We start from the raw sequence: 144,179 nt of genomic DNA on the forward strand, positions 1-144,179 counted from the left end.
TACCCCACTTTGACATTTGATTTGCTTTCGGTTTTGATCCATAATTCTGTACTCCGTGCTTTACATACTCAGTACATATTTCGTACTGACCCCCTCTCTCCGGGGGCTGCGTTTTATGCCCACAGGTGCAGACATCGGTGATCCTCCGCAGTAGGCTTCACTTCTTGCTTTCGGAGTACTCTTACTGGGTCCGGAGTCCACTCTTGGTACAGACTCCTCTACTCTGTATATCCTTTGTATATTTGACAGTTTGGGTACGGCGGGGCCCTGTCTCGCCATATGTTATGTTTTGAATTCGTAGAGGCCTGTAGTCATATTTGTGGGGCGAGGGTCCTATGTGTATGTTGTCTGATTTTGTTTTCGGGTCTTAAAGCGGTCTGTTTGATATGATGGCCCCAAATGGCCCTTCTGTATATATTTGCATTTTGACCGGCGATGCCTATTTCCGCCGCTTTGTTTGAGTTTGATTTGATACGACCGCTTAAGACGTATTTTCGATATAAATTATGTTTGATATAACTTTTGAAAAATTCTGAAATAAGTTTGGATTCGGAAATGAATATGCGATTTGGTCTGGGTACCCAGGTAGGGTGCCAGTCGCGGCCCACGGGGCTGGGTCGTGACAATTGTGCTACGAATTCTGCTATGTCTCTCTTCATGCCATCCCACCAATACATCATCTTGAGATCATGATACATTTTTGTTGCACCTGGATGAATAGAATACCGAGAATAGTGAGCTTCTTCGAGAATCCGTTGGCGCAAATTCGCCACATTCGGCACACATAACCTGCCTCGGTATCTAAGAATTCCATCCATAGAGACTTCAAACGGAGACTTTTCTTTCCCATAGGATGTGTCTCTATAACGACATAACTGCGGATCTTCGCACTGCCGTTCTTTCACTTCCATATCCAAGGATGAAATTGTGGAATCATTTATACTAATTCTGGCATCACCGGAATCAATTATACGCACTCCCAAATTTGCTAATCGGTGAAGTTCTTGAACCATCTCTTTCCTGTCACACCCCGACCTTACTAGGGTGTGATGGGCACCCGACCCCATATCTGGAGCCGAGCGAACCCACTGACTCTTATTACATACATAAACTCTTGAATCAATTAAGAATAAAATACGTGGTAAGTTCTCAATTTTTTTTTTCTTTTCTTTTCATAAGTAAAGTCTATCATCATATAGGACCCGTGACATGAAACATAATAACATATTGACTGGCGAAGCCGTCTACTAAGCTGACACTCTATACCCACGACTCTGTCTGCAAAGTCTCTAACATCGAACAAAACATCATGGCATAGCACGCTGACTCGGCTACACTCCAGGGCCAAATGGAGTTCGCTAACTTTGCTGGAACATCTTCTATAACGGCTTCAATACGTCTGGGTGTACCGGCGCGGCATGAACGCAGCCCCCGAAGAAGAGGGGTCAGTACGAACAATGTACTGAGTATGTAAGGCATGAATGGTAACATAAGATCATAATAAAAGACATGAAACACGACATAGAGAAAGGATATAACTTGTACCTCTGTTTGCCTCTTAAGGCAGGTATTATACAACTTAACTTTACCTCTAGAAATAACATATAGAAATCTCAAGTAAACTGCCCGACCACGTAGGTGCGGTGTGTTACTGCCCGACCATCTTGGTACGGTGTAATGCTGCCCGACCATATAGGTACGGTGTAACTCTATCTGAGCATATCATGGGGTAAAGGGGTAATTTATACATCTGAATGCCCCTTAGGGCGGATGCCATGCATGCTAACTTTAAAAAAAAACAAGTAAATATCTGTAAGTAAACTGCCCGACCATATAGGTGCGGTGTAATGCTGCCCGTCCATGTAGGATCGGTGTGTCAGCCTGCGTCCAGGCCTCCCGCGTCCGGGTTATAAGCTGCCCACTATAGTGGTGTGTATATCTGCCCGGCCGTCCATTGGGCGGCGCGGTGTTATATAAAAAAAATACTTAAGTATAAAGCATGCATGAGAACCCAAAGAAAATCATGTATCCATCGGAGTGACGTAAGGTCGGTGACCTCCGATTGCATTATGGAATAACCGGGATCGCTTTGTCTCACCTTGAAGGAACGAGCATCTTAAGGCAAGACTATCAACAAAGAATAGTGCTGAAAGAAACATAGAATGAAATCATGGATATCATAGAAATCAATTCATCTGCTTTGGAATCTTTAGAAGATAGTGTCATAACCAAGGAATAGAACTAGTTGGACACTTTCATACTCACCTTGAATTCTCGACTTAAGGCACTTAGTCATGGAATCATTCTTGTCATACTTATCATGGACATATTGTCTTCCTTACATCATCATTATCATTATTATCATAGAAATATTCACGTTAGAATAGTTACAGTACTTGTCACTTGATAAACGGAACAATAAGGAAAATTCGGGAACAATGGTCCCACCTCGGGTCAAATGAGGCGGCGTACCAAATTTACGTACATTACCTTTCATGACGTCACTTGTGAGGGTTTTAAGGTAGTCGGGTCATATTTATGCAAGTTCTAGATGTTTAGGAGGTTTTTCCAACATTTCGAACACTTTCTAATTCAATTCTACTGAATGAAAAAAGAAAAACTTTAGGTGCGGATTCCAGAGAATAGGGTTGTCTCCGAGGCTCGTATCCAGTCCTATTATGCCTAAGACATGCCAAAGAAGGAAGGGTAAGGCCTTACATGCCTTTTTCCGCTCCTTATGCTACTCCAAATTCAAGCTGCAAATCCGCCAAAATCAACAATTTGGTCACGTTTACCAAACATCGAGTGGAGCATTTAGAAGTTGTTTTTTTTTAAAGTAACACTTTGTCTGCCGAAATTTCGGCAGCATTTCCCCTGTAAATACACCATCCCCAACAATTCAACATGGCAAATTTTAATCAACAACAATCCGGGAATTCAACCCGGCCAAACTATCAACACAATACCAACAAGTATTCTAGAAACACTTCAACATTCAATTCTATTTAATTCAATTCAATTCAACTCAATTCAATTCAATTTAATTCATCCCAATTAATGCATACCTCCACCCGAAATCTCACAACATCACCAAAGTCAACAACGCATTACTTCCTTCCAAATTTATGAGTTATATCAACAATCCCTACATTGATAGATTTGTTCCTATGAATATAAGAACCACACTAACATCACACTAACTTTTCCAATAATTCACAAACGATTCCGATTTCATTCCAAACCATTAGATCTTCATCTACCATCATAGAATCTACTACAACAACAATTAAAATACTTAGTAGAATTAATTCATCATTTCTCCACAAATGCCACTACATTCGGCCAACACCACTACATGCATATTTCCATGAGTTTTCCATCTTTTCTATACATTACAACAATAATCAAGATAATAGATAAAATTAGTTCATCATTCTTACATACAACAACACACACACGACCACACACATACCATGCACACGGCCACTATACAACATCCATATTTCCATGATTTTTGCTCATTTCCACATACTACAATACTCACAACCATCCATAACACATGAAGTAAGGTTGAATACATACCTTTTTCCTTCAACTTCTCACTTGGCTAGGGTTGTCCAACTTGCACAACCAATGTTTTTCTTACTCCAACAATTATCTCATGTTAAAGAGGGCCTTCCAATTGCTTGGAATACCACAAGAAAATATTTTTTGATCAACTTTCCCATGGGTCATGTTTGGCCATCTCTTGGCCGAATACCCTTCATCTCCTTTTTTTTTTTTTTGTTTTTTTTGTTTTTGTTCTTGTTCTTTCTTTCTCTCCAAGTCTATTATAATGAATTGGCCATCTTTCCATATATATATATATATATGCTCCCTTCAATTATAAAATGGCCACATGCACCCTTCTTCAACTTTCTAGAATTCTCTTCCTTTTTCTTGAAATTTTTCTTAAATTAGTCAAAGAAGACTAATTGTCTTCTTGGGCAAACTTTAGTCCATGTGTTTTCTTTTAATTTATGACTAGCCCCCATTAAATATGAAATGGTCACATGCCTCCCTTTCTTTCTTTTCCTAGAGGTTTCTTCCATTTTCTTGAATTTTCTTAAAAATGAATAAAGAAGACTAAGTGTCTTTCTTTGTAAGCTTTGGTCCATATGTCCTTATAATTTATAATTAGGCCCCCACTAATTAATAGAAATGTGGACATATGCAACACATGCCAGACGGCCAACTCGGAATTTTTCAAGAATTTTCTTGAACACTTGTGAAATTACCATTTTACCCTTAGACTTCCATGATATTACCATGGGCCATTTTGTGATTTTTCCTCTTCGCCCTTAGTCTTTCTCAATATTCCATATCAACGATATTCCTAATTAACTTTCATAACCCACTTGCGCATTAAAATAGTTTTGGAAACGATCTTGCCCTGAACACTCCACGGCTTCTTCAAATCATTTGTACGTATGAAGTACGGGCTATAACATCCTCCCCCCCTTTAGAACATTCGTCCTCGAATGGTCAACTGACTTTGTGGGGTCTTGTAGCACTTCGGGAGGGGGTTCCCTTATAGTTACCCTTTTCTCCATGTCCATTCCATATCTGTTATTTTACTTTCCTTACTATCAAACTCCCGGATCCTTACATGATTCCTCATTCCATGTCATGGGTTTCTTTTTATAGCTACTCTTTCCATTATGCTCGTTCCGTATCCTTTACCTTATTTTCCTTATAATCGAACTCCTTGACCTTTCATGAGTCATTGCTCCATGTCATAGGTTTTTCTAACTCACTGTGTCTGTCACACCCTAATTCCGCTAGGGTGTGATGGGCACCCGACCCTTACCTAGGGTCGAGCAAACCCTCAGACTCTTGCTGCACATAAAATCATGTCAAACTTTTCAAATCAAATGAGATGAAATACATCGTAAATTTTTTTTTTCCAGAAATATTCTTTCACGTAGCTTCCAAGCATAACGAATCAATAATCATACAAAATTCAGTACATAACACAGACCGACATTTTGGCTGACGGAGCCGCTTACAGACTGACAACCAATACCCACGACGTTGTCTGCAAAGTCTCTAACGTAATCCAGAAAGCATAACATACCAACTCTGACTCGGCAGCACTCCGGGAACAAATGGAGCTTGCCATCTGCACTGGAACATCTTCTATATTGTCTTCAACTCACCTGGGAGTACCTGCGCGGCATGAAACGCAGCCCCCCGAAAAGAGGGGGTCAGTACGAAATATGTACTGAGTATGTAAAGCATACAACACAGAAAGCAAAGTCACAACTGAAATACGATATATAGAAAGCGAGCACAATAGCCAGCATACTAAGGAGTCGTATCCGGCGTACAACAGGCAAAAGAAGTTCTGGAGAAATCAACACGGCAATCGGGATGACAAAATGTTTGCTTTCTTTTGGAAAACATCTTTGTTTCACACACATAGAAGAATCAACGCACAATTTCCGCGGCCATAAGTCCAGCGGTCACAATCACACATACCGCGGTCAAGTATCCAGCGGTTTTCTATCACAAGTTCGACATACCGCGGTCAAGGGTCCAACGGTCTATGTCGGCATAATCACAAGTGCGGCAGACGTGGTCAAGGGTCCAGCAGTCAATGCCACACGTCCGGCATGACGCGGTCAACGGTCCAGCAGTCAATGTCGGGCACGCCGCGGTCGAGGGTCCAGCGGCCAATATCACATATGCGCATATTCACATAACCGGCCCGGGACTCGGTAACACAGAAGATAACCAGACAAAATGCCAAATTATCACTTTCCAAACATAATCACACATGCCAGGATCATGCATCACACAGGACTCAGGTATACCAAAATCGTATATCGGAAAATAAAGAAAATAAGTAGTTTGTCCAGAATCTCAGGGTAAGATTTTTAAAAACGCTTTAGATGTCAAAAACATTTTATAATGCTCATGAAGGTGGTCATAACACCTATCATATAGTGAACAACATAATAACCAGGAGTTACCTGCGAACTCCGGACAAGAGTACATTGGCTAAAGCCGTACATCACATGTCAGGGTTTCGGTCCCCACAATTGGGTCAATAATCATTAAAATCCGTCTCGGGATAGATAAAATATCTCCCGTTTAGTAGTCGGAACAATAACCATGAGTTCCCTTGACTTACCGTACGGGAATAAGACAAACCGAACAATAAGAGAGGCATCGGGGATAGCGGGCCCACCTCGGGCCAAGTCGAGGCGGCGGACGAGAATCACGCCCATTAGACTCTACAGAGTCATCCAAGAAAGTTTTAGAACGATCGGGTTACATTTGTAAATGTTTTGGAAGTCCAACCACTTTTCTAGTAAAATGCACCTTTTATAATTCAATTCTATTGAATGAATAGTAACGAAAACTAATCTCGGGTTACGATGAGCAGGATGGTCCCCGAGGCCGAAATCTCAACCTAGTAGACCTAGGGCATGCCAAAGAAGGAAAGGATAAGCTTTACATACCTTTCGCGCTACTCACGCTTGTCCAAACTCAATCTCCGTTTCGCCCAAAACCTACAAATGGTCATTTTTACCAATTGTTAACTATAAGGCTTTTGGTATTCAATCTTTAACTCATCACTTGTCTACAAAAATTTGGGCAGCATTTCCCCTATAAACTCGTCTATCCGAATTTCCAATTGCTCTCCTGTTGACACAGAAATACCAACAATAACATATGGACACAACCATATCTTCAATTCTTTTATTTCAACAAGAACAACAACATATCAAAACAGCCCCCAACTGTAACATAACGATGCCCGAAATTCTAAAGAACACTTGCAATACACCAAGCAGCCCATATGCACTTCTTATACCTTATTTCATGCAATATTTTCAGAAAATTTCAGGGAAATACAACAGCAGCCACTCGACACCACATCATCTACTCATGTGCAATAAAACCACATTATTATCTCTATAATCCTTACAACAACCCACAACAATTTAACTCCAACTCTAACCATTAAATTCCTTCACTCTCCTCACATATCCATGATTACAACAACCAAAATATTAATTCAAATCAGTCCATCAATTTCAATTAAAACAGCCCCTCACCCATAAATTTCAACAAAACAACAAACGAGTTTATAATGTTGTTTTCTCCGTTCTAATTCGTTAAAACTCTAAATAAACACTTTAATAACATAAAAGGAATTTTATAAATACCTTATCAGAAGCTCCACCACGAAAATTTCATCCCCCAAGACCAATATTTATCTCAAATTGAAGGCAACGCAACGTACAACGTTTTTCTCTTCATGAGCTTCGGGATTCGGAGCTCGGATTTTGATCAAAATGGCTTCCTTAGCCTAGGATCTCTCTCTCTCTCTCTCTAATGTTTTTGGAGGATATTAGCTGAAAATTATCAGCCCTCAAGTGAATTTACCATAGATATTAACGTTAATGGGCCTCATGGGCCGAAACATTAGTGTTTGGGTCGGGTCCAAACTTGCTGCCCTGCCAGCCCAAATTTCATCGTCCATATTTCCTTATACAAATATCATTTTGACGAGCGGTTTGTTGCGTTGGAAACTAGACTCGATGAACTTCATTTTAGGCTTTTGAAACACCTTAAAACTCCTCATATACCAGGAGATATGCCCCCAACAATATGGGCTAAAAATCTGGTCCGAGATTTTACTGAAGTTGTTCCGATTCATTTTGTTTAGATTCGTTTATCTTCTAATCATCTTCCAACTCTCATGTAACCTCTTATACATACATATACATACCCATATACATACATAACAATCCATACACGTCTCTAAGGGTCCGGAGAATCACCATAACCTTAAACGTAACTGGAGAACTTACGAAGCTTCGACGAAACTCCAATCGCAAAAATATATTCATATCTTTTATCCATCTTCTATATCATTACTAATAATCTCAAATACTTTAAAAGGGCACTCACATTACCTCATATACGCTCATAACGCGATTTCAAATCCTTTAGGTTACGATGTCATCTCGGGATACTTAAGGCAACCATAGATATAACGATATTCTTACTAACTCGATTAACTTTCCTTGAACTTTCTTAACTCATTCTTTCTTGTCTTAATTAAAATAGCACAGACTCTTACGGGGTGTAACAGTGTCACCTCGTTATCCTTGTTCCTTCCGGATACTTCTTTTTCTATTATTGTCTCGTCACCGTACCTTAACAGAAGCCATGTCTTAGTACACAATCCTTACTTAACGATTCAATGTAGCCGTAGGTTATTTCTTTATCCTCAGGTCTATCTCTTAGTATACTCATTGTTATTTCGCTTCTACTCTTCTCTCAAGTATTCTTGCGACATGCCGACATATTTTAAACTCTGATTCCAAGCTAATAGATTTCCTTTTCTGACACTTGATAGTGTTGCCATTCCTTTTTAGGTCTAATATAATATGGTCTCCCCCCCCCCCCCCTTTAGGGGGCTCCTTATATACTAACCGTCTTCGAGTACCTTTCTTTTCTTGCTATTTCTTCATATGGGTTCTAAAGCTCGTGAACTATTCCTTTGTTTAATTAATGCCTTCCTTGTCATAGTACCGGTTACTGGAACTCTGCGATTCACCTATACAATCATTTTGGAATATCCTACATCTTCATATATATATATATATATATATATATATATATATATATATATATATATATATATATATATATATATATGTATATAATTACTATCAGCTATCCCACAAAGTACGTCCAAATGCTGTTCAAGCCTATCCTAATTCTAGGGCTGTGATGTACTCCCTGTCTCTTTACCGAGCTAATCCACCTCGTCTTACGCGTCCTCTTAAGGTTTCCAGCCATCCCATATACTCTAGTTTTCCTTAGGCTACGCTAATCTCCCATTTGTCCCTTATGTCCGAATATGCAGAGTTTCTTGTAAACTTCCTAGGGGGTCACCCATCATGGAATTGCTCCCACCTGACCACGCTTAACCCAAAAACTTCACTGAAATTCGGTGTCTTAATGCTGATATTTTCGCGTCCGCTCTCTCACATGACCTTTATTACATGTTCTGGAGCAAGTCGAAGTCTTACAGATCCCGGGACATTTTCGTAACACGTCTCTTCTTTTATAATTACTATTTTGCCTTCTTGATTGCCAATGTTCACCTTCCGCCTGTGCGTATGGTCACCTCCTATCATGGACTTCCAGATTCCCGACAGTAGTGATCGCACCTTCGTCTCCATGCCAAACCCATAACCTTTCTGAACCAACGCATCTCACTTATTACCCATTTACAGTATCTTCTGTCCGCGTTTCTTCCTGTTGGCGTATCTATTTTGACAGAGCCTCCTTTGCCCTTATTACTTTTCAAAATCTATATGTAACAAATATCGAAAATACTTCACAGAACATGCGGCTATATGACATATTCCCGCCGTCCAGAACTTCCAGTTCCGAGTAATAGAACAAATATCCAGTCTTACCTCCATGACTTGCCATATCGTCATTCGCCTCTTTCCGTCGCTACTGGACGTCTGCAAAAGTTAACGTTTAGTACCAGGAATCTTATTTCCTATGACTTGGCTCTATCGCACGATCTAAGACAGAAAAAAGGTCAACATTTCCTAGATACCCCGCAGCCTCCTGTTTATAAATGTGGCCGGCTTCACACTCATAAACAGGACTCTACTGGACACGACTTTGCAGACAACCCTTAGACCGACCCGCTCTGATACCACTTTGTCACACCCCGACCTTACTAGGGTGTGATGGACACCCGACCCCATATCTGGAGCCGAGCGAACCCACTGACTCTTATTACATACATAAACTCTTGAATCAATTAAGAATAAAATACGTGGTAAGTTCTCAATTTTTTTTTCTTTTCTTTTCATAAGTAAAGTCTATCATCATAGAGGACCCGTGACATGAAACGTAATAACATATTGACTGGTGAAGCCGTCTACTAAGCTGACACTCTATACCCACGACTCTGTCTGCAAAGTCTCTAACATCGAACAAAACATCATGGCATAGCATGCTGACTCGGCTACACTACAGGGCCAAATGGAGTTCGCCAACTTCGCTGGAACATCTTCTATAACGGCTTCAATACGTCTGGGTGTACCTGCGCGGCATGAACGCAGCCCCCGAAGAAGAGGGGTCAGTACGAACAATGTACTGAGTATGTAAGGCATGAATGGTAACATAAGATCATAATAAAAGACATGAAACACGACATAGATAAAGGATATAACTTGTACCTCTGTTTTCCTCTTAAGGCAGGTATTATACAACTTAACTTTACCTCTAGAAATAACATATAGAAATCTCAAGTAAACTGCCCGACCACGTAAGTGCGGTGTGTTACTGCCCGACCATATTGGTACGGTGTAATGCTGCCCGACCATATAGGTACGGTGTAACTCTATCTGAGCATATCATGGGGTAAAGGGGTAATTTATACATCTGAATGCCCCTTAGGGCGGATGCCATGCATGCTAACTTTAAAAAAAAACAAGTAAATATCTGTAAGTAAACTGCCCGACCATATAGGTGCGGTGTAATGCTGCCCGTCCATGTAGGATCGGTGTGTAAGCCTGCGTCCAGGCTTCCCGCGTCCGGGTTATAAGCTGCCCACTATAGTGGTGTGTATATCTGCCCGGCCGTCCATTGGGTGGCGCGGTGTTATATAAAAAAAATACTTAAGTATAAAGCATGCATGAGAACCCAAAGAAAATCATGTATCCATCGGAGTGACGTAAGGTCGGTGACCTCCGATTGCATTATGGAATAACCGGGATCGCTTTGTCTCACCTTGAAGGAACGAGCATCTTAAGGCGAGACTATCAACGGAGAATAGTGCTGAAAGAAACATAGAATGAAATCATGGATATCATAGAAATCAATTCATCTGCTTTGGAATCTTTAGAAGATAGTGTCATAACCAAGGAATAGAACTAGTTGGACACTTTCATACTCACCTTGAATTCTCGACTTAAGGCTCTAAGTCATGGAATCATTCTTGTCATACTTATCATGGACATATTCTCTTCCTTTCATCATCATTATCATTATTATCATAGAAATATTCACGTTAGAATAGTTACAGTACTTGTCACTTGATAAACGGAACAATAAGGAAAATTCGGGAACAATGGTCCCACCTCGGGTCAGATGAGGCGGCGTACCAAATTTTCGTACATTACCTTTCATGACGTCACTTGTGAGGGTTTTAAGGTAGTCGGGTCATATTTATGCAAGTTCTAGATGTTTAGGAGGTTTTTCCAACATTTCGAACACTTTCTAATTCAATTCTATTGAATTGAAAAGGAAAAACTTTAGGTGCGGATTCCAGAGAATAGGGTTGTCTCCGAGGCTCGTATCCAGTCCTATTATGCCTAAGACATGCCAAAGAAGGAAGGGTAAGGCCTTATATACCTTTTTCCGCTCGTTATGCTACTCCAAATTCAAGTTGCAAATCCGCCAAAATCAACAATTTGGTCACGTTTACCAAACATCGAGTGGAGCATTTAGAAGTTGATTTTTTTTTTTAAAGTAACACTTTGTCTGCCGAAATTTCGGAAGCATTTCCCCTGTAAATACACCATCCTCAACAATTCAACTTGGCAAATTTTAATCAACAACAATCCGGGAATTCAACCCGGCCAAACTATCAACACAATACCAACAAGTATTCTAGAAACACTTCAACATTCAATTCTATTTAATTCAATTCAATTCAACTCAATTCAATTCAATTCAATTCATCCCAATTAATGCATACCTCCACCCGAAATCTCACAACATCACCAAAGTCAACAACGCATTACTTCCTTCCAAATTTATGAGTTATATCAACAATCCCTACATTGATAGATTTGTTCCTATGAATATAAGAACCACACTAACGTCACACTAACTTTTCCAATAATTCACAAACGATTCCCATTTCATTCCAAACCATTAGATCTTCATCTACCATCATAGAATCTACTACAACAACAATTAAAATACTTAGTAGAATTAATTCATCATTCTCCACAAATGCCACTACATTCGGCCAACACCACTACATGCATATTTCCATGAGTTTTCCATCTTTTCTATACATTACAACAATAATCAAGATAATAGATAAAATTAGTTCATCATTCTTACATACAACAACACACACACGACCACACACATACCATGCACACGGCCACTATACAACATCCATATTTCCATGATTTTTGCTCATTTCCACATACTACAATACTCACAACCATCCATAACACATGAAGTAAGGTTGAATACATACCTTTTCCCTTCAACTTCTCACTTGGCTAGGGTTGTCCAACTTGCACAACCAATGTTTTTCTTACTCCAACAATTATCTCATGTTAAAGAGGGCCTTCCAATTGCTTGGAATACCACAAGAAAATATTTTTTGATCAACTTTCCCATGGGTCATGTTTGGCCATCTCTTGGCCGAATACCCTTCATCTCCTTTTTTTTTTTTTTTTTGTTCTTGTTCTTGTTCTTTCTTTCTCTCCAAGTCTATTATAATGAATTGGACATCTTTCCATATATATATATATATATATGCTCCCTTCAATTATCAAATGGCCACATGCACCCTTCTTCAACTTTCTAGAATTCTCTTCCTTTTTCTTGAAATTTTTCTTGAATTAGTCAAAGAAGACTAATTGTCTTCTTGGGCAAACTTTAGTCCATGTGTTTTCTTTTAATTTATGACTAGCCCCCATTAAATATGAAATGGTCACATGCCTCCCTTTCTTTCTTTTCCTAGAGGTTTCTTCCATTTTCTTGAATTTTCTTAAAAATGAATAAAGAAGACTAAGTGTCTTTCTTTGTAAGCTTTGGTCCATATGTCCTTATAATTTATAATTAGGCCCCCACTAATTAATAGAAATGTGGACATATGCAACACATACCAGACGGCCAACTCGGGATTTTTCAAGAATTTTCTTGAACACTTGTGAAATTACCATTTTACCCTTAGACTTCCATGATATTACCATGGGCCATTTTGTGAATTTTCCTCTTCGCCCTTAGACTTTCTCAATATTCCATATCAACGATATTCCTAATTAACATTCATAACCCACTTGCGCATTAAAATAGTTTTGGAAACGATCTTGCCCTCAACACTCCACGGCTTCTTTAAATCATTTGTACGTATGAAGTACGGGCTATAACATTTCCTTTCTGGAGGGATTTCACATAAACTGCCCATCGATCGGCGGCTAAGTGCGTCGGCTACTACATTCGCCTTCCCGGGGTGGTATAAAATATTAACATCATAATCTTTTAATAATTCCAACCACCGCCTCTGTCGTAAATTCAGCTCCTTCTGTTTAAAAATGTACTAGAGACTCTTGTGATCCGTATAGATATCAACGTGCACCCCGTATAAATAATGCCTCCATATTTTCAAGGCATGAGTAACCGCAGCTAGTTCGAGATCATGAGTTGGATAATTCTTCTCATGTTTCCGCAATTGTCTCAAAGCATATGCAATAACTTTCCCGTGCTGCATCAATACGCATCATAGTCCAACACCGGACTCATCACAGTATACCACGTAGCCATCTGACCCTTCTATAAGTGTTAAGATCGGAGTTGAGGTCAACCTATCTTTCAACTCTTGGAAACTACGCTCACATGCATCGTCCCACTGAAATTTAGCAGACTTCTGAGTTAGCTTCGTCAATGGGGCTGAAATAGATGAAAAGCCCTCTACGAACCTTCTATAATATCCTGCCAAACCCAGGAAACTATGAACTTCTGTGGGCGTCGTAGGCCTTGGCTAAGTCTTCACAACTTCAATTTTTTGAGTGTCGACTCGGATACCATCATCCGAAATAATATGGCCCAAGAATGTTACAGAATTCAGCCAGAACTCACACTTTTAAAACTTTGCATACAATTCTCAGGCTCGAAGAATGCCAAGAACAATTCTCAGATGGTCTGCATGTTCTGATTCTGTGCGAGAATACACCAGAATATCATCGATAAATACTATCACAAATAGATCCAAGAGAGGCCTGAATATGTTGTTCATTAAATTCATAAATACAGCCGGAGCATTAGTCAACCCGAATGACATTAATCGAAATTCATAGTGGCCATATCTCGTTCGGAAAGCTGTTTTGGGAATATCTGCTTCTGTATCATGAACTCGAACTAAATGATAAATATAGCCCGTGGCTATCATCTTCCTTACCTTGCGGTAGGAAATAAACCTACCCTTTGGGGATGCCGTATTCCCCTTCCATTCAAGTATGGGCTCTCCCGGAAATTGGAATCGGACCACTTTCGCCCGGCAATCAACATTAGCATAGCACGACGCCTACCAATCCATGCCCATGATTACATCGAAATCTACCATTTCAAGCTCAATCAAATCGGCTTTGGTCTGGCGATCACATATCACAATGACACAATGTTTATACACTTGTCTGTCTATCACGGGATCACCAAACGGAGTGAACACTTCGAAAGGTCTAATTGGCTCGGGTTTCACCCCAATACAATCAGCAATATACGGAGTACCATAAGAGAAAGTGGAACCCGGATCGATAAGAGCATATACATCACGGGAAAATATATTCAATGTACCTGTGACCACATCTGGGGAGGACTCAAGATCCTGTCATCCAACCAAAGCATATACGCGAGGCTGAACAGCACCTGAAGTAGACGCTCCCCCTCTGCCTCTACCTCTACCTGCTGGAGTTTGATGAGTCTGTGCTGTCGGACGTACTGAAGAAGATTCCGCTGCTGAACCTGTGGGCTGAGTCCCAACCATATCTCTCACTGACGGGCAATCTCTCATCATGTGCCCGGTCTGACCATAAGTATAACAAGCATCCGTACCCTGATAACAGCGTCCGGAATGCAATTTACCGCACTGGCTGCACCGCGGTATCGGAGGTCTCCTCTGACTGAAACTTCCCCTAAACTGAGAATCTGAGGCCCTTGAACTCTGGCCCTGTCCTGACTGGGAGGAACGATCAAACCTCCTATCTGGAAATCTGGAAGGCGCACTAGTCGCTGACTGTCCTAAGTGCGTAGAATACATCTGTCTCGATCCCCCTCTATACTCGCTGCTCGTTCCCATAGACCTAGCCCTCTTACCTTGCCTTCGGTCAATATCACGATCTCTCTTTGGCGGCTGTTGTCGTCCCTCTAAATTCTGAACATGGTCCTGTATACGGGAAATATCCATCCCATCTTGTAATGAAGCCGTTAAACAATCTTTGAATAGATGTGGTCCCAAACCACTCACAAACCTGTGCACTCGATCCCCCATGTCGACCACCATATTCGGGGCGTACCTGGACAGTGAATTAAATTGCAGGCTATACTCTCGAGCCCTCATGCTTCCTTGCTCTAGATTCAGGAACCTGTCCGCTCTAGCTCGGCGGACCTCGGGTGGCAAATAATGGCGAATAAAAGCGTCAACAAACTCTTGCCAAACGGGAGGAGGTGCATTTCCTGCCCTCGATGCTATCCAATTGTTATACCACAATACCGCCACATCACGGAGTCTATAAGAAGCCAACTCTACCGATTCAGTCTCAGAAGCATGCATGAGTTTCAGCGTCCACAGCATCTCATCAATGAAGCCTTGTGGGTCCTCATTCAGCTTCGACTCGAAAAATTCCGGAGGATTTAGAGTCAGGAAATCACGGGCTCTCGTGCTAGCGGAACGATCACTCGGGCCCGCATTCTGCCGCTGTGCCTGGGCGACAACCAATTGCGTCAATAGATGAATAGCTTCGGTCACTTGTTGACCCGAAGCAGCTGGTGGAGGAATTTGAGCGGAGGCTTCTCCTTGCTCTTCTACATTGGGCGAGGCCTCATTCTGTGATTCACCCTCGTCTACATTCATTTGAGGCTCTCTTTCCGCCCGCCTCTTTGTCGTAGCTTTGCCCTTCTGGGTGGCTGTAGCTTTTCCCTTTGGCGGCATTCTGAAATCATAACACACTTTTAGGAGGAACAAAGTCTTATGCATGGCTCTATCGCACGATCTCCTAAGAAGAAAGACGGTCATTTTCCTATATGCCCTGTAGCCTCCTGTCTATTGATGTGGTGCGCAACACACCATAAACAAGACTCTACTAGACACGGCTCGTAGACACTTCCTAGGATGAACTGCTCTGATACCCCTTCTGTCACGACCCCACTGGGGGCCGCGACGGGTACCCGAGGCTGACCACTGAGCACCCCTTATTCCCTCACTTATCATAGTCATTTACGCTTCTTTATCATTCACAAATTCATAATCGCATGACAATCATTTTTCGGTGGAAAGCACAATTAGTCTATACATATATATATAAATGCCTCAGTAGACTATCAAAATAATATATGTAATATATTTATGCATACCGTAGTAGACTTGTGAGACCATCTAACCCACACTACGCATCTACGAGCCTCTACTGACATACTATACATGTAGACGGAACAAGACTCCGTCATGCCCAAAATATACATATGTACTAAAAGAATAATCATAAGCACCTCTGAACAATGGAGTGCTTTCAATCAGCTGATAGCTCCTAAGAATCCGGATCGACCTCACCTCCCTGTCCACCTGTGGGCATGAACACAGCGTCCAAAGAAAACGGACGTCAGTACGAATGTTGTACTGAGTATGAGAGGCATGAACAATAACAACACATCAAGAAAATAAATGGAGCATCAAGTATGGAGCAACTGTACCTGGCTAGGAATCGTATGAAAAGTAATGCATGCTGACTTACTTTTATGCTTATCATCATCCCATGTATGCATATCATATATATATATATATATATATACTGCCCGACCATATAGGTGCGGTGTGATAATCAGTAACATTATCCCGCGTCCAGGCCTCCCGCGTCCGGGGTACCATCTCATGCCGCCCACTAGTGGTGTCTGCCCATGCCAACTGGCCATGGTGTATCGTATAGCTGCCCGCTTTCGCGGTGACTGCCCGACCAACTAGGCCCGGTGTAATATGATTATGACATGCTCATTATGAAATACTTATAATAATGTGCTTATCAAAATAAGCTCACAATTGTGCATGCATAGGGACTCTAGAACAAGTGTATTTTATCGAGGTGACGTAAGGTCGTGAACCCTCGATTCCATTATGGGCATTCATGAACATTCTGTCTCACCTTGAAGGTATTAGTATGTAAGGTGAGTGTATAAAATGGATGACATCATTTACTTTATAGGAATGTCATATCATGTCTCTTGACTCATATAGCTATTCATGATCTTAAGCTCTTGGCTTTCCGGAATATAGGAGAATCATGGAGAGGAAGAAGAATCATATCATGGGATTCATGCCATAGAAAGAAAAGGATTAGCCTCACATACCTTTGTCGCTTAGTTAAGCTATCGTTCACTTGTTCTCCTTCAATATCACGTTGCTACCTTCACGAGAGGATACGCATTATAGTTAGTCAATCGACCATAAGAACGCATCCTTATTTGTAGAGAAAATTGGGCAGCGTTTCCTTTGTTTCTACTACTTTTCTCATGTTCTATTTCAACTCCCAAACATTTACAACAATACTCACAATATCGTATCAACATTCATCACTTATCTATACTTAGCAAAATCCACCATTTTTCTCCAATTTCTCCACATTTAATGGTTCTAGCTCATCATCATAATTTTGCTTACTTCACACCTATTCCATGGTCTATACGCCACTTATAACGTATTCATCATCACAACATATCAACGTTCATGATTCCATTCAACTATCATTCAATTGTGACACTATTCATTCAGTAATGGCCCCTTTTCTATGTTCTTCTACATTTCAAGCATTTTAGCTTTCCAATACCTTAAATAACATGATAAAGTCATGAAACATACCTTATATGATGGTGGAACAAGCCTAGAGTGGAATCACTCCTTTAGCACCAAAACCCTTCTTCACCTCTTTTGGAATTTCTTGAAGGAGATGACTTCCAATTAGGTTTCATACACTTTGTTTCATAGATTTGGTGTTAATGATCATCGATTTCCTTGGTATTTTGTGGTTGAAGTGTTTGGAGTGTTCTTGTCACGACCCGGCTAGGGGGCCACGACGAGCACCCGGTGCTACCCCACCCGGGCACCCCCTTATCGTACATAACATAACATCTAGGTGAACCATAAGTCAATTCGTGCTTTTCTTATCGTTAATCATATTGATCCCATTAGACGACCATCATCATTTAACATATCATAGGCATCTATGCCACATCATAAGTACCAGGCCGAGGTGGCTAACAAAAGATATACAAAACATGGGCCGACATGGCCGAACATCTCTACCCACATACACATGACTACGAGCCTCTAAGAGTATGACATATCGTATGAGCGGGACAGGACCCCGCTATGCCCATAATTATATACACAAAATAATAAGTACCCAAAAGCTACGACTCCGAAAGAAATGGAGCTCTGCTATGCAATCTCTGAATAAGCAGCTATGGATCAAGTCTGTCTCCCTGTGCACCTGCGGGCATGACGCAGCCTCCACAAACAAAAGGACGTCAGTACGAAGAATGTACTGAGTATGTAAAGCATGATCAACATCAATATAGAATCATAATAGATATCATATGAAATATCATAGGAGGGGAGACAGTAATATCATCATCATCATGTCGCTTACTTGCATACATCGTCGTTCGTATCCCATAATAATAGCCATACCACTTTGTGTTCATATTCATATACATGCCCTTACTAAGTCTTATCACACTCATATTCATATTCATATTATATACATGGTCATATCATATACATAGTATTTACATAGCATACCCAACCTCGTAGGATCGGTGTGTCATACATACTTGGGCAACCAAGGCTCAAGATCATACATACCTGGCCCTACCAAGGCGTCAGGGTTATCCGTACCATCTGCAGAGGTGTGCGCGCGTTTCGTAATCGTATACATACTTTATACATAGTCATATAAATATAGTGTTACCCGGTATCATAAGCTCGGGGTCTTATTATAGCCCTTCATAGGCACACATACACATATATCGTAGCTCGTTAGCATCTCTAGTCTCGTTTTACTCTCATCATCATTACTATCCTCATCATTATCGTTACATCTACATTATAGACTTACTCGTCATACGAGGAACATAGTATAATTATAGTAAATATCAAGGGTCGTGAGCTTATGAGCTCGGAATGTCAACCATGTGAAGACAACATACTCATATAGAGGAATTAGGAGTTTGGCCAAGAACCATGCCTTATGAAAGAAGGGTTAGCCTTACATACCTTTTCGTCGGACTATTCTACACTTGCAGGTTTCCTTCCAATGCTAGCGTTTATACCTTCATTAATATCATAACAATGGTCATTAGTCATTCACATTATCCACATTATCTAGATTCCTCAATTTGCCTCTAATTCACCCACATTCATGGTCATAACACCCAACTTCGTCCATTCGTCTAAAGTGTCTAGTTCATGATCTTAATACCATTTATAACACATTCATATCACAACACAACAACATTCATAACTCAATTCAAACTATTTCTCAAAATGTCACTATTCATCATTCATGACCTAGTTGACCATATTTTCTACAATCCATGTATTTTAATTCTCCAATACCTTAAACATCATGTAAAAATCATGAATCTTACCTTAGAAGTTGTAGGAACAAGCTTTGGTTGATAATACTCCTCTTTGAGCAAAACCCTAGTTTTTCTCCATTTGGATTTCTTGACTTGGATGATCCTTGATGATTCCCTTATCCTTGATTCACTTGTCTTAATGTTATTGATGGCTTATAATTCTTGAAAAATCATATAATAAATGTAGAGAGAAGTTTTAGAGAGAAGTGGTGTAATGTTGTAATGAAATAAGACAAGTCTTGATCCTCATATTTAATGAATTGAAAAATCTGTGCTGGGTGAACAGTGGTCGTCCATGGAGGTTTACGGTCCGTATTTCAGTTTACGGACCGTCCCTCGTGGTCGTTTTTAAGCTTAAGCAGAACCAGTAACCTTGGCCTGCATGCATGGTGATTTACGACCATGGTTTACGGGCCGTAAATCACTTTACGGTCCGTCCACCAGGTCGTATTTTAGCCATTTCCTCAGCTGGCAGAAAGTTGAAGTTGGCCATGCCAGTTTACGACGTCAAGTTTACGGACCGTATTGCACTTTACGGTCCGTATTTTGCACTATACGACCACTGGGCCGTTTTGCCAACTTTCAATTTTTCTCATTTCTTGACTTTTCATTCTAATCATCCACATCCCTTTACATACATTTCCCATGAAACATTATACACTCGCACTCCTTGCACACATTATTAGTTCATTTACTTGCGTACCAACGGGAAATTTTCCGAGGTGTAACATTCTACCCCCTTTAGGAACATTCGTCCTCGAATGTTAAAGGCTTTGGGAATTCTATAAAAATTTCGCCAGAGTTTCCTCTGTAATGTGGCACTACCACCCTGTCACAACAACCCACAATAACAATGCCTCACAGGGCAATAATACAACAACACTAGAAATTTGGCCACACACGACCTGAATGTATAAAAGGAAAACATGCATACCTTATGATTTTGACGTCTCATCTTGGACTTCTTCCAAGGGCTGAAATAAATGTGGGTATTTGGATCGCATATTATCTTCTGCTTCCCATGTCATTTCCTCTCGATTGTTATTTCTCCACAGAACTTTAATTGAGGCCACTTCTTTGTTTCTAAGCCTCCGTACTTGCCTATCTAATATGGCAATGGGTATTTCATCATAAGTTAACTTTTCTGTCACTTGAATATCATTCACTGGGACTATCCTCGTAGGATCTCCAACACACTTCCGAAGCATCGAGACATGAAATACTGGATGGACTGACTCCAAATGTGGAGGTAGATCTAGCTCATAGGCCACCTTGCCTATTTTGCGCACAATTTCGTATGGCCCAATATACCGGGGACTGAGCTTCCCTTTTTTGCCAAATCTCATCACGCCCTTCGTCGGCGACACTTTCAAGAATACCCAATCCTTAACTTGGAACTCTAAGTCCCTTCGACGATTATCCGCATAGGACTTCTGGCGACCTTGAGCCGCTAATAACCGATCTTGTATAAGCTTGACTTTCTCTATAGCTTGCTGGACCAAATCTGGCCCTATCAACTTGGCTTCTCCGGTTTCAAACCACCCAATTGGGGATCTACACTTTCGCCCATATAGAGCCTCATACGACGCCATCTCTTTCTTTTCTGGTCGTACATCACTTAGACTTCCCATGGATCTGCGGCTAAGAGCGTCAGCCACAACGTTAGCCTTTCCGGGGTGATACAAGATATCAACATCGTAATCCTTTAGCAACTCCAACCATCGTCGTTGTCGCAAATTCAACTCTTTCTGCTTGAAGATATACAGAAGGCTCTTATGATCTGTATAAACATCCACATGGACACCATATAAATAATTTCGCCATATCTTTAATGCATGGACCACTGCGGCTAATTCTAAATCGTGGGTTGGATAGTTCTGTTCATGTTTCCGTAATTGTCTAGAAGCATACGCAATCACCTTACCATTTTGCATCAATACACAGCCTAGCCCGACGCCTGAAGCATCACAATAAATAACATATCCTTCCAATCCCTCTAGAAGTGTCAAGACTGGGGCTGAAGTCAATCGGTCTTTCAACTCTTGGAAACTACGCTCGCAAGCATCTGTCCATTGAAACTTAGCTGACTTCTGAGTCAACTTGGTGAGCGGTGCAGAAATAGAAGAGAAACCCTCAACAAAACTTCTGTAATAACCTGCTAAGCCCAAAAGGCTACGAACCTCCGTAGGGGTCGTAGGCCTTGGCCAAGTCTTCACTGCCTCAATCTTTTGGCTATCCACTCGAATACCGTCAGCTGCAACAATGTGGCCCAGAAATGCCACTGAGTTCAACCAAAACTCACACTTGGAGAATTTTGCAAACAACTCTCGAGCTCGAAGAACTCCAAGGACAATTCGCAAATGATCCGCATGCTCGTCCTCGGATCTAGAATACACTAAGATGTCGTCGATGAATACAATTATAAATAGATCCAGAAAAGGTCTGAATACATTGTTCATTAGGTCCATAAACACTGCCGGTGCATTAGTTAACCCGAACGACATCACTCGGAACTCAAAATGACCGTATCTTGTTCTGAAAGCTGTCTTAGGAATATCTTTCTCCCTAACTCTTACTTGGTGATACCCGGACCTCAAATCAATCTTTGAAAACCATTTGGCACCTTGCAATTGATCAAATAAATCATCAATCCTCGGGAGGGGATACTTGTTCTTAATTTTCACTTTATTCAATTGCCAATAATCAATGCACATTCTCAAAGAGCCATCCTTCTTCCGGACGAACAATACGGGTGCTCCCCACGGGGATGAACTAGGCCTAATGAAGCCTTTATCAAGCAAGTCTTTCAATTGGTCCTTCAACTCTTTCAGTTCTACGGGCGCCATTCTATAGGGAGGAATAGATATGGGTTTAGTGTCTGGCATCACATCAATCGCAAAATCAATCTCCCGCTCGGGAGGAAGGCCTGGAAGCTCTTCCGGAAACACATCCGGAAATTCATTCACTACTGGAACTGACTGAAGAGTCGGCGACTCAGCTTCTACATCTTGAACTCGCACTAGGTGATAAATACACCCTTTTGTGATCATCTTCCTTGCCTTTAGATAGGAAATAAACCTACCTTTTGGTGATGCCGCATTCCCTTTCCATTCTAAGACTGGTTCTCCCGGAAACTGGAAACGAACCATCTTCATTCTACAATCAACATTGGCATAACAAGAAGACAACCAATCCACCCATAATAACATCAAAATCTACCATTTGTAGCTCATGCAAATCAATCATGGTACGACGATCACAAATCACAATCACACAATTCCTATATACTCGGCTAGCTATTACCGAGTCACCCACGGGTGTAGACACCTCAAAAGGTTTGATAGACTCCGGCTCAATTATAAATCGACCCGCAATATATGGAGTAACATATGATAGTGTGGAGCCCGGATCAATCAAAGCATATACATCATGAGAGAATACCGATAATATACCTGTGACCACGTCAGGAGAAGACTCAAGATCTTGGCGTCCAGCCAAAGCATAAATACGGTGCTGAGGACCGCTAGTACTGGGAGCTCTGCCTCTACCTCTAACATGGCCGACTGGAGCATGTGAACCTGGCCCCGTAGGGCGTAAAGATGCCGAAGATCCGGCTACCGACCCTGATGGCTGGGTCCTACCTCTACCATGTACTGAGGGGCAATCACGCATAATATGGCCTGGCCAACCACATGAATAGCAATCATCCGAACCAAATCTGCATCGACCCCAATGCATCTTCCCACACTGGGAACACGGTGGTACGGGTGGCCTTGACTGGCCCAAATCACCTCTGAACTGAGGTCCTGTATAACTCGGACTTGGCCCTGAACGAGCAGATCTATCAAGGCCCTGGCCTGAAAAACGTGGAGGTGGACTGGTCATAGAATAGCCTGAATGGCTGGGAAGCTACTGTCTGTGTCCACCCCTAGACTCGCTCCTCGAACCTGAAGGTCTAGCTCTCTTGCTATGTCCCCTATCTTGCTCACGTTCATTTCTCCGCTGCTGTAGGTGTTCCTCTAATTCCTGAGCATGTGCCTGAATGCGTGCAATATCCATGCCATCCTGAAGGGACGCAGTTAAGCATTTATCCATCAAGTGTGGCCCTAGGCCTTTCACAAACCGGTGCACCCGATCGCCCATATCCGCTACCATGGCCGAAGCATACCTAGCCAAGGAATTGAAGCGGAGACTATACTCTGTAGCACTCATGCTACCTTGCCTCAGATTCAAGAATTTATCGACCCTAGCTCGCTGAACTTCTAGGGGCATATAATGACGGAGAAAAGCATCAACAAACTCTTGCCATAACGATGGAGGTGCATTGGCTCCCCGGGAAGCCATCCAAACCATATACCACTGGATTGAGACATCCCTCAATCTATATGACGCCAGCTCCACCGATTCGGTGTCTGAAGCATGTATCAACCGGAGCGTCCTTAGCATACCATCAATAAAGTCCTGGGGATCCTCCTCCAGTTTCGACCCAAAGAATTCCGGGGGTTTCAAAGCAATGAAGTCACGAGCCCTTGCACTAACAGCCCTGTCACCATGCCCTGAACTCTGCCTCTGAGTCTGGGCCGCAACCAACTGAGTCAACAAATTAATGGCCTCTTTGACATCTTGACCCGAAGCGTTTGGTGGAGGAGCTGGAGGTGCTGGAGCTGGGGCCGAGTGTCACGACCCAGCCCCGTGGGCCGCGACTGGCACCCTACCTGGGTACCCAGACCAAATCGCATATTCATTTCCGAATCCAAACTTATTTCAGAATTTTCAAGAAGTTATATCAAACATAATTTATATCGAAAATATGTCTTAAGCGGTCATATCAAATCAAACTCAAACAAAGCGGCGGAATAGACATCGCCGGTCAAAATACAATTATATACAAAAGGGCCATTTGGGGCCATCATATCAAACAGACCGCTTTAAGACCCGAAAGCAAAATCAGCCAATAAACACATAGGACCCTCGCCCCACATATATGACTACAGGCCTCTACGAACTCAAAACAAAAACATATGGCGAGACAGGGCCCCGCCGTACCCAGATAGTCAAATATACCGAATATATATACAAAGCGAAAGAGTCTGTACCAAAAGTGGACTCCGGATCAAATAAGAGTACTCCGGAATAGCAAGAAGTGAAGCCTACTGCGGAGGATCACCGATATCTGCACCTGCGGACATAAAACGCAGCCCCCGAGGAAAGGGGGTCAGTACGAAATATGTACTGAGTATGTAAAGCACGGAGTACAGAATTATGGATCAAAACCAAAAGCAAATCAAATGTCAAAGTGGGGTACAACTGGTATGTCAAAATCTGTATCGAAATCATATACATGTATTTTATGCAAACAAAATCATGCAAACGCTTAAGAACGTGGTCGCCACTCCGACGCTGGCGCCACACACAGCATAACACCAGAAGGTTTCAAATCTCCGTACATCCCCGAACACAAGCATAATCATAGGTGAGCGTATCGCATCACGAGCCATATCACAGCATAACTCCAAACGGAACCCGGCCCTATGGCGAAGCCTTGGGAACCGTAACACAGCATACAGCCGAATTATCATAAAACGCACGAATCAAAACCGGCCCGGGAACCGGTGAACGAAGTCATAATAAGGCACGAGCGGAGTCGTGAGCAAACAAATGCAAATCGTATTTCAAAATAGTGTTTCAAAACAAAGTAAACTCATAACTCATATCCTATTACAAAGTAGTCGAATACTTAGTCGACATAAGGTTTCATTTTGCAAAACGATTCCAAAATGGTCCATATAGTTCAAAACCTGGATTAGTGCATCGAATAGTCCAAACATACCCCGTGGAAGGATGTTCCAAAGATCAGAAGTGGTACGTTCAACTCTATTCCCAAAGATGGCCCGAAGGGCAAATCGGGCATTTTGGGGTAGCGGACCCACCTCGAGTCGAAGTGAGGTGGCGAACATATTTTTACGAGCAGTAATATGCCAAGGGTCATACATAATCATTTCTAGGTTACCCGACCACATTTCGATAGGTTTCGGACGAATAATGGCATTCTAGCCAAAAGGGAGCCTTTAGGCTTCAATCGAATTGAATGAATAGTAACTTTCCTGTGGATCGGGTTTCGAGGAGCAGAAATGCTCCGGAAGGTCTCATATTCAACTAACACACTAAGATATGCCAAATAAAGAATTGGGAAGCTTTACATACCTCTCAGATGTCGTAAGCTCCTCCAAAAGTCCGTCCCGTTTCGTCAAAAATCTGCAAATGGTCAAAGTTACCAATTGAGATTCTTAGGCTCAAAAATGCCTTTAACTCCATATTTGCCTACCGAAATTTCGGCAGCATTTCCCCTATAAATCTAACATCCCCGAGGCGTAGCTAGGCTCAAATTAACCAACCACAACAGCCCACACATCAACCAAACAATGTAAACAACAATCAATTCACTCTAGCTTCAAAGTCCTACATGATTTCTTAAGTTGGCAACTTTCCATTCAAACTTTCAAAATTACAATTCTATATCTACCTATTTGTATTCATTCCCACATTCAAACTTATACAACCACATTCTCATTACAATTCAAACCATACACGAAAATTGCACCAAAATCCATTAGTTCCATAATTCTTCAAAACATTAAAATTCACGACGAACATTCTAACTAACGTCGTTTCAATCCGAATTCGTCAACATCGATATAGATTCATATCTAAAGTCTATAGCACCCCAAAATATACATTGATATACATAAGAATACCAAGGATATACACTTTCCGATAATATCCGAATTCGTTTTCCACCGCCAATTTAATTCAACAATCAATCAATTACGATCTAAGGGTCACAACAACACATTATGCCAACTTAAACAAGATCAATTCAAACCATTTTTTTCCTTCCATAACTCACGGCCAAACACACTACACACACACACCCACGACTTTCTATTTACGTTAAAATTACGGGATCTCCATCTACTTCCAATGCTTAACACATTCACATCAATTCTATAACATAAAAGGGGCAAAATTCTTACCTTTCCTTGAAAACCCGACTTGTCGAAAACGTCGTCCTCGTGCCAAACTATTTATACCACGTCGGAGAGCGTCTTGAGTACTTCACAAATATGTAGCAACCAAGATTTTTGAATCACCACACAAGCTTGGAATTTTTCTCTTCTTTTCCCTTTTCATTTCGGCCGAACCCCTTTTTTTTGGTGAGTTCTTGATTTATGATTTGTTTCTTGGATATTTCTAAGTGTTCACTAGTATATATCCTTTTAGGGGTCATGTGCATCCGACCACTGGAATTTTGCTGCTTTCTGGGTAAGCCTCGTCAGTGGTGCTGAAATAGAAGAGAAATCCTCCACGAACCTGCGGTAATACCCAGCCAATCCAAGAAAACTACGCACCTCTGTCGGTGTAGTAGGCCTGGGCCAATTCTGCACAGCCTCAATCTTCTGCGTGTCGACCCGAATACCATCTGCGCCGACAATATGGCCCAAGAATGCCACAGAAGTCAACCAGAACTCACACTTAGAGAATTTAGCATATAACTTCTGCTGACGGAGGATGCCAAGTACCGTCCTCAAATGATCTGAATGCTCCTCGGCTGATCGCGAGTAAATCAGGATATCATCAATAAACACAATAACAAACATATCCAGGAAAGGCCGAAATACTCGGTTCATCAGATCCATAAATACTGCTGGAGCATTAGTCAGCCCGAAAGACATAACTCTGAACTCATAATGCCCGTACCGAGTCCTGAAAGCAGTCTTCGGGATATCTGACTCCCGTACTCGCACCTGATGATAACCAGAACGTAGATCTATCTTTGAAAAATGTCTAGCACCCTGCAGCTGATCAAACAAGTCATCGATCCGGGGAAGGGGATATTTATTCTTAATAGTCACCTTATTCAGTTGCCGGTAGTCAATACACATCCGCAACGACCCATCCTTCTTTCTGACAAACAATACCGGCGCTCCCCAGGGTGATGTGCTGGGCCTGATAAAACCCTTATCCAGAAAATCTTTCAGCTGCTCCTTCAACTCAGCCGGTGCCATCCTGTACGGAGGAATAGATATAGGCTGCGTATCCGGCATCAACTCTATAGAAAAATCAATCTCCCGCTCAGGCGGAAGGCCAGGAAGCTCATCAGGAAAAACATCTGGAAACTCACTGACGACCGGGACAGACTGAAGGGTAGGTACCTCCGCGACAGTATCATGCACACGAACCAAATGATAGATATAACCCTTCTGAATCATCTTCTTAGCCTTGAGGTATGAAATAAACTTACCCCTCGGCGATGCAGTAGATCCGAACCACTCTATGACTGGTTCCCCTGGAAACTGAAAACGGACTACCTTTTTCTGGCAGTCGACATTAGCATAACAGGAAGACAACCAGTCCATGCCCATAATGACGTCAAACTCAAGCATGTCTAACTCTATCAAATCAGCCTTAGTGCTACGATCATAAATGGTCACAGAACAATCCTTATAAATCTGTCTCGCTACGATAAAATCCCCAACTGGCGTAGCTACCTCAAATGGCTCTATAGGCTCAGACACTATCCCAATCTTACTAGCAACGAGCGGGGAAATATATGATAAAGTAGAGCCAGGGTCAATCAATGCATATACAGATCTGGAGAAAACCAGCAATGTACCAGTGACGACGTTTGGCGAAGCCTCCTGATCCTGGCGGCTGGCCAAAGCATATATGCGGTTCGAGGGACCGCTAGAACCTGAAGTGCCACCGCGGCCTCGACCGCGTCCTGCCGGTGCTGAAATACCTCGCCCTCCAGGGCGTGCAACTGATGGAGCAGAAGAAGAACCGGCGGCTGACCCTGTCTGCTGAGCAGCACTACCAGAACCGCTGGCCAAAGGGCAGTCTCTCATAAAGTGGCCCTGACCACCACACGAAAAGCAAGCTCCAGTCGCTCGGTAACACTCCCCGGGATGAGACTTCCCGCAATGAGGACAACGGGGCCTGGGTGGTCTGGCCTGGCTGGGACCCTTGGGTACTTGTGAACCTGCCACTCTGGAGCTCTGACCGGCCCCAGACGGTCCTGTACTATCGAATCTCCGGCTACCTGACTGAGTGCCCCGGCCGGAAGGAGGAAAATATCTGTCAGACTGCTGCTGCTGCTGAGGCTGTCCGCCTCGAGAATCCCCTGAATAACCCACGGATCTAGCCCTCTTGGGCGGCCTCCTGTCTCGATCTCTGCCAGCAGGATCAGATCTGCGACGGTCCTCCATACCCATCGCATAGGCCTGAAGCCGGGAAATGTCCATGTCTGCCTGCAATGACACTGCCATACAACTATCAACCAAATACCGGTCCAATCCCATAACATATCTGTGCATCCGATCGGACATATCTGCTACCACGGCCGGTGCATATCGGGCCAGAGAATCAAACTCAAGGTTATACTCGCGAACACTCCGACCCCTCTGCTGCAGACGTAAGAATCGATCAGCCCATGCCCGCCGTAACTCTGGGGGCAAAAAGTGGCGGGTGAATGCTGTCACAAACTGATCCCAAGTGGCTGGAGGGGCACCCTCTCCCCTAGACAACTCCCAAGTCTCGTACCAGTGGGTAGCCACATCTCGAAGCCGGTGCGAAGCCAGCTCAACCGACTCGGTCTCTGAAGCCCTGACCAAGTCCAGTGAGCGTCGCATCCCCCGAATAAAGTCGTGGGGGTCCTCGTCGGGCTTAGACCCGAAGAACTCTGGAGGGCCACATAGCAAAAACTCCCGAACTCTCAGGCTGTCCCGCCTGTCATCATCATCGTCGTCCCTCCGCCCGCGCCTGCGAGCCTGTCCTGCTACCAGTGTAGTCAACAGCTGTACAGCCTCCCTCAGGGTCCTATCCTCCGCCCCTGGCTGAGGAGCTGGAGTCTCAGGTGCGGGTACACGGACCTCTGGAGCTGCTGAAGGTCCTGCTCCAGGCTGTACTAGTGGGGGTGTAGCAGACCCCTCAGAATGAGGCACATCCTCGGGCAAATCATAGACACGAGCCCGGGTAGCTCGCTGTGCCTGGCTAGTCTCTCCAATCCTCGCCTTGCCCTTCTGGGCCGCCGTTGCCTTCTTCGGAGGCATCACTGCAAACACGAAGGCGAGTCAGATCAAAATCATCCTAATAGCTCAGCTCTATCGCACGATCTAAGATTACAAAGAAAGTAACATCCTAAATGCCCTGTAGCTTCCTGCTTATAGACGTGGTGCACAACACATCGATAAACAAGACTCTACGAGACATGGCCTGTAGACATTCCGAGGACAAACCGCTCTGATACCACTTTTGTCACGACCCAGCCCCGTGGGCCGCGACTGGCACCCTACCTGGGTACCCAGACCAAATCGCATATTCATTTCCGAATCCAAACTTATTTCAGAATTTTCAAGAAGTTATATCAAACATAATTTATATCGAAAATATGTCTTAAGCGGTCATATCAAATCAAACTCAAACAAAGCGGCGGAATAGACATCGCCGGTCAAAATACAATTATATACAAAAGGGCCATTTGGGGCCATCATATCAAACAGACCGCTTTAAGACCCGAAAGCAAAATCAGCCAATAAACACATAGGACCCTCGCCCCACATATATGACTACAGGCCTCTACGAACTCAAAACAAAAACATATGGCGAGACAGGGCCCCGCCGTACCCAGATAGTCAAATATACCGAATATATATACAAAGCGAAAGAGTCTGTACCAAAAGTGGACTCCGGATCAAATAAGAGTACTCCGGAATAGCAAGAAGTGAAGCCTACTGCGGAGGATCACCGATATCTGCACCTGCGGACATAAAACGCAGCCCCCGAGGAAAGGGGGTCAGTACGAAATATGTACTGAGTATGTAAAGCACGGAGTACAGAATTATGGATCAAAACCAAAAGCAAATCAAATGTCAAAGTGGGGTACAACTGGTATGTCAAAATCTGTATCGAAATCATATACATGTATTTTATGCAAACAAAATCATGCAAACGCTTAAGAACGTGGTCGCCACTCCGACGCTGGCGCCACACACAGCATAACACCAGAAGGTTTCAAATCTCCGTACATCCCCGAACACAAGCATAATCATAGGTGAGCGTATCGCATCACGAGCCATATCACAGCATAACTCCAAACGGAACCCGGCCCTATGGCGAAGCCTTGGGAACCGTAACACAGCATACGGCCGAATTATCATAAAACGTACGAATCAAAACCGGCCCGGGAACCGGTGAACGAAGTCATAATAAGGCACGAGCGGAGTCGTGAGCAAACAAATGCAAATCGTATTTCAAAATAGTGTTTCAAAACAAAGTAAACTCATAACTCATATCCTATTACAAAGTAGTCGAATACTTAGTCGACATAAGGTTTCATTTTGCAAAACGATTCCAAAATGGTCCATATAGTTCAAAACCTGGATTAGTGCATCGAATAGTCCAAACATACCCCGTGGAAGGATGTTCCAAAGATCAGAAGTGGTACGTTCAACTCTATTCCCAAAGATGGCCCGAAGGGCAAATCGGGCATTTTGGGGTAGCGGACCCACCTCGAGTCGAAGTGAGGTGGCGAACATATTTTTACGAGCAGTAATATGCCAAGGGTCATACATAATCATTTCTAGGTTACCCGACCACATTTCGATAGGTTTCGGACGAATAATGGCATTCTAGCCAAAAGGGAGCCTTTAGGCTTCAATCGAATTGAATGAATAGTAACTTTCCTGTGGATCGGGTTTCGAGGAGCAGAAATGCTCCGGAAGGTCTCATATTCAACTAACACACTAAGATATGCCAAATAAAGAATTGGGAAGCTTTACATACCTCTCAGATGTCGTAAGCTCCTCCAAAAGTCCGTCCCGTTTCGTCAAAAATCTGCAAATGGTCAAAGTTACCAATTGAGATTCTTAGGCTCAAAAATGCCTTTAACTCCATATTTGCCTACCGAAATTTCGGCAGCATTTCCCCTATAAATCTAACATCCCCGAGGCGTAGCTAGGCTCAAATTAACCAACCACAACAGCCCACACATCAACCAAACAATGTAAACAACAATCAATTCACTCTAGCTTCAAAGTCCTACATGATTTCTTAAGTTGGCAACTTTCCATTCAAACTTTCAAAATTCCAATTCTATATCTACCTATTTGTATTCATTCCCACATTCAAACTTATACAACCACATTCTCATTACAATTCAAACCATACACGAAAATTGCACCAAAATCCATTAGTTCCATAATTCTTCAAAACATTAAAATTCACGACGAACATTCTAACTAACGTCGTTTCAATCCGAATTCGTCAACATCGATATAGATTCATATCTAAAGTCTATAGCACCCCAAAATATACATTGATATACATAAGAATACCAAGGATATACACTTTCCGATAATATCCGAATTCGTTTTCCACCGCCAATTTAATTCAACAATCAATCAATTACGATCTAAGGGTCACAACAACACATTATGCCAACTTAAACAAGATCAATTCAAACCATTTCTTTCCTTCCATAACTCACGGCCAAACACACTACACACACACACCCACGACTTTCTATTTACGTTAAAATTACGGGATCTCCATCTACTTCCAATGCTTAACACATTCACATCAATTCTATAACATAAAAGGGGCAAAATTCTTACCTTTCCTTGAAAACCCGACTTGTCGAAAACGTCGTCCTCGTGCCAAACTATTTATACCACGTCGGAGAGCGTCTTGAGTACTTCACAAATATGTAGCAACCAAGATTTTTGAATCACCACACAAGCTTGGAATTTTTCTCTTCTTTTCCCTTTTCACTTCGGCCGAACCCCTTTTTTTTGGTGAGTTCTTGATTTATGATTTGTTTCTTGGATATTTCTAAGTGTTCACTAGTATATATCCTTTTAGGGGTCATGTGCATAGCACATGACCCTTTTAAAATGGCTTGGGCCTAAAGACATGGCCGGCCCCCTTTGTTCTTTTTGGGCTTCATTTGAGTTGTAATTTCTTTGGCCCAATTCTTGAAATGCCCCGTTTTGTAATTCCCGAAACTAATTTACGAAGTTCCAAATTTATCCTCGGCCTTCCCCGAGGTCTTAGCATTTAAAGTTTTCACAACCAACATAGTCATATTCACAAAAATTAAATCATTTCCTTTTTAACACGCAAATCGCAATTATTTCTCGATTTCCAATTATACGAAAACACGGGACATAACACTGAGGCTCCCTCACGCTCCTCAGTAATAGGCACTGTCTGGGAAGACTGAGATTGAGCCGCACTCTGGGAATCATCTTCCTCTACTACCGGTGGCGGTGCTCTTTCAGCCCGCTTTTCTGCCACCGTCTTGCCCTTTTGGGCTGCTGTAGCCTTTTTCTTTACAGGCATTCTCTGAAATACACAACACACTATTAAGGAACAAGAATTTCTTACATCATAGCTCTATCGCACGATTCTTATGAAGAAAGAAGGTCATTTATTCCTAAAATGTCCGCAGCTTCCTGTTTGTAAGTGTGGCGCGCAACACACCCATAACCAAGACTCTACTAGACACGGCTCGTAGACACATCCTACGACTGAACTGCTCTGATACCACTTTTGTCACAACCCGGCTAGAGGGCCGCGACGAGCACCCGGGCACCCCCTTATCGTACATAACATAACATCTAGGTGAACCATAAGTCAATTCGTGCTTTTTTTATGGTTAATCATATTGATCCCATTAGACGACCATCATCATTTAACATATCATAGGCATCTATGCCACATCATAAGTACCAGACCGACGTGGCTAACAAAATATATACAAAACATGGGCCGACATGGCCGAACATCTCTACCCACATACACATGATTACGAGCCTCTAAGAGTATGACATATCGTATGAGCGGGACAGGACCCCACTATGCCCATAATTATATACACAAAAGAATAAGTACCCAAAAGCTATGACTCCGAAAGAAATGGAGCTCTGCTATGCAATCTCTGAATAAGCAGCTATGGATCAAGTCTGTCTCCCTGTGCACCTGCGGGCATGACGCAGCGTCCACAAACAAAAGGACGTCAGTACGAAGAATGTACTGAGTATGTAAAGCATCATCAACATCAATATAGAAGCATAATAGATATCATATGAAATAGCATAGGAGGGGAGACAGTAATATCATCATCATCATGTCGCTTACTTGCATACATCGTCGTTCGTATCCCATAATAATAGCCATACCACTTTGTGTTCATATTCGTATACATGCCCTTACTAAGTATTATCACACTCATATTCATATTATATACATGGTCATATCATATACATAGTATTTACATAGCATACCCAACCTCGTAGGATCGGTGTGTCATACATACTTGGGCAACCAAGGCTCAAGATCATACATACCTGGCCCTACCAAGGCGTCAGGGTTATCCGTACCATCTGCAGAGGTGTGCGCGCGATTCGTAATCGTATACATACTTTATACATAGTCATATACATATAGTCTTACCCAGCATCATAAGCTCGGGGTCTTATTATAGCCCTTCATAGGCACACATACACATATATCGTAGCTCGTAAGCATCTCTAGTCTCGTTTTACTCTCATCATCATTACTATCCTCATCATTATCGTTACATCTACATTATAGACTTACTCGTCATACGAGGAACATAGTATAATTATAGTACATATCAAGGGTCGTGAGCTTATGAGCTCGGAATGTCAACCATGTGAAGACAACATACTCATATATAGGAATTAGGAGTTTGGCCAAGAACCATGCCTTATGAAAGAAGGGTTAGCCTTACATACCTTTTCATCGGACTATTCTACACTTGCACGTTTCCTTCCAATGCTAGCGTTTATACCTTCGTTAATATCATAACAATGGTCATTAGTTATTCACATTATCCACATTATCTAGATTCCTCAATTTGCCTCTAATTCACCCACATTCATGGTCATAACACCCAACTTCGTCCATTCGTCTAAAGTGTCTAGTTCATGATCTTAATACCATTTATAACACATTCATATCACAACACAACAACATTCATAACTCAATTCAAACTATTTCTCAAAATGTCACTATTCATCATTCATGACCTAGTTGACCATATTTTCTACAATCCATGTATTTTAATTCTCCAATACCTTAAACATCATGTAAAAATCATGAATCTTACCTTAGAAGTTGTAGGAACAAGCTTTGGTTGATAATACTCCTCTTTGAGCAAAACCCTAGTTTTTCTCCATTTGGATTTCTTGACTTGGATGATCCTTGATGATTCCGTTATCCTTGATTCACTTGTCTTAATGTTATTGATGGCTTATAATCCTTGAAAACTCATATAATAAATGTAGAGAGAATTTTTAGAGAGAAGTGGTGTAATGTTGTAATGAAATAAGACAAGTCTTGATCCTCATATTTAATGAATTGAAAAATTTGTGCTGGGTGAACAATGGTCGTCCATGGAGGTTTACGGTCCGTATTTCAGTTTACGGACCGTCCCTCGTGGTCGTTTTTAAGCTTAAGCAGAACCAGTAACCTTAGCCTGCATGCATGGTGATTTACGGCCATGGTTTACGGGCCGTAAATCACTTTACGGTCCGTGCACCAGGTCGTATTTTAGCCATTTCCTCAGCTGGCAGAAAGTTGAAGTTGGACATGCCAGTTTACGACGTCAAGTTTACGGACCGTATTTTGCACTATACGACCACAGGGCAGTTTTGCCAACTTTCAATTTTTCTCATTTCTCGACTTTTCATTCTAATCATCCACATCCCTTTACATACATTTCCCATGAAACATTATACACTCGCACTCCTCGCACACATCATTAGTTCATTTACTTGCGTACCAACGGGAAATTTTCCGAGGTGTAACAGTTCTAGAGATTTCTAGGGAGAAATTTCGTGAAGATGAAATGAGAAAATGAACTTGGGTTCCTCCTTTTTAATAGCTAAAATCTGATTTTTATGAACAGTGGTCGAAATGCACAGTGGTCGTAAACCCCACTTTACGGGTCGTATAATGGTTTACGGTCCGTCCTTCGCGACCGTATTTAAGCATATCAGAAATAGAAAGGTTGGCTGAAGATCATGGCAGTTTACGACTCAGTTTATGGGCCGTATTTCAATTTACGGTCCGTATTCCAAGTCGTTTTTAACCATTCGAAGCATTTGACAGAAAGTTGAAATTTCAGAAATGTTGAAGGACGATGGCACTTTACGGGCCGTATTCCATTTTACGACCATTGGCTAAAATGAAATTCTGCAACTTTCTTAATTCCAAAGTTCATAAATAGTCATTCCCTACTTAGTAAAACATCGCACACTCATGCCCTTCGTTGGTCTATTCATGGTTGGCTCACGAAAAATTTCCGAGGTGTAACAAGGAACACATAACCTGCCTCGGCATCGGAGAACTCCATCTCCAGAAATCTCAAATGATGACTTCTTCTTTTGAGGGCGTGTATTTCTGTAATGAATTAGCAGGGGATCTTCGTATTGACACTCTTTCACTTCCACTACTAGTGACGAGACCGCTGCATTTTGAATGATAGCTCCCATACTACTTGAGTCCACTACTCGAACTCCTAGGCTAGCTAACTGCTGGAGTTCACGAGTCATATCTCTTTTCTCTGGCTGCACATCGCATAAAATTCCCATGGATCTACGGCTAAGAGCATTAGCCACAACATTTGCTTTTCCGGGATGATATAGGATGTCAACATCATAGTCTTTCAACAATTCCAACCATCGCCATTGCCGTAAATTCAGTTCTTTCTGCTTGAAGATATACTGAACACTCTTATGATCTGTATAAATATCAACATGGACGCCATAAAAATAATGTCTCCACATATTCAATGCATGAATTATTGCAGCCAATTCAAGATCATGGGTCGGATAATTTTTCTCATGTTTCCGTAACTCCCTTGAAGCATACGCAATCACCTTAACATGTTGCATCAGCACACAGCCTAGCCCAATGCCTGAAGCATCACAATACACAACATAAACTTTCGATCCCTCTGGAAGTTTCAGGACTGGGGCAGAAGTTAATCTAACCTTTAGCTCTTGGAAACTACATTCACAACATCTGTCCATTGAAACTTAGCTGATTACTGGGTCAGCTTCGTGAGTGGCGTAGAAATAGTAGAAACCCTTCTAGAAATCTCCTATAATAACTTGCTAAGCCCAGGAAACTACGGACCTCCGTAGGCGTTGTGGGCCTTGGCCAAGTCTTCACCGCCTTAATATTTTGGGTATCTACCTGTCACGACCCGATTAGGGGCCATGACTGGTACCCGGGGCTAACCACCGAGCACCGATCATACTATTACCCATCGTACTCATCCTGCTTTCATTCATTATTCTTATACTCAAAATCATAGGGAAAACCATTTCCATTTGGAAACACATTTACCTTTATATACACAAGCCTTCCGGCTATCAAAATAATATATACAATGAGGAAATCGTGAGACCATACTACCCACACATACGTATCTATGAGCCTCTACTGGAGTACTAGACATATGGACAGGATAGGACCCCGCCGTGCCCAAATATGTATACAAAATGATAAATCAAATAGCACATCTGGATAATAGAGTGCTCCTGTAAATCTGCTGATAGCATGTCACGACCCAGTCCCGTGGGCCGTGACTAGTGCCCTAACTGGACACCCATACAGACTTGATTACCAGATCGACATATCAAAGACTTATTCAAATTTAACATACGTTATTTATATGGATACTGAGAAACAGACGTCATCTTCAGCGGTCACCTATAACAGAAATATCATACCAAAAGCCGGCAGGCTGGCGGAATACACATCGCCCGAATATACATACATATACAAACATTTAGGCCGTTTTGGCCATAATAGCAAACGGGACCGCTTAAGGCACATATCACATGCATAATCGAACAAACACGACCCATGACCCACATATATGTCTACAGGCCTCTACAAACCATAACAGAAACATATGACGGGACAGGGCCTCGCCGTACCCCAAATAGTCATATATATATATACATACAGAAATATGTACAATGGAAGATATGTACCAAAAATATGGGCTCCGGATCAAAGGGAGCGCTCCGAATAGCAGAATAAGTGTCCTACACTGGCGGGTCACTAGAACGAACGTCTGTACCTGCGGGCATGAAATGCAGCCCCCGAAGAAAGGGGGTCAGTACGAAATATGTACTGAGTATGTAAAGCATGAAATACAGTAATCCGAATCATAACTGAAGTGAGAAGTACAGAAAATGGATACAGAATTAGTATATCAAAACCTGTGCTGAAAATATAAATAATGCAAATAAAAATCATGCATAGGGCTCAGGAACGTGGTCGCCACTCCGACGCTGGCGCCACAACACATCATACTCCAGAAGGTTTCAAATCTCCGTACAATCCCCGAACATATCATATCATCATAACATATCAAAACATCAGAACACATCATATGCCATATCACATCATAACCCCGTATATAAGCGGTACCCGGCCCTATGGCGAGGTCTCGGGAACCGTAACACATTATACTGCCGAATATAACATAGTGCGCACGATCACAAAACCGGCCCGGGATCCGGCGAACGATATCATAGTAGTATGCACGAGCGGAGTAGTGAGAAAACCATATGCATATAAGTACATAAATAAATTTCAAAACTCGATGGACAAATATATTTACCGACATCTGAAGGATCAAAAATAAGATTCGGGTCAATCGGAATTAGTATAAGAAAGTTACGAGCTTTTGAAGTACAGAACCTTCTAAAAACATTTCATAAGCCATACTTTGAAATTCAAGTATCATTCATATTAGAAAACTTTCGAACATCATTATGGATAAAATATTCATATTAGGAAACTTTCGAATAACATTATGGATCAAATCAAATGGAGACTTTTGGACCATATTTACGTACCAAAATATTCATCAAAGACTTTAGCCATCTCGATTTTCTTTCGAACAACATTCGGAAACATAACAACTAGAGTCTTCGAATATCACAAATAGGTATCAAGCCATATGAAATAGCTTATGGAAGTCAAAGATGTTAGCCATCCTAGTGGCTCTAAGAGTAGGATTTTCTTTATAAGCATACATATACATTTTTGTTCATTTCAAAAGGATCATGCCAAAAGAAGGAAAGGTAGGCTTTACATACCTCGATCGCTCGCTAACCAAATCCCGACTAATGTCTCGGGCTCTCCAATATCTACAGTAACGTTATCAATTACCAAACATTAGCTACAAGTACTTAGAAATTCAATTCTAACTAGTACTTGTCTACAGAAATTTCGGCAGCATCTCCCCTGTAAATTCAACATCCCCGAGCATTTAACTCGGCCAAATTTATCAACAACCATACCAACAACCATACTAATAATCATCAAGAATCAATTTAAACGCATTCTAACATTAGTAACTTTCTTCTCTACGTAGCTTATCACATTCAATTCAACTACGTAATCTTCAAGCCAATATCAACGCTCACATATTCATTACAAATCCGAGATCATTCAAACACAATTCAAGAAAACTTTGAACAATCTATACAATATTCAAACAATCCCACCACTACGATATTCCCCCCGAAATCTCCACAAGTGCAACAAGACTACAAAGTCGCATTGTCTTCTTCCAAATTCATCAACAACAACAACAACTCACACTTTAGCAACTCCATTTCCATAATTACATAAAAACCATATTAAAATCACATAATTTCCTACAACAACCTACAACCAATTTCCATGCCAACTTGAACCATTAGTCTTCCATTTGCATCACAAAGGACACAACAACACAATTAACATACTAAATAAATTTAATTCATCTTCCTTCACCAATATAAACCACACGGCCACACACACACAACACACCCACACGGCCCACACACAACACACGACATTTCCATGATTTTCATTCAACTCTACTCACTACAACATATATATAAACCCTTCATAACATAAAAAGAGGATAGAATTTTTACCTTTTCTTCAATTTTCCACTTGCCACTAAAGTAGTTTTCTTGCTTAAATAATTATACCACGTTGAAGAGGGTCTTGAACTTAGTAGGAATTCAAGAAGAAATAAATTCAACAAGTGAGGATACTTCTTATTCATCTCGTCCTCCGCTTCCCAGGTCATTTCTTCTATGTTATTGTTTCGCCACAAGACCTTAACAGAAGGTACATCTTTGGTACGTAGTCTCCTCACCTGACGATCCAAGATGACTACAGGCTGTTCTTCATAGGACAGTTCCTCTGTTATCTGGATGTCCTCTATAGGAAATACTCTGGAAGGATCGCCAATACACTTACGGAGCATTGATACATGAAATACCGGATGCACTGCTTCCAGGTCGGATGGTAAGTCTAGCTCGTAAGCGACCTTGCCTATCTTTCGAACAATCGGATAAGGCCCAATATATCTCGGACTGAGCTTTCCTTTTCTGCCGAATCTCATCACACCCTTCATAGGTCACACTTTCAGAAATACCCAGTCACCAATCTGGAACTCTAAAGGTCGACGTCGTTTATCTGCATATGATTTCTGTCGACTCTGGGCTGCTAATAACCGCTCCCGAATGAGTTTCACCTTATCGACTGCTTGTTGGATCATATCTGGACCAATCAATTTAGTTTCACCCACATCGAACCAACCAATCGGAGATCTGCATTTTCTACCATATAAGGCTTCATACGGCGCCATCTGAATGTTGGAATGATAACTATTATTATAAGAAAATTCAATCAGCGGCAAATGATCATCCCAACTACCTCTGAAATCAATAACACAGGCCCGTAGCATATCTTCCAGCGTCTGAATAGTACGCTCGGCCTGTCCGTCAGACTGAGGATGGAATGCTGTACTAAGACTCACCTGGGTCCCTAACCCGTCCTGAAACGATCTCCAGAAGTTAGGTGTAAACTGTGCACCTCTGTCAGATATAATAGATGTAGGAACTCCGTGAAGCCTTACTATTTCTCTAATATACAATCGGGCATAATCCTCAGCCGAATAAGTGGTCCTGACCGGAAGAAAATGGGCTGATTTAGTCAACCTATCAACAATAACCCATATAGAATCATACCTTCGCGGAGTGCGCGGTAAACCTGTAATGAAATCCATATTAATTATTTCCCATTTCCAAGCTGGAATTTCCATTTCCTGTAACAATCCACCAGGCTTCTGATGCTCGATCTTAACCTGTTGGCAATTTGGGCACTGAGCAACAAACTCTGCGATATCTCTTTTCATACCATCCCACCAATATAAACATCTAAGATCATGGTACATTTTTGTAGATCCAGGATGAACAGAATACCGAGCATTATGTACCTCTCCCATAATCTGTCGCCGCAGCCCTGCAACGTCGGGTACACATAACCTGCCTCTATATAATAATACTCCGTCAGGTGAAATCTCGAACGGAGTCTCTCCCTTACCAAGGGCCGCATCTCTGTACTGTACCATAATAGGATCCTCGAACTGACGTCGTTTTGCTTCTTCCATAATAGATGATTCTGCAACTTCTCGAACAGAAACCCCAATATTTCCAGAATCGGCCAAACGGACTCCAAGACTGGCTAGCTGATGAATCTCACGAACTAATTCTTTCCTTTCTGGCTGCACGTCGGTCAAACTGCCCATAGACTTGCGGCTAAGTGCATCTGCTACAACATTGGCTTTTCCAGGATGATACAAAATGTCGACGTCATAGTCTTTCAATAATTCGAGCCATCTTCTCTGCCACAAATTCAGCTCCTTTTGCTTAAAAATATACTGAAGGCTTTTGTGGTCCGTATAGATATCAACATGAACTCCATATAAGTGATGCCGCCATATCTTCAAAGCATGAATTACCGCGGCTAGTTCTAGATCATGAGTAGGATAATTTCTCTCGTGCTGTCTGAGCTGCCGGGAAGCATAGGCTATAACTCGACCATGTTGCATTAGTACACAACCTATCCCAATACCGGAAGCATCACAATAGATAACATACCCATCTGACCCCTCTGGAAGAGTTAGAACTGGAGCTGTAATCAATTTTTCCTTCAGCAACTGGAAGCTGCGTTCACAAGCATCGGTCCACTGAAATTTTGCTGCCTTCTGAGTTAGCTTTGTTAATGGTGCTGCAATCGAAGCAAAATTCTCCACAAACCTCCTGTAATACCCTGCTAATCCTAGAAAACTGCGTACCTTTGTTGGTGTTGTAGGCCTAGGCCAATTCTGTACAACCTCGATCTTCTGTGTATCGACCCAAATACCATCTGCTCCGATGATATGCCCCAAGAATGCCACTGAGGTTAACCAGAATTCACACTTGGAGAACTTAGCATATAATTTCTGTTGCCGAAGTGTGCCATGTACTGACCTCAGATGATCTGAATGCTCCTCTGCTGATCGTGAACAAACTAGAATATCATCAATAAATACGATCACAAACATGTCTAGAAACGGCCTGAATACCCGATTCATCAAATCCATAAACACTGATGGAGCATGATTTAGCCCAAAAGACATCACCCTGAACTCATAATGCCCATATCGGGTCCTGAAAGCAGTCTTTGGAATATCTGCCTCTCGTACCCGCACCTGATGATTACCCGAGCGCAAGTCTATCTTCAAAAAATATTTAGCACCCTGCAACTGGTCAAATAAATCATCAATCCGGGGGAGGGGATATTTATTCTTTATAGTCACTTTATTCAGCTGTTTGTAATCAATGCACATCCGTAGCGACCCGTCTTTCTTTCTTACAAACAATACCGGTGCTCCCCAGGGGGACGTACTGGGTCTGATGAAGCCTTTTTCTAATAGATCTTTCAGCTGCTCCTTCAATTCTTTCAATTCTGCAGGTGCCATTCTGTAAGGAGGAATAGATATAGGCTGAGTATCTGGCAGCACATCTATCGTGAACTCGATCTCCTGTTCAGGTGGGAGACCTGGAAGCTCATCTGGAAACACATATAGAAATTCATTAACAACCGAAACTGACTGGAGAGTAGGTGTTTCTGGTTTAGTATCATGCACACGGACCAAATGATAAATATACCCTTTCTGAATCATCTTCCTGGCCTTAAGGTATGAAATAAACTTACCCCTCGGCGATGCTGTATTTCCTGCCCATTCTATAACTGGTTCCCCTGGAAACTGGAAACGAACCACCTTTTTCTGACAATCAACATTAGCATAACAAGAGGCTAACCAATCCATGCCCATGATAACATCGAATTCCATCATATCTAATTCTACCAAATCAGCCTTAGTGCAACGACCACATATAATTACAGACCAATCCTTATAAACCTGCCTCGCTATAATAAAATCCCTGACTGGCGTAGCTACCTCGAACGGCTCTATAGGTTCAGGTGTTATCCCAATTTTACCAGCAACGAGGGGAGAAATATATGATAAGGTAGAACCTGGGTCTATCGATGCATATACAGCTCGAGAGAAAACCAATAGTGTACCTGTGACTACATTTGGCGATGCCTCTTGATCCTGTCGGCTAGCCAATGCATATATGCGGTTCGAAGGACCACTAGAATCAGAAACCCCGCCACGGCCTCTACCGCGGCCCGCTGGTGCTGGCATACCCCGCCCCGCAGGGCGCATAGCTGAAGGAGTGGAAGACGAACCAGCAGCTGATTCCGTCGGCTGAGCTACACTACCAGAACTACCCGCCAACGGACAATCTCTCATAATGTGGCCCTGGCGGCCACAAGAAAAACAGTCACCTGTAGCTCGATAGCACTCTCCTGGGTGAGACCTCCCACAATAGGAACATCGAGGCATAGGTGGCCTCGCCTGGCTGGAACCTCGGCTCACCTGCGAACCTGAAGCCCTGGAGCTCTGGCCCGCTCCTGAGTGCCCTGCACCGTCAAATCGTCTGCCTGTAGACTGTTGACGTGTACTCCGGCCTGACTGAGGGGGATGTCTGCTATACTGCTGCTGAGGCTGCCCTCCTCGAGATGCCCCTGAATAACTGGCTGATCTAGCCCTCTTGGGATGCCTCCTGTCACGATCTCTATCAGGCTGGCGCCCTCTGTGCCGGTCCTCCATACCCTGCGTGTAGGCCTGTAACCGGGCAATGTCCATCCCAGTCTGCGACGCCATCGTCATACAGCTATCCACCAAGTAATGATTCAGCCCTATCACGTACCGATGCATCGTGTCAGCCATATCCCCCACAATGGTAGGTGCATATCTGGCCAGAGAATCAAACTCTAAGCTGTACTCTCGGACACTCCTGCCTCTCTGCCTCAGCTGTAAAAATTTGTCAACTCTCGCCCGCCGCAGCTCTGGGGGAAAAAAGTGGCTGAGAAATGCTACTATAAACTCATCCCACACGGCTGGAGGAGCATCCTCGCCTCTGGACAGCTCCCAAGACTCGTACCAATTAACCGCTACAGCCCGCAATCTATGTGAGGCCAGCTCGACAGAATCAGTCTCAGAAGCCCTGACTAGTCTCAGTGTGCGATGCATCTGTCGAATGAAATCCTGGGGGTCCTCTTCGGCCTTAGACTTGTAGAACTCTGGGGGATTACAGGTCAAGAAATCACGGACCCTCAAACTATCACGTCTGTCACCATCATCACCCCCTAGCCCGCGTCTGCGAGCCTGTCCTGCTACTAATGTTGTCAATAACTGCACAGCGTCCCTCATCGCTTTATCCTCCGCCCCTGGCTGAGGAGCTAGAGGCTCCGGCGCTGGAGCCTCTGGGGCTAATGGTGGAGCCGCTCCAGGCTACTCTAGTGGAGGTGTAGCAGAACCCTCTGACTGGGGTGCAATATCGGGCATAATCTAAGCACGAGCCCAAGTGACTCTCTGTATCTGGCTGGTCTCTCCTGCCACTGCTTTGCCCTTTTGGGCAGCCGTCGCCTTCTTCGGAGGCATCACTGTAAACATAACAGTCGGTCAGAAAGAAATCATCCTAATAGCACAGCTCTATCGCACGAGCTAAGATCCAAAGAAAGGTAACATCCTAAATGTCCTGTAGCCTTCTGTTTATAGATGTGGTGCACAACACACCGATAAACAAGACTCTACTAGACACGGCCTGTAGACATTCCCAGGACAAACCGCTCTGATACCACTTTTGTCACGACCCAGCCCCGTGACTAGTGCCCTAACTGGACACCCATACAGACTTGATTACCAGATCGACATATCAAAGACTTATTCAAATTTCACATACGTTATTTATACGGATACTGAGAAACAGACGTCATCATAAGCGGTCACCTATAACAGAAATATCATACCAAAAGCCGGCAGGTTGGCAGAATACACATCGCCCGAATATACAAACATGTGGGCCGTTTTGGCCATAATAGCAAACGTGACAGCTTAAGGCACAAATCACAGGCATAATCGAACAAACACGACCCATGACCCACATATATATCTACAAGCCTCTACAAACCATAACAGAAACATATGACGGGACAGGGCCCTGCCGTACCCCAAATAGTCATATACATATATACATACAAAAATATGTACAATGGAAGATATGTACCAAAAATATGGGCTCCGGATCAAAGGGAGCACTCCGAATAGCAGAATAAGTGTCCTACACTGGCGGGTCACCAGAACGAACGTCTGTACCTGCGGGCATGAAATGCAGCCCCCGAAGAAAGGGGGTCAGTACGAAATATGTACTGAGTATGTAAAGCATGAAATACGGTAATCCGAATCATAACTGAAGTGAGAAGTACAGAAAATGGATACAGAATTAGTATATCAAAACCTGTGCTGAAAATATAAATAATGCAAATAAAAATCATGCATAGGGCTCAGGAACGTGGTCGGCACTCCGACGCTGGCGCCACAACACATCATACTCCAGAAGGTTTCAAATCTTTGTACAATCCCCGAACATATCGTATCATCATAACATATCAAAACATCAGAACACATCATATGCCATATCACATCATAACGCCGTATATAAGCGGTACCCGGCCCTATGGCGAGGTCTCAAAAACTGTAACACATCATACTGCCGAATATAACATAGTGCGCACGATCACAAAACCGGCCCGGGATCCGGCGAACGATATCATAGTAGTATGCACGAGCGGAGTAGTGAGGAAACCATATGCATATAAGTACATAAATAAATTTCAAAACTCGATGGACAAATATATTTACCGACATATGAAGGATCAAAAATAAGATTCGGGTCAATCGGAATTAGTATAAGAAAGTTACGAGCTTTTGAAGTACAGAACCTTCTAAAAACATTTCATAAGCCATACTTTGAAATTCAAGTATCATTCATATTAGAAAACTTTCGAACATCATTATGGATAAAATATTCATATTAGGAAACTTTCGAATAACATTATGGATCAAATCAAATGGAGACTTTTGGACCATATTTACGTACCAAAATATTCATCAAAGACTTTAGCCATCTCGATTTTCTTTCGAACAACATTCGGAAACATAACAACAAGAGTCTTCGAATATCACAAATAGGTATCAAGCCATATGAAATAGCTTATGGAAGTCAAATGATGTTAGCCATCCTAGTGGCTCTAAGAGTAGGATTTTCTTTATAAGCATACATATACATTTTTGTTCATTTCAAAAGGATCATGCCAAAAGACGGAAAGGTAGGCTTTACATACCTCGATCGCTCGCTAACCAAATCCCGACTCAAGTCTCGGGCTCTCCAATATCTACAATAACGTTATCAATTACCAAACATTAGCTACAAGTACTTCGAAATTCAATTCTAACTAGTACTTGTCTACAGAAATTTCGGCAGCATCTCCCCTGTAAATTCAACATCCCCGAGAATTTAACTCGGCCAAATTTATCAACAACCATACCAACAATACCAACAACCATACTAATAATCATCAAGAATCAATTTAAACACATTCTAACATTAGTAACTTTCTTCTCTACGTAGCTTATCACATTCAATTCAACTACGTAATCTTCAAGCCAATATCAACGCTCACATATTCATTACAAATCCGAGATCGTTCAAACACAATTCAAGAAAACTTTGAACAATCTATACAATATTCAAACAATCCCACCACTACCATATTCCACCGGAAATCTCCACAAGTGCAACAAGACTACAAAGTCGCATTGTCTTCTTCCAAATTCATCATCAACGACAACAACTCACACTTTAGCAACTCCATTTCCATAATTACATAAAAACCATATTAAAATCACATAATTTCCTACAACAACCTACAACCAATTTCCATGCCAACTTGAACCATTAGTCTTCCATTTACATCACAAAGGCCACAACAACACAATTAACATACTAAATAAATTTAATTCATCTTCCTTCAGCAATATAAACCACACAGCCACACACACACAACACACCCACACGGCCCACACACAACACACGACATTTCCATGATTTTCATTCAACTCTACTCACTACAACATATATATAAACCCTTCATAACATAAAAAAAGGATAGAATTTTTACCTTTTCTTCAATTTTCCACTTGCCACTAAAGTAGTTTTCTTGCTTAAATAATTATACCACGTTGAAGAGGGTCTTGAACTTAGTAGGAATTCAAGAAGAAATAAATTTTTGGATCAGAGATTGGAAGCTTCAATTTTTTTTTCCTCTCCTCTTGGCCGAATACCCTTAGCTCTTGCTCTCAATTTTTTTTTTTGTCTTGAAGGTTCTAAATATGATGACTAAGTAGTGGACCTTTCTATTTATTTGTCTTGGATTTAATTTACCATGGGCCTTGGGACATGCCCTATGGCCGGCCACACCCTTGGGCCTCTTTTTTTTTTTTTCTTCTAGCCCAATTACTTTTGGTTCATATTTTGTAATTCACAAAACTAATTTTCAAAATTCCAATTTTGCCCTTAGCCTTCCTCAATATTTCCGCATCAATATTTTTCATGAACAATGTATACATTAAATAAAATCAAAATATTGCCTTATCTCTCACTAGTCACAATTATTTCAAATTTTCCGAATATGCAAAATACGGGATATAACATAGCACCTATGGATCTGCACCTTCTCCCTATCTACTTGTGGGCATGAACACATCGTCCAAGAAGAAAAGACGTTAGTACGGACATTGTACTGAGTATGCAAGGCATCAACAATAATAATACATCAATGAAATAAAGAGGCATCAAATGAGGAGCAACCTGTAACTGACTATCAATTATAAAAGAAATAATGCATGCTGGCTTACTCCATAATCATCATCATATCATGTATGCATATATGTATAAGCTGCCCGACCATATAGGTACGGTGTGATAATCATTAGCCCACGTCCAGGCCTCCCACGTCCGGGGTAACCATCTCATGCTACCCACTAGTGGTGTCTGCCTATGCCATCTAGACATGGTGTATACGCTACCCGCTTTAGCAGTGTCTGCCAGGCTATATTGGCGTGGTGTGATTTCATCATATACATCTCATAGACTTATCATAATCTTATCATACTTATTATCATAATGCATGCCTAGGGACTCAAAGACAACCATACTTTATCGGGGTGACATAAGGTCGTGAATCCCCCGATTCCGTTATAGAGCATTCATATGCATTCTGCCTCACCTTGAAGGAATTAGCATATAAGGTGAGTGTATAAAATGAACAACATCAATGGATCATAGTTAACGTCATTAGCTTTGTAGAAACATCATATTCGTGAACTCTAGAATCTTTGGACTTAAGCTCATCATCATCATGTTCATAATATCTCTTATTTTTATCTCATATGGCTATTCATGAACATAGACTCTTAGTTTTACGGAATGTAGGAAATTCATGGAGAAGGAGGGAAAATCATGCCATAAGATTCATGCCTTAGAAAGAAGGGACTAGCCTCACCTACCTTTTCCTTTAGATATTCTACCACTTGATCGTTCTCCTTCAATGCTCACGTCTTTACCTTCAAGGGAGTTCGTATTAACATTAGCTAAACGATTATAAGAACGTGCTTACTAAGGCTAGAGAAAATTGGGTAGCATTTCCTTTGTTTATACAACTTTTCTGATATCACTTATCGACTCCCAAGCATCCATAACAACATTCACAATATTATAGACAACAATCATCATTCACCTACATTATCCATATTTCACAATTTCACTTCAATTAGCCTAACAATCATAGTTCACTATTGCTTTTTCTCACATATAATACTTATCCCATATTCTAAATGTCATTCATAACATACTTACAATTACAACATATCAATATTCATGATTCACTCTAAACTACTACTCAAAATCTCATTATTCCTATCTTTGTGACCCATTTTCTATATCCTTCTACAATCCAAGTTTTTCAACTTCTCAATACCTTAAACAACATGAAAAGATCATAAAACTTACCTTAGATAGTGTAGGAATAAGCATTGAGTGGAAATATTTCTCTTGTACCAAAACCTTTGTTCACTTCCATTGGAATTCCATGGTTTGGAAGAACTTTAATGTGTTTCTTACACTTAATTTTGTTGGTTTGATGAAGTTGATCATAGATTTCTCTTGGGTTCTTGTATATGAAGAGTGTGGAAGGTTCTAGAGAATTCTTGAAGTGTGGAGAGAAAGAATGAAATGAATTAAATGAGATGAGGTCCTTATATCAACACTTAAAATCTGTCCCGACTAAATTATACGGACACTTATACGGTCCGTATAAATTTATACAGTCCGTATAAGTGACCGTAAAATCATCCCAGCAACAACTCATTCTGTAACCATCATACGACACATTTTACGGTCTGTATAAGTGACTGTATAATCCCATCAGTGAGGGACCTTCACTGTGACGATTCTGCGGACCATTATACGGACCGTATAATATTATACGGACCGTATAATTGGTCGTATAATCTGTCTCTTCTTTGATTTTGTTCTCGTCACTTCGTTTGATCTCCAATCCTTATGGAACCTTCTTGATACTTGTTTAACACCTCGTTAACAATCTAAGGGACATTATAACTCTTCTCCAAAACATCATTAAGCCATCATTAATTCGATACTCGTAAATCTTGCCCGACACACAACCTATACCTTGCTTTCCTTAACAACTCCCGTCTCCTACCTCACATGTCTTTGAAATCTCATTTAGAACCATCAATTGTTATTTATTACTTATAAAAACATCGTATACGTCGTGCCCTTCGTTAGTCTATTCACTGTACAATAACTAGAAATTTCCGGGGTGTAACACTACCCGAATACCATCGGTTGGATTAATATGCCCTAAAAAGGTCACTGAGTTCATCCAAAATTCACACTTGGAAAATTTGGCAAATAACTCTCGAGTTTGAAGAACTCTAAGAACGGTACGCAAATGATTTGCATGTTCTGCCTCGGATCTAGAATATACTAGGATATCGTCGATGAACACAATCACAAATAAATCTAAGAAAGGCCTGAACACATTGTTCATCAAATCCATAAATACTGCAAGTGAATTAGTTAGCCCGAATGACATTACCCGAAACTCAAAATGGCCGTATCTAGTTCTAAAGACTGACTTAGGAATATCTTTCTCCCTAACTCGCATTTGATGATACCCGGATCTCAAATCTATCTTTGAAAATCATTTGGTGCCTTGCAATTGGTCAAACAAATCATCAATCCTCGGAAGCGGATATTTATTCTTGACTGTCACCTTATTTAGCTGCCGATGGTCAATGCACATTCGCAAGGAGGCATCTTTCTTTCGCACAAACAACACGGGTGCTCCCCACAGGGAAGAGCTAGGCCTAATAAAACCTTTTTCAAGCAAGTCCATCAATTGCTCCTTCAACTCCTTTAACTCCGCGGGAGCCATCCTGTAAGGAGGAATGGATATGAGTTTTGTGTCTGGTAGCACATCAATCGCAGAATCAATCCTCCGTTCGAGAGGGAGACCTGGAAGCTCTTCCGAGAATACATCCGGAAACTCATTAACCACGGAGATAGACTGAAGAGTTAGCGATTCAGCTTCTACATCGTGAACCCGAACTAGATGGTAAATACAACCTTTGGAGATCATTTTTCTTGCCTTGAGATAGGAAATAAACCTACCTTTTGGGGACGCAGTGTTTCCTTTCCATTCTAAAACTAGTTCTCTCGGAAACTGGAAGCGAACCATTTTCGTTCTACAATCAACATTGGCATTGCAAGAAGCCAACCAATCTGCCCATGATAACATCAAAGTCCACCATTTTTAACTCATGTAAATTAACCATAGTATGATGGTCACAAATCACAACCACACAATTTCTATATACTCGACTAGCTACTACCGGTTCACCAACGGGTGTAGATACCTCAAAAGTTTTGATCGACTCTGGTTTGACCCCAAAACGACCCGCAATATATGGAGTAACATATGACAATGTGGAGCCTGGATCTATCAACGCATATACATCATGAGAAAATACCGATAATATACCAATGACGACATCGGGGGAAGACTCAAGATCCTGGCGTCCAGCCAAAGCATAAATACGGTGCTGAGGACCACTAGAAGTAGGAGCTCTCCCTATACCTCTACCATGGCTGACCGACGCCTGTGAACCTTGACCCATAGGGCGTATTGATGATAAAGACCAGGCTGCCGATCCTGAAGGCTAGACTCTACCCCTACCACCAACCAAGGGGCAATCACCCATGATATAGCCTGGCCGACCGCATGTATAGCAAACCTGTGAACCTAGTCGACACCGGCCTTAATGTAACTTCCCATACTGGGAACATTGTGGCACGGATAGCCTAGCCTGACCCGAATCGCCACTGAACTGAGAACCTGAAGCCCTGAAACTCTGACTCAGCCCGGAATAAGTAGATCTACCAAATCTCTAGCCTGTAAAATGTGGAGGTGCACTAGTCATGGAATGGCCTGAATGCCTAGAAAACTGTGGTCTTTGCCCGCCTCTAAACTCACTCATCGGACCCGAAGCATACCTAGCCAAAAAATTCTAGGTTCTAGGCATGGGCTTGAATGTGTGAGATATCCATGTTGCCCTGAAGGGACGCAGTCAAGCACCTATCCATCAAATGTGGCCCTAGGCCTCTCACGAATTGGTGCACTCGGTCACCCATGTCCGCTACCATGGTCGGAGCATACCTAGCCAAAAAATTGAAGTGGAGACTATACTACAAGGCACTCATACTTCCTTGCCTAAGATATAAGAACTTATCGGCTCTAACCCACCGAACCTCTGGAGGTAAGTAATGTCGGAGGAAGGCATCCAAAAATTCTTGCCATACCGGGAGAGGTGTATTGACTCCACGTGAAGCCATCCAAATTGTATACCAATGAACCGCGACATCCCGGAGTCTATAGGATGCTAATTCTATCGATTCAATGTCTGAAGCATGCATTAACCAAAGTGTCCTCAACATCCCATCAATACAGTTTTGAGGGTCCTCATCCAGCTTTGACCCGAAGAATTTCGCAGGGTTCAAGCTAATAAAATCACGGGCCCTTGCACTTACAGCCATATCACCTTGCCCTGTACCTTGCTGCTGAGTCTGAGCGGCAACCAACTGAGTAAGTAAATGAATAGCCTCTTTCACATCTTGGCCTGAAGCGTCTGGTGGAGGAGTTGGGGCTGAGGCTCCCTCATGCTCCTCAGAAATAGGCACTGAGTGGGAGGACTGAGATTCAGCCGCATTCTGGACTCATTTTCCTCTACAACCGTTGGCGGCACTCTTTCAGCCCGCTTTCCTGCCACTGTCTTGCCCTTTTGGGCTGCCATAGCTTTTCTCTTTACAAGCATTTTTGAAATACATAATACATGGTTAGGGAAAAAGAAATCCTTATATCATGGCTCTATTGCACGATCTTATGAAGAAAGAAGGTCATTCATTCCTAAAGTGCCCGCAACCTTCTGTTTATAAGTGTGGCGCACAACATACCCATAAACAAGACTTTATTGGACACGGCTCGTAGACACACCCTAAGACAGAACTGCTCTGATACCACTCTTATCAAGACCCAACTGGAGGGCTATGACGGGCACCCGGTGCTAACCCATCCGGGCACCTCTAGTCGTACATTCACATTCGCATTTAGGCGAGCCACATAGCTTAGTCATAATTTCTATCCATCATTAATGCTAATCTTGTTGGACAACAATACATTTATACCATCATCGACACAATGCCCACATTCATGTACCCTAGCCGACGAGGCTATCAAAATAATGTACAAAATATAAGCCGAGATGGTTACAAGATATCTAACCATACACAACTGTCTACGAGCCTCTAAGAAGAGTATGTCACATCATACAGGCGGGACAGGACCCCGCCATGCCCATAGGTATGTACACAAAATAATAATACCAAAAGTTGTAGCTCCGGATGAAATTGAGCTCCTCTATGCAGTCCCTAAATAAGATATCTATGGATCAAGCCTGTCTCCCTGTCCACCTGCGGACATGACGCAACGTCTACAAACAAAAGGACGTCAGCACAAATAATGTACTGATTATGTAAAGCATAATCAACATCATAATAGGAGCATAAGGGACAACATAAGAAATAGCATAAGATAGGAAAATCGAGAGATAGTAGCCATCATCGTAATGACTTACTTGTCTTTCATAGGGACCTTCTATTTCTAATGCGTGCTCTTGTACATACATATATACATATATCCATATCCGTATCCATAGCATACCTGACTATGAAGGTTCTGTGCTTTCACATACCCGGCCATGACGAGGCTCGGTGTCATACATACCTGGACCTACCAAGTCTCAGTGTTATCCGTAACAAACTGCAGTGGTGCACGTGCGATAGATATCATACCCGGCCATGTAAGCTCAGAGCTCTTAGTAGTCATACTTTAATATATATATATATATATATATATATAGAGAGAGAGAGAGAGAGAGAGAGAGAGAGAGAGACATAGAAACACATACTCGTTCTCATCATTATCATCGTCATCATCATTTTCATTATTTCCTTCCTTAGAGAATCAACTATCATAGGATGGGACCAATGGTATCATGAGATTTATCAAGAATCATGAGCCTTAACTATTTTAGGAATGAAGTCCTTTGGAAGACGCTATGGAACTCATATGAAGGTATTTAGCAATGGGACCATGCCTTAATGAAAGAAGGGTTAGCCTTACATACCTCGTTCTTTTCTTAACTACTTAACGTTCCACGTTGAAGCTTGAATAATCTACATTTAGAAGGATTCATACCATGGTTAAGCCTTAATGATACTCCTAAATTCGAACTAGAATAATTCATGACCTAATGAAAATTGGGCAACATTTCTCATATTTCGTCAACATCCACCATATCACAAAACAACTCCCAAAAACCACAATAACATCCATAATACACTCATAATATCATAATCAAGTGATCACACTTCATTAAGCCTTCAAAATTCATCCTTATGTTTAACTTATGCTAGCAACTTCATACTCATTTTAGCACATTTTCATATAATGCTTCCTCATCACCATTATTACCTTCCATAGCAAGATTATATCCATATCATACTAAGAATCATAACTCAAGTTAGCTTACTACTCAAAAACATCGTAAAAGCTACATTTAGAACTCATCTTCTACTTTCTCCTTCTACCCAAGTTGTTCAAAAAATAAACATTCTTGATAACATGTAATAAATATGAAAACTAACCTTTTACCTCATAAGAATGAGCTTTGGAGCAAGCTATCAACTTATATGATAACCCTAGCTTCAATATCCAAAGAATTCATGGAGTCTACAAACCCTAGCAAGACTTCTAACACATGGGTATCTTGATTCTTACCTCTTGATATTTAATCTCCCTTGGACAAAGCTTGCATTAGTTTGTAGAGTTGAAGAGAGGGTTTTTTGGAGAGCTTTTGGATCTGATTTGGTAAAATAAAATGTCCAAATGAAGTGGAATGAATTATGTAAAGCGGAACTTAAAATCTCATCGGGCAATTCTGCGCCCATTTTGACGGGCCGTCAAAATGGTCCGTAGAACTACCCAGTCAAATATGGTTCACTGTAACCATTTTACGCTGGGCTGGTGCAATTTGATGGGCCGCAGAAATTTCTGCGGGGCGTCAAAATTCCTTCGGGCCGTCAAATGGTACGTCAAAATTTCTGCTTAGACAGTCTGTCTTGAAACACTCATAACTTTTTACTCCGATGTCACATTGACGAACGGTTTGTTACGTTGGAAACTAGACGTGATGAAATTCAATTTGGATAAAAGAAACACTCCAAAACTCCTCATATTCTAGGAAACATGCCTCCCCCAATTTGGACAAAAATCCTGTCCGAAATTTTTTCCATGTTTTCCCAAAGTTCCAACAAACTCCATCCCTTAATTTACTTGTTCTTAAATCCTTACATAGCTTATTTCATAGGATTAAACCCCCATAACCATAATATGGGATAATATATAATCTCATATATCCTAAGGTAACTCTAGTTTCCACGATTAGGACAACTAACACTTAACGAATCTCAACGGACGAAACCACGAGGTGTAACACTCTCGGTATTCTCTTCACCCAGGAGTGAAAAAGATGTATCACGATCTCAAGTTAATGTATTGGTGGGATGGAATGAAGAAAGACGTAGCAGAATTTGTAGTTCAATGTCCAAATTACCAATAAGTGAAAAATGAGCATCAAAAGCTAGGAGGACTGTTACAAGTCATGGAAATCCCAACTTGGAAATGGGAAGTGATCAACATGGATTTTATTGTAGGGTTGCCTCGTTTCCGAAGCAAATATGATTCCATATGGATGATCATGGACAGACTCACGAAATCAACCCATTTTCTTCTAGTTAGAACCACATATTCAGCAGAAGATTATGCAAGGTTGTATCTTAAAGAGATTGTACGACTTCATGGCGTCCCGGTGTTCATTATTATGAACAGAGGAGCACAATTTACAGCTAAATTTTAGGTACTCAGGTAAGGCTTAGCACAACGTTTCATCCACAAACTGATGGGCAAGCCGAACGCACTATTCAGACCTTGGAAGATATGTTACGGGCATGTGTGCTAGATTTCAGCGGTAGTTGGATTGACCACTTACCTCTTATTGAGTTCGCATACAACAACAACTATCATTCCAGTATTCAAATGGCCCTCGTATAACACTTTATATGGGGGAAAGTGTAGATCCCCAATTGGGTGGTTTGAAGTAGGAGAGGTACAGCTACTAGGCCCTGAGTTGATTCAACAAGCGGTGTAAAAGGTCAAGGTTATCCGAGATCGACCATTGACATCCCAAAGTCGTCAGAAATCTTATGCGGACAACCGTCGATGAGACTTAGAATTCCCAGTTAATGATTGGGTATTCTTAAAGGTATCACTGATGAAAGGCGTGATGAGTTTTGGTAAGAAGGGAAAGTTAAGTCCTCGATACATTGGACCTTATAAGATTGTCTGCAAGGTGGGTCAAGTAGCTTATGAACTAGACTTACCTCCAGAACTTGAATCAGTCCATCCAGTTTTTCATGTATCAATACTCCGAAACTGGGTCAGATATCCTACTAGGATCGTGCCAGTAGATGATGTTCAAGTGCCAGAAAGGTTGACTTATGAGGAGATACCCATTGCCATACTATATAGGCAAGTACGGAGGCTTAGAAACAAAGAGATAGCCTTCGTAAAGGTCTTGTGGCGGAACAATAATCGAGAGGAAATGACTTGGGAAGCAGAAGAAAACATGAAGTTCAAGTACCCGCACTTATTTCAAACCCCGGAAGATATTCAAGATGAGACATCAATATTATGAGGAATGTATGTTTTTTTTTATGTTTTTGGTCATGTGTGGCCATAATTTCTTGTTACTGTGTTGTGGCCCTGTGAGGCAATGTTATTGTGGGCTGTTGTGATAGGATGGTAGTGCTACATTACAGGGGAAACTCTGGTGAAATTTTTGTAGGATTCCCGAGAACTTAACATTCGAGGACGAATGTTTTTAAAAGGGGGAAGAATGTTACACCACCCGTTTTGTGGCAAGGAGATTTTTGACTTATTGGTGGTGTGTACCTTTGGTTCGGTAATCCACACCAGAGCTTTGGAAATGAGACATTGTACTTTGTATGTGTACAGGAGTATAAGTATGCATTCTTGACATTACGAGGGAATTAGAAGTGAAACGAATCGAATCGGAGCAAAACAGAGCAGTTCAGAAAAACTGCTGAAACCAGTCAGCATCGATGGCCTAAGGGACGACCATCGACATGTTGACGAGCCGTCATCTAGAACCATCGATGAGGTTCTACAATCAGACATCTCAGGCGGTAGTTCGACGGGGCATATGGACGGACCGTCGGCCCTACTCGTCGACCCGCGGATCTGGAACTTTCCAGCCCTGGTTATAAATATAAGATCCCACATTTTTATTTTATTATTTTCCCCAAAACAGATCCTATATTTCTCTAGAACCCTCTAAAACCCTCCCTCTATTTCTTCTACAAATCTACACCAAGAAACCAAAAATCAAAAGCAAGATTAAGAGATTCATATACTAAGAAGCCTATTAGGGTTTGTGAAGAGTAAGAACTTCTTTGGTATACAAGTGGGGGATTTCATTCTAATGGAGTAGAATTGACTCAAGGATATTCCTAAGTGATTATGCTGAGTTTTATGTTTATTTCATGTTATTAAAAGTATTGAGAGGTTAAAAGACTTGGATTATGGAAGGGAGGAGAATATGGAGTGCAAATATGAAAGTAGTAATATTCTTGAATCATAGTTCTTGATATGTAATGAGAATAACCTTGCTATGAATAGTATTAAAGATGTTATAGAGGCCTTGTATGAGGGTGGATACGGTATGGTGCCATAGCTAGAGTTATGAAGGGTTTTGATAGGGAATGTTGAGGATTTAATAATGTCTAGCTTGATGAAGCTATTGATTAAAATATTGTGGGTGTTGTTATTGATGTTGGGAGTTGCTTATTACGTGGAAGAAGTCATCGCAATAAAGGAGATGTTACCCAGTTTCCGTTAGCTTTAGCCTAAGCTTAAGTATGTTTTCGACTATCTAATTTTAGTACGAACTCTCTTGAAAGCTAACCATACAGTTCATCCTAAGTATCATTCACCATCCGTTAACGACTGTTAGAATCTATCAACATAATCCATCTTACGCCACCCTCTATGTCTCCATTACACCTCATAAAGGTGTAACACTCTGTAAATCCGGGTTAAGTGTGAAAGCATCTTGGAAAATTGGGACTCCACTGTTTTTTTTAATGTAAAATACGGCCACAGAATTCGCCCCGTATTTTGAAATACGATTTGTATTTCTGGGCGTATTTCACCCGCCTCCCTTTAGGGTCCACTATTTTTTTAATGTAAAATACGACCACAGAATACAGCTCGTATTTCTAGGTGTATTTTACCCGCCTCCAACCATATGTATATATAGCGGGTTCAGTTAATTTGATCACTTATTCACATTCTTATAAATCCTAAGGACGAAAGTCTTCCCTCCAAGTCTTCAAACATTAAGGTAAGAACATCTTTAACATTATTAATCAATCCTAGAATTAAACCCATGATTCTTAACATGATTCTTGAATGAAAAACGTAGGGTTGTAAGGTAGTCTTTCTCAAAGTGACTCAAGCTAGGGTTTTGGGTGGTCTTCATCATAAAAGTGAATTGTTGAATTACGTAAGGCTTAATTTATGTATGTCTCTTTTGAAAACCTTATTTTGGATGTATGTCTTCTTTTCAAAAGTTCTTTATTGAATAAACGGGTGAACTTTTCATACTTCAAAACCCTATTTTATGCATTGATTGTGGTTGGTGTGCGTGAGGGGACAAGCCCACATTTAACCTTGATTGTATTATATTATATACATGTATACGTAATTCTAATCGTTTTCCTCTATAAGAGTTGATCAACAATAATGGCTAAGGGTTTGGTAATGGATTTTATGATGAACTTAAATGCTAATTGATAATGTGACTACCTTGAGATATGATTGTGATTCGGCTTCTTTGCCATGAACTTTGTTGTTGTGTTTGGCCTAGCTACTCGGGAGGAAGGATAGTCACTATGGATCCTAGTGTGGTAATGCCTAGCCATTCGGGAGGAAGAGTGGCCACCACAGGTTCGCTAGCCGGGTGTGGTTTATGCCTAGCTATTCGGGTGGAATGATAGTCACCAAGAGTCTAGTATTCCGGTGAGGTGCGCAGTTATGTTTAGGGAACCTCAAAGGTCATCCCTTCGTTATGATTCATTCTGTCACGACCCACCGATGGGCCATGACCAGTGCCCGAACTGGACACCCGTATACGAGCCTGCTCGATATGATCAGACCGAAACTGGAAACAATATGGCAATTTGTAAAAGCACGCTGTAAACTCATCATATCATAAATCAAAAAGAACCTGTCTCTTGAGAGGCCACAACTAACCAAACATAACAAAATATGCAAGCCGATAAGGCTGCCACTATGCACGGGAATTTCCAAAATGAACTACATCTGCATAGCTGATCAAACCGTATATACGCAACCCACATATGTCTACAGACCTCTAAGAGTATAAATAAGCCTATGTCAAAGAATCTGTACCAAAACGACTTAAGCTCCGGAACACTAGAGCCCTCCAAGCAGCTGAGCTGAAGTCCTAAACCGGAGGATCACCGAACTGACTGTCTGTACCTACGGGCATGAACGCAGCCCCCGAAGAAAGAGGGTCAGTATGAATAGTGTACTGAGTATGTAAGGCATGAAATCAACATGTACATAAAATCTCAGAAAACATTTGAGACATGTCAATGAATGGGCAAAATAAATGCATCAGTACAACTATATCAAAGAAACACATATATCCATAGAAATATCACAACAAAGGCCACAGCGTCACCCCCTGTCAACTGTGCCATATATATACACACCACAACAAAGGCCACAGCATCACCCTCTGTCAACTGTGCCATACATATATACACATCACAACAAGGGCCACAACGCCACCCCTTGTCAACTGTACCATACATATACACTCACAACAAAGGCCACAAAGTCACCCCCTTTCAACTGTGCCATACATATACACATCAGAACAAAGGCCACAGCGTCACCCCCTGTCAACTGTGCCATATATACACACAATAAAGGTCATAGCGTCACCCCCTGCCAACTGTGCCTTATATATATACAGTAAAGGTTATAGCGTCACCCCCTGTCAACTGTGCCTTATATATGCATCAAGAATGAAAATGAGTGCAGTGCATAATTAAAATGAAATAATAGAACTCTGTAATGTCACAAAATATCTATATACATATATTATACTCATGGCATGCATAGGAGTTCAACTAAAAACTATCGCTCTATCCCACCTTGAAGGAACAATTTATAAGGTGAGATCAACAACAATGAAATAATTCAAGAAAATCATGAAATAGCTTACCATTTTCACATCATCGTTGAAATCATATTTGAGACCTTTAAGCATAAAATGATCCTCAACGTAATCCTCATAAAAACATTCTCATTTTTAACATCATAAGAAGATTTAAGAGTCATAACTTCTAGCTTTTGAAATCAAGGAGGTTATGGAAACACTTATGGAATCATACCATATGAATCATGCCTTTGAAAACAAAGGACGAGCCTTAACATACCTTGAAGCTTATCTATTCGCTCAACTTGTACTTCTCGTACTCGCAAATCTACATTCAAGGGAATTCATACAATAATTAGGTCCATTGTCATATACTTATCTTAAGCCTCTAAATAAATTTTCTAGAATCTGCCGAAATTTCGGCAGCATCTCCTCTATTTATATGCCTAGCCGAAAATCGCAATTCAGCAACCAATCAACAACAACATCATTACCAACATTAACAACATCATTTTCAACACCAACATGTGCCATAAAACAACCCACATGTTGTTTTCTAACTTCCATAACTAACCAACATACTATGCAATTATTTAACGACTTTGTCTCCTAGAATAAACCGGTATTAACGTAAATAGAAAGAGATTCATACCTTATTCTTGTTAAAACAGAAATATCCTCAATATCCACACTAAAATCCACCATAAAACAAGACTACAATCACAACCACGCGCTATCCGGACCTAAACTAATATTCCGCCACTTGAAAATTACTCACTTTTTCATACCCTCACTCTCTCTACTGATTTCTAGAAATTTCTGGGCAGATTCTGGTGAAAAAAGGGGTTTTTACCCTTTATATAGGGGTCGAATTCGGGTCGGGTTTACTATAGAAGTTACTGTAGCAAGTCGGTTACTGTAGCACGCGTTTCTGCATTGTCAGCCGAACTTATAACATCCATGATTCTCTACCACGATGTCCTATCGATGAGCGGTTTGTTGCGTTGGAAACTAGACTCGACGAACTTAATTTTAGGCTTTTGTTTCACTTCAAAACACTTCATATGTTAAGAGATATTCATCCCCCAATTTGGACCAAAATTTCACACAAACTTTACCCATCCTTTCTCCAAAGTCGTAGTACTCCATTTCTTCCACTCATTTCCTTATAAAACCTTCTGGCATACCTTATATACATTCTTCACTCATTGAATATACTTAATAATGCTTGCTCCTTACATTCCAAAGTGGGTTTGCTTAGCCATAACTCAATGTTCTTACTTTTCAAATTTGATAAGTGCTTCTTCGAAAACACGGGGTGTAACACATTCTTGGGTCTGTATTGGCGTGTGTGATATCTTGATCTCTTTATGAAAGTATTACTGATGATAATCTGGCAAATTGAAAGGACATAACTGAAAGTTGTAAACTTGATAAAAAGGGGTTGTTATTCGTTTTGACAAGCATATTGAACCAAGTTGAGTAACCGTTTAATAATGGTTTCACATGGTTTCCAGAACTGATTTCTTTACTTATTATTGTATCTAATTTTTATATGTCATATTGTCCCTGAGGCACTCACTGAGTACGAAGTACTCAGGCATACCATTGTTGTTTTTGATGGTATGTTAAGTAACGAAGAAGAGAAAGGTTCGTGGAGACTAAAACGCTAGGAGAACTTGTTGTTGCTGTTGATTCGATGAGCCCACATGCTCATTCGTGGGTCATTATCACACCCTAATCTCCTTAGGGTGTGATGGGCACCCAACCCCATATCCGGAGCCGAGCGAACCCACAGACTCTTATTACATACATAATCTCTTCGGACTCTGAAATCAAATAAAAGTGAAATACATAGTAAGCTTTCAAAATCTTTCTTTTATCGTTTGATTCTGTTAATCAGTGAAAATGACAAACATAATAAATGCTTTTGGAAACTTTCAGAAACAAGTCAAATCTGTAATCACACGGAATTTGTAACAGAACATAAAATGACACATCGGCTGATGGAGCCGCTTACAAAACTGACATCCTATACCCACGACTCTGTCTGCAAAGTCTCTAACTTCGAACAAAACATCATAGCACATATACTTTGACTCGGCAACACTCCAGGAGCAAATAGAGTTGCCAATCCAGCTGAAGCATCTTCTAGCAATGTCCTTTACTCATCTGGGTGTACCTGCGTGGCATGAAACGCAGCCCCCGAAGAAAAGGGGGTCAGTACGGAATATGTACTGAGTATGTAAAGCATGGAATGCAGAAAACAGAACCATAATCGAAACAAACAGTACAAAAGTAAGTACATTTTCAGAATACCAAAATGCTTATTTTCCAGAATGCAAATCGTGTATACCGATGTCATACGTCAGAAGAAGTACAGAAAATAAGTGGATCATCCAAAGTGCCAAAATGCTTACTTTCCAAACACAGACCGTGCGTGCCAACATTGTATGTCATCATATACATGCACACATAACTGATTCATATGTAAAATAATAGTGTCGAGGAACGTATGGCCCGATCCATATATATAACATATTAGTGCCGAGGAACGTTCGGCCCGATCCACAAATGTATTTGCTGCGGAACGTGCAGCCCGATCCATATACACATATTATATTGCTGTGGCACGTGCAGAAGGTTAGTACAGACAGTAAGCACGATATGCAGAATAACAAAAACAACTTACTGGAAACACGAATCATGATGCCAGGAACGGTATCCGGTCCCTTATGGGACCCGGGGAACGTGGCGCCACCCTGCCTTTGGCGCCACACACATCATACTCCAGAAGATTTGCTCCGTAATCTCCGTCACACATCATAATATCACATCATAAGATCAAAATATACATATACACATATATGGTTCGGCGAACCATGAACACATCATAACACCATAACACATCATACTCCGAAATACATATATGGCACCCGGCCATCAAGCAAGGGACCCGGCGAACCATGCGCACGATATATACCGGCCCGGGACTCGGCGAACGATATAATAGTAGTATGCACGAGCAGAGTAGTGAGAAACCATATGCACACAAATCAAGACTCGATGCATAAGTATACTTACCGACCCCTGAAGGCTCAGAAACAAGTTTCGGGTCAATCCGACTTAGTATAAGAAAGTTATGAGCGTTTGAAGTACAGAACGCTCTACAAGCGTTTCAGAAGTCATTTTTGGAAAATCAAAGCCATAATCATGTCAAGTATCTTTCGGATATCGTTATGGATCAAATCAAATAGAGCTTTTGGAATCATATGTACATATCAAAATGTATCAAAGACATAACGGAATAATCAGACGTGCTATCATTTAAAAATCAAGACATTAATCATACCACTTATCTTTCGAATGCCAATCCGGAAACATATCAAATAGATATTCGGACATCATAGATACGCATCAAAATTATATGAAACAGCTTATGGAAATCAAGGATATTAGCCATCCTAGTGGCTCTAAGAATAGGAATTTCTTTGAAATCATACATATACGTCAGTTGTTCGTTTCATAAAGATCATGCCAAAAGAAAGAAAAGGTAAGCCTTACATACCTGTTCCACGTCCTATTAGCTACGTTTATTCGTCCAAGCTCGTTAGTCTACATTCAAGGAGATTTACATAATCATCAGACATATTGTCACACACTTGTCTTAATCTTTCAAGTAAACTCACTTATAATCTGCCGAAATTTCGGCAGCATTTCCCCTGTAAATACACCATCCCCGAGAATCTAACTCGGCCAAATGAACAATCAACAATCCGAGAATTCAACTCGGCCAAATTATTAACAACATTACCAACAATCATACTAACAACTTCAACAATCAATCCCAAAACATATTCTAACATCAACAACTCTTGTCACACAATTCACGGCATTTCATTTATATCCAATTTAATCACATATATTCAAGCTAACACCAATGATCCCACATTCAAGTATTAATCCAAAATCTTTCTAACATGATTCAAGAATACTTCTAACAATTCACATAATATTCCAAAAACCCAATCAACATATTATTTCACCCGAAACCTTCCAAATTCAACAAGAACAATAGCGACACATTTCCTTCTTTCAAGTTCATGAATTATACCTACAATTCACACACTAACAACATTATTTTCCCTAAATACAAGAAGACTATGTTCAAATCACATTAACTTCTAAAACAACTCTCCAACCATTACAACTTCACTAGAATCATTACACCTTCATTTTCATCATAGAATTCATTACAACAACAACCAAAATACTAGATAAAATTAGTTCATCATCCCTATACAACACAACACACACACACGGCCAAACTCCACACCACACGGCCACCACTCCAACACACTAAATTCATGATTTTCATTCATTTCTACATACTACAACATACCCAAACCATTCATAACATATAAAAGAAGATTAATTCTTACCTTTTTCCCTTGATTTCCCTTTTGTCTAGAATTATGAACTTGCAACAAAGAGAGGTTTTCTTGCTCCAACAATTATACCACGTTAAAGAGGACCTTTGAATTAGTGGGATTGCTAGAAGAAAATATTTTTTGTGATGAAATTGAAGGCTCCAATTTTTCCTCCCTCTTGGCCGAATGGTCTTGTATTTTTGGCCTTCCTCAAGGTTCTTGAAAATTCCAAGTGGAGAGAATGAAAAATGTAACTAAATGGTCATCTTTTATGAATATATATTAGGCCTCCATGTGGGCCTTGGGCCACTCCACATGGTCGGCCTCCTTGGCCCAAATTAGTCAAGCCCACTTTTTTTTTTTTTGTGTTTTGTAATTCATGAAAATTTATTTTCCGAATTCCAAATTTGCCCTTAGCCTTCCTCGATATTTCTATGAGTCATCTTGCGAATTTCCCTTCTTACCCCTAGGCTTTCTTAATATTTCCACATCAAACATTTTCATGAAAAACTTGTTCATTAAAATAATTTTGGAAAATAGTCTTGCCTTTAACTTCTCGCAATTATCTTGAATTATCCGAACGTACAAAATACGGGATATAACAGTCATCCTCTATTTATTTGTTCCATTTATTTATATTAGTTTTTCGGGCTGCATCCCGATGATGAGACGGTCATTCTTTATTCTTGGAAGCTCCTAGTTTACATTCATCCTGTAGGTAGTTGAAGAGTTGTTGCGTAACTCTTTAGGCACTTGTTACATTTTGATTAAGTTTTATAACATTAAAGACTTCCGCTGATTTAATTCATATATCATGATTTGATTGTATTTATTTTATAAACTATTGGAGGTGAATATTGAACCTGGCGGGTTCAAGTGTTATTATTGCATCTTTTAGGTTCTTCCGATGTTGTTCGTGACGTCGGATGCCGGTCACGTCTAGGGTGGGTTTTGGGGCGTGACAAAAGGCTATCTATAGCATTCACCTTAACATCTATCTATAATCACCTCAAGCATACTTTTAGATACTCTCATCATCACCTACCTTAAGCGTGATCTATGACCCTCTAACGATGCTCTTGAAAATCGACAATGGAAATGAAACAATTGTATATTGATGTCAAGACACATGGCGTAATGCTTATTCGACTTATGAAACATATAGCGTGGAACTAATCCACTTTTCATGACTTTAGACTTCATAGCACATATAGGGAAACAAATAACATGAGCCGTGCCATAGTTGCGAGTCAAAGAATAGCCTTACATACCTCGATTAAATCCTTTGAATGACTACAACGTGTCAATCCTTCCGTTATACGCTTAACCCGTTAAAGCAGGCTAATATCAATATAATCAGCAGTTGAACAACACACAACAACCCCACAATATACTACAACTATAACAACAATATCGTCAAGCAATCGAAGAGCGACGAGCTCCGAGGATATATACCATGGTGTACTCTACACCCAACCTTCGTTTAACAACAACGACCCACTATACTAGCTACTGAACCCAACCCAATCTCTATACCATATAAAGCAACCCTTAATCATTTATATAACCATTACAACTTGAACTCACAACTTCCGATCACTGTCTCGTGAGTTCTATACTTAGAATATATGTATAATACTCATAGGTCTAATAGATGAAGGTAGGGAAAAACTTTACATACCTCGAGCTATTTCTGAGTTAACGGATAGAACCGTGAGATCCAAGCACCTAAATGCATTTTAATCTTACTGCTATAAAAAGTGAACAACTAGATCGAATCGGTGAGCAAAACTCGTATGTTGCTATGAGAGAAAACAAATATACTTTGCTCTTCTAAAAGATAACTCCCGTTACTTCGTAGATAGGATAACATGTTGCTGCTACTAAAATACATATGCAACAAGATAGTTTCTTAAGTGAATTCCAACAATTGAGATAAGAAACTAATATGACCTTTTGTCCTTTACACGTGACACCTTTTGATCCACACCTTAGTACCTATCTCCAAAGGTCCGCTACCACCTAATGTATATGAAACATATCCACTTGCTGGCACATCTCCATGACTCACGTGATTAGGTCCACTTTTTTATTATCCAATGATCTCAATTAATTTTTTTGACTCCCACTACAATTTCCCACTTAATCAAAAACACACATACTTAATTTCTTATCTCAATTCACTGAAATAATACTTATTTTTAACATACTTCATATACTTATTATCACGATCATGTGATATAACACTAGTCCATAGTCTGTTTTGGCACACATAAAATTATTTTCAATCATCGTCGTCACATTTTTAAGTCTTAAATTATGTCGGGGTTCATCCTTTTATACAATGAGTTCTTGATCTGCATACTTGAATATGACTAAATTTCTCGGTGATACTATGCCAAAGGGCACAACTCAATCAAGGCCTTTCACTCGTAGCCAAGCTAAGGAACTCCAAGACTTGCAAATTATGTTCACGCAAAAAGGTACGTTGGAGGTACTTGAAGGAGACACGAGGCTGTACAATATGTGGATGATATCTTGGAACGAAGATAAAGATGAAGGAAAAGGTGTGGAGGCCATAATAATTGGCTAGTTGCGGAATTGGGAAGGAAGAGCCCGTTTTGGGCTATATTTGCAAGGTCACTTTGGGGCCATATTTGCAAGGTCACTTTTGGGCCATATTTGCAAGGTCACTTTTGGGCCTTAGTTGTAATAAGGCAATCTATAAATAGGAGCCTTAGTCATTACATTGTATTTAGGTTGAATTTTGATGAAAAACATATCTTGAGTGATAGTTTGTTTAGCTAATAGCCTAGTTTTAAGCATAGTTGTTAGAGTGTGATTTCATTGTTGTGAATGAACCATTTTCTTTGATTTTCTCACTCGTGGAATCATTTGGGATTACTCTTTATTGAATTTCAAATAGTATAGGTTCTCTTGGTTGGGTTAGATTGTGAGGGTTTGGTATCAAGCCCAAGTTTGCCCATAAATCCATTACTAATTGAGTCTTGCTTTTATCGTTTTAATTTCCGCATTTATCTTGTGATTTGTTACTTAGAGTTTCTCTTTAGGAATCGTACCATTTGATATCAGAGACTAGGGTAAATGATTGTTTCTACAATTCCTGATCCTTGGTTCTTCTTATTTTGAAAAATACAAAATTTGAAAATCCCAAAAAAATTGGTGGTGTTTTTTTATTTGAGTGTAAATTTGAGTTAATAGAGGCCAAATCTATCTAAATCCAAAGTTTCAAAGCATTTTTGGAAGAGTTTTGGACAAATCACCATTGTTGAACTTAAAGGTTTTTGAAGAACTTGAAGAACAAGAAGTTGAGTTTATTCATTTGATGGCCAATTGATCGCAATTTGGAGTGGGTTTTGTTCTCTAAGTTGAGGGGAAGCTAGCTCTGAAAATTGGAAGCAAATTGAGTTGGAATTAAAGTACTTGCAAATTTGAATATTCTTGGAATTCATGAGGATATTCATTAGTTCATAAGGAAGAAGGTGAAAATGTCACGACCCAAATAGCCGTGAGTGGCACTGTTACACCCCTCGTCTCCATAGTAGTAGAACCTATGGGTTCCTAGCCGGGTATGCCCTTGGAATAGAGACTCGAGCCCGAGTTTGGAGATAGGAAATGTCTTACCCCGTGTACAAGAGTACCAGTATGTGTTCCAGGTAATTTACAGAGTTAGAAGTTAAGAGAATCAAGTGGACGCGATCGGAACTGAACAACAAAATCTGCAGGACACCAGTCAATGTCGACGGGTCGTCGACATATTCGACGGACCGTCGACGTGCGATGTTGATGGGATTCCGCAGCCCTACATATGCAGGCGCAGGTCGACGGGTAAGTTGACGGACATTCGACACGTCGACGGGTCGTCGACCCGCTCGTCAAACAGGACCGCTGTAGCCTTTTTGGCTTCCAAGTATAAATATGTGGGTCACGACTTCATTTCATATTTTCCTCCTTCCAAAAATCAAAAAACCCTAAAATATTTTATCCCAATATTTTCCATCATATTAGTGAACATTGACAAGACCCGGACCCAGTAAACCCGAGATGGTGAAGAAGAAAGGTTGCTTCTAGGGTTGCTTCAAAGTTGTAAAGCTTAGGGAGTCAAAGTGAAGTGGTTCTTGGGATTCTTGATTCCTCAAGGTATGTAAATGATTTCTACCTTTGTATTTAAGTCGAGTATCAAGAGATTTAGTGAATCTAAGTAAAGAGGGGGTAGTTGTGGAAGTGGTAAGTTGAGGAAAGACAAAATGGTAGCTTAGGATTATTTCGAGAGATGATTCGGAATGGATTAGAATATATTTTGATATATAAGTGTTGTTATTGTGGTTATGGTTGGTATTAAAGCGAATGAGAAGTTGAAAGGTTGTTAAGCTTATACGAGAAATGTTGTTCATGATTCTCTATGCATCTAAAGGAGGTTAATAAGTGAAGTACCTAGTCTAATGAAGTCTATGTTATCTTAATTGTAGATTTACAAGTCGAGAAGTAGGAGTCGATTGATTTGATATAACGTCGAGGTATGTTAAGGCTATCCTTTCTTTCTTTTGGCATGATCCTATGATGTGATCCAACAAGCGAGTATGCGAGATTTCATATTACTCTACTCTTAGAAGTATTAGGAGTATTTCAGTTTTTGATATCCATGCACCCCGTTATGATTATTCCTTCTGTTCATGGGTCCAGTTTTATGTATACAATTATTCATGCATTACATCCATTCAGTCATATATGTATGTTGACCCGTGACCAGAAGGAGTTATATATGCAAGTATTATACGTATATGGGGTATGGAAAGGAGTAGGCGTTCTATACGCATTACCACCTGATCAGCTGGTGCATTATGATGACGATATGAGAATCAGGTTGCAAGTACCGCAGCAATGTATATGATGATGGCCGCAGAGAGGCCGATATGATATGAGAAAAGAGACAGGCGTTATATATGTCCATATATCAGGCGTTATATACGCACCTATATACAGATGTATGACCTTCATTGATAGGCATGAGCATGCATATTATGCGCCCACAGAGGCATTGTTAGATATACAGATTTATGCAGATACTAATTCATACAAGTACATGCAGTCAATCATTTCAGCTTATGAGTTCAGATCTTATCCATGATTTCCCATGTGTGTATATATATGATGTTGCTCTTATGCTTTACATGCTCAGTACATTATTCGTACTGACTCCTCGTTGCTCGGGGGGCTGCATTCATACCCGCAGGTACAGGGAGACAGACAGGTGGTCCGGCTCAGTAGGACCTCGAGATCTAGTAGTGGTCAGTACGCTCTATTCGATCCGGAGCTACAGTCAGTTTTGGTATACCCCTTTTTAGATGTGTATGCATATGGGTATGACGGGGCCCTGTCCCGTCCTTTCTACATCTTTCATTCCAGTAGAGGTATGTAGACAGTTGTATATAGTAGTCAGGTGGTGTAGCCTTGTCGGCTTCTATTCTTTTGTGTACAGTATATGTAGCAGCCTAGCTGGCTTGCACTGTTCTTCCGCATGTTGTGTATGTATATGCAGATTGTACAGAGTTCTGATGTTTCTTTTTTATGAGATTAGTTTTGCCATTTATGGGCCTTTAATGTTCAGTATGATTTAGATATAAGTATAGGGGTGTTTGGCCGCTAGAGGTCAAACTCCCGTCACGGCTCATCGATTGGGTTGTGACAGAAGTGGTATCAGAGTAGTTCCGTCCTAGGGTTGTCTACTGACCGTGTCTAGTAGAGTCTTGTTTATGGGCGTGTTGTGCACCACACTTATAAACAGGAGGCTAAAGGACATGTAGGATGATGTCATTCTTTCCCTCCTAGATTGTGCGATAGAGTCATGTGTTAGGCGTTCACTTTCTGATAAATTGTTATGATTTCAGTGATTCCTCCCAAGAAAGCTACAGCTGCCCAGAAGGGCAAGAAAGCCACATGTGTGGCCACTAGCCGCAATCTACAGGCCACGAGAGTCCAAGATGAGATTCAGAGTGAGGGGCCGTTTAAGGCATCGCATACACTGCCTCCAGCACCGGGCTAGGATGTGCGGGATGTCGTGCGGTTGTTGACTAGATTAGTAGCCGCCCAGGTTCAGCGGCAGGGAGTTGGTGTTGACCAGGCCAATGGAATTGGTAGCTCGATGGTTAAGATCTTCCTTGGGTTAGGTCCTCCAGAGTTTTCTGTGGTAAAGATAAATATGGACCCCCAGGATTTCATTGATGGTATGCAGAGGACTTTCAGGGTTATGCATGCAGATGAGGTCAAGTACGTAAAGTTGGCTTCGTACAGGCTGCGTGATATAGCAGTACAGTGGTATCAGACTTGGGAGTTGTCTAGGGGAGAGAATGCCCCTCAATCTGTGTGGTGAGAGTTCGCAGATGTCTTTATGCGCCATTATTTGCCTCCTTAGGTCAGGCGAGCCCGAGCAGATAGATTCTTAAGTATTGAGTAGGGCAGTATGAGTGTCCAAGAGTATTGCGTGTATTTTGATTCTATGGCCAGGTATGCTCCAACCATGGTGGCTGAGATGGAGGATAGAGTTCATTGTTTTGTGGCTGGTCTAGGGCCACATTTGATTGATGCTGGTACGACTGCCGCGTTACAACCAGGCATGGATATCTCCCGTATACAGGCATATGCGCAGAATTGTGAGGATCGTACGCGCCAGAGGAGGACAGGTCGTGATCGTGACCGGGGCCATGGTAAAAGGTCCAGATCTTTTGATAGTGGGGGTGAGTTCAGGGGAGGACAGAGACAGCAGCATCCCCGATATCCTTTCCATTCAGCAGGGAGTACATCTCCGCAGTTTCCAGGTCCGAGATTTGACCGGTCTCCTTATTTCGGAGTAGGCCATAGTTCTAGAGCATCAAGCTTTCAGTACAGACCGGAGATAGGCTAGATGAGACCCCTTTGCCGCGATGTACCTAGTGTGGCAAGTTATATGCCAGTCAGTGTCGACTGGGATCAGATGGTTGTTATGCTTGTGGCCAGCTAGGCCACAGGGTGAGGGAGTGCCCGATGAGGATTGGTACAGGTATGGTTCCGCCTACAGGGTCCGTGGCTGGCTCTTCTTCTGTAGTGCGCCCTTCGGGGAAAGTTTTTCAGACGTCAGCAGGGTGAGGTAGAGGGAGGAGTGGAGCGTCGAGCGGTCCTCAGCATCGCGTGGTGCATTGGCTGGTAGACAAGACTGCGAGACGTCTCCTGATGTTGTTACAGGTATATTATCAGTTTCCTTCCATGATGTTTATGCACTGATTGATCCAGGTTCCACTTTATCATATGTTACACCATTTGTTGCTGGCAAGATTAGGGTAGAGCCTGAGTTGATCAAACCTTTTGAGGTGTCCACGCCAGTCGGTGATCCAGTTATAGCTAGGCGAATATACCGGGACTGTGTTGTTATAGTTTGTGACAGCCACACCGTAGCAGATTTGATTGAGTTAGATATGATTGATTTTGATGTTATTATCGGCATGGACTGGTTAGCTTCTTGTTATGCTAATGTTTATTGTAGAGCAAAGATGGTTCGATTTCAGTTTCCAAGCGAGCCAGTCCTAGAGTGGAAGGGCAATGCTGCTTCGACCAGAGGTAGGTTTATTTCCAACCTTAAGGGAGAGAAGATGATCAGAAAAGGGTATATTTTTTATCTAGTTCAAGTTTAAGATGTGCAAGCAGAGTCGCCGACTCTTCAGTCTATTCCTGTGGTTAATGAGTTCCCAGAAGTGTTTCCAGATGAGCTTCCAGGCATTCCCCCAGAGAGGGAGATTGATTTTGCTATTGATACATTGTCAAATACTCAGCCAATATCTATTCCTCCTTATAGGATGGCACTTGCAGAGTTGAAGGAATTGAAAGAGCAGTTGAAAGATTTGCTTGAGAAAGGCTTTATCAGGCCTAGTACATCACCGTGAGGAGCGCCGGTGTTATTTGTGAGAAATAAGGATGGTTCCTTGCGAATGTGTATTGATTATAGGCAATTGAATAAAGTGACTGTAAATAATAAGTATCCGCTCCCGAGGATTGATGATTTATTTGATCAGTTGCAAGGCTCCAAATATTTCTCGAAAATAGACTTGAGGTTAGGATACCACCAGGTTAGGGTGAAGGAAGAAGACATTCCAAAGACGGCATTCCGGACTAGATATGGCCACTATGAGTTCCGTGTCATGTCATTCGAGCTAACTAATGCCCCAGCCGTATTCATGGATTTTGATGAATCGTGTATTCAGAACCTTCCTAGATTTGTTCGTGATTGTGTTTATAGATGATATTCTGGTTTATTCGCCGTCAGAGGCCGATCATGCAGAACATCTGTGAATAGTGCTTAGAATTCTCCGGGGTAAAGAGTGGTATGCCAAGTTTTCTAAGTGTGAGTTCTGGTTGAACTCTGTGGCTTTTTTGGGTCACATTATTTAAGAGGAAGGCGTTAGAGTGGATGCCCAAAAGATTAAGGCTGTGAAGAATCAGCCAAGGCCCACGACACCAACGGAGATACGTAGTTTCTTGGGCTTGGCAGGTTATTATAGAAGGTTTGTACAAGGATTTTCCTCTCTTTCAGCCCCATTGACCAAATTGACTCAGAAATCAGCTAAGTTCCAATGGACAGATGCTTGTGAGCAGAGTTTTCAGACGTTGAAGGATAAGCTAACTTCAGCACCAGTTTTGACTCTTCCAGAGGGAGCAGATGGCTATGTTGTATACTGTGATGCTTCAGGTGTTGGATTGGGCTATGTATTGATGCAGTATGGTACGGTTGTTGCTTATGCTTCCAGATAGTTGAAGAAACACGAGAAGAATTATCCAACCCATGATCTGGAGTTAGCGGCAGTGATTCATGCCTTGAAGATATGGAGGAACTACTTATACGATGTCCATGTTGATATATATACTGATCATAAGAGTCTCTAGTACATCTTTACGCAGAAAGATTTGAACTTGCGTCAGAGGCGATGGTTGGAGAGGTTAAAAGATTATGATGTAAATATTCTCTATCATCCCGGGAAGGCGAATGTAGTAGCCGATGCCCTCAGTCGTAAATCTATGGGTAGCTTATCGCACGTGTCTCCAGAGAAAAGAGAAATGGTCCGTGAGGTTCATTGATTAGCTAGCCTCGGAGTTCGATTGACAGATTCAGGTTATGCGGGGGTTACTGTTCAAGACACAACGGTATCATCCCTGGTAGTTGAGATAAAGGAGCGTCAGTATGAAGATCCTGCTCTAGTTCATTACCGAGATACGGCACCTCAGAAAGAAAAGACACTCTTTGTGATCATAGGTAATTGGGTTCTCAGATATCGAGGTAGGTTTTGTGTCCCTAGTGTTGCAGGACTCCGACAGCAGATTATGGGAGAGGCACATTACTCCTGCTATTCTATTCATCCAGGCTTAACAAAGAAGTACAATGATCTTAAGGAAGTTTATTAGTGGGATGGTATGAAAAGAGATATAGCAGAATTTATCGCTCAGTGTTCGAATTGTTAGCGGGTCAAAATAGAACACCAGAAGCCTGGAGGTCTATTGCAGGCTATGGAGATTCCGACATGGAAGTGGGAGGAAATTAATATGGACTTTATTACAGGGTTGCCCCGTACTCAGCGAAAGTGTGATTCGATATGGGTCAGAGTTGATAGGCTCACAAAGTCAGCTCGTTTTCTGCCTGTCAGAACTACTTATGCAACCGAGGATTATGCGAGGCTTTATCTTAAGGAGATTGTACGACTCCATGGTGTTCCTTCAGCCATTATTTCAGATAGGGGAGCACAGTTCACAGCCAGATTCTGGAAGTCTTTTCAGCAGGGATTGGGGACTCAGGTGAGTCTTAGCACCTCATTTCACCCGCAGACAGATGGGCAAGCAGAGCGAACCATACAGACCCTTGAGGATATCCTTAGAGCTTGTGTGTTTGACTTTCAGGGCAATTGGGAGGATCCTTTTCCTCTTATCGAGTTCGCATATAACAACATTTACCATTCCAGTATTCAAATGGCTCCTTATGAGGCCTTATATGGGCGGAGGTGTAGATCGCCCATAGGGTGGTTTGATATTAGGGAGAATCAGTTACTAGGCCCAGACTTAATCCAGCAAGCAGTTGATAAGGTGAAGGTGATTAGAGAGAGATTGCTAACAGCTCAGAGCCGACAGAAATCCTATGCGGATAATCGGTGACGTAAGCTAGAGTTCAAAATGGGTGACGGGGTGTTCCTGAAAGTTTCACCTATGAAGGGAGTGATGAGGTTTGGTAAGAAGGGTAAGCTGAGCCCTCGATATATTGGGCCATATAAGATCATTCGTGTAGTGGGTATAGTGGCATATGAACTAGAATTGGCTTCGGAGTTAGAATCGGTACATCCAGTATTTCATGTATCAATGCTTCGTAAGTGTATCGGAGATCCTTCATGAGTTGTACTAGTGAATGATATCCAGGTGACCGAGCAGTTATCATACGAAGAGGTTCCAGTGGCTATATTGGACAGGCAGGTCCGTCGGTTGCGAACCAAAGATGTAGCCTCCGTTAAAGTCTTGTGGAGAAATAAGAATGTTGAAAAAGTGACTTGGGAAGCGGAAGAAGCGATGAAGATTAAGTACCCGCATTTGTTCCCAGCAGTACAGGACGTGCAGTCAGAGGCATCACTTTCCCAAGGTATTTTTTTCATTTCAGTTATCGTGATTTGGTCATGTGAGCCATGGTATTGTGCATTGTAGTGTGTGGCCCTATGTGGCATTATTATGGGTTGCTGTGTGCAGGGCGGATTAGTATAAGTACAGGGAAAACTCTGCCAAAATTTTTATAATCCAGGATTATTCGAACACCCGAGGACGGATGTTCCTAAGGGGCGAGGGGGAGAGAATGTTACACCCCTCGTCTCCATAGTAGTAGAACCTATGGGTTCTTAGCCGAGTATGCCCTTAGAATAGAGACCCGAGCCCGAGTTTGGAGATAGGAAATGTCTTACCCCATGTACAAGAGTACCAATATGTGTTCTAGGTAATTTACAGAGTTAGAATTTGAGCGAATCAAGTCGACGCGATCGGAACTGAACCAGAAAATCTGCAGGACACCAGTCAATGTCGATGGGTCGTCGACATGTTCGACGGACCGTCGATGAACGGCGTCGATGGGATTCCGCAAACCTGCATCTGCAGGCGCAGGTCGACGGGCAAGTTGACGGACCGTCGACACGTCGACGGGCAAGTTGACGGACCGTCGACACGTCGACGGGCAAGTTGACGGACCGTCGACACGTCGACGGGCAAGTTGATGGACCATCGACACATCGACGGGCCGTCGACCCGCTCGTCGAACCAGACCGCTATAGCCTTTTTGGCTTCCAAGTATAAATATGTGGGTCACGACTTCATTTCATATTTTTCTCCTTCCAAAAATCAGAAAACCCTAAAATATTTTCTCCCAATATTTTCCATCATATTAGTGAAGATTAACAAGACCCGGACCCCGTAAACCCGAGATGGTGAAAAGAAAGGTTGCTTCTAGGGTTCCTTCAAAGTTGTAAAGCTTGGGGAGTCAAAGTGAAGTGGTTCTTGGGATTCGTGACCCCTCAAGTTATGTAAATGATTTCTACCTTTGTATTTAAGTTGAGTATCAAGAGTTTTAGTGATTCTAAGTAAAGAGGGGGTAGTTGTGGAAGTGGTAAGTTGAGGAAAGACAAAATGGTAGGTTAGGGTTATTTGGAGAGATGAATGGGAATGGATTAGAATATATTTTGATATATAGGTGTTGTTATTATGGTTATAGTTGGTGTTAAAGCAAATGAGAAGTTGAAGGGTTGTTAAGTTTATGAGAGAAATGTTGTGTGCATCTAAAGGAGGTTAATAAGTGAAGCACCTAGTCTAATGAAGTCTATGTTATCTTAATTATAGATTTACAAGTCGAGAAGTAGGAGTCGATTGATTTGATATACGTCGAGGTATGTTAAGGCTATCCTTTCCTTCTTTTGGCATGATCCTATGATGTGATCCAACAAGCGATTAAGCGAGATTTCATATTACTCTACTCTTAGAAGTATTAGGAGTATTTCAGATTTTGGCATTCATGCACCCCGTTATGATTATTCCTTCTGTTCATGGGTCCTGTTTTGTGTATACAGTTATTCATGCATTACATTCATTCATAGATATATGTATGTTGACCCGTGACCAGAAGGCGTTATATACGCAAGTATTATACGTATATGGGGTATGGAAAGGAGTAGGCGTTATATACGCATTACCACCTGATCAGCTGGTGCACTATGATGACAATATGAGAATCAGGTTGCAAGTACCGCAGCAATGTATAAGATGATGGCCGCAGAGAGGCCGATATGATATGAGAAAAGAGATAGGCGTTATATACGCGCATATATCAGGCGTTATATACACACCTATATACAGATGTATGACCTTCATTGGTAGGCATCAGCATGCATATTATGCGCCCACAAAGGCATTGTTAGATATACAGATTTATGCAGATACATACAGATACTAGTTCATGCAAGTACATGCAGTCAGTCATTTCAGCTTATGAATTCAGATTTTAGCCATGATTTCCCATGTGCATATATATATATATATATATATATATATATATATATATATATATTTGATGTTGCTCTTATGCTTTACATGCTCAGTACATTATCCGTACTGACTCCCCGTTGCTCGGGGGGCTGCGTTCATACCCGCAGGTACAGAGAGACAGACAGGTGGTCCGGCTCAGTAGGACCTCTAGGTCTACCAGTGATCGGTACGCTCTATTTGATCCGGAGCTACAGTCAGTTTTGGTATGCCCCTTTTTGGATGTGTATGCATATGGGTATGATGGGGCCCTGTCCCGTCCTTTCTACAGCTTTCATTACAGTAGAGGTTTGGAGATAGTTGTATATAGTAGTCAGATGGTGTAGTCTTGTCGGCTTCTATTCTTTTGTGTACAGTATATGTAGCAGCCTAGCTGGCTTGCACTGTTCTTCCGCATGTTGTGTATATATATGCAGATTGTACAGAGTTCTGATGTTTCCTTTTTATGAAATTAGTTGTGCCATTTATGGGCCTTTAATGTTCAGTATGATTCAGATATAAGTATAGGGGTGCTTGGCCACTAGAGGTCAGACTCCCGTCATGGCTCATTGGTTGGGTCGTGACTGGCACCCACACCAATTCCCCTAGTGGGTAAACCAATCCCCTTAACCATTCATCATCTAATTAGTCAATTTTAACACATTCAAGGATATAATGGTAATAAAATCACTAACTGATCTAGTCATGCCATAAATAAATAAAGATGCGGATGTCCTAACTATTAAAACCCCAAATATCTGAAAGTCAGCGTACAACGACTCTAAAATATAACTGTTTAAAGAATGAACCACTGTCTGAAATAATCATAAATGTCTGAAATAAAATATACATCCGAAATAAGAAAGATCTTCAGGCGGCATGGCATGGATAGGAGCTCACCCTCGGATCTGATCAGCTACTGGCCTCACCCTAAATATGAGGTCTGGTAGATGCCTTTGGATCATAATCTTCACTCAAAAGAATACAACACGGTATTATGTTACACCCCGTAGTTTCGTATGTTGAGATTCGGGCTCCTTTTCAGGAGGTATGTGAGCTTATATATGTTTAACTTATGGTTATAAGGGTTTAAGTGCATATAGTAAGCTATGGAAGGATTGAAGGGCAAGTGAATTAAGGAAATTAAATTTGTTGGAACTTGGAAGAGAATATGAGGGGTAATTTTGGCCCAACTTGGAGAAAGAATATCTTTTAGTAGATGAGGAGTTTTGAAGCAAAGTAAAAGCCTAAAACAAATTTCGTCGTGTCAAGTTTCCTGCACAACAAAACCGCTCGTCGATACAGCATCGGAGTAGAGAATTAAGGAAGTTACAATTTCAGCTGACAGAGCAGAAACGCGTGCTACAGTTCCGACTTGCTACAATACTGCTACAATAACTGCTACAGTGACCCGACCCGAATTCGATCAACTATTTAAAGATCAAGTCTGATCCTAAACCTCATTTTTCAGCCAAGAACACTCCAAATATTTCCCAAATTTTATAGAAAACTATCCCAACTTTCGTCCACTAAATTTTAACACAAATTAAGTGAAATCCCCGAATTTAAGTTTGGACAACACACAACAATTATAATATCGACTTGCGGCGAAAATTGTCTTGGATTAAGGTGATAATTGAAGATATTTCAATTCTAGCAAGTGAAAGGTATGAATCATTCCTTATTATTATTGATTTAAGCTTATCTACGGAGGAAAAGTTACTAAATGAGCGTATAAGGAACTTATGGGTCGAGAAATTGGATAAAACATCGTGTGGGATGTTTATCGAATATTTTGGTGTTGATAATATTGTTGTTGATGTTGGTATTGTTGTTGTTTTTGTTGGTTGCTGAATTGAGATTTTGGGCTAGGCATATAAATAGGGGAGATGCTGTCGAAACTTCGACAAATACTAGAAAGATTTATTTGACGGACTACGACAAGCGTATAAAGGTGAGTCTAACAATAGTATAAATTTTATTGAATATAGATTTACGAGCCTAGGAGGACAAGCGTTGTATAGTTAAAGTTAAGGCGACCAAAAAGGTATGTTAAGGCTCGTCCCATTCTTTCAAAGGCATGATTCCTAAGTTATGATCCCATAAATGTTTTCATAACCTCCTTGTTTTCAAAAGCTAGAAGTTCATGACTCTTAAAGCTTCTTATGATGTTAAATGAAAAATGTTCTATGATGATTGTGACAATGATGATGATTCTCTGCTAGAAACTCTGAGGCTATGATTTGAGAGCATTATGAGATTATTGAGCCATTCCATGAATCTCTTGATCTTACTTATTGTTGATGGTCTCACCTCATGTCATTCGTTCCTTCGAGGTGAGATATAGCGAAGTTAATGTTTCTATTTTCAGTGCTACCAAAGTTCATGATTCTCGAGACTCCCGTGACATTATCGATTTCATCTTACGATGGTTGACCCTTCAAGGAATGATATAGTGACAATGGTAATGCTAATGATGATGTTGATTTCATTTATGTATTTTTATGTGTATGTATGTATGCATTGTATCCCACTGATCAGTTGGGTATAACACCGAGCCTACATGGCCACGTAAGATAACACCGAGCCTACATAGCCGGGTAAGATTACACCGCGTCTATATGGCCGGGCTAGATAACACCATAACTTAATGGCCGGGCAAGATGCTATATATATTATCGTGCCTTAATGGCCGGGCAAGATTTTATATATATTACCGTGCCTTAACAGCCGGACAAGATATTATATATGGATATGTATGGAAATTTTTTTTTAAAAAAAGCTAAGCATGTACGACATTCGCCTTAAAAGGGCATTCAGAGGCATAGATTGATCTCTTTTATATTACTTTATCTTCATACGTTCATTATATTATTTTCCATGTTCAGTATCTCTTACTATGTTACTATTCATGCCTTACGTACTCAGTACATTGCTCATACTGACGTCCCTTCTTGTGGAGGCTACATTCATGCCCGTAGGTGTAGATAGGCGAGACGGGGATCTTTCATCGTAGGTTGCTTTCAGGTACTGGTCTCGAGTGGTGGCTCCACTTCTTCCTGGAGCATTGCCGAGTCGGAGTCTCTCTCACTCTCTCTCTCTCTCTCTCTATATATATATATATATATATATGAATTGTGTTAAGGGTACGTCGGGGGCTCTGTCCCGACCTGTATACCTCAGTCATGTTCATAGAGGCTTTGCAGACAATTCCTGTGTACAGCTTAGTCATAGTGTGACAGAAGTAATGTCGGCATCATGGGTCTATTGTACATTTACTTATGCATGATATTATGTTCATATTTAGCCTGTTGATCTTATTGTTTCAATTCGATACATAGAGGATGTGAGTTATAAGTTGGTTCGCTCGGTTTCCGCAAGGTGCCGGGTGCCAATCACGCCTTACCTAGGGTGGGGTGTGACAAAGTGGTATCAGAGCAGTTTTCCTAGGGGTTGTCTGCAAAGTCGTGTCCAATAGAGTCTTGTTTATGGTGTAAAGCGCGCCACATTTATAAACAGGAGGCTACATGACATCTAGGATGGTTATCTTTCTTTCTTATCTTAGATCGTGCCGTAGAGCTATGTCATAGGTTATGAAATCTCTGGTCCTAACCCCAGATGTCTTGATTATTGATAAGTGATTGCTTGCTTGGTTTTAAGGTTACTAGTAAGGATTGATACTCATATCAGAAAGGTATGTTTTACGTCTATTGGTGTTGATATATGAGAAGAATTTGGTATGGCTGAACTATGGATCGTTTGCATTTCTGTGGTTGCCGTGTGAGGCATTTGACTTGCTTTCTGAGTTTTGTACAAGTTTGGGATAGTAAGAATTACAAGGAATCTCTGTTAAAAAAATCTCTCAGAGATAAATCATGTGAGTTTGTGTACATTGCAGAAGTAAGGGAAATGGGAAACCTAGCGATAGGATGGTAAGTGAAATATGTTGATTTAATACTTGTGAACTGCTCTAGAAAGGAATTCTTAGATGGCTCAGTTGATATTAAGGGGATTCAGGTGGGTTATATTAAAGGCTTTATAGGAATGAGACTTGTTGGGATTATAAATGTTATATCCCGCATTTTGTACGTTCGGATATTTCAAGGTAGTAGTGGCAAGGTTAAGGAAATGACCATCGTCCAAAATTATTTTAATGTACAAGTTGGTGATGAACATTATTTATGAACATTAGTGGTATGGAAATATTGAGGAAGGCTAAGGGCAAAAAGGGAAATTCGTAAAATGGTTCATGGTGATATTGTGGAAGTCTAGGGGCAAAATGGGAATTTTACAAAAATTTCATGAAGGTTCTTGAAAAGGCCATATTGGTCGTGTGATATGTGTGGAATATGTGCACATTTTTAATTAATGGGGACTAAAGTGTACACAAGAAGACACTTAGTCTTCTTTGTTTAATTTCAAGAAAGAGGGGGAAAAATCTAGAAAAATGGAGAGAGGGGCATGTGCCCCTCACATGCTTGAGGAATTATATATATATATGAGTTCATCTTTTAATTCAAGACAAACCAAGAACAAAAAAAAAAAAAAAAAAAGAGAGGAGAGAGGTAGGAGCCATTCGGCCATGGCCTCCAAAAATGAGGTCACAAAAATTGACCAAGAAGAATTATTCCACTCTAGTATTTTCACTAAATGGAAGGTCCTCTACAACATGGAGTGATTGTTGGAAGAAGTAGAGCACTTATTGTGCAAGTTGGAAATTCTAGCCATGTTGAAGAAGCAAGCGGAAAAAGGTAAGAACCAATCTTCCTTTATGTGTTATGGATGCTTGGTACATGTTGTGGTATGTAGAAGTGGATGAAAAACATGAAATCATGCATGTTGATGTTGGGCCGCCTATGTGTAGTATTGGCCGTGTGTGTGTATGTTGTATTGTGTAAAGTAGATTGAATTAATTCTATGTAGTATGTTGCTTGTTGTTGTAATGTATAGAAAAAGATGAAAATTTCATGGAAATATGTATGTAGTGTTGTGGCCGAGATTGGTGATGTTTTGGTAAGCTATGATGAATCAATTTCATGTGATATTCTAGTTGATGTTGTTGTGGATCTCATGATGTAAAATGAGAATTTAATGGTTACAAGTGAAGTTGTGATTGCTTGTGGATTATGGAAAAAATTAGTGTGACATTGGTATGGTTTCTTATATTTGTAAGAATGATATTGTTAATGTGTAGGTTATAAATATAATTCATGAACTTGGAAGTGAGACATTGTTTGGAAGATTGTAAGTTGGGTTGTGGTGATTGAATTTGAAAGAAGGAATTAAGTTGTTATTGTTCTTGTTGAATTTGGAAGGTGTTGGATGAAGTAGTATGTTGATTAAATCGTTTTGAATATTACATGAATTGAATTGAATATAATGAATGTCATTGAATTATATGACGAAGGTTGTTGATGTTAGAAGGTGTCTTGAATTGATTGTTGATATTGTTGGCATAAATGTTGGTATTGTTGTTGATAATGTGGCCGAGTTTCATTCTCGGATTGTTGATTGATGAATTGGGCCGAGTTAGATTCTCAGGGGTGGTGTATTTATAAGGGAGATGCTGCCGAAATTTCGGCAGATCATAAGTGAACTTTGAAAGGCTAAGACAAGTATATGTCGATGAATCTAACGATAGTATCAATCTTCTTGAATGTAGACTAACAAGTTTGGACGAATAAGTGTAGCTAGTAAGGCGCGGCACAGGTATGTTAAGGCTCGTCCCTTTCTTTCAAGGCATGATCCCAATGTTATGAGTACATAATTGTTTCCATATCTTACTTGTTTTTCAAAAGTTAGATGTTTATGGTTCCAAGGCATAATTCTCTTTTCCGATAACCTGTCAATGTTTTCTAAAAATGTTTGAATTTCTCCAAAACAAAGGTTTGTGGTATTGTAAGCTTTTATGACAAGAACAATGGATATGTTTTACGACGATATTGATGATATTAAGGATGAGAATATTTTTAAGAATACCATGACAAGAATGATTTTCCAAAAATGGCTTCTCAAATGATCGTAGAAAGTTCTGTACTTTAAATGCTCATAACTTTTTTATACTAAATCGGATTGACCCGAAACTTGTTTTTGAGTCTTCAGAGTCGGTTTACGTATGCTGTTATTCATTGCTCGTCTCATCTTATAAAACAAATTGTTCCTTCAAGGTGAGACAAAATGACCATGGTTATTCCATAATATAATCGGAGGTTACCGACCTTACGTCACTCCGATAGTTATATGACTTTCCTTGGGCTCTCCTGCGTGCTGCTATATGATATATGTATACGTATATGTATATGGGGAAGATGGGAAAAAGGGCCAGAGCGCTATAGACGCTGATATATGTACATGTATAAGTATATGGGGAAGATGGGAAAAAGGGCAGAGTGTTATATACGCGTAGCCACCTGATCAGTTGGTATGATATGATACCGTCCCGGACGCGGGATGCCCGGATGCGGGATATGTGGTTAAATGGATCGGCTGCCGACGCCTCGGCAATATGATATATTATATTTTCTAGATATATGAAAAAGAAATATTTTCAAAGCAAGTAAAGTATTATATGTATATATGGGGTTAAATGGATCGGGCTGCACGTTCCGCAGCAGTATATGTATATATGGATCGGGCTGCACGTTCCGCAACACTAAGCATGCAGGGTATCCGTCTAAGCGGCACTCAGATGTCCAGGTTACTCTTTTACTTCATGATATGCTCTATATGTCCATTCTGTTATTATTCATATTTATATTCCTTACTGTGTTACTATTCATGCCTTACATACTCAGTACATTGCTCGTACTGACCCCTCTTCTCCGGGGGCTGCGTTTCATGCCACGCAGCTACACCCAGATGAGTTGAAGCTATTATAAAAGATGTTCCAGCAAAGTTGGCGAGCTCCATTTGGCCCTGGAGTGTAGCCGAGTCAGCGTACTATGCTATGAGGTCTTATTCGAAGTTAGAGACTTTGCAGACAGAGTCATGGTTATTGGTTGTCAGTTCAGTAAGAGGCCCCACCGGCTGATATGTCATACGTGTTATGATATGAGTTTCATATAATTACAGATTTTGTTTAAATTGATTACAAAAAAAAAAATCTGAAGGCTTTACTACGTTTTCATTTCTTATTAATGTAAGAGTCTAAGGGAATTAAGTATGTAATACAAGTCAGCGGGTTCGCTCGGCTCCGGTTACGGGGTCGGGTGCCCATCACACCCTAGTAAAGTCGGGGTGTGACAATAAATAAAATTGATAAACAAGTAACATATCCTAAATGATCTGCAAGGAAGGTGATCAATAGTACAATTTGAGGTTTTATAGAAACAAGTGAGTAAAGTATTGTGAGTCATATGAAGACAATAAGGTAGTAAATTATCGAAATGATTATAGAATCGGCTATGTGTTCAAGTCAAGTTAAAGAGTATTGATGCACATAGATACGGACTGATTTTGAGACTTATGGTCGAAGCTATTGAGATAATTGTATACGGGTGGGATTAAGGGGAATAGTAGGGTTTTGATAATGAGGTGATACACTATGAGGGAAAGGACTAAGTGAAGAGTGGAGGCCAAAGGTGGGATAACAAGCGGAGGATATACGCCATGATATTACAGATGAATTACGGGAAAGTACAAGGCAACGCAAGTTAGAGTGTTAAGGTAAAACTGTGGTCAAGAGAAAGTTATTTCGATACTAATGGAAGGATAAGAGTGTAGGGACATAAGGTGAGCTAAGAAAGTATTGTTGAGTTAAACTAAATAGAATAAATCGAAGTGAGATCCGAAAAAGATCAAGGACAGAAATGGACTGCAAAAGATGACTAGGGGTGGAAAGTGTCACGACCCAACCCCATGGGCCGCGACTGGTACCCTAACTGGGTACCCGTACATACCTACCTGACCGAATTCCGTATCATACGGATTTTTTTTTTCAAACAGATGTTTACAGAATCAAGCCGATACAGAATACGGCGCGCGCGAACATATACGTATCTGAACATACAGAAACTTACAGATAAGCCGATGAGGCTAACATACAGACAGATTCGCAAAATCGTACGTATCTACAAAAACAGAAGTAACCCGTAACCCACACATCTATCTACAGGCCTCTAATAGACATACAGAGTCATTTGACGGGACAGGGCCCCGCCGTACCCGGAGTTGCCATGCATACAGAATATACAGAAGACAGAAGATATATACCAAAACTACACGCTCCGGATCGAAGGAGCTCTCCAAAATAGCAGAATCTGAGCCCTAGACTGGCGGCGTGTCTCCAAGTGCGTCTGTACCTGCGGGCATATAGCGCAGCCCCCGAAGAACCGGGGGTCAGTACGAAAAATGTACCGAGTATGTAAAGCAGAAACATAACAAACATAATCATAGCATGAACCGGAAGCACAGAAATATAACGGACAGAACCATAAATCAAACGGACGGACAGAATCATAATCCCGACAGACGGTCAGACAGAATCACAAGTCATACAGACAGACAGAATCAGAATCCATACGGACAAACAGAATCAGAATCCAGACGGACAAACAGAATCATAATCCGTCGGACAGACAGAATCATACATAGGGTACAGAAACGTGGTCGCCACTCCTGCCTTTGGCGCCACAACACATAATATTTCAGAAGATTTCATATCTTCGAACATCTCCGTCACATAACCCCTCATATCATAACCACGGTAACCCCGGGGACAGATCACATGCCGGGAAATCGAACACATCATACTTCGTAACAGTTACCGTGTATATATGAGGGGACAGACATATACCACAGTACCCCGGAACCGGACACACCATACTTCGGAATTCATACTTGGGACCCGGCCCCCGACAAGGGACTCGGCGGCCCATCCGCACGATATAAACCGGTGAAAGGAATCATAGCACATGCACGAGTTGATTAATGAGAAACCACATTCATACAAATCATTATACAGACCCAATCAAACTGAAGTATGCCAAATGGCGAGTCAAATCGAAGTATTCGGATAGCGTTCATAAAATGCGGTTATATCCTGCTTGGGAAGGCACGACAGGTTATTACCAGAATCAGATTTTCAGATGTCCAAAACCATTTCGCAAGATTTATATAACAACAGTCATATCATGGTCAAAATGATAGTTCAGATATTTCTTGTGAAAAACAGACAAAAATAAGGCAATTTAGGCCATACAAGAGGTATCGGGGATCCGTGGGCCCACCTCGGACCAACTCGAGGCGACATACGTAAATTACTGATAATGGACCTTATGAGGTCATCCACAATCATATGGAAGTATTCCGACTCCGTTTAGGAAAGTTTCGTACAAAAGTTCACTTTGAAGGCATTTTATAAGGAAATGGTTACAATTGTACTGAAGGAATTGGAGCGGATTTCCATCTCGAATTCCGAGGAACGGAGTCGTACTTAAGACTCGCGGCCGAGCCTATTATGTTCAGAACATGCCTAAGAAGGAAGGGGTAGGCTTTACATACCTCGATAGCGCCTTACGCTCGCTTAGCGTCGATTCCAATTTCTTCCAAAATCTAGAAATGGTCAAGTTTACCATTTGTTAGTTTCAACTTTTCAATAGTCCAAACTTAACACATACTTGCCTACCGAAATTTTGGCAGCATTTCCTCTGTACACATAACATCTCCGAGACTTAGCTCGGCTCAATTTATCAACACAGCAACCCAGAAACAACATCAATAACAAAAACAAGCATTAAAACACATAATATGGCATAATTAGCCATCTTTCCGACATAACATAACATCCTTCATTCCAACCTTGCATTTCCAAACCAAACTTGTTATTTTGATATTCATCACCCACCAAATTCATTACAACATACATCGGAGGCATCCATACCATTTTCACACAATATACATAAGATATGCAAACATTCAAACTTTCCATTAAGCCACTACTTATCCAATTTTCCTAACCTTCAACATACAAGTCCATTATACGTTTCCATCTTCCAAATTCATCAACAATAATCATAATTTGCCTCTTGATACTTTCATTTCCATTTTTACATAAACCATAACAAAGTTGCATGTTTTCCTACAACAATTTAATAGCCATTTTTCCATGACAATAAAGATTGTTATCTTTCCATTCACTTCACCATAACACACTTAACATACTAACAAGATTAAATTCATATTCCATACCCAACATAGCACCACACGGCCACCTCCTATATTCTCCAATTTTCACTAATTCATTCCACTTTCATTGCTAATACAATTTCCACCATACTACAACTAAATTACCACATGAATTCAAATCATCAAGACCATGCAACATGTACATGCATTCGGCCACTTCATGCAAACACACCTATTTGTAAGCTCCCATATTTTTACAAGTTCTTCTCATTTCTACATATTACAACACAATTCAAGCTTCATAACATAAGAAATTGGATTGGTTCTTACCTTTTCTTCACTTGGGGTTAAAGTTGCTTTCTTGCCACAATACTTATATCAACTTGTAGAGGGCCTTGAGCTTAGTACTAATCTCACAACAAAAGAATTTTTGGACCAAGGATTAGCTCCAAGATTTTTTTTTCTTTTCTTTCTTTTCCTTGCTCACCCGAAACCTCTCTCTCTCTTATTCTTGATTTCTTTTGATTTTTCTTGAACCTTCTTTGGATAACTATGATCTTATAATTCCACATGGAAATTAATTAGTCCATGGGCTTGGACTTCTCTCTTGGCCGGTTGGGCCTTCCCTCTTTGGGCCTTGTTTTCTTATTTTTTTTTGAGTCCAACTAGTTGGCTACATATTGTAATTCATGAGGCAAGTTTCCAAAATTCCCATTTTGCCCTTGGCCACCTTTCGTAATTCCACACCATTGTATTCATAACCTACACATTCATACCGAGTAAGGTCCAATTGTGGCCTTATTCATTACAAGTCAATTTACCTTGAATTTTTCGAATAAGCAAAAATGTCGGATGTAACATCCTCCCCCCCTTTAAAACATTCGTCCTCGAATGTTAAATTGACCTTATGGGGCGCCATACTACTTCGGGAGGGTTCTCTTTATAATTGTCCTTCGTGGACTTTCCGACATGGCTTCTTCACCAACATGATGGGGTAATTCTTCACATTGCTGATTCAAATGCCTTCATAATTCATTTTCTCATACCCCACATAATCACCGGACCATTAGTTATATTCTCGTAACAGACGAATGCTTTCAGACATCATAATTAATATCATTTCTTGTTACACTCCTCGGTTCCTTGCCACATTATCATAATCCCACATCATACCAAACAGATTCGTAACTGGGATCGGACGCACAGGAGCATATCAGATGGATTCGCAATCGGAGGCAGACATACTAAACTATGTCGGACAGATTCGTAGTCAGAATCAGACGTATGGGAGCATGGCAGACAGATCCGTGTTCAGAGTCAGACGGACAGAAATGTATCAGACAGATTCGTGATCAAAGTCAGACAGACAGAGGCATATCAGACGGATTCCTATCCAGAGTCAGACATACAGAGGTGTGTCAGACAGAAACGTATTCAGAATCAGACGTACAAAGATTTATCAGACGGAAACATAATCGAGCTTAGAAATACAGAGGCGTTATAGGCAGAGCCTTATCAGAATCGGGAGTACAGAAGTATAACAGATAGAATCTGAATTAGAATCAGATCACTCCTATTAAGGCTCCAGTGATTTATGAAATTTTCCCTTTATTTGTAAACTTGTTCGCCAAGTGGTCATACGAATCGTCTTGCGTGTCGCTTATCGAATCTTCCAGAGATTCCGCTTATTCACACTTCTTATCTTTCATCTTTCCTACCATCCATACTCATTTTCCTTTTCAGACATCGTCATACCAGACTAAATTATAATGTAACCGGGGTTTTTCTATCCCTTGACAACATTCGGGATCGCCGTCCCCGCTTCGCTTCATGTATTCGGTTTAGTAAAACCTTTCGTCTATCACAATACTAGTCGCCGGGACTCGGCTCTTGATCCATATGGGCACCAGAAAAAAATCATACACACACACATACACACATACAGATACATTTACTAATATCTTACTGGCGAGCGTCTCTGACTGTTATTCGAATTTGCTCAATTTCCGAGCGGTATTGCGCTTTCTATCTTCGCCCATTTAGTCCGCGTCGGTCTGTGCGGCTTCTGTAAGGGCACTAATTACTCCACACATTCTCTTTTCCCTTAGATTACCCCAAATTTTCATTTATATCTATCATACTTACACTTGTGCAAAACTTTGCATTACTTCCCAGGGGGGTCACCCATCCCAGAATTGCTCTGGCTTGAGCACGCTTAACTATGAAACTTTCATGCATTTTGACGCGTTAGGGCTAATATAATTTCGTCGATTGCCCCGCACGACCTTTGTCACGAAATTTTAGGGCAGATCGGGGTGTTAGCAAATTTTTCGGAGAATTCTCGTAGCGGGTCCCACCCCGGGCTAAGTCATACAATTACCGCGCTGCCTTTCTGAATCTTCAACATTCACTTTCATACACATATACATACAATTACGGATAACCCACGGATTTAAATCTTCGTCCCACGAATTCCGCCTCCAAATAGTCGGTGGAGTCTGATAAATGTCACCGTAAGGTGTTCTCCGGCCACCGACAGAAGAAAACTAAATTCCGACAAGTATCGCGGAACCCTTCAGCACTTAATCTACATATTTACTTCCATATTTCTGGAAAACTTTGGGCAGAGGTTCCTCTGTTTTTCTTACTATCCAAAACCTGTACACCAGAAATACCAACCATGCCTCACAGGGCCAACATATATACACATACATACATATCATATCATGTCGTATCGCAGCCACATGGGGGTGATAACTTCAAATAAGAATTATAACGACGTGGACACTTACCACACGTGCCCAACTCAAACGGCATCGGAGGCACTTTCCTGTTTACTTTCATCCGGGATTTCCAGATTCACACTGACAGTGGGGACATCTCAGCCGCCCTTGCCTTTAATCACTAGGTCTCTAATCCTTTTAAACTTCCATCATCATTGAACAACGTTTTACAGATATCATACACACATCGAAAATTCTAGGAAACTTATGTACTCATAACTGATCAATCTCGGGTCTAACCTGGGGAGCAGCTGTGGGAACTGTGTCCCTCATCATCGTCATCTGTCTGGCCCCCACTATTACCTGCATCTAAGTCGGAGGAGTATAGGTAGCCCGGCAATTCCTGGTTCACCGACGGCCAGGACAAAGGGCTGGAGTAGGGCGTGACACTTTCCGGGGAAGCCTGCCTAACATACTGCTCCACTACATGAGCTGCTGGCACGTCCTCGGGAACCTCCTCCTCCGGCGTCCCAGAGGAATGCTCTAGTGGCTCAGCATCGGGGCCATCCTCCTCCCTAGGGGTAAGAAACTCTGGAGGTATCGTCGCTGGGTCCTCCGAGGGGTCAGTATCATAACTGTCTTCCCTGGGATCCTCTGCTCTGGGAATCAAAAACTCTGGAGGAATTGTCTCTGGATCCTCCGAAGGGTCTGTCTCAATCGAGTAGCTGGGGATCTGCCTACTCGGTCCTGGTGATATCCTAGGGGCCTTCTTAGTACCCCCATCCCCATCATCCGAAGCGCTCCTCTTCATTCTTTATCAACCTACGATCACCTGCAGGAAGAGGGTCAGAAACATTTTCTCCAAATACCGACACTTCTGCTCTTTTGGAGCCTCGCTGTAGATACAGCAATTCGTAGGGGAGAACCATCCTAATCACACAGCTTTATCGCACGATCTAAGAATCCAAAGAAGGGTAACATCCTAGATGCCCTGTAGCCTCCTCTTTATAGATATGGTGCACAACACATCGATAAACAAGACTCTACTAGACACGGCCTGTAGACATACCGAGGACTAACTGCTCTGATACCACTTCTGTCACGACCCAACCCCGTGGGCCGCGACTGGTACCCTAACTGGGTACCCGTACATACCTACCTGACCGAATTTCGTATCATACGGATTTTTTTTTTCAAACAGATGTTTACAGAATCAAGCCGATACAGAATACGGCGCGCGCAAACATATACATATCTGAACATACAGAAACTTACAGATAAGCCGATGAGGCTAACATACAGACAGATTCGTAAAATCGTACGTATCTACCAAAACAGAAGTAACCCGTAACCCACACATCTATCTACAGGCCTCTAACAGACATACACAGTCATTTGACGGGACAGGGCCCCGCCGTACCCGGAGTTGCCATACATACAGAATATACAGAAGACAGAAGATATATACCAAAAGTACACGCTCCGGATCGAAGGAGCTCTCCAAAATAGTAGAATCTGAGCCCTAGACTGGCGGCGTGTCTCCAAGTGCGTCTGTACCTGCGGGCATGTAGAGCAGCCCCCGAAGAACCGGGGGTCAGTACGAAAAATGTACCGAGTATGTAAAGCAGAAACATAACAAACATAATCATAGCATGAACCGGAAGCACAGAAATATAACGGACAGAACCATAAATCAAACGGACGGACAGAATCATAATCCCGACAGACGGTCAGACAGAATCACAAGTCATACAGACAGACAGAATCAGAATCCATACGGACAAACAGAATCAGAATCCAGACGGACAAACAGAATCATAATCCGTCGGACAGACAGAATCATACATAGGGTACAGAAACGTGGTCGCCACTCCTGCCTTTGGCGCCACAACACATAATATTTCAGAAGATTTCATATCTTCGAACATCTCCGTCACATAACCCCTCATATCATAACCACGGTAACCCCGGGGACAGATCACATGCCGGGAAATCGAACACATCATACTTCGTAACAGTTACCGTGTATATATGAGGGGACGGACATATACCACAGTACCCCGGAACCGGACACACCATACTTCGGAATTCATACTTGGGACCCGGCCCCCGACAAGGGACTCGGCGGCCCATCCGCACGATATAAACCGGTGAAAGGAATCATAGCACATGCACGAGTTGATTAATGAGAAACCACATTCATACAAATCATTATACAGACCCAATCAAACTGAAGTATGCCAAATGGCGAGTCAAATCGAAGTATTCGGATAGCGTTCATAAAATGCGGTTATATCCTGCTTGGGAAGGCACGACAGGTTATTACCAGAATCAGATTTTTAGATGTTCAAAACCATTTCGCAAGATTTATATAACAACAGTCATATCATGGTCAAAATGATAGTTCAGATATTTCTTGTGAAAAACGGACAAAAATAAGGCAATTTAGGCCATACAAGAGGTATCGGGGCTCCGTGGGACCACCTCGGACCAACTCGAGGCGACATACGTAAATTACTGATAATGGCCCTTATGAGGTCATCCACAATCATATGGAAGTATTCCGACTCCGTTTAGGAAAGTTTCGTACAAAAGTTCACTTTGAAGGCATTTTATAAGGAAATGGTTACAATTGTACTGAAGGAATTGGAGCGGATTTCCATCTCGAATTCCGAGGAACGGAGTCGTACTTAAGACTCGCGGCCGAGCCTATTATGTTCAGAACATGCCTAAGAAGGAAGGGGTAGGCTTTACATACCTCGATAGCGCCTTACGCTCGCTTGGCGTCGATTCCAATTTCGTCCAAAATCTAGAAATGGTCAAGTTTACCATTTGTTAGTTTCAACTTTTCAATAGTCCAAACTTAACACATACTTGCCTACCGAAATTTTGGCAGCATTTCCTCTGTACAGATAACATCCCCGAGACTTAGCTCGGCTCAATTTATCAACACAGCAACCCATAAACAACATCAATAACAACAACAAGCATTAAAACACATAATATGGCATAATTAGCCATCTTTCCGACATAACATAACATCCTTCATTCCAACCTTGCATTTCCAAACCAAACTTGTTATTTTGATATTCATCACCCACCAAATTCATTACAACATACATCGGAGGCATCCATACCATTTTCACACAATATACATAAGATATGCAAACATTCAAACTTTCCATTAAGCCACTACTTATCCAATTTTCCTAACCTTCAACATACAAGTCCATTATACGTTTCCATCTTCCAAATTCATCAACAATAATCATAATTTGCCTCTTGATACTTTCATTTCCATTTTTACATAAACCATAACAAAGTTGCATGTTTTCCTACAACAATTTAATAGCCATTTTTCCATGACAATAAAGATTGTTATCTTTCCATTCACTTCACCATAACACACTTAACATACTAACAAGATTAAATTCATATTCCATACCCAACATAGCACCACACGGCCACCTCCTATATTCTCCAATTTTCACTAATTCATTCCACTTTCATTGCTAATACAATTTCCACCATACTACAACTAAATTACCACATGAATTCAAATCATCAAGACCATGCAACATGTACATGCATTCGGCCACTTCATGCAAACACACCTATTTGTAAGCTCCCATATTTTTACAAGTTCTTCTCATTTCTACATATTACAACACAATTCAAGCTTCATAACATAAGAAATTGGATTGGTTCTTACCTTTTCTTCACTTGGGGTTAAAGTTGCTTTCTTGCCACAATACTTATATCAACTTGTAGAGGGCCTTGAGCTTAGTACTAATCTCACAACAAAAGAATTTTTGGACCAAGGATTAGCTCCAAGAATTTTTTTTTTCTTTCTTTTCTTTCTTTTCCTTGCTCACCCGAAACCTCTCTCTCTCTTATTCTTGATTTCTTTTGATTTTTCTTGAACCTTCTTTGGATAACTATGATCTTATAATTCCACATGGAAATTAATTAGTCCATGGGCTTGGACTTCTCTCTTGGCCGGTTGGGCCTTCCCTCTTTGGGCCTTGTTTTCTTATTTTTTTTTTAGTCCAACTAGTTGGCTACATATTGTAATTCATGAGGCAAGTTTCCAAAATTCCCATTTTGCCCTTGGACACCTTTCGTAATTCCACACCATTGTATTCATAACCTACACATTCATACCGAGTAAGGTCCAATTGTGGCCTTATTCATTACAAGTCAATTTACCTTGAATTTTTCGAATAAGCAAAAATGTCGGATGTAACAGAAAGAAGCAAGGAAGTAGAGATAATCACATGGGATAGTATTTAAGGAAAAAGGAAATACAATAAGAAGAAATGAGGAAATGGTTGCTCAAGAAACTGGAACAATTGGTGACAAATAAAAGGAAGCTGACAAATGAAAAATGCAAATGAGTTCACGAAAGGACATGAGATTTAGAGTTCCGAAAGGTACCATAGGACGATAATTTTAAGGAAAGAATAAAGGAAAAATAAGCGGGCATGTGGAGGCAAAAGCGAAGGATGTTAAGGATCATGACGAAACAACTACGACTACGGATTCGAATGGAATACTCTGGATACAGTGATACCAAAAGATAAAACCTTTAAGGGGGGAAGCAAGTAAGCTTGAGTACGAGCACAAGGATGGTTTATAGATATAGTTTGAAGTAAGTTTCGTCTTAATTTGACATTCGAGGATGAATGTTTGTAAAGGGGGGAAGGATGTTACACCCCGTAGTTTTGTATGTTGAGATTCGGGCTACCTTTCAGGAGATATGTGAGCTTATATGTGTTTACTTATGGTTATAAGGGTTTAAGTGCATATAGTAAGATATGGAAGGATTGAATGGCAAGTGAATTAAGGAAATTAAATTTGTTGGAACTTGGAAGAGAATACGAGGGGTAATTTTGGCCCAACTTGGAGAAAGAATATCTTTTAGTAGATGAGGAGTTTTGAAGAAAAGTAAAAGCCTAAAACAAAGTTCGTCGTGTTAAGTTTCCAGCGCAACAAACCGCTCGTCGATACGGCATCGGAGTGTAGAATTATGGACGTTACAATTTCAGCTTACAGAGCAGAAACGCGTGCTATAGTAACTGCTACAGTACCGACTTGCTGCAGTACTGCTACAGTGACCCGACCTGAATTTGACCCACTATTTAAGGATCAAATCTGATCCTAAACCTCATTTTTCAGCCATGAACACTCCAAATATTTCCCAAATTCTCAAGAAAACTCTCCCAACTTCCGTCCAATAGATTTTAACGCAAATTAAGCGAAATCCACGAATTTAAGTTTGGACAACACATAGCTGCGATTATAATATCGAATTGCGGCGAAACTTGGCTTGGATTAAGGTGATAATCGAAGATATATTAATTCTAGCAGGTGAAAGGTGTGAATATTTCCTTATTAGTATTGATTTAAGCCTATCTACCGAGGAAAAGTTACTAAATGAGCGTATAAGGAACTTGTGGGTCGAGAAATTGGATAAAACATCCTGTGGGATGTTTATGGAATATTTTGGCGTTGATAATATTGTTGTTGATGTTGGTATTGGTGTTGTTGTTATTGGTTGCTGAATTGAGATTTTGGGCTAAGCATATAAACAAGGGAGATGCTGTCGAAATTTCGTCAGATTCTAGAAAGATTTATTTGAAGGACTAAGACAAGCGTATAAAGGTGAGTCTAACAATAGTATAAATTTTCTTGAATATAGATTTACGAGCCTGGGAGGACAAGCGTTGAGTAGTTAAAGTTAAGGCGACCAAAAAGGTATGTTAAGGCTCGTCCCTTTCTTTCAAAGGCATGATTCCTAAGTTATGATCCCATAAATGTTTTCACAACCTCCTTGTTTTCAAAAGATAGAAGTTCATGACTCTTAAAGATTCTTATGATGTTAAATGAAAAATGTTCTATGATGATTGTGACAATGATGATGATTCTCTTCTAGAAACTCTGAGGCTATGATTTGAGAGCATTATGAGATTATTGAGTCATTCCATGAATCCCTTGATCTTATTTATTGTTGATGGTCTCACCTCATGTCATTCGTTCCTTCGAGGTGAGATATAGCGAAGATAATGTTTCTATTTTCAGTGCTACCAAAGTTCATGATTCTCGTGACTCCCGTGACATTATCGATTTCATCTTACGATAGTTGACCCTTCAAGGAATGATCTAGTGACAATGGTAATGCAAATGATGATGTTGATTTCATTTATGTATTTTTATGTGTATGTATGTATGTATGTATGCATTGCATCCCATTGAATAGACCGAGCCTATATGGCCGGGTAAGATAACACCGAGCCTACATAGCCGGGTAAGATAACACTGAGCCTACATGGCCGGGTAAGATAACACCGAGCCTATATGACCGGGTAAGATAACACTGAGCCTACGTGGCCGAGTAATATGACACCGCGCCTATATGGTTGGGCAAGATAACACCATGCCTTAATGGCCAGGCAAGATTCTATATATATTACCGTGCCTTAATGGCTGGGAAAGATGCTACATATATTACTGTGCCTTAATGGCCGGACAAGATGCTATATATATTACCGTGCCTAAATGGCCGAGCAAGATGCTATATATATTACCGCGCCTTAATAGCCGGACAAGATATTATATATGGATATGTATGGAAAGTTTTTTTTTTAAAAGCTAAGCATGCACGACATTCGCCTTAAAAGGGCATTCAGAGGCATAGATTGATCTCTTTTATATTACTTTATCTTTATACGTTAATTGTATTATTTTCCATGTTCGGTATCTCTTACTATGTTACTATTCATGCCTTACATACTCAGTACATTGCTCGTACAGACGTCCCTTCTTGTGGACGCTACGTTCATGCCCGCAGGTGTAGATAGACGAGACGAGGATCTTTCATCGTAGGCTACTTTCAGGTACTGGTCTCGAGTGGTGGCTATACTTCTTCCTGGAGCATTGCCGAGTTTGAGTCTATATATATATATATATATATATATATATATATATGAATTGTGTTAAAGGTACGTCAGGGGCTCTGTCCCGACCTGTATACCTCAGTCATGTTCATAGAGGCTTTGTAGACAGTTCCTGTGTACAGCTTAGTCATAGTGTGATAGAAGTAATGTCGGCGTCATGGGTCTATTGTACATTTACTTATGCATGATATTATGTTCATATTTAGCCTGTTGATCTTATTGTTGCCGTTCGAGACATAGAGGATGTGAGTTATAATTTGTTTCGCTCAGTTTCCGGAAGGTGTCGGGTGCCAATCACGCCTTACCTAGGGTGGGGTGTGACATATTATCAGTACAAACACTATGTGCTGGTAGATATCATTGGCTGATTAAGATAGTATCATGCATAAAATCACAAAATCAATAGAATACATAGATAAGCACAACAACACATAACCGTATGAAACTATCACCAAGAGTCATCCAACACTGAAATAAGATAACCCCATACCAACAATAATCAATAAAAGTAACTCAAGTCATGTAATCACCAACACAGTCGTAACTCACGAATTATCTCAACTCTGTCACATATCCGTACATACATGCTAAATGGTAATGTTTGCCCAAATAGCCATGAGTCCGATGCAATGCAATAAATAATAAAAGTATCTCAACGATGTTCACACATGCTAAATGGTATTATTTTCCCCAGTTAGTCATGTCCTACAGGGGACCCATGGTGTCTATGTACCACTCGCTCCGGAACTGACCTCGGATCACAAGCCCATAACTAGGCCACATCCTCACCCACCGTCAAATGTGCCGTTTCATATTTATATTATCTTTCTCATCCCAATGTATTTCCGTTCCACAATAAATTAGGGAATGTGAACAATCAATGAATAAATATCAAGGAACATAAGTCACCATGCCACAAGTCATATCAAGACTCAAGAATCATTCCATCAATAGCATGAACAAAGGATTACTCCAAATCAACAAGAAGAGTATTCATTAACTTCTTCTTTATCATAACAAATAGTTAATTACATAATTAATCAATCGATATCAATCTTAGGAATTTCCAACTACACTTTATGTCCGAAGCCCTAATCATGCTTCTCCTATAAATTTCATAACATATACAATCAACTAATCAAAGTCTAACTCAAGTAGACCGTAACTACCTCAAAGCCGAACTGGGACAATGCAATCACTCCACAATAACTTTCCCCTTTCACAAAGCTTCAGAACGAGTCTAGAAATCATTGGGCTAAGTGAGTAATGGATCATCTAATCAAACAAACCACAATTGGGGAAGATAACCCAACTAATTCTACCATTTTCAAGTGGGTGAACTATCATAGAGTGTGAATTCATCATACAATCAACCCCAACCATCATACCATTTCCATTCAGGGGTTTCTTATCAATTCAACCCTTTTACAAGCAGTTTTTTTGCTAAAGGTACCATCTTTATGAAACCCTAAGTCTCAATACATCATTCTCATAATTAATAATCATGTTCTCATCCTAGGAAGTTATAATCTATACTCCTAGATGATTAAACAACAATAAAATTAATAACCCATTCATTTATTCAAGGGTTCTAAATTTCTAGGGTTCTATCCTTTCATTCACCATTAGAGACCCTTTACTAATCGTGGAACCTAACAACATGATGGAATGAACAAAGTAAAGGGTTAGACTTACCTCTCAAGAGTATCTTAGCCCTAGCCTTAGAATTTTGACACAGGAGTTCTTGGAAACTATTTTGGAGTTATGTGGGGAATGGGTTCAGAATAAGAATATTAAAACACTGATTCTGCCTCCCGTCGACCACTGCAGTAGTCAACATCTTGTTTCGGCAGTCTTGCTATAGCGGGAAGCCTCCGCTATGGCAGACCTCATTAATTCCCCAACCCCCGCAGTGGTGAGCCTTGCCCCACTACGACGGACCCGCTACAGTGGTTCCCTAACCACTGCAGCGGTCCATTTTGACCAGTAGCTCGGGTTTTTCAACCAGTTTTCACCGAAAAATCCCAACACCAATCCAAGGCCTTACAGACACAAACAAAATATGCATATATACATAAACACACGCTGCAGACTCACCTGTAGCCTCAGAATTCCCAATGAAGGTCTAGTTTTTTTTAAGTCACCCCCTTATAACGACCTAGCAGATCGTTACAGAAAAAATAAGGGTTTGATCCAAAAGTTTCAAGTGCAAAAGTGAAAAAGTGTTTGTGAGGTCAAAAATAACGAAATATCTGAAATAGTGGGCCTAAGGTACTCCAAGTACAAGGAATAATCAGAAAAGAAGCATCCAAACTGATCCCAAGGGCAAAATGAAGTCACAAATTGCATCAGCATTTTGGTGATTTGCGTTTGGAATTCGCGACGTAAAAGTCCATCCCCTTTCACAGAGTGTAGATGTTACATCTCAGAGATTTTGAATTGTTGTATTGTGATTAGACTAACACGAGCTTAAGGTGAACATGAAGTCCTTATGAGATTAAGGAGAGTATTTAATAACTTTAAGCGCATACCATAAGATTTTGAAGTCATATGAATCGGTGAAAGTAGGTTCGTCGAAGGAAGCAGAATGTAAGTCACGTTTGGAAGGGTTTCGCAACAATTGAGCTATAATTTGTTTAGTAATGTCTTGAGGGGGAGCTATAGGGCCCCTTAGATGGTTAATTAAGTGTTATACAAGTGCCAATAAGGTTCCATAAGGATTGGGGGCTGAACGAATTGACGAGAATAAGTTTCAGGGAAAAGTGGATTATACGGTCGGATATACAGACCATATAATTTCTACGGCCCGTAAAATTGGTTGACCTCCACCGTAAAACAATTCCAGAAAAGGGTGAACCTTTGGTGGGATTGTACGGTCTATTTATACGGACCGTATAATTTGTACGGGCCGTATAATTGGCCGTAGATCCGGGCCGGGCAAGATTTCTTTTTAGTTATATATGACTGACCCTTGATTATTTATTTCATTTCCCACTTTTACCAAACTCTTGAAAGTTATGGCCAGGTATGTATGACACCGAACCTACATGGTCGGGTATGGTACAACTATATATGTATGCATATGTATGGGAGGTTTCTATTAGAAAAAAGGGTAAGTAAATATGATGAACGTCTCAATATATATGGCTCTCATATCTCATGGCTCTTCTATCTCATGTTATTTTTCATGCTATTATTATGTTACTACTTATGCCTTACATACTCAGTACATTATTCATACTGACGTCCTTTTGTTTGTGGATGCTGCGTAATGCCCGCAGGTGGACAGGGAGATAGACTTGATCCTTAGGCTGCTTATCTAGAGACTGCTTAGAGAAGCTCTGTCACGACCCGACTCGAGGCCGCGACGAGCACCCGGTGCTAACCCACCCTAGCACCCTCTTAGCTTACTCTTATACTTACATCTAGGTGATCCCCATAATCATACATGCATTTCCATTCATTCGTCAACTAGTCCCATATGGACAACCGCATATTTATATCATCATAGGCATTCATGCCACATCAATATACATGGGCCAACGTGGCCGACAAAATGATATACAAAACATAGGCCGACAAGGCCAAACACATCTACCCACACACACACATGTCTACGAGCCTCTAAGAGTATAACTGTTATATCCCGTGTTTTCACACATTTGGAAAATTGGAAATAATTTGGACTTGTAAGAAATAAGGTCATAATTGAATTTATGTAACCCTTGAGTTTTTATGAAAGAATATTAATGTGGAAGTGTTGAAGAACGCTAAGGGCAAATTTGGGATTTCGAAAATTAGTTTCGGGAATTACAAAACGGGAATTTTAACCAATTGGGCTCAAAAGCATGAAATGAAAAATGAGGCCCAAACTAGAGAGGGTGGCCAGCCACATAGTGGTCCAAGCCCATGGATTAAGTAATTTTCCATGTGTCAAATTACATATTTAAAGATCATTCCTTTAGAATTTTCAAGAACAATAGAGAGAAAGCAAAGCAAGAACACCAAGAACAAAGCATAAGGGCCATTCGGCCAAGCTCTCAAAAATTCACCCTCAAAAATATTGTTCCAAAAATTATTATCTTGTGGTTTTTATACTAATTCAAGGTCCCTTAACAACGTGGTGTAGTTGGTTTGGAAGAAGGAGGACTTGGTTCTTCAAATTGACAAGTTACCCAAGTGAAGAAGATTGGAAGAAAAGGTAAGGATTCGTTCTCTTTTATATGTTATAAAGCCTTTGTTTATGTTGTATTAAGTAGAGATGAGTAGAAAATATGGTAACATGGAAGTTTAGAAAGTGGATGTGCATGTGTGCATGTGGCCGTGTATATGCACTATGATGTGTAGTTGGAATGAGTTGAATTTCATGTTTTATTTTAGTTGTGAGTAGGGTGGAATTAATATTGGAAAGAAAAGTCGAATGAATTTGGTGAAAGTTAGAAAAACTACATGTTGGCCGTAGGGTTAGGTATGATGAAATGGAAATGGTTTAAATGTTGTTTAATATGTTAATTGTGTTGTTGTGATTCTTGCATTGTAAATGTAGGAAAAATGATGTAAGCTTGCAGTGAAATGGAGTGTGAGGACTTATGCCGTTTTCATATGATTTTATAACATTATGGAATTAAGTTGTTAGGGTGCAAACTATGATGATTGTTGATGAATATAGAAGAAGGAATTGAGTTATGAATGTGTATGTTAAAGATTAGAAGAACCGGATAAATTATGGTTTTGGCGGAAAGTGTATATACTTTGTATATCTTGTGTATATAGTGTAGAAACGATATGAAATATTTCCGAATGGCATTATAATGATTTTGATTAGTAATGAATGTGAGTATGATGATGCTGATTCAAAAATTTGGATTCGGGATGGAAGTTATTGCATTATGTTCAGAGAGGACTAGTTGTGTACTATATTGTACCTTGTCGTGATTGTTGCTGATGTTGTTGTTGGGTTGTTGTTGATTATTTTGAGCCGAGTTGAATCTCTGGAGTGCTATATGTTAGGCGAGATGCTGCCCAAATTCTTATAGACAAGTATTGGTTAAGAATAGAATTTCTAAGTCTCATGAATAGTAACTGGTCAATGCTACCATTTGCAGGTTTTGAGCGAAACGGGAAGTGAGCTTGGAAAGGTGTAAGAAGCTCATAAGGTATGTAAAGCTATCCCGATTCTTCTCTTGGCATGTCCTAGATGTACTAGGGTTGGAATTACGCCTCGAGGAATATTCTGTCCATCGGAATCCGCGTTTGAAATTGTCGCATTTCCGTTCAATAGAATTGAACTCTTTAAGTATCCTTTGTTGGAGAATTATGCACATTTCCCCAAATTTCCTAGACAGTTATGGAATGCCCTAGGACCTTTGTAGCTGACCCCATAAGCCTAAAAATACGTAATTTGAGCCCACCGCTTCATTTGTTCCGAGGTGGGCCACTATTCCGATTTTACCGGTTTGTATTTATGACTTGTCTTCGAACTGCTTTAAAGGAAACGTTTGAACTACTCCTCTATCTTTTATTCAAAAAAAAATTGTTTTAAATATTCCGTTAAGTCTTATAAATTGTTTTGGATCTTGGAAACGATCTCAGAAAGGATTAGGCCTCATTGAGTCTCTGGAAATATATATGTTATTTTATTGCATTTAGTTTCTCACTACTCCGTTCGTGCATGCCTCAATGTTTCCCCCACTGAGCCCGGGCCAGGATATGTTGTTAAGCGTATTTCTCTGCATTGTTCGCCGTGCCTCGATGTGAGGGGGCAGGTATACGTGTACATGGGTTGTGGAGTATGCTGTGCCATGTACACACATTTGATATGATATGTTATGATCTGATATGATACATTATGTTACGGGTTATCCCCTATTCTGATCCTTATGTGTAGTGGCACCAGTGTCGGGAGGGTGACCACGTTCTGTCTACCGAGTCCCTTGGCGGGGGCCGGATATGATATGGCATATGTTTCTGTACACACTTCTTATGTTTTGAAAATATGCATTTGATATTCTGGATTTTGCATTCCTTTTCTGTTCGATCTGTTTCCGGTTATGATTTTGTTTCTGTACTCCAGGCTTTACATATTCAGTAAATATTTCGTACTGACCCCCTTTCTTCGGGGGCTGCGTTTTCATGCCGCGCAGGTACAGGCGATAGGTTTGCTGATCCGCCCGCCTAGGATCTTATTCTGCTATTTTGGAGCGCTCTTTATTTCAGAGCCATATTTTGGTACAGTTTGTCATTTCTATATATGTATATTCTCGTTCATAGGTACGGCGGGGCCCTGTCCCGTCATATGATTATGTCGGTCTGTTTAGAGGTCTGTAGACATGTTTGTGGGTTGGGGCCTTTCTGTACAGATGTGAGTATATGTTGTGTTTGGACGATCCCATTCGCCGCCGCGGCCGGTCCGCATATGTTTAACTGTTGCTTTGTTGGCCCTGTGTGGCCTTTGTTGGTATTTTTTGCGTGCAGGGTATATTGAATAGTCCATAAAACGAAGGAAACTCTCCCGAAATGTTTCTGGAAATTAGTTAAATTTGAAACAAAGCTGTGTCGGCTTCTGCTATATACTTGAATGCGTATGATAAATGTGTTTGGGTGCCCAGATCGGGCACTAGTCACGGCCTACGGGGTTGGGTCGTGACAAAAGTGGTATCAGAGCGGTTCGTCCTCGGAATGTCTACAGACCGTGTCTAGTAGAGTCTTGTTTATCGGTGTGTTGTGCACCACACCTATAAACAGGAGGCTACAGGGCATTTTGGATACTACCCTTCTTTCTGTCTTAGATCGTGCGATAGAGCTGTGTTATCAGGATGACTCCTCCCTAACGAATTGTTACATTTGCAGTTATGCCTCCAAAAAAGGCGACAGCGGCCCAAAAGGCCAAGACAACAGCTGTGGGAGAGACTAGTCGGGCCCAGAGGGATACCAGGGCCCATGCACATATTGCTCCTGATATTTTGCCCCCGGCAGAGGGCTCTTCCACACTGCCACATGTAAAGGAGATTGGAGCAGCAGCAGCTGCAGGTCGAGGGGCGGCTCCACCGCCAGCTCCCGAGATTCCAGTACCTGAGCCTCCAGCTCCACGGCCAGGGACTGAGGATCAGACTATGAGAGAGGCAGTCCAGCTATTGACCAGACTTGTGGCGGGACAGGTTCAGGGGCACGGATTGGGAGGTGACCGAGCATATAGGCGTGACCGTTCGAGAGCTCGTGAGTTCTTGACTTGTGGCCCTCCAGAGTTCTTCGGGACAAAGCCCGAGGAGGATCCTGAGGAGTTTATCAGGAAGATGCGGCACACCTTACATTTGATTAATGCTTCCGCGACAGAGTCAGTCACATTGGCTTCGTACCGGTTGTATGATGTAGCGGCAAATTGGTACGAGTCATGGGAGTTATCCAGAGGCGACGGCGCTCCCCCAGCAGTTGGGGATGATTTTTCTCAGGATTTTCTTAGCCATTTTCTGCCTCCGGAGTTACGGCGGGCCAAGGCTGACAGATTCTTATTGCTGAGACAGAGGGGCCGCAGTGTTCGAGAGTATAGTATGGAGTTCGACTCATTGGCCCGATATGCACCTGCTGTGGTAGCTACTATGGCTGACAGGATGCACAGGTATATTATGGGGTTGGACCGGTATTTTGTCGACAGTTGTTTGGTATTGGCCGCTCAGCCCGATATGGATATTTCCCGTATTCAGGCGCACGCCCAGGGCATGGAGGACCGGCACAGGGGTCATCAGCCCGATAGGAGTCAGGATCGGAGACAGCCCAAGAGGGCCAGATCGTCCGGGTATTCTGGAGAGTTTCGGGGCAGACAGCCTCAGCAGCTGCAGCAGCCTAGCAGATATCCATCCCAGCCGGCACAGAGCGCACCTCCACAGCCTACAGGTCGCAGATTTGATAGCCCAGGTTATTCAGGAGCAGGTCAGAGCTCCAGGGCTTCAGGTTCGTGGACGGATAGGGGTTCTGTTCAGACGAGGCCACCTAGGCCTCAGTGTTCTTATTGTGGCAGATACCATCCTGGGGAGTGCTACAGAGCCACCGGTGCATGTTTTTCTTGTGGCCGTCAGGGCCATTCTGTGAGAGATTGCCCGTATAAGGGTAGTTCGGGTGGTGTAGCGTAGCCTACCGGATCAGTGGCTATGTGCCTTATTGGGCCGGGTACATCAGCACCGGCGGGTCGCGGCAGAGGCCGTGGTGGAGCTTCTGGTACTAGCGGTTCTTCGAACCGCATTTATGCTTTGGCCAGCCGCCAGGATCAGAAGGCATCGCCTAATGTCATTACAGGTACATTATTGCTTTTCTCTCGGTCTGTGTATGCATTAATTGATCCAGGTTCGACTTTGTCATATATTTCGCCTCTTGTTGCTGGAAAAATTTGTATAACGTCTGAACCTATAGAGCCATTTGAGGTAGCCACACCGATTGGGGACTTTATTGTAGCAAAACAGGTATATAAAGACTGGTTTGTAATTGTATGTGGCCGAGACACTAAAGCAGATCTGGTGGAGTTAGATATGATCGAGTTCGATGTTATTATGGGTATGGACTGGCTAGCTTCCTGTTATGCCAATGTTGACTGCCAAAATAAGGTAGTTCGTTTCCAGTTTCCTGGGGAGCCAGTTATAGAATGGGCAGGTAATACTGCATCGCCGAAAGGTAAGTTTATTTCATACCTTAAGGCGAAGAAAATGATCAGAAAGGGTTATATTTATCATCTGGTTCAGGTACAAGACTTGACAGCAGAAACGCCGACTCTTCAGTCAGTTCCCATGGTTAATGAATTTCCAGATGTGTTCCCAGAAGAGCTTCCAGGCCTTCCTCCAGAGCGGGAGATAGATTTTACTATTGATTTGCTTCCAGATACTCAGCCTATATCTATTCCCCCGTACAGAATGGCACCGGCAGAATTGAAAGAACTGAAAGAGCAGTTGAAGGATCTGTTAGAAAAAGGCTTCATCAGACCCAGTACTTCGCCTTGGGGAGCCCCGGTATTATTCGTGCGTAAGAAGGACGGATCGTTGCGTATGTGTATTGATTACCGACAGTTGAATAAGGTAACCATGAAGAATAAATACCCCCTCCCCAGAATTGATGATTTGTTTGATCAGTTGCAGGGCGCCAAATATTTTTCGAAGATAGATCTTCGGTCAGGCTATCACCAGGTGCGGGTACGAGAGGCCGATATTCCTAAGACAGCATTCCGGACCCGATATGGGCATTATGAATTCAGAATTATGTCTTTTGGGTTAACTAATGCTCCTGCGGTATTCATGGATCTGATGAACTGGGTATTCAGGCCATTCTTGGATATGTTCGTAATTGTATTTATCGATGACATTCTGGTCTATTCTCGGTCCGAGGAAGAACACGCAGATCATCTAAGAGCGGTACTTGGAGTACTTCGGCATCAGAAATTATATGCAAAATTTTGTAAATGTGAATTCTGGCTGGCTTCAGTGGCATTTTTGGGACATATTATTGCAGCTGATGGTGCCTGGGTAGACACGCAGTGTTATATCCCGCATTCTTGTACAATCGGATAATTCAAGACAATCGCGGGAAGACAGTAATCAAGGCCATATTTTTACTTTGCTGGGCATATAAGTTGTTATGAAAATATTAAAGTGGAAATAATGAGAAAGGTCAAGGGAATAAAAGGAAATTCGCAATATGACTCGTGGATATGTGGAGGGAGACGAAGGGCAAATTTGGAATGTGGAAAAATTAAATTTTCATGAAAAGCACAAAATAATAATAATAATAATATGGGCTTGGAGGAAAATGGGGCCATTTAGGCCATCTATAGTAAATGGGCCAAAGCCCATATGAGCAAAATTTATAAGTCCATAAGATGACTTAATTAGTCATCTTATTCATTATTTCTCTAGAACTTTCAAGAAAAAGCAAGAACAAAAAAAAGAAGGAGAAAACCTTGAGGCCATTTCGGCCAAGAGGAATTCCACAAGAAAAAATTGACTAAAATTCCTTCAAAAATCATTTTCTACCAAGTAGAGGGTCCTTAACAAAGTGGAGTTGTTGTTGAAGCAAGAAAAATTCAAAATCATACAAGTTGCCAAGTTGTAGTCAAGTGAAGAAGTGGAGGAAAAGAAAGGTGAGGACTTGTGCTCTTTTACATGTTACGAATATTTATGCATGTTGTAGTGTACAAAAGTGGATGAAATTCATGAAGAACAATATTATGGGATGTGGCCGTGAGGTGTAATATGTGTATGTATGTGTAGGAATCATGTTTCAATTGTTTCATCTAGTATTTGGTTATTATTGTTGTGAATGCTATGTGGAATAATGGAAGTTGAATAAATTTGGAGAGGTTGTAGTGTGTATGCTTGATGTTGGCCGTATAGTTGTAGTGTAATGTGGAAGATAAATGGTTCTTGTTGTTATGGAAAATTTGTTGTGAGGTTGTTATAGGAAAATATGTGACTTTATTGTAGTTTATGTGAATATGGAAATGAAAGTGGCAAGATGCAAATTATGATTGTTATTAATGAAATTGGAAGGTGAAAAATGCATTGTGGGTGAATTATGGTTTTGGTGGAAGTTTATGTAAATTGAATATTATGTTCTTACATGTATAGAAGACAATGATATTAGTATGTTGTTGTTGATATATATATTATAAGGTTAGTATTGTTTTATGAAAGTTGGAAGGTCTTGAAGGAAATTGTATATTGATTGAATTGTTAGTATTGTTGTTGGCATTGTTGTTGATACTTTGGCCGGGTTGAATTCCCGGGGTTGTTGTTGATTGAAATTGGCCAAGTTGAACTTGGTGGGATGGAGTATTTACAGGGGAAGTGCTGCCGAAATTTCGGTAGACAAATGTTACTTTAAGATTCCAATTCCAAAAGCTCTAACCAAAGTTGGTAAATGTGACCAATTTGTAGATTTTGGCGGATTTGCGACTTGAATTCGGGATAGCATACGGAGCGACAAGAGGTATGTAAGGCTTCATCCTTCCTTCTATGGCATGTCTTAGACGTAATAAGTTGGATATGAGCCTTGGGGACAACCCTATCCCCCGGAATCCGCGCCTAAAGTTTCCCCTTTCCTGTTCAGTAGAATTGAACTAAAAATGGTGTAAAAAGTTGGAAAAACTTCCTAAGCCTCTAGAACTTGCTACATAGGACCCGACTACCTTAAAACCCTCATAAGTGACGTCATAGAATGGAATGTACACAAATTTGGCACGCCGCCTCAGTTGACCCGAGGTGGGCCCATTTTTTCCGGTTTTCCTTTGTTGACTCGTTTGATTTGTTTCGAAGTTGAATCTAAAAGAGAACTTTTGACCCTTGTTCCGATTATTAAACGGCAAGTACTGTACCATTCTAATGGAATTATGTCCATGATGACCGTGGTAACGATGATGTCAAGAAAAAAAGAATACGCCTATGACAAGCATGACAAAGATGATCTTATGACTAAAATGATGAATATGATCTTATATGGATAACGATGTAGTCCAAAATGAGAAAAATGCCTACGGTAGATATGTTCTGCTATGAAAAGGAAAATATAAAAATGTTAAACTATATCTTGATACCCTAATTCTATTACAGGTAATGACTACTCTAAAGGTTCTAAGTAAATGAAACTATACCTTATGACCCTATTTGATGTTTTTCTCATAATGACACTTTTCATTGGTAGCCTCGTCTTATAATACTCGTCCCTTCAAGGTGAGACAAAGCGACTACGGTTGTTCCATAATGTAATCGGAGGTTACCGACCTTACGTCACTCCGATGGATATGTGACTTTCTTTGGGCTTCCATGCATGCTATTTATAAGATACATGTATATGTGTATGGGTATGTATATGTATATGGGGAAAGGGGAAGGGCAACTGTTTTATCACCACCTGATTCAGCTGGATTCCATCCCGGACGCGGGATATGGGAGAGCCGTACGCGGCGTCTGTATATGTGATGTATGATATATATGATATGATATGTTGGGACGCCGTTGGGGAGGGGTGGGAGAGCCGATGTATTCGGCGTCTGTAAATGTGAGGAAAAGATACCGTTTACTGAAATGTACTGTTTTCTGTATACGAAAATAAGGAACACCGTGTTCTGAAAAAGGGGCTAAGCTTGCATGGTATCTGCCTACAAGGCATACACATGTACAGCTTACTTCTGCTCCAGGACAAGCTCTGTATGCCTATTCTGTTATTATTCACACTATATATTCAGTTACTATGTTTTCATTCATGCCTTACATACTCAGTACATTATTCGTAGTGACGTCCCTTCTTGTGGACGCTGCGTTTCATGCCGCGCAGGTCAGCAGACAGGTGGATTTGAACCCTAAAAGCTCTATCAGCCGCACTTGACAGCGCTCCAGTTGTTCCGGAGCCCCACTTCCGCGGTACTATTTTGCGTATGTATATTCGGGCACAGCAGTACCCGGCCCTATCTATGTATAAGTGTACTATGTCTAGAGGCTCGTAGACAGATATGCACAGTCAGTTATGTACAGTTAGATATGTGGTATTTTGGCATCTTAATGCTGCTATGTAAAGTGATAGCGAAGTTTACTAGTCTATGTTCATAATGACGCTGCTAATGTTAATGTTCAAAAAAAAAAAATATGGTACTGTTCATACGGTTTGCTAAGAGGTAAAGGTAAAATGATAGATAAGGGGTGCTCGGTACAAGTATCGGGTACTCGTCACGGCCCCTAGTCGGGTCGTGACACGCAGAAGATTGAGGCCGTAAAGAATTGGCCCAGACCCACGACGCCCACGGAGGTACGGAGTTTTCTGGGGTTAGCAGGCTATTACAGGAGATTTGTGGAAAAGTTTGCTTCGATTTCAGCGCCTTTGACAAGGCTAACTCAAAAGGGAGCTAAGTTCCAGTGGACCGATGCGCGTGAACGAAGCTTCCAGTTGCTGAAAGAGAAGTTGACTTCAGCTCCAGTTCTGACTCTTCCAGAGGGACCCGATAGGTATGGTATTTATTGTGACGCTTCTGGCATGGGATTGGGCTGTGTATTGATGCAGTACGGCAGAGTTATAGCTTATGCTTCTCGGCAATTAAAAAAGCATGAAAAGAATTATCCTACTCACGATCTGGAGCTTGCAGCGGTGATCCATTCCCTGAAGATATTGAGACATTATTTATATGGCGTTCATGTTGATATCTATACAGATCATAAGAGTCTCCAGTATATTTTCAAGCAGAAAGAGATTAATTTGCGGCAGCGGAGGTGGCTGGAGCTCCTAAAAGACTATGATGTGGATATTCTGTATCATCCGGGCAAGGCTAATGTTGTTGCAGATGCGCTTAGCCGGAAATCTATGGGCAGCTTGGCAGATTTACAGCCAGACAGGAGAGAGATAGTACGTGATATTCATCAGTTGGCTAATCTTGGGGTTCGTCTCGCCGATTCTGGTGGTACGCGGATTTCTGTCCGAGGGGTTTCTGAATCATCTATTAATGCAGATATTAAGCAGCACCAGTATGAAGATCCTGTTTTAGCTCGGTACAGAGACACTGCCCAGGAAAAGGAGAAGACTCCATTTGAGTTTACTTCGGACGGGACCTTACTATACAGAGGCAGGTTGTGTGTACCTGATATTGCAGGGCTTCGGCAGCAGGTTATGGGCGAGGCACACTATGCTCGCTATTCTGTTCATCCTGGGTCTACGAAGATGTACCATGATCTTAGATGCCTATACTGGTGGGATGGTATGAAGCGGGATATCGCAGAGTTCGTCGCCCAGTGTCCCAATTGTCAGCAGGTAAAAATTGAACATCAGAAACCGGGTGGACTATTGCAAGAAATGGAGATTCCGACGTGGAAGTGGGAGATCATTAATATGGACTTCATCACAGGTTTGCCTCGCACTCCACGGAAGTATGATTCCATCTGGGTTATTGTTGATAGGCTAACAAAATCAGCCCATTTTCTCCCCGTCAGAACTACTTATTCCGCTGAGGATTATGCCAGGCTTTATATTAAGGAAATTGTGCGACTTCATGGAGTTCCTATATCTATTATCACTGACAGAGGTGCCCAGTTCACAACGAACTTCTGGAGATCTTTTCAGGAGGGATTAGGGACTCAGGTGAGCCTGAGCACAGCTTTCCATCCTCAGAGCGACGGGCAGGCCGAGCGCATTATACAGACACTTGAAGATATGTTGCGGGCCTGTGTTATTGATTTCAGAGGTAGCTGGGAGGATCACTTGCCACTGATTGAGTTTGCTTATAATAATAGCTACCATTCCAGCATCCAGATGGCTCCGTACGAGGCTTTATATGGCAGAAAATGTAGGTCACCGATCGGCTAGTTTGATATTGGCGAGACAGGATTAGTTGGCCCAGATCTGATCTAGCAGGCAGTAGATAAGGTGAAACTTATCCGAGAGCGACTATTGGCAGTCCAGAGCCGACAGAAGTCATATGCGGATAAACGGCGTCGACCTTTGAAATACCAGGTTGGTGATTGGGTATTTCTGAAAAATTGGAAATGTCGCCTATGAGCTAGATCTGCCATCTGATTTGGAAGCGGTACATCCGGTGTTTCACGTATCCATGCTTCGCAAATGTATCGGTGATCCTTCCAGAATATTTCCAGCAGATGACATCCAGGTGACGGAGGAACTATCTTACGAGGAGCAACCTGTAGCCATTCTGGACCGCCAGGTAAGGAGATTACGGAACAAAGATGTAGCTTCCGTTAAGGTGCTGTGGCGGAACAATAACAGGGAGGAGATGACCTAGGAAGCAGAGGAAGAAATGAAGAAGAAGTACCCTCATCTGTTCCCTATGCCCACAGGTAATCTAATTCTTTACTTGGTTTATATTCAATAATAAATGTGTATCATAAGTGTTGACCAAAAAAAAAAAAAAAAAGAGAAACTCCCTCGAATACTTACGGACTCTATAAGACTAATCTAACATTCGAGGACGAATGTTCTTAAGGGGGGGAGGATGTTATATCCCGTGTTTTCACACATTTGGAAAATTGGAAATAATTTGGACTTGTAAGAAATAAGGTCATAATTGAATTTATGTAACCCTTGAGTTGTTATGAAAGAATATTAATGTGGAAGTGTTGAAGAACGCTAAGGGAAAATTTGGGATTTCGAAAATTAGTTTCGGGAATTACAAAACGGGAATTTTAACCAATTGGGCTCAAAAGCATGAAATGAAAAATGAGGCCCAAACTAGAGAGGGTGGCCGGCCACATAGTGGTCCAAGCCCATGGATTAAGTAATTTTCCATGTGCCAAATTACATATTTAAAGATCATTCCTTTAGAATTTTCAAGAACAATAGAGAGAAAGCAAAGCAAGAACACCAAGAACAAAGCATAAGGGCCATTCGGCCAAGCTCTCAAAAATTCACCCTCAAAAATATTGTTCCAAAAATTATTATCTTGTGGTTTTTATACTAATTCAAGGTCCCATAACAACGTGGTGTAGTTGGTTTGGAAGAAGGAGGACTTGGTTCTTCAAATTGACAAGTCACCCAAGTGAAGAAGATTGGAAGAAAAGGTAAGGATTCGTTCTCTTTTATATGTTATAAAGCCTTTGTTTATGTTGTATTAAGTAGAGATGAGTAGAAAATATAACATGGAAGTTTAGAAAGTGGGTGTGCATGTGTGCATGTGGCCGTGTATATGCACTACGATGTGTTTTATTTTAGTTGTGAGTAGGGTGGAATTAATATTGGAAAGAAAAGTCGAATGAATTTGGTGAAAGTTAGAAAAACTACATGTTGGTCGTAGGGTTAGGTATGATGAAATGGAAATGGTTTAAATGTTGTTTAATATGTTAATTGTGTTGTTGTGATTCTTGCATTGTAAATGTAGGAAAAATTATGTAAGCTTGCAGTGAAATGGAGTGTGAGGACTTATGCCGTTTTCCTATGATTTTATAACATTATGGAATTAAGTTGTTAGGGTGCAAACTATGATGATTGTTGATGAATATAGAATATGGAATTGAGTTATGAATGTGTATGTTAAAGATTAGAAGAACCGGATAAATTATGGTTTTGGCGGAAAGTGTATATACTTTGTATATCTTGTGTATATAGTGTAGAAACGATATGAAATATTTCCGAATGGCATTATAATGATTTTGATTAGTAATGAATGTGAGTATGATGATGCTGATTCGAAAATTTGGAGTCGGGATGGAAGTTATTGCATTATGTTCAGAGAGGACTAGTTGTGTACTATATTGTACCTTGTCGTGATTGTTGCTAATGTTGTTGTTGGGTTGTTGTTGATTATTTTGAGCCGAGTTGAATCTCGGGGGTGCTATATGTATAGGGGAGATGCTGCCCAAATTCTTATAGACAAGTATTGGTTAAGAATAGAATTTCTAAGTCTCATGAATAGTAACTGGTCAATGCTACCATTTGCAGGTTTTGAGCGAAACGGGAAGTGAGCTTGGAAAGGTGTAAGAAGCTCATAAGGTATGTAAAGCTATCCCGATTCTTCTCTTGGCATGTCCTAGATGTCCTAGGGTTGGAATTACGCCTCGGGGAATATTGAAATTGTCGCATTTCCGTTCAAAAGAATTGAACTCTTTATGTATCCTTTGTTGGAGAATTATGCACATTTCCCCAAATTGCCTAGACAGTTATGGAATGCCCTAGGACCTTTGTAGGTGACCCCGTAAGCCTAAAAATACGTAATTTGAGCCCACCGCTTCATTTGTTCCGAGGTCGGCCACTATTCCGATTTTACCGGTTTGTATTTATGACTTGTCTTCGAACTGCTTTAAAGGAAACGTTTGAACTACTCCTCTATCTCTTATTCAAAAAATAATTGTTTTAAATATTCCGTTAAGTCTTATAAATTGTTTTGGATCTTGGAAACGATCTCAGAAAGGATTAGGCCTCATTGAGTCTCTGGAAATATATATGTTATTTTATTGCATTTAGTTTCTCACTACTCCGTTCGTGCATGCCTCAATGTTTCCCCCACTGAGCCCGGGCCAGGATATGTTGTCAAGCATATTTCTCTGCATTGTTCGTCGTGCCTCGATGTGAGGGGGCAGGTATACGTGTACATGGGTTGTGGAGTATGTTGTGCCATGTACACACATTTGATATGATATGTTATGATCTGATATGATACATTATGTTACGGGTTATCCCCTATTCTGATCCTTATGTGTAGTGGCACCAGTGTCGGGAGGGTGACCACGTTCTGTCTACCGAGTCCCTTGGCGGGGGCCGGATATGATATGGCATATGTTTCTGTACACACTTCTTATGTTTTGAAAATATGCATTTGATATTCTGGATTTTGCATTCCTTTTCTGTTCGATCTGTTTCCGGTTATGATTTTGTTTCTGTACTCCAGGCTTTACATATTCAGTACATATTTCGTACTGACCCCCTTTCTTCGGGGGCTGCGTTTTCATGCCGCGCAGGTACAGGCGATAGGTTTGCTGATCCGCCCGCCTAGGATCTTATTCTGCTATTTTGGAGCGCTCTTTATTTCAGAGCCATCTTTTGGTACAGTCTGTCATTTCTATATATGTATATTCCCGTTCATGGGTACGGCGGGGCCCTGTCCCGTCATATGATTCTGTCGGTCTGTTTAGAGGTCTGTAGACATGTTTGTGGGTTGGGGCCTTTCTGTACAGATGTGAGTATATGTTGTGTTTGGGCGATCCCATTCGCCGCGGCGGCCGGTCCGCATATGTTTAACTGTTGCTTTGTTGGCCCTGTGTGGCCTTTGTTGGTATTTTCTGCGTGTAGGGTATATTTTATAGTCCGTAAAACGAAGGAAACTCTTTCGAAATTTTTCTGGAAATTAGTTAAATTTGAAACAAAGCCGTGTCGGCTTCTGCTATATACTTGAATGCGTATGATAAATGTGTTTGGGTGCCCAGATCGGGCACTAGTCACGACCTACGGGGTTGGGTCGTGACAATAACATATCACATTAGCGGGACAGGACCCCGCTATGCCCATAATTATATACACAAAAGATTGAGTACCCAAAAGATATGGCTCCGAAGGAAATGGAGCTCTCTATGAAATCTCCGAATAAACAGCTAAGGATCAAATCTGTCTCCCTGCGCACCTGCGGCATGACGCAGCGTCCACAAACAAAAGGACGTCAGTACGAAGAATGTACTGAGTATGTAAAGCATGATCAACATCAATATAGAAGCATAATAGATATCATATGAAGATAGCATAGGAGGGGAGACAGTAATATCATCATCATGTCGCTTACTTGCATACACCGTCGTTCGTATCCCATAATAATACGCATACCATACTTGTGCTCATATTCGTATACATGTCCTTATTCGTATTCCTATACATAGTCTTTTCACATTCATATTCATATTATATACATAGTCATTTCATATACATAGCATACCCGACCTCATGGGATCGGTGTCTTATACATACTTGGCCAACCAAGGCTCAAGGTCATACATACCAGGCCCTACCTAGGCATCAGGGTTATCCGTACCCTCTGCAGAGGTGTGCGCGCGTTACGTAATCGTATACATACTTTATACATAATCATATACATATATATATATCCTACCCGGCGTTATAAGCTCGGGGTATCATTATAGCCCTTCATAGGCACATATACATACATCATAGCTCATAAGCATCTTTAATCTCATTTTACTCTCATCATCATTTCTATCCTCATCACTATCGTTACATCTACATTATGGACTTACTCGTCAAGCGAGGAACATAGTAAAATCATAGTACATATCAAGGGTCGTGAGCTTATGAGCTCGGAATGCCAACCATGTGGAGACAACATACTCATATAGAGGAATTTAGGAATTTGGCCAAGAACCATGCCTTATGAAAGAAGGGTTAGCCTTACATACCTTTCCGTCGAACTATTCTACACTTGCACGTTCCCTTCCAATGCTAGCGTTTATACCTTCATTAATGTCATAACAATGGCCATTAGTCATTCCCATTAACCACATTATCTAGATTCCTCAATTTGCCTCTAATTCACCCACATTCATGATTATAACACCCATCTTCGTCCATTCGTCTAAAGTGTTTAGTTCATGATCTTAATACCATTTATAACACATTCATATCACAACACAACAACATTCATAACTCAATTCAAACTATTTCTCAAAATGTCACTTTTCATCATTCATGACCTAGTTGACCACATTTTCTACAATCCATGTATTTTAATTCTTCAATACCTTAAACATCTTGTAAAAATCATGAATCTTACCTTAGAAGTTGTAGGAACAACCTTTGGTTGATAATACTCTTCTTTGAGCAAAACCCTAGTTTTTCTCCATTTGGATTTCTTGACTTGGATGATCCTTGATGACTCTCTTATCCTTGATTCACTTGTCTTAATGTTATGGATGACTTATAATCCTTGGAAACTCATATAATAAATGTAGAGACAAGTTCTAGAGAGAAGTGGTGTAATGTTGTAAATGAAATAAGACAAGTGTTGATCCTCATATTTAATGAATTGAAAAATCTGTGCTGGGTGAACAGTGGTCGTCCATGGAGGTTTACGGTCCGTATTTCAGTTTACGGACCGTCCCTCGTGGTCGTTTTAAGCTTAAGCAGAACCAGAAACTTTGGCCTGTATGCATGGTGATTTACGACCATGGTTTGCGGGCCGTAAATCACTTTACGGTCCGTCCACCAGGTCGTATTTTGGCCATTTCCTCAGCTGGCAGAAAGTTGAAGTTGGACATGCCAGTTTACGACGTCAAGTTTACGGACCGTATTGCACTTTACGACCGTATTTTGCACTATACGACCACTGGGCAGTTTTGCCAACTTTCAATTTTTCTCATTTCTCGACTTTTCATTCTAATCATCCACATCCCTTTACATACATTTCCCATGAAACATTATACACTCGCACTCCTCGCACACATCATTAGTTCATTTACTTGCGTACCAACGGGAAATTTTCCGAGGTGTAACATTCTACCCCCCTTAGGAACATTCGTCCTCGAATGTTAAAGGCTTGGGGAATCCTATAAAAATTTCGCCAGAGTTTCCTCTGTAATGTGGAACTACCACCCTGTCACAACAACCCACAATAACAATGCCTCACAGGGCAATAATACAACAGCACTAGAAATTTGGCCACACACGACCTGAATGTATAAAAGGGAAAACATGCATACCTTATGATTTTGACGTCTCATCTTGGACCTCTTCCAAGGGCCGAAATAAATGTGGGTATTTGGATCGCATATTCTCTTCCGCTTCCTATGTCATTTCCTCTCGATCGTTATTTCTCCACAACACTTTAATTGAGGCCACTTCTTTGTTTCTAAGCCTCCGTACTTGCCTATCTAATATGGCAATGGGCATTTCATCATAAGTTAACTTTTCTGTCACTTGAATATCATTCACTGGGACGATCCTCGTAGGATCTCCAACATACTTCCAAAGCATCGAGACATGAAATACTGGATGGACTGACTCCAAATCTGGAGGTAGATCTAGCTCATAGGCCACTTTGCCTATTTTGCGTATAATCTCATAGGGTCCGATATACCGGGGACTGAGCTTCCCCTTTTTGCCAAATCTCATAACGCCTTTCATTGGCTACACTTTCAAGAATACCCAATCCTTAACTTGGAACTCTAAGTCTCTTCGACGATTATCCGCATAGGACTTCTGACGACTTTGAGCCGCTAGCAACCGATCTTGTATGAGCTTAACTTTCTCTATTGCTTGCTGGACCAAGTCTGGCCCTATCAACTTAGCTTCTCCGGTTTCAAACCACCCAATTGGGGACCTACACTTTCGCCCATATAGAGCTTCATACGGTACCATTTGAATGCTAGAATGGTAACTGTTATTGTAAGCAAACTCAATGAGTGGCAAATGGTCATCCCAATTTCCTCCAAAATCTATCATACATGCCCGTAACATATCTTCAAGAGTCTGAATAGTACGTTTAGCTTGCCCATCGGTCTGTGGGTGAAATGCCGTGCTTAGGCGCACTTGGGTCCCTAAACCTTCTTGGAAAGACCCCCAAAACTTGGCTGTAAACTGAGTTCCTCTATCGGAGATAATAGATACCGGAACACCATGGAGTCTCACTATCTCTTTAAGATAAAGCTTGGCATAATCTTCTGCCATATAGGTCGTTCTGACCGGTAAGAAATGCGCTGACTTTGTGAGCCTATCCACGATCACCCATATAGAATCATATTTACGTCGAGAACGGGGTAACCCTGTAATGAAATCCATATTAATCACTTCCCACTTCCAAGTTGGGATTTCTATAGCTTGCAATAAGCCACCCGACTTTTGGTGTTCTATCTTCACTTGTTGGCAATTAGGACACTGAGCTACGAATTCTGCTACGTTTTTCTTCATCCCATTCCACCAGTATATAGCCTTAAGATCGTGATACATTTTCGTCGCTCCAGGGTGAACGGAGTAACGGGAACAATGAGCTTCTCTCAAAATCTGATGGCGTAGACCTGCCACATCGGGAACACATAACCTGTCTTGACATCGTAGAACTCCGTCTTCCGAAATGTCAAATGATGACTCCTCCTTCTGAGGGAGTGTATCTCTATACTGCATTAGCATAGGATCCTCATATTGTCGCTCTTTTACTTCCGCTACTAACGATGAAACTGCTGAATTCTGAACAGTAGCTCCGCTGCTACCTGAGTCCACCACTCGGACTCCTAGGCTAGCTAATTGCTTAAGATCACGGGCCATCTCTTTCTTTTCTGGTCGTACCTCACTTAGACGTCCCATCGACCTACGGCTAAGAGCATCAGCCACAACATTTGCCTTTCCGGGGTGGTATATGATTTCAACATCATAGTCTTTTAGCAACTCTAGCCATCGTCGTTGCCGCAAATTCAACTCTTTCTGCTTGAAGATGTACTGGAGACTCTTATGATCTGTATAAATATCCACGTGGACACCATATAAGTAATGTCTCCATATCTTTAAAGCATGGACCACAGCGGCCAATTCTAAGTCATGGGTAGGATAATTCTGCTCATGTTTCCGTAATTGTCTAGAAGCATACGCAATCACCTTGCCATTTTGCATCAATACACAGCCTAGCCCGACGCCTGAAGCATCACAATAAATAACATATCCTTCCAATCCCTCTGGAAGTGTCAAGACTGGGGCTGAAGTCAGTCGGTCTTTCAACTTTTGGAAACTACGCTCGCAAGCATCTGTCCATTGAAACTTAGTTGACTTCTGAGTCAACTTGGTGAGCGGTGCAGAAATAGAAGAGAAACCCTCAACAAATCTTCTGTAATAACCGGCTAAGCCCTAAAAGCTACGAACCTCCGTAGGGGTCGTGGGTCTTGGCCAGGTCTTCACGGCCTCAATCTTTTGGCTATCCACTCGAATACCGTCAGCTGCAACAATGTGGCCCAGAAATGCCACTGAGTTCAACCAAAACTCGCATTTGGAAAACTTCGCGAATAACTCTCGTGTTCGAAGAACTCCAAGGACAACACGCAAGTGATCCGCATGTTCTGCCTCGGATCTAGAATACACTAGGATATCATCGATGAATACAATCACGAATAAATCCAGAAAGGGCCTGAATACATTGTTCATTAAGTCCATAAACACTGCCGGTGCATTAGTTAGCCCAAACGACATTACTCGGAACTCGAAATGGCCATATCTTGTTCTGAAAGCTGTCTTAGGGATATCTTTCTCCCTAACTCTTACTTGGTGATACCCGGACCTCAAATCAATCTTTGAAAACCATTTGGCACCTTGCAATTGATCAAATAAATCATCAATCCTAGGGAGGGGATACTTGTTCTTAATTGTCACTTTATTCAATTGCCGATAATCAATGCACATTCTCAAAGGGCCATCCTTCTTCCGGACGAACAATATGGGTGCTCCCCACGGGGATGAACTAGGCCTAATGAAGCCTTTTTCAAGCAAGTCTTTTAATTGCTCCTTCAACTCTTTCAACTCTACGGGTGCCATCCTATAGGGAGGAATAGATATAGGTTTAGTGTCTGGCAACACATCAATAGCAAAATCTATCTCTCGCTCGGGAGGAAGGCTTGGAAGCTCTTCCGGGAATACATCCGGAAATTCGTTCACTACCGGAACTGACTGAAGAGTCGGCGACTCAGCTTCTACATCTTGAACTCGCACGAGGTGATAAATACACCCTTTCGTGATCATCTTTCTTGCCTTTAGATAGGAAATAAACCTACCTTTTGGTGATGCCGAGTTCCCTTTCCATTCTAAGAGTGGTTCTCCCGGAAACTGGAAAAGAACCATCTTCATTCGGCAATCAACATTGGCATAACAAGAAGCCAACCAATCCATGCCCATAATAATGTCAAAATCTACCATTTCTAGCTCATGCAAATCAATCATGGTACGACGATCACAAATCACAATCACACAATTCCTATATACTCGGCTAGCTATTACCGATTCACCCACGGGTGTAGACACCTCAAAAGGTTTGATAGACTCCGGCTCAATTATAAATTGACCCGCAATATATGGAGTAACATATGATAAGGTGGAGCCCAGATCAATCAAAGCATGTACATCATGAGAAAATACCGATAATATACCTGTGACCACATCAGGAGAAGACTCAAGATCTTGGCGTCCAGCCAAAGCATAAATACGGTGTTGAGGACCGCTAGTACTGGGAGCTCTGCCCCTACCCCTACCATGGCCGACTGGCGCATGTGAACCTGGCCCCGTAGGGCGTACAGATGCCGAAGATCCGGCTACCGACCCTGATGGCTGGGTCCTACCTCTACCCTGCACTGAGGGGCAATCACGCAAAATATGGCCTGGCCGACCACATGAATAGCAAGCGTCTGAACCTGATCGGCACTGACCCCAATGCAACTTTCCACACTGAGAACATCGTGGTACGGGTGGCCTTGGCTGGCCTGAATCACCTCTAAACTGAGACCCCGAATAACCCTGACTCGGCTCGGAACGAGTAGATCTGTCAAATCTCTGCCCCGTGAACTGTGGAGGTGTACTGGTCATAGAATAGCATGAATGGCTGGGAAACTGCTGTCTGTGTCCGCCCCTGGACTCGCTCCTCGAACCCGAAGGTCTGACCCTCTTGTTATGGCCCCTATCCTGCTCACGTTCATTTCTCCGCTGCTGTAGGTGTTCCTCTAATTCCTGAGCATGTGCTTGAATGCGTGCAATATCCATGCCATCCTGAAGGGACGCAGTCAAACATTTATCCATCAAGTGTGGCCCTAGGCCTTTCACAAACCGGTGCACCCGATCGCCCATATCCGCTACCATGGCCGACGCATACCTAGCCAAGGAATTGAAGCGGAGACTGTACTCTGTAGCACTCATGCTTCCTTGCCTCAGATTCAAGAATTTATCGGCCCTAGCTGGAGAAAAGCATCGACAAAATCTTGCCATACCGGCGGAGGTGCATTGGCTCCCCGCGAAGCCATCCAAACCGTATACCACTGGATTGAGACATCCCTCAATCTGTATGACGCTAGCTCCACCGATTCGGTGTCTGAAGCATGTATCAACCGGAGCGTCCTTAGCATACCATCAATAAAGTCCTGGGGATCCTCCTCCAGTTTCAACCCAAAGAATTCCGGGGGTTTCAAAGCAATGAAGTCACGGGCCCTTGCACTAACAGTCCTGTCACCTTGCCCTGCGCTTGGCCTCTGAGTCTGGGCTGCAACCAACTGAGTCAACAAATTAATGGCCTCTCTCACATCTTGGCCTAAAGCATTCGGTGAAGAAGCTAGAGCTGGGGCTGAGGCTCCCACGTGCTCCTCAGTAATAGGCACTGTATGGGAGGACTGAGATTGAGCTGCACTCTGGGACTCATCTTCCTCTACTACCGGTGGCGGTGCTCTTTCAGCCTGCTTTTCTGCCACCGTCTTGCCCTTTTGGGCTGCTGTAGCCTTTTTCTTTTTAGCCATCTCTAAAATACACAACACACGATTTAGGAACAAGAATTTCTTACATCATAGCTCTATCGCACGATTCTTATGAAGAAAGAAGGTCATATATTCCTAAGATGTCCGCAGCTTCTCATTTATAAGTGTGGCGCGCAACACACCCATAACCAAGACGCTACTAGACACTGCTCGTAGACACATCCTAGGACTGAACTGCTCTGATACCACTTTTGTCACGACCCGACTCGGGGCCGCGACGAGCACCCGGTGCTAACCCACCCGAGCACCCTCTTAGCTTACTCTTATACTTACATCTAGGTGATCCCCATAATCATATATGCATTTCCATTCATTTGTCAACCAGTCCCATATGCACAACCGCACATTTATATCATCATAGGCATTCATGCCACAACAATATACATGGGCTAACGTGGCCGACAAAATGATATACAAAACATAGGCCGACAAGGACAAACACATCTACCCACACACACACATGTCTACGAGCCTCTAACAGTATAACATATCACATTAGCGGGACAGGACCCCGCTATGCCCATAATTATATACACAAAAGATTGAGTACCCAAAAGATATGGCTCCGAAGGAAATGGAGCTCTCTATGAAATCTTCGAATAAACAGCTAAGGATCAAATCTGTCTCCCTGCGCACCTGCGGGCATGACGCAGCGTCCACAAACAAAAGGATGTCAGTACGAAGAATGTACTGAGTATGTAAAGCATGATCAACATCAATATAGAAGCATAATAGATATCATATGAAGATAGCATAGGAGGGGAGACAGTAATATCATCATCATGTCGCTTACTTGCATACACCGTCGTTCGTATCCCATAATAATACTCGTACCATACTTGTGCTCATATTCGTATACATGTCCTTATTCGTATTCCTATACATAGTCTTTTCACATTCATATTCATATTATATACATAGTCATTTCATATACATAGCATACCCGACCTCATGGGATCGGTGTCTTATACATACTTGGCCAACCAAGGCTCAAGGTCATACATACCTGGCCCTACCAAGGCATCAGGGTTATCCGTACCCTCTGCAGAGGTGTGCGCGCGTTACGCAATCGTATACATACTTTATACATAATCATATACATATATATATATCCTACCCGGCGTTATAAGCTCGGGGTATCATTATAGCCCTTCATAGGCACATATACATACATCATAGCTCGTAAGCATCTTTAATCTCATTTTACTCTCATCATCATTTCTATCCTCATCACTATCGTTACATCTACATTATGGACTTACTCGTCAAGCGAGGAACATAGTAAAATCATAGTACATATCAAGGGTCGTGAGCTTATGAGCTCGGAATGCCAACCATGTGGAGACAACATACTCATATAGAGGAATTTAGGAATTTGGCCAAGAACCATGCCTTATGAAAGAAGGGTTAGCCTTACATACCTTTCCGTCGAACTATTCTACACTTGCACGTTCCCTTCCAATGCTAGCGTTTATACCTTCATTAATGTCATAACAATGGCCATTAGTCATTCACATTAACCACATTATCTAGATTCCTCAATTTGCCTCTAATTCACCCACATTCATGATTATAACACCCATCTTCGTCCATTCGTCTAAAGTGTTTAGTTCATGATCTTAATACCATTTATAACACATTCATATCACAACACAACAACATTCATAACTCAATTCAAACTATTTCTCAAAATGTCACTATTCATCATTCATGACCTAGTTGACCACATTTTCTACAATCCATGTATTTTAATTCTTCAATACCTTAAACATCTTGTAAAAATCATGAATCTTACCTTAGAAGTTGTAGGAACAAGCTTTGGTTGATAATACTCTTCTTTGAGCAAAACCCTAGTTTTTCTCCATTTGGATTTCTTGACTTGGATGATCCTTGATGACTCCCTTATCCTTGATTCACTTGTCTTAATGTTATGAATGACTTATAAACCTTGGAAACTCATATAATAAATGTAGAGAGAAGTTCTAGAGAGAAGTGGTGTAATGTTGTAAATGAAATAAGACAAGTGTTGATCCTCATATTTAATGAATTGAAAAATCTGTGCTGGGTGAACAGTGGTCGCCCATGGAGGTTTACGGTCCGTATTTCAGTTTACGGACCGTCCCTCATGGTCGTTTTTAAGCTTAACCAGAACCAGAAACTTTGGCCTGCATGCATGGTGATTTACGACCATGGTTTGCGGGCCGTAAATCACTTTACGGTCCATCCACCAGGTCGTATTTTAGCCATTTCCTCAGCTGGCAGAAAGTTGAAGTTGGACATGCCAGTTTACGACGTCAAGTTTACAGACCGTATTGCTCTTTACGATCCGTATTTTGCACTATACGACCACTGGGCAGTTTTGCCAACTTTCAATTTTTCTCATTTCTCGACTTTTCATTCTAATCATCCACATCCCTTTACATACATTTCCCATGAAACATTATACACTCGCACTCCTCGCACACATCATTAGTTCATCTACTTGTGTACCAACGGGAAATTTTCCGAGGTGTAATAAGCTCCATTTGATTCGGAGCTGCAGCTGTTGGTACTATTCTTTTATGTACATATATGGGCATGGCGGGACCTGTCCCATCTTTATAATGTTACATACTCTTTCTAGAGGCTCGTAGACAGTTGTGTATAGCTAGATGTCTCTTGGCCTTGTCGGCTCATATTTTGTATATCATTTTGATAGCCTTGACAGCTTGCGCATATATATGGGAATAGTTGTTTATGTTGTTATATAAGTGCCATAGCCCGATGGAAAATGTATTATTGATGCATAGAAATTATGTGCAGGCCATGTGGCTCACCTAGATATAATTGTGGAAGTATGACGAGAGGTGCCTGGTGGGTTAGCTTCGGGTGCCCTTCATGGCCCTCCGGATGGGTCGTAACAGTAGAGCATTTTGAAAAAGTGAGGTTAAGTTCAATATCTGTTACGATCTACCCCGCAAAACTTTGTCTGAGTCGCATAACTCCTTCTGAGGCCGCATTTCAAGTTCTGCATCAGTATTTACTAATTTGCGTTGAGTAGATTTTCACTCAACCAACTCAGCCAACACTTAATTAAAATTAAGCACAAGAAAATAGATATATTCAGTCAGTCAGTTTAGCTTATGATTTTCAAATTTCATTCATTACTCCGATGTGTATGTTACTCTTCTGCCCTACATACTCGGTACATTTTTCGTACTGACGTCCCTTTTGCTAGGGACGCTGCAGTCATGCCTGCAGGTAGAGATTGACGGATTGACAGAATTCCTCAGTAGACAGTACTTGACATCCGCTGATGGTGAGCTCCCTTTTGTTCGGAGTTGCCAGGTCTATGTGGAGTCTTTCTTTTGTATTTATGGACGACGGGTGAGTCGGAGCCCTATCCTGCCATGACTCAGTTATGCTTTTTTAGAGGCTTGTAGACATATGTACAGTACAGTCAGTCAATCCATGGCTCTGTGGCCCATCCTTTGATGCATAGTTACTTATGAGAGTCGTTTCGGCTCGTACAGTGGTTTGAGCAGTTTCGCATATATTCTATGAGGCGGTCGGACCGCATACAGTTAGGCTTTGTTTCTTGAGGACGCGGCCAGACCGCAGAGAGTTATATGTATATATCCGTGTTAGGATTTTTCTGAGTGTAGGTGGCCACTTTAGGCCTATCCACGTTCTTAGCTAAATGTAAGTTAAAATGTTAGTTCGCCCGGTCCAGGTAGGCACCGGATGCCGGTCACGGCCCTCCAGATTTTGGGCGTGACAGCTTTGAAGCATTAGATATTCGTCATGCTGAACTAGGAGAAACAACAAGAGGATGGAATTCTACCCCGTTGTTCACTCTGTGGTAGAAAGAATGCTCATTTTAGAAAAAACGACGAAAGTCAGTGAGGCCCGGCTTATCGCCTTTTCATGTTACCTTATTACGTGTTGTTTAATAACGAAAATGGCTTGATGTTCCATTCCGAGTAAGGACCACAGTTTGTATCGCTCTTTTAAATTTCAATGAAAACGCCTCAAAGTTTACAATAAGATAAAATCGCTTTACTTTACCTACATAAATATATGTATAAATACGTAATTAAATTACTTTTACATGATTAATAACCGTGTTATTTTACTTTATGGTACTAATACAAAGGCCACAAATAATGTCATGACATGTTACGAAACAAGTAGAAATAACGACGAACAAAATGACGATCAAGAAGAAGGGATAACTGAATAAAAAAGGTTGATAGATATCGAAGAGGAATACGAGAATAGACCAACGCCAAAACTAGAGGAAACAGAGGTCGTTAATCTAGGAAATGAGGAGTTGGTTCAGGAAACTAGAATAAGTGTGCATTTGACAGAAACTGAGAAAGAAGGGTATCAGAGTTTGATGAAAGAATATGAAGATGGTTTTGCTTGGTCATACGCCGATATGCCAGGTTCGAGTACGAACATTGTTGCCAATAGGTTGCCGATCCTTGAAGGATTTGCCTCGGCAAAACAGAAAATCAGGCAACCTAAGCCTGATATCAGCATCTGAATTAAAGAAGAAGTAGAAAAACAGATTCAGTCAGGAGTTGATGAGGTGACACCATACACGATATGGTTAGCCAACATAGTCCTGATACCAAAGAAAGATGGGAAAATAAGGATTTGTGTGGACTAGCATGATCTTAACCGTGCTAGCTCAAAGGATAATTTTCCACTCCCGAACATTCACATACTCATTGATAACTGCGCCAAGCATAAAAGTGCAATATTTTGTGGATTTTTATGCAGGCTATCATTAGATATTGATGGATAAAGGAGATGCTCAAAAGAAGGTGTTCATCATACCGTGGGGAGTGTATCATTACTGGGTAATGCTGGAGCTACTTACATGAGTGCGATGACCGCCATCTTTCATGATATGATGCACAGAGAGATTGAGGTGTATATGGATGACGTCGTCATCAAATCCTGATTGGATGAGGACCACCTCAAACATTTAAGAAGGTTCTTTGACAGACTCCGCAAGTACGATTTGAAGTTGAATCCTGCAAAATGCGCATTTGGAGTGTCTGCTGGAAAATTACTAGGATTCACATACAGTCGTCGTGGTATTGAGTTAGATCCCATAAAGATCAAAGAAATCCAAGAACTCCCACCGTCAAGAACAAAGAAAGAGGTCATGAGTTTCTTAGGAAGGTTGAATTACATTGGACGATTCATCGTCCAGTCCACAGTAATCATAGAACCAATCCTCAAACTCCTCAAGAAAGGTGCTCCAACTAAATGGACAGAAGACTGTCAGAAATCCTTTGACACAATCAAGATATACCTGTCAAATCAGCCCGTTTTAGTCCCGCCAAAGCCGAGAAGTCCTTTACTGTTGTACATGTCAGTGTCGGAAAGTGCTTTTGGATGCATGTTGGCACAAAAATGATGAAACAAGCAAGAAAGAGAGGGCTATCTATTACATCAGTAGGAAGTTCACACCCTGCGAATCCAGATATTCCTTGGTGGAAAAGACATGTTGTGCTTTGACCTGGGTATCTTTGAAGCTCAGACATTATATGGTCGCATACACGACCCATTTGATCTCAAGAATGGAACCCCTGAGGTACGTATTTTTCCAGCCTATGCCTATAGGGAAATTGGCCAAATGGCAAATGATATTAAGTGAATTCGACATTCAATACGTCGTACAGAAAGCAGTTAAAGGGCAAGCACTGGCAGATTTACCGGCAGGAAGTCTAGTAGATGACAATCTCATACCTTTGTGGACTTGCTTCCCGGATCAAGAAATAAATACAATTGAGAGCGAAGAAAATGAAGATGAATTAGGCTAGAAAGCATACTTTGACGGAGCGGTCAACTTCAAAGGATCCGGAATCGGAGTCATCTTGGTTTCATACTCAGGCCAATATTATCCAGCGGTAGCCAAGTTGAGCTTCAATTGCACCAACAACATGGCTGAATACGAAGCATGTATCTTGGGTCTACGTTTAGCCCTCGACATGGATGTGAAAGACCTCCAGGTAATTGGTGATTCAGATTTGTTGATTCATCAAGTTCGAGGAGAGTGGGCCACCAAGAACGAGAAGATCATACTGTATGTTGGACTTGTGCAATGATTGGCTGATCTGTTCCAAGATGTCAAGTTCAAATACATACCAAGAACCCAAAATGAGTTTGCTGATGCGTTACAACAATAGCATCCATGATTCAACATCCCGACAGAAGATACATTGATCCTGTCAAAATTGAGATCAGAGATCAACCAACCCATCGTGTTTTTGTAGAGGCAGAGACTGATGGAAAACCTTTGTACATTGACATTAAAATGTACTTGGATAAAGGAGAATATCTTGAAGGAATCACCTTAAATAAGAAGAAGACTATCAAGAAGTTGGCGAATAGTGTCTTCCTCAACAAGAATTTCCTGTACAAAAGAACCCCAGATTTGGGATTGCTTAGATGTGTTGACTCTGTTGAAGCCACAAGATTCATTGAAGAACTACATGCCGAAACCTGTGGGCCTCACATGAATGGGTTCGTCCTAGCAAAGAAAATCTTGAGAACAGGTTATTACTGGATGACCATGGAGAATGACTGTAGCAAATTCGTCCAGAAATGCCACAAGTGTCAGATTCATGGAGACTTGATAAAGGTCCCTCCGACAGAACTGAATGCTATGACGTCACCTTGGCCATTCGTCGCTTGGGGCATGGATGTCATAGGGCCAATTGAGCCAGCTGCGTCAAACAAACACCGCTTCATTTTGGTCGTCATAGACTACTTCACCAAGTGGGTAGAAGCTGCATCTTATTAATCGGTAACAAAGAAAGTAGTCACATATTTTGTGCGCAACAACATCATATGCCAATTTGGTATCCCAGAATCAATCATAACAGACAATAGGGCTAATCTGAATAGCCACTTGATGAAAGAAATGTGTGCGCAGTTCTGAATCACTCATGGAAATTCAACAACATACCAGCCACAAATGAATAGGGCTGTAGAAGCTGCCAACAAAAACATCAAGAAAATCCTCAGAAAGATGATTGATAACTACAAAGACTGGCATGAACAATTGCCTTATGCATTGTTGGGATATCACACTACTTCCAGAACTTCAACTGGGACCACTCCATACCTTTTGGTGTATGGCACTAAAGCAGTAATACCAGCTAAAGTAGATATCCTTTCACTTCGAATAATAAAAGAAGCTAAGTTGGATGATGCAGAATGGATCTGCAAAAGGTATGAGGAATTGGCTTTAATAGATGAAAAGCGAATAATCGTTGTTTGCCACGGTCAATTGAACCAACAAAGAATGACGCGAGATTTTAACAAGCATGTGAAAACTAGGATTCTTCAAATTGGGCAATTTGTGCTTAAACGAATATTCCCTAATAAAGAAGAATACAAAGGAAAGTTCGCACCAAATTGGAAAGGCCCCTATATGGTGTGAAAGGTACTATCAGGAGGAGTTGTGGTACCTACTGAAATGGATGGTCAAGAGTGGCCAAGAGTAATAAATTCAGATGCCATCAAGAGATACTACGTGTGAAGAAGAAGATGACTACGAAGATTTAGAGTTTCCATAGTTTAGATTTTCTTTAGTTGCATTCCCTTTGCTTGTAATTTTCTATTTTTTGTTAGAAAAAACAAATCTATATTATGTATGTACTACGCAAGGACCTGATTCCCTATACTTATAGGGGATACGTAGGCGATTTTCCAAGCTTGGTCGCTTTAACCAAAAAATCCAAAATTATGTGTTTTGAACTACGTTATGACCTGATTCCCATTTGGGATACGTAGGCGCTCTTTTGAGTTCGGTCTTACCAGAAAAATTCCAATATGTTTACCTTGAACTACGTTTTGACCTGATTCCCGAAACGGGATACGTAGGCGCTCTCCCAAGCTCGGTCATTCCAAACAAAATTCCCAATAAACCTTAGGAAACCTCAGAAATGTTTTAGCGAGAGAAAGATGAAGGTAACCCCACAAGGAAACCAGGGCAGAATTTTTGAGAGGACCTCAAAAATTCTTTTAAATATATCGGTTCTAAGGAATGAACTGATTAAAAATTCTACACTGGGGCAGCATTTTTCAGGAGAATCTCAAAAATTCCTCAAGCACGGTGAAACCAAGAATTGAGAATTACACACTTACAATGGGGAAATATTTTGAGAGGATCTCCAAAATTCTTTTGACATAGCGAAATTTGAGTCGGTATAAAGATGTATACAAACTGGGGCAAAATTTTTGAAGGGGATTCAAAAATTTCACAAGTCAAGATCAAGAAGTAGAAGAAGAGACGGGAGACCTTGCTTACGTAACTAATGTCATGACATTAAAAGGGCGGATATAAAATATTATTTTCGAAACGTATATAATGTACCCAAAAAATATGCATATATTTTCCAAAAATCATCGCCCAAAAAAATTTTCAGCTCTGCTAGAAAATAAAAGATTTTAAGGAAAATGAGCATCCTTTCCTGCCGAAATGTGAACGGAAGAAGTTCATACGCAGGGAGAGCAGTCGACCATATAGGAAACTGACAAATTTTTCTATGGATGCAGGAACAAACAAGCATGGATGTTTTACACTAACTCTTTTTCTAGAATGCTTAATACAGGGTAACGACAACAAGCCTAGAAAAGAAGAAGCTGTGAGGAATAGCGGCGCAAAAGAGTATACGAAGCCCTCCCTAAGTAAAGTTTGCTTTACGCTGATAAGTTTGTTCGTTTTGCAGAGCACGAAGATTTTTTACAAAAAGGAAAAAATGTAAAGACTGCTGAAAGATATAATCACGATACCAAAAGCTTGATCTCCACTAAACAGTATTGTGTCAAGGTATTGAGACCCCGGCCTAGACGTCGCATGGCTTACCTTGATACATTGACTGATTGGATGTCATACAAATCTAAAAATTTAAAACAACGCGTTGATATCGGTATCGAAATGTCGTATTCATAATCGAGTCAAGTCCTTTTGGAAGATGTGAACCCTGTCGACGGGCGGGTATTCTTCCCCGGAGTCAAAAAAGGAAGGTGTCAGTCTTGCCACCGAGGCAAGCTTCATTTCTCAAAATGACGATATGGATTAAACGACTATGTGCCGAAGGGGCTGATTTGCCATCCATATATAAAGCCAAAAATAGGTAGCATAATTTTGAGTTTGATGTCCGCAACCGTTGAAATACGAACGTGATTCCTACATCAAGATTTGCGGTGGCTATTGCAGTCTATTTCAAGTTAATGTAATCATGGCTCAGGGATAGTGGTATTCATGAGAACAGGCTCCACACTTGGATATGACTACATTAAAATCAAAATTTTCAAAAGACTAACACGAAGGACTCAGCATTTGGAAATGAGCTAGAAGCTATCGAAGATGGAAGCAAAGGCCGGATTCAAAACATGCGGAGCATACGTGGAACTTTTTCTTGGGCAACCGGTCAAAAACTGTGTACGAGAGTCAATCTTTCTACACCAGGGATGGGAGATCACTTCAAGCATCAACACTAATAAGTCCTTTCCAAAACAGCTTCCGGTTCAGATTTTTCAACCAAAAATAGTCAAAGGGATTCCCACATAAAGGGAAATTCCTTTTTCAGGCTATTTAGTCGAACTACAATTGGCCTGATTCCCAAAGTCAGGGATATGTAGGCTACTCAAGTTTCGAGGATCAGCCATATTCCTATAATTATCTCGGGACACCTCGAGGTAGTTTAACGAAAATTCCTTACTTTATAGTCCTCGTAGAGACAGAACTACAAACGACCTAAATTATCTTGTAACCCGAGATATGTAGGAAGCCTAGAAACTAGGGTCCGGCCATACTTTCAAAATTTTGCGCAAAGAGAGCTGTAATTTCTATTATTCGGTAAAAATTAGGTTTGTCAAAATTCATAGCCCAAGGCCGGCCTTTCTCGAAATCCGAAGGGGCAATTGTTGACACATAATTTTCATCTCATAAGACACGTATTTTAAATTTTGAAAATTTCCGAGTCAAAGACGGAGTAAGGATGCTCCTCAATAATTAAAATTTCAAAAATTCTGAGAAAATTACAAAAATGGAAGTTTAATTATTATTCTGTAAAAATTGCTAATTGCAAGAAAATTAAGAGTTATTTACTTTCATAAATATAATTCAAAAAGAAAATGTGTATCTTGCTCTGTTTAACTTGGGAATATTGTTAATTAAGACGACGCATGAATTACGGTTCATTTGGACCGCATTTTTCACATTTTTAAATATTCTCTGAAACTATATCAATATTAGGATTTTTTTGAAGCTAATATTTTAAATTTACGAGTTTTAAATTTTAATCTGCCTAAGTAACTATTTTATTTATTTATGTTATACGCATATTTTAATACTTAGTTTTATTTTAACTTAAAATCGAGTGGGGGATTGAATTTAACATTTTTAAAACTAAGGGGGGAGGGGGGACTTATAAAAAATAATAGGGCTGGAAGTTTATTAAAATAAACATTCCCTCCCCCCCCCCCCTCCCTCATTTTTCCCCACCCCGACTCCCTCTCATCCTTTAGGCGATATACGCGACTTTTAGGGTTCTACCATGGCGGCGATGCCACGGCATTCCACGACTATTTTTGGCCAGATTTAAAAGGGGTTTCATGCCCAGTCATGAGATTTTACGTTTTTCAAGTTCAATTTTGGTATGATTTTTAATTACCAATCCCGAATTGGGTTGTCTTTAGGATGTTACTTAGGTTTCCACATGTGTGTGGTTTCCAAGGGCGAGGCCTTGAGCCTCTAGCCAGCTTGTGCGCCATGCACACTCGAATGAGGGAATCTAGGGAAATTTACTAGAAATTCCCCCATATTGGGTACTATTTTAGGGGTTTCTGTCCTATTTAGCCATTAAATGTACTGGGTTTTGTCCAATTCATGACTGGGTGTACTATCCTAGTATTTTTCTGATTTGTTGGATTTTTATTTTTGATTTTAGGATATAAATTTGTTATATTATGTGATATGTGAATTTCTGATTGGTTGAGGTATGAATTAGTACAAAAATTGGCTGTAATTTTGTTGGACCTTTACTGAATTTTTGAATTTTTTGAATGAGGGTTTCAAATTGGGGGGAATTCGGGGGTGGATGGTCTTTCCTTTCCATTTTTGTCCCTTAGACCTATTTCTATTCCTATAAATAGAAAGAAGTGGCCATGAAAGGGGGGATCTTCTTCCTTTTTTGGGGTTTGAAAAACCGAAGTAAAAAAAAAAGGTTTCTTCAGTCATATCTCCAAATATATTACAAAATATACCACCTATATACATAGACACTATACTATACTATATCACTACTAGATATACAAGAGCACCACAAATACATATTCTATTTAGACTACTCTAGATATACTGGTATTAACAGAATTTCAAAGAAAAGGTTGATTTCCAAGGGCTTAAGTGTTGGTGCTGAAGTTGTGATCCAATCTTTCTTATTTTGATCTTTTGGTTGCCCTATAGAAAGGTATTATCCTATTCTAGATTTTCTAAATTTATTGTTTTAACTTGTCCGATGCATTGTCTGCCTATGTATGATTCTAAAGCTACTTTAAGATTCCATTTAAAGACCTTAGTGTTTGTATCTATTTATATGTGATTTTATGTCTTTTGATACAAGTCTTGTTTAGTTACTGTTTCATTAAACTTTAAGGCTGCCATGATATATGGGTATAATGAAGTTCAAAAAGGAGAAGGAAAGATTCTTTAGTAATTAACTATTGAGTATTAAGGTTTACTAGGTTAAAATGAATTATGTGTTTGCTTTGGATCTTGTTTGCTGCCTCTTGTTAGTTTTAAAAGGCTGGAAGGGAATTTTTTCATTTTTCTGAGATATTTAGTTGTTGTTTCTATAGTTCTTGAATAATCTTTGGTCCTGTTATGGTTACTTAGTTCAGCTCCTAGTTGTTGGATGGTCCTTAATAAGGTGTGGGTTACCTGGTTAGTTGTTATGAATGATGGCCATATGTTTATCATCTAAATCTGCTTAAAGTCTTAAAGTAAGCCTGTTTCTTGTGTTAATTAATCAGCAGTTAAGTTCTAATCCAAATGGTAACTTGAAGTGATATGAACATTTCTGAAATGGTTAAGTGATCATCAAATAAGAACTGGCTTAAAAAAGAATGAAATTAAGGCTTTATTCCCTTTTGGAAGAATGACTTGTTCATGTACACATGTGTTTTTTTTTTTTGTTAAATCTGCCTTGTGTTTTAATTTCCATGATCTCCTAGGACTACTTAAATAGAGAAAATAACTATAAAACCTCATAATATGATGCTTATGTTTTTATTCATGTATATTTGAACTCGAAAGACATTAAACTTCTGCTTGTTTGATATTATGGGGGTTAGAATTTGTTTTCATCTCTTTGGGATTATTTTCTTTCCAAATCTGTAAAGGATGACTTCTTGAATCCCTGATTCTCCTTTACTTGACTTGAATGACATGTTAAGACTACAAGAAAGGGATTCCTTGCCTGCTTTTATAGCTATTTGCCTTATTTGATATGCATTTTCCATTCTTTAACTTAGCTAGATATCTGAAAGTTGGAAATGATTTTGTATACTTGTTTGAGGAACACTAGAATGCTTAAATGTGAATTGGAGACTCTAAAAATAGAAGAATTAGTGTAAAAGTGAGAACTGGATTGGTCCATAATTTCTCTAACTAGTTCATTAGAATGATTTGAATCTTGTTTGGTCTTGTGTGTGTATCAACCCTCCACTTGAGTCATTGCTGATATATTCTGATGAGATTGCCTTGGCCAGATAAGTCCTAAATATCCTTCTTGTTTGCCAAACCATGTTGACTCTAATAAAATAAAATAAAACTAGAATTTAACCCCAAAATGGATTCTAGAGACTGAAGCATAGTGATGGTTCATGACTTTCCTTACTTATTTTCTTATGGCTGGTCCTGCAACTTGCATATTAGTTCCTGTTGACTGTAATACTCTTGAGTATATCACTTTGTGACCTAGGGCAGTGGCATGAACCTTCTTTAGAACTAATAATTGTTTTCAATGTGAACTTTCCATCACTTGTGACTTACTGTGGCCCTACTTGCCTCATGTTTATTCCTAAAAGATAGTCTTATATTCCCTCCCACTCTTGTGGATTTTCTAGTTCTGATTTGACTTACGTCATTAGTTGAACTGTATTTCTCATTCCTGTATTTGTTATTGAATCTGTTTGTTCAAATCCTGAAGTAAAGAATTGGGGATTATAGCTTAAGGCTCTCTCTTAATGTTCTTTGTAGGACTGTTTGTATGTTAAGGAAATTTTTTGATAAGCTAAGTCTTTATGACCTCTTAATGAACCTAAACTAAGATATAGGACCTAAGGGGACCATAGTAAAGCTGTACCCTGTAACACTGGGCACTTTGAGTTTACTTTGAATCTAATGATCATCTCTAGTCATCCTCTACTATCTTGATTGCTAAAAATAGGATACAAAAAACTAGTCCTAAGTCCTTTACAACTTGGTTTATGGCTAATGAACTTACATTTCTTTGTGGAGACGACCTTAGGCCATGTTTGGAAATTGATTTGTAATTTGAAATTCTGGAAATTGCTTGAGTGTCATCACAGTTTTGAAACAAGGAATTAAATGAGTCTCATGATTCACTAAAATTGGTTGAGTGTTCTAACAGGGTTGAAGTGAGTTAATATATAGCCTATTGGACCCTGAGATTACAAATTGTTGCTATGGGAGTTAAAATGGAGATTTGTTCTGTTAAAATGAAGCCTAATCAGTTCTTAACTGCTTATGTGTGCCTAGTTGAAGTCTCAAGAGTTGAAATAACAAAAGATTAGAAATGCCTTTTTTGTTTGACACCTATTTCCGTTTTGGATCATCTAAGTCATGTAGAGGTTTAAAAGAACCTATTTTTGACCTTGAAGTGGTAAATGGTTGCTATGTGCTATCTTGAAATTTGGCACTGTCTTGAATCCATTTGGCTGTCTTAGAGGAAAACTGAGTTTGCGACTTCCTAAACAGGATTAAAATTGAATAAAATTGCAAGGAAACAAACCTTTTGACTTAAAGATTTGAGATTGTATTATGGCTTGCATCTAAAAAATGGAAACTGAGTGAAATTCTCCTGTTCCAAGACTGATCTTTATGATTCTTGTTTAGTTTTGTAATGCAAACTTGAATGGGCTATTGAAGTTGGAAGTATGAGCTTTATTTTTGCCTACAATTGATTACTAAGCTGGCTTAATTAATAGAATGCTAAAACTGTAAAAGTAGCTTTAAACCTCTTGTGAAAGTGTGTGTGCTTTGGTTCACCTGATTGCTTGTCCTTGACCCTATATTTAGATGAATTTCCCTTGATAGTGATTAGGCTTCGTTAATAAGCTGGTTCTAGACAAAAATGTGCTTGACATAACATATAATGTTTAGGGAATTCTGTGAAAGTTCAACTTTTCATCTACTTAGATTTTTTTCAGAATTTTTGTATGCCTTGCAAAACTGGTCACTCTGGTTTGTTTTAACTTAACCTGATCTGTGCCTAGAGACTTTACGTACACCATTGTTGAATCTTTGGTATCCTTGAATTTCTGAAAGATGTGTTGATAATTGAATTCAGTTTGTAAACTTTTCTGGTGGTTTGGTAATTGTTTAAGTGAGACTAGTAAAAACCCGTGATTACAAGTTTTCTTTATAAAAGAAGTGGAGAAGAGAAAGTTTGCCATAAATTGGATTGATGTTGTCCTACTCTAGTCCAATTGATCATGTTTTAACTGCAAAGATCACTCTTTGCATTAGTGTTTGAAGCTGGTTCATGAGTAACTTATGTTTGGTTTGAAATTGCTTGTCCCCCCCCCCCCCCTCCCCACCTTCTTGTGTTGGCTGGACTACCTCTTAATGCTCTTACTTGAATTTGTACTTGAAATTGTGACCTTAACTGTGTATCTGCCTTAATTATTAGTTGAATCATGAATAGTATAAACTTTGAAAAATCCTTTGGCATTTGCTGGGAAGATTGTGGTATTTGAGGGAGGAGCATATAGTGTATATCCAGTGTATATAGGGGGTATGTCCTGTCATGACCCAACTCCGTGGGCCGTGACTGGTGCCCGAGCTGGACACCCATACACACCTACTTACCTAATCGACATATCCATATCTTATTCATATTCAACATATATTAACTTATATAGATATTAACCTGAAGCGGTCTCATATAACAGACATACTATACAGGAACCGCTAAGGCTGTCGTGGACATATTATCCGAAGCATATACATAAGCATATATACATACAAGCCGTTAAGGCTATCATAGCAAATAGGATCGCTTAGACGCAAACCACAAACATAACCGCACAATAGTGACCCATGACCCACATATATGTCTACAGGCCTCTAACGAACATAACAAAATCATATGACGGGACAGGGCCCCGCCGTACCACTGAATATACACATACATATATATAACGGAAGAGTCTGTACCAAAATATGGGCTCTGGAACAAGGGAGCACTCCAAGGCAGCAGAACAGGTAGCCTAAGCTGTCGGGTTACTCACACGAACGTCTGTACCTACGGGCATGAAACGCAGCCCCCGAAGAAGAGAGGTCAGTACCGAATATGTACTGAGTATGTAAGGCATGAAATACAACTGAAAAGATCATAACTGCAATAGAGATTCCAGGGGTCAAGTATCATAACCAAGAAACTACTGTACCTGTGTAGTACGGAACAGAATCAAACATTTTCATGTCACATACCGTACCCGGCCCATTCTGGGACTCGGTGAATGAAACCATGTCATTATGTCATCATGAAAACATGTATACATATACCGTACTCGGCCCGTTATGGGACTCGGTGAATGAAATTATGCGCGCGAACATCATATATCATATACATACCATACCCGGCCCATTAAGGGACTCGTTGGATAGAATCATGTTATCATGCTTTCATATCATCATGCATGCATATACATATACATATACATATACATACCGTACCCGGCCCTCTAGTGAGGAACTTGGTGAATGAAGTCATACCGTACCCGGCCCATTAAGGGACTCAGTAAATGAAATCATGTGCACATATACCGTACCCGGCCCATCATGGGACTCGGTGCCATAATCATATCATCATATACATATACCATACCCGGCCCTCTAACGAGGGACTCGGTGAACAATGCAGAGGAATACGCACGATAACATATCCTGGCCCGGGCTCAGTGAAGGGCATACTGAGGCTTGCACGAACAGAGTAGTGCGAAACCATATGCACGTAAATCAAGACTCAATGTATAAGTGTACTTACCGACCACTGAAGGCCCAGAAACAAGTTTCGGGTCGATCCGACTTAGTGTGAGAAAGTTAAGAGCGTTTCAAGTACAGAACGTTCCATAAGCATTTCGGAAGCCATTTTGGAACATCAAGGCAAAAATCATGTCAAAAATCTTTTGGATATCACTATGGATCAAATCAAATAGAACTTTTGGAGTCTTATTGTCACGACCCAGCCCCGTGGGCCGTGACTAGTGTCCTAATTGGACACCCAAACCCATTCGCTTACTAAATCGACATATCAAAGACTTATTCGAATTTAACATACGTTATTTTGCACAGTTACTGAGAACAGACGTCATCTTAAGCGGTTACCTGTAACAGAAATATCATACAAAAGCCGGTAGGCTAGCGGAACGCACATCGCCCGAATATACATATATACACAAACATATGGGCCGTTTCGGCCATAATAGCAAACGGGACCGCTTAAGGCACAAGTCACGGATATAACCGAACAAACACGACCCATAACCCACATATATGTCTGCAGGCCTCTACAAACCATAACAGAAACATATGATGGGACAGGGCCCCGCCGTACCCCAAATAGTCATATATATACATACAGAAATATGTACAACGGAAGATATGTACCAAAAATATGGGCTCCGGATCAAAGGGAGCACGCCAAAGTAGTGGAATATGGATCCTACACTGGCGGGTCACCAGAACGAACGTCTGTACCTGCGGGCATGAAACGCAGCCCCCGAAGAAAGGGGGTCAGTACAAAATATGTACTGAGTATGTGAAGCAAGAAATACAGTAATCCGAATCATAACTGAAGTGAGAAGTACGGAAAATGGATACAAAATTAGTATATCAAAACCTGTGCTGAAAACATAAATAATGCAAATAAAAATCATGCATAGGGCTCAGGAATGTGGTCGCCACTCCGACGCTGGCGCCACAACACATCATACTCCAGAAGGTTTCAAATCTCCGAACAATCCCCGAACATATTGTATCATCATAACATATCACAACATCAGAACACATCATATGCCATATCACATCATAACGCCATATATAAGCGGTACCCGGCCCTATGGCGAGGAACTCGGGAACCGTAACACATCTTACTGCCGAATATAACATAGTGCGCACGATCACAAAACCGGCCCGGGACCCGGCGAACGATGTAGTAGTAGTATCCACGAGCGGAGTAGTGAGAAAACCATATGCATATAAGTAAATAGATTCCAAGACTCGATGAATAAATATATATACCGATATCAGAAAGCTCAGAAACAAGTATCTAGTCAATCAGAATTAGTATACGAAAGTTACGAGCTTTTGAAGTACAGAACCTTTTAAAAACATTTCATAAGCCATATTTGGAAATTCAAGTATCATTCATATTAGGTAACTTTCGAATAACATTATGGATCGAATCAAATGGAGGCTTTAGGACCATATTTACGTATCAAAATATTCATCAAAGACTTTAGTCATCTCGATTTTCTTTCGAACAACATTCGGAAACATAACAACTAGAATCTTCAAACATCATAAATACGTATCAAGCCATATGGAATAGCTTATGGAAGTCAAAGATGTTAGCCATCCTAGTGGCTCTAAGAATAGGATTTTCTTTAGAAGCATACATATACGTTATTTGTTCATTCATAAAGGTCATGCCAAAAGAAGGAAAGGTAGGCTTTACATACCTCGATCGCTCGCTAACCAAATCCTGACTCAAGTCTCGGGCTCCCCAATATCTACAATAACGTTATCAATTACCAAACATTAGCTACAAGTACTTAGAAATTCAATTCTAACTAGTACTTGTCTACAGAAATTTCGGCAGCATCTCCCCTGTAAATTCAACATCCCCGAGAATTTAACTCGGACAAATTCATCAACAACCATACCAACAATACCAACAACCATACTAATAACATCAAGAATCAATTTAAATTGCATTCTAACATTAGTAACCTTCTCCTCTACGTAGCTTATCACATTCAATTCAACTACGTACATTCAAGCAAATATCAACGCTCACATATTCATTACTAATCCAAGATCATTCAAACACAATTCAAGAGTATTTCAAAAAATCTACAAAATATTCAAACAATTCCACCAACACCATACTCCACCCGAAACCTCTACAAATGCAACGAAACTACAACGACGCATTTTCTTCTTTCAAATTCACAAACTACAACAACAATGCACACTTTAGCAACTCCATTTCCACAATTACATAAAACCATATTAAAATCACATAATTTCCTTCAACAACCTACAACCAATTTCCATGCCAACTTGAACCATTAGTCTTTCATTGGCATCATAGAGTTCACAACAACACAACTAACATACTACATAAAATTAATTCATCTTCCTCCACCCAATAACACCACACGGCCACACACACACAACACATAACATTTCTATGATTTTCATTCAATTCTACTCACTACAACATATATAAACCTTCTATAATATATAAAAGAAGAGAAATTTTTACCTTTTTCCTCAATTTTCCACTAGAATAGAATTTTTGCAATTGTCACAAAATTAGTTTTCTTGCTCTAATAATTATACCACGTTGAAGAGGACCCTTGAATTAGTAATAATACTAGAAGAATTAATTTTTTTTGAATCAAGATTGAAGGCTCCAAATTTTTTTTCTTTTCTTTCTTGCTTGGCCGAAACCCTTCTTGTTTTTTTTGCTCTCAAATTTTTTTGTCTTGAATGTTCTTAAGAATGAATAATTGTGGCCCCTTTCCTCTTTTATACTTGGATTAAATTTTTCCACATGGGCCTTGGGCCATTTGCTCTATGGCCGGCCACTTTTGTTGGCCCCCCCCCCCCCCCCCCCCCCCCCCTTTTTTTTTTGATTTTGCAAGCCCACTTACTTATGGTTAATATTTTGTAATTCATGAAACTATTTTCCAAAATTCCAATTTTGCCCTTAACCTTCCTCAATATTTCCGCATCAATATTTTTCATGAACAACATATATATGTAATAAGATCAAAATATTGCCTTATCTCTTACTAGTCACAATTATTTCGACTTATCCAAATGTGCAAAATGACGGGATATAACATCCTCCCCCCCTTTAGAACATTCGTCCTCGAATGTTAAACTACCCTTATAGGGTCTTACAAGCATTTCGGGGGAGTTTCTTTTTATGGATAGCACATATAATTCATTCACCAATCAATATAACCAATTAAGAAATTTAGACTACCTGTAGGCATAGGAAACAAGTGAGGATACTTCTTCTTCATCTCGTCCTCCGCTTCCCAGGTCATTTCTTCTCGGTTATTGTTTCGCCACAAGACCTTAACAGAAGGCACATCTTTGGTACGCAGTCTCCTCACATGACGATCCAAAATTGCTATGGGCTGTTCTTCGTAGGACAGTTCCTCTGTTACTTGGATATCTTCTATAGGAAATACTCTGGAAGGATCGCCAATACACTTACGGAGCATTGATACATGGAATACCGGATGTACTGCTTCCAGATAGGATGGTAAGTCTAACTCGTAGGCAACTTTTCCTATCTTTCGAACAATCTGATAAGGCCCAATATATCTAGGACTGAGCTTTCCTTTTCTACCGAATCGCATCACACCTTTCATAGGTGACACTTTCAGAAATACCCAATCGCCAATCTGGAATTCTAAAGGTCGACGTCGTTTATCTGCATATGATTTCTGTCGACTCTGGGCTGCTAATAACCGCTCCCGAATGAGTTTCACCTTATCGACTGCTTGCTGGATCATATCTGGACCAATCAATTTAGTCTCACCCACATCGAACCAACCAATCGGAGATCTGCATTTTCTACTATATAAGGCTTCATACGGCGCCATCTGAATGCTGGAATGATAACTATTATTATTAGCAAATTCAATAAGCGGTAAATGATCATCCCAACTACCTCTGAAATCAATAACACGGACCCGTAGCATATCTTCCAGCGTCTGAACAGTACGCTCGGCCTGCCCGTCAGACTGAGGATGGAATGCTGTCCTAAGACTCACCTGGGTCCCTAATCCATCCTGAAACGATCTCCAGAAGTTAGCTGTAAACTGTGCACCTCTGTCGGATATAATAGATGTAGGAACTCCGTGAAGCCTTACTATTTCTTTAATATACAACCGGACATAATCCTCAGCCGAATAGGTGGTCCTGACCGGAAGAAAATGGGTTGATTTTGTCAGCCTATCAACAATAACCCATATAGAATCATATCTTCGGGGAGTACGTGGTAAATTTGTAATGAAATCCATATTAATTATTTCCCATTTCCAAGCTGGAATTTCCATTTCCTGTAGCAGTCCACCGGGCTTCTGATGCTCGATCTTAACCTGTTGACAATTTGGGCACTGAGCAACGAACTCTGCGATATCTCTTTTCATACCATCCCACCAATATAAACATCTGAGATCATGGTACATTTTAGTAGATCCAGTATGAACAGAATACCGAGCATAATGTGCCTCTCCCATAATCTGTCGCCGTAGCCCTGCAACGTCAGGTACACATAACCTGCCTCCATATAGTAATACCCCGTCAGGTGAAATCTCGAATTGGGTCTTCTCCTTATCAAGGGCCGCGTCTCTGTGCTGTACCAAAATAGGATCCTCATATTGGAGTCGTTTCACTTCTTCCATAACAGACGATTCAGCAACTTCTCGGACAGAAACCCCAATATTTCCAGAATCGGCCAAACGGACTCCAAGACTGGCTAGCTGATGAATTTCTCGAACTAATTCTTTCCATTCTGGCTGCACGTCGGTCAAACTGCCCATAGACTTGCGGCTAAGTTCATCTGCTACAACATTGGCTTTTCCCGGATGATATAGAATGTCGACGTCATAATCTTTCAATAATTCGAGCCATCTTCTTTGCCGCAAATTCAGCTCCTTTTGCTTAAAAATATACTTAAGGCTTTTGTGATCCGTATAAATATCAACATGAACCCCATATAAGTAATGCCGCCATATCTTCAAAGCATGAATTACCGCGGCTAGTTCCAGATCATGAGTAAGATAATTTCTCTCGTGCGGTCTGAGCTGCCGGGAAGCATAGGCTATAATTCGACCGTGCTGCATTAGTACACAACCTATCCCAATACCAGAAGCATCACAATAGATAACATACCCATCTGGCCCCTCGGGAAGAGTTAGAACCGGAGTTGTAATCAATTTTTCCTTCAGCAACTGGAAGTTGCGTTCACAAGCATCGATCCACTGAAATTTTGCTGCCTTCTGAGTTAGTTTCGTTAATGTTGCTGCAATAGAAGTAAAATTCTCCACAAATCTCTTGTAATATCCGGCCAATCCCAGAAAACTGCGTAACTCCGTCAGTATCGTAGGCCTAGGCTAATTCTGTACAGCCTCGATCTTCTGTGTATCGAACCGAATACCATCTGCTCCGACGATATGCCCCAAGAATGCCAGTGAGGTTAACCAGAATTCACATTTGGAGAACTTAGCATATAATTTCTGTTGCCGAAGTGTGCCAAGTACTGTCCTCAGATGATCTAAATTCTCCTCTGCTGATCGTGAATAAACTAGAATATCGTCAATAAACACAATCACGAACATGTCTAGAAACGGCGTGAATACCCGATTTATCAAATCCATAAACACTGCTGGGGCGTTGGTCAGCCCAAAAGACGTCACTCTGAACTCATAATGCCCGTATCAGGTCCTGAAAGCAGTCTTGGGAATATCTGTCTCTCGTACCCGCACCTGATGGTAACCCGAGCGCAAGTCTATCTTCGAAAAATATTTAGCACCCTACAACTGGTCAAATAAATCATCAATCCGGGGGAGGGGATATTTATTCTTTATAGTCACCTTATTCAGCTGTCTGTAATCAATGCACATCCGCAGCGACCCATCTTTCTTTCTTACAAACAATACCGGTGCTCCCCAGGGTGACGTACTGGGTCTGATGAAGCCTTTTTCTAATAAGTCTTTCAGTTATTCCTTCAATTCCTTTAATTCTGTAGGTGCCGTCCTGTAAGGAGGAATAGATATAGGCT

This window comes from Lycium barbarum, chromosome 6 (genome assembly GCF_019175385.1).
Source record: "Lycium barbarum isolate Lr01 chromosome 6, ASM1917538v2, whole genome shotgun sequence".
Classification (NCBI taxonomy): Eukaryota; Viridiplantae; Streptophyta; class Magnoliopsida; order Solanales; family Solanaceae; genus Lycium; species Lycium barbarum.